At 38.7% G+C, this 144,179-nt stretch overlaps 2 protein-coding genes across 4 annotated transcripts; one reads left to right on the forward strand and one right to left on the reverse strand.

Annotated features, from left to right (window-relative positions):
* Positions 1-3,982: 3,982 nt before the first annotated feature.
* Positions 3,983-93,525, forward strand: LOC124407123 (kielin/chordin-like protein). Of its 3 annotated transcripts, none has more exons than XM_046882965.1 (7): positions 3,983-4,233; positions 15,276-15,668; positions 87,876-88,052; positions 89,066-89,412; positions 89,550-89,915; positions 91,265-91,465; positions 92,720-93,525. In XM_046882965.1, the coding sequence occupies exons 2-7, from the start codon at positions 15,614-15,616 to the stop codon at positions 92,954-92,956; spliced, it is 1,383 nt and encodes a 460-aa protein (XP_046738921.1). In that variant the 5' UTR covers positions 3,983-4,233; positions 15,276-15,613; the 3' UTR covers positions 92,957-93,525. The 3 variants fall into 3 exon arrangements, with proteins under 3 accessions (XP_046738921.1, XP_046738919.1, XP_046738920.1); XM_046882963.1 differs by having other exon boundaries at positions 3,984-4,233; positions 89,063-89,412; XM_046882964.1 differs by lacking the exon at positions 3,983-4,233 and adding an exon at positions 13,510-13,792 and having other exon boundaries at positions 89,063-89,412.
* A 29,954-nt stretch (positions 93,526-123,479) lies between these two features.
* Positions 123,480-133,493, reverse strand: LOC124406766 (homeobox protein six1-like). Its single transcript, XM_046882345.1, has 4 exons — positions 133,037-133,493; positions 131,633-132,094; positions 125,228-125,553; positions 123,480-124,244 (listed from the first exon to the last, which is right to left on the reverse strand). Exons 1-4 carry the CDS (start codon positions 133,459-133,461, stop codon positions 124,072-124,074), a joined length of 1,386 nt encoding a protein of 461 aa, XP_046738301.1. The 5' UTR covers positions 133,462-133,493; the 3' UTR covers positions 123,480-124,071.
* Between the last annotated feature and the right edge of the window lie 10,686 nt (positions 133,494-144,179).

Below are 144,179 nucleotides of genomic sequence, written 5' to 3' on the forward strand. Positions count from 1 at the left end.
ATGCGCAATACCAAAAAAACGCATCACTGATTTTGGGCAGAAAATTTTCCTTATCAAGACGACGATTCGGTAAATGGTTCTAAGCCAAAATTCAAATTTTTTGATGAACCACATACTTCAAGATAATTCATTAAACTTTGGAATTCAAACGTACGCCACTAAAATTCGTTTTTAGAATTTTTTTATATCCGCTTGATGGATCAACAGATCTCAGAAGCAACTAAAGATGGAGATTTTCAATTCACAAGCTCATAGCTTCTCGATTACCATCCACGATAAGATAAGAGTCCGTTTTTTTTTTCTTTCATATTTGCCGTCCTGCGATATTTTAGCAAAAAAAAATTCACTTCAGCAAGTTATTGGAGATTATCACAGAAAAATTAGGATAGCCAAAGAAAAAAAATAAGAAAAAAAATTCCACGCTCAGGAAGTAAGTTTTTTTTTTTTTTTTTTTTTTCTTCACTCTTACGAATGTAACCCATTTCTATGTATATCGTGGAGGAAATGGCGACCCACGGAGGGCGGACGACAACCAAAACTCTATTAAAGCTCGAAAAATCAAGTCACTCTAGGGCTGAACTTCCGACCGCCAACCACTTGGGACCCTGCATCGTGGAAGTAGCCATGAAATAGCTGCTCTTGGCTCGCACAGAGTCCAACGCTGTTGAAAACTTTATTCGATACACCGCACTATTAACTCGACTGCACCATGTGTACACAGCTATATTACTCTGTGCGGATAGTAAAATACCTACACATATGACACTGAACGACCCGAGAGACTTGTATCGAGTAAACGCCACGACGGGGATGAAAACCTCTGGGGTATTTTTTATTCTGTCTTTCTTTTTGTTTACAAGTATTTCCGATCATTCATGCAAAAGTCACAATATCGAATTTTCTAAACCACGAAGCATCGATTTTTGATTGAATAAATTAAAATAAAAAATCACCGTTGCAATGAAGTTATGAAAAATTTTTAACCTGTTAGCTATAATCTTGCATTTAAATTAAAGGTGAAATGGAGTCGATTAATTGATAAATTGAGGAATTATATATTATTACCTTCGAATTTTTTTTACAATGCTTGAATGACAAGGAGATAAATCGAAACGAGGAAGGTAACCTTTTGCGAATGTTGTATTTCTTTTTAGTATGAAATTGAGCTCAGGGAAAGAAAGAAAGAAGAAGAAAGAATAGTAAAAAGAACTCGACCTGGAGTCAGTCAGTCTTTCCATTTCTTTCCTTCTCAGTAATTCATTCAGGGCCGTGTGTCAGCCAAACCTCGGCAACACGAGCACGATTCTGACATGAGTGAGGTCACCGTTACCACGGAGAGAGAGAGAGAGAGAGAGAGATTCACTCTATTCACTGAGTTGTGGGTAAATATAAAAAGCAGAATAAAAAAAGCTGTAATTGGGCTTCTTTTAATGGTAATAATAAATGGAAAATCTTGCACTGCAAAGGCTTGAGAAAATTGACTTTGTACGATAACAGAAGGGAATAAATACTTTACATTTATATTATGGACATAAAAAGGTAACTGACCATAAATTGCTTTGCAATAACTTTGTTGTGTAGTGTATTGAAATGTTTAAATTCATGGGGTACCGTAAAACTGGATCAATAAACTAGACGGTCCAAGAGAATGGAGCGTTGAAAAATGAATGCAGAAATAAGTTATGTCTGATATAAAACTATGCATAAAAAACGTCCGAACAGCTGGTTGGAAAGAAAGAAAAAGAGAAAGGTTATCCGAAATCTGAATCGTTGTGTATTCACGCGTTTGATATTATCCTATGTGAATTGAGTATGCCGTTGGGAAAAAAAGGGGTTGAAAAATTGTAAAATTATTCACGAATAACTCTTGTATGGTGCAGAAGCAAATCTCAGCTTATACCGAAAATCAGTTTCACACAGGCTGTTTGTATAAACCGATAAATATAAATGATCTTTGCGTATGGAAATCCCGTTTTGCTGTTAAGTTTGTACGAAAATTGCAATCTAAGTACATATCGATGGTAAGATAATTGAACAGTAATTTTTGTTCCAGACATAAAGTAACTATATGTATGTACCCTAATTGTATGATAATTTTTCAAACTACGCAAAGAATAGATTCAGCTAATTTTATTCGTTCGTGTGAGAGACTGGAATTAGCTTTCGCAAACAATTCCTTACCGGCAAGGGAATAAAACAGTCTTGTGGTAAAGGAAAAATTATTAAATAAACGCGTAGCACGTGAGACTAAAGTTAATCGGTCCGAATTAGATAGAAAGAATATCATTTCCTGAGTAAATAAAAAAAATTCTAATTGCTAATTTACACTGACAAAACTCAATACGTATCAACAACTCAGAGAAATCACGATTATTTTAAGACAAAAATCTTATATTTTGCGGTTCTGATAAATGACGACTCACTAAATCAATTGAACAGATATTTCGGCTTGAAAACTTCATAGAAGAAAGCTGTGATATTTATGAAGATTGTTAATTCAATTTATTACTGCTACACTGATTTTGAGAGAGTATTTTTGACGAGCAGTCAAAATTTTCTATTGTTTAGAAATTGTTGTTTTCTGAATAGATTTTGACTTACACGTTACGTACTCAGTACATAAGTAAAAAAAAAAAAAAAAACTATGAGTAATAACATTGAAAACAATCTGTACAATCCCACTAGGATACTTTTTTCTCACGATTGATATCATTGAATATTCAATTTGAATGATTCGTAATTCTCGAATAAAAGAATCAGAAATTGAATAAATAGATTTTTCAGCATCTTGAAATGATTTGAAAGAAAAAAATGGACATTTAAGCTCTTACTCGTTACAATTTTAGGACATATAATCTTTATTTTTGCATAAAGAAAGCAAACCTATTCGACACAACAAAGTTTCAAACGGTTGCACAGTTCCGAAAAGTAAAATTCCGATAAAACAAAATTCGGCAAATTAAAATATACTTCCACAGCGTAGTTTACTAAACGAGTTAGTGCAAAAAAATCAGAAAAACCGAAAATCAGAATGACCAGTATTCCGACTATAAAAAAATCGAAACTCCAAAGCAAAGAAAGATCAAAGCGGTAAAATATCACCAAGCAAGAAATTCACGGAACCAAAAATCTTCGTAAATTCAGAATTTCCAATAATTCAGATTTTCAAATTTTCTCATCCTCGCACTTTCTCAACATTGAACGTCGTCGTTCGGACCATTCAAAAAAACTCTGACGTTTCGCCAAAGTTTGATCGTTTTTTTTTCAACTTCCGCCAGCAAAAAATTGGTAACTCGGCGCTTTCGGCACCTTTAAAATTCGGGATCTCTCATCTCAAGCCCGCCCAGCGTTCGCGGTTGACAGGCAGGTGCAGTGTACACTCGCAGACATCGATTCGAGCCGCGATCAGGGTCATCTGAATACGAGCAGCAGCCATGTGTGCCGTGAGCGTGCAGTGAGGCCGCCGAATAGCGTCACGCTTCGCATTCGTGTGAGTCTTTGGAGAGCGATAGAGTGATCAGTGGTATTAGTAACCGTGGCTGTAGCTGTGGCTGTGGCTGTGGCTGTAGCTGTGCCTCGCCGTTCACTGTTCAGTCACTCAGTTTAGTCAGTCAGTCAGTTATAAGCAACCGAACGGTCAGGATGCGAGGAGAAACTTTCGCTTGCCAAACGGTGCAAGAATGAAGTCGAGCCGCGCTGTACTTCGTCGGCGTTGCGGTCAGCGCGGAGGTTTGCAATATCGTTGCTGTTTCACCGTCGTCGGTGATAATAAGATCAGGGTTTGAACGGAAATTATTCTCGTTTCCCAAAAACCGACAAAAATTAACGAAGTAACGAATTCGTCTTTTTGCCCACCTCTGTCCCTCTCTCTCTTTCTCTCTCTCTCTCTCTCTCTTTCCCTCTCTCAGTTTCAATACTCCATTCACAAAATATAAGTGAATAAAATACCGCGAGTAATACAACCGCGTCACACGCAAATGAAATGAAAAAAGTAACGAGATAATCATCATATGTCAGCGAGTGAGTTTCAAGTTGAAAATAAATTTTTTTTAAATATCAATTCTTTGTGCAACGTGCGGAGTGCTTTATTGCCGTTTTGTATATAGGTGTCGTAATTGTGCAAGTGCATCGATTCAACGCAATTTTGTAAGGATTTTTTCGAAGAAGAAATTCTCGATCAACGTCGTCTTTAAATCAGCCCGCCGTTTTCCTCTTCCAAAACGAAAATCTCAGGTAAACCATCGATGAAATTAAACACCGTCTTCCTCCCATGAAACACGTCTTAAGTGATCCAAAAAACATTCAGCAGACAACTCAAAGGTTGTTTAGCGCTTTGCTTACGTCTGTATGAAGTGGTTTTTGGATCTAGTCTGTGTTGCTTGGGATGCGAATAAATTGATATATACTCTACAGCGGCGCAGTTTTTATTTTTTTTTTTCCTTTTTTATTTTTTTTTCCCTTAGGTTTAAATAATTTATCATAAGTTTTTTAGATTTAGAGATCCTTTTTCTTTCGATTCGCTTAATTTTCATCCTTGCGATCGTTACGTCACATCTGCTACTGTGTTTCTACTATTCACCCCGTTCGGCTATGAGATTTCTTTACCTTCGTTTGCGTTCGTTTTTTCTTTATTGCTGAATTATTTAACGCTATTTTTAAAAATCTTCTGGGACAAACTTGATGTGTTCTTCATCCGTAACCTTAGTTCGTGGATAATTTTTTCACGTCTGTGCCTGGATATAAATACCTACACCGGCACACACGTGGGTAAATTATGTGAAATAAATATCGGAAACGAAACTGCGTAGTTCGATTTGTACGACTGTAAAATTAACGCCTTCGCCTTGCATCTAGAATGTAATAACCATTTATCTATTCGTTCCTAATGGGAAAACACGTCTGTTCGGATAAATCTTGGAAAACAACAGCTGAGCATACAAGTGACCGCGAAAACACAATATTGCATTCGTTTAATTAGCTGAACGAAAAGTTTTCTTCTTCGGTTTTTTTTTTTTTTTGTTTGCTCGGAGGTAGTACGAATCATCACTTGATGGTATAACATTTAAATACATATTCTTTCGAGACTATATACGTATCTATAGTTATCGTTTATCTACCAGGTGATACATTTTTTCTCCGTGTGTAAATAAACTTCTTTAATGGAAATTCTTTTGCGGCGGAAAGATAATTCTGAACTGAAGAATTATCGTTGTAGCCAGATAAGACGGGCTTTTTTGGGAAATGGAATTTTTTATTATATTCCAAGAATCGTGCTCCAAATTTTATTTCAATGAAGTCAAAGTTCGTCACGTTATAGCAATGACGAATTTTCGAGAAAAATCATCATGTTTCGCAATTTCGTATATATCTGAAATTCGATAAACCGTGCAATACCAAAAAACATAATCATATTTTGCAAATCTAGCACTGAAAAAATAATTTTGAGGTTCGTCTATAGTTACAGTTTTTTTTATTTTTTTTTTCTGTTTCGCTACGTTATAGTTACTAACTTTCAGCCTCTTTAATATCACGCCTCGATCGACACGTTCTCTAAATGTTCTGTCATCTTCACTTTACACGACTGTTTCGGGGGCGAGGGGGGGGGGGGGGGGGGGGGGTGTGAAAGAATGCCAAGATCCGATTGGCGATTAGATTGAAGTCGAAAATTTATATTACATGATGAACGAATTTACTTGACAACGCTGCTAAAGGAAATATTATCGCTGATCCGAGTACCAATCCGTGTGATAACATTCGAGGGTTAACCGGTTTATAAACGTCTTAAGAGGACGCTACAGTCAGTCTTTTATACCGATTACCGACTAAGTAAAATGTCACTTATTTTTACTATTATCAAATTCTACACAGCACTGATGGGAAAACGCCGTAGTCAGCACAATCCTATACGTGCAATATCGAACAACGCTGTTCGAAAACTGTTTGTTTCCATGCGAAAATAACGCCAGGAAATGTGTTCTTTCAATAAATGTTAATCCCAATTATAGGAATACATTTCTTGACATTATTGTTGCGGTGAACAAAACTTGTCTTGTATATTTGTATTCAGGATTGCATGTAAGATTGCGCTATCGGCGGTATTTTGACATCAGTGACACGTATGCTGTGATAATAGTCAAAGCAAGTGACATTTAACGCGGTCGGTAAAAAAGAACAATACCATCCTCTTAAGAGACATCTTCGCAAGGTTTGATTTCGGTCGACGATGGATCTTACAAGCCTCCTAATCGCCAACTCGAAGCTAAATGCTGTACTCAAATACGTTTCCGATACGATCTTCAAATCACCGAGTATCGATCTCTCCGAGACGTGATGTATAAAAATTTGGTCACGTATCCATCGCGTGAATCGAGTCACCGTCGACCGTGCTGTTCTCGATCGGTCTTATCTCGGCTAATCGGAATAACGTGAATCGCCAAGAGCGATAAGGATCGATCGGATCAATCAGCGCAGCGCGCTGAAACCCGCATCCGCCGAACCCGTTTCCGGGCGATCGCGATATTATCATCGGCGCCAGAATCCGCAGAGCCGGTCGGCCGGCGCCACCGATTCGCAATTCAATATCACATTATATACGGCAGAGGTGATTGTACGAGGAGGAGAGGTAACGATAAACATTCTCTAAAAATGGAAGTATATCACAGGCGCACACACGTGTGGAGTTTTTGTAACGGCGGTTGCCTAAAATGGTTTCGATGGCGTCACTCCGGTGAGTGGCGGCCGCGCAGCACCGCAGCACCGCAGCACCGCAGCACCGCAGCAGCGCGATACTCGATTTTGTTGGTTTATTTTTCGCGGGTGGATATACGGCATGGATGTATGGACGTAGGTAGGTAGGTAGGTATAATCTTGGTAACGCTTCCTCGGAACATTAACCGCTCAACGTAACGTATAGAGTAACGCCACCGCGGAACAAGTGGAATTGGAATTCGCTTACTCGATTCCCTCGGCCATGCCGTATATGCGAATACCAACCTCGAGGCTCCGTCGGACTGTCCGTGAATCGAATTCTCATCCCGCCTTAAATTCTCCTTATACGGTATAGCAAAAGCACGCTTTTTAGTCGTTATGTGATTTAGTCGAATTGTGATATTCGTCAGCTGTGAAGATATACTTGAAATTATATTTGTATAAAATATGTTGATATAGTTTCAAATTGATGAGATTACTTGTTTTTGTCGGAAGAACATTTTCTACTAGAAATCTATCTGAGCAGATTTCAATGCTTTCATCATAATCAATATTAACCCGATATTGTAAAATCATGTATTTAACGATTTTGTCAACAAGATTTAGAAAGAAAAAAATGTTTCAGTGAATTTGTAGAAAATAGTCTCCCGACTGATATTTTCTTAAGCATTTCTGAAGCTGACGTTAGTAACGTTTAACGTAACAAAACGTCAAGTAGAAAAATCGTTATTCCGCAATTTTAGAACAACTTTCGAGGAGTCGGTTTTTCAAAGTAAGAGTATGTTTTGTTCATAATGGTTTACTAAATTTTGAGACATTCCTAAAGGTGCGAAGTAACGGTTTTTCCTAAACATGCATCATTATTACCGTAACGTTATAGGCTAACTTCGTACTCATAGCCATTTTGAAACTGTAAAACCAACTTTCTTACCTTACGACTAATGCATCTGCAAGATGACTCATCCGGTCTCTGTCTCCTTAAAAAGCAGCAACAAAAAAAATATATATATATATACATATATATACATCTCGTGACTCGTTACCACTTATAATTTCTGCATCGTATTCCTGAACGTGGCGTCATCGCGGGAATTTTTTTTTACAGTCGAGTAAAATTCACCAACAGGCCAAAAAAGGAAAGACGACAATTTGAGTATTTTAAATCGTTATCAGCTGGAATGCGCTCGAGTTCTGTTTTCGCAACGTTGACGAATCGAGGCGGGTACTTATACATTCTTATGTGTGAAATATCTCATGTCTGCACCAATTCGTGTAATGCACACACATCGCAATGTGAAGAACTTTATGAGCAAACACCTGATTCTATCTTGCCAAGGTTATTACGTCGTAGCATTTGAAGAATGTCGAGCAATAAATATACGCCTTGTGAAGACTGAAAAGAGACGGAATTTGTTTGTTTTTTGTGCCGCACAATAGCCGTCTGAAAACTTGCTGTCTGTATAAGTTCCCGCCTTTTATATCCCGCTCTGTAATATGGAACAATCTCGGCATTACTGCATACATTCGTTAATTCTTATTGTTACTTCAAACACGTCTCAAGGGTCAATTTCATGCGGAATGTGTTCAACGAAAAGACGAAACAAAAAAAATTACGTACATGGAATGAACTAAAACCGTAAAAAAAATGAATCTGAGAATAGAAGAGAAAACAGAAGAAATTCTATTTGGTTAGAAAAAAAAATGAAATAAAAAATGGCCGTGCTCGAGGAGACAAACATTCCTTGTCGCATTGAAGCACGTTATAAATATAATAACATTCACACACTAGTGTATGTATGTAATCTAATTTATGTGGGTATTACGTTTTAATTTTCTCGTCCTCTCTGTCGCTCTATTGCAACATTTAATACCGCGTCGTTAAAATTCCAACGCGATTTCTTATCGGCGCACATTTGCTTGCTTTCGGTTCTGTTTTTTCTCGGCAAAGAACGAACTAACCAACGAACCAATGAATTGAGCGGCACGCGTGTTGGTTGATATACTCGAGCTATGCCTTCCCACACACATATCAGCCCACGTGTGTCATCGTCAGACGGAGTCTAAGTTTCTCCTGTTATTATTAAATAAACAAATTTCAGGCGTCCGCGGGGTTAAAAAATCGAAACATCTTTGAAACGCGTCTGGCAGGAATTATTTTTAGACAATTACTTGACACCCGAACAAATTTGAATATTCGCTATCTATTTCAAAGAATTTTCAAACGTATATAGAAAGTTGGAATCCAGGATAGTTGAGCATGTGGAAACCCAAAGTATCGAATCTTTAATATTCTCAAAATTCTGTTTATTTCCCTGCGATACGTTAATCTTTCTACGTTTTGACTTTTCTCGGACTTCGACGTTGCACAGATTTTTCAATTCGATGAAATATATTTAGTGTTTATAAAAGTTCGATATCGTGAACCTTTCGACATTTTTTGAAAATTCGATGTTATATCGTTTCTGCTTTCTGATTATTACACATTTTAAAACCCTGTCAAATAGATTTTCTATTTTCTTTTCCCGTTTTGAAATTCTATAAAACAGATTTTTGCGTTATTTAATTCGTACATTAGAATTTCTCTAAATGAGATTTTCTTTTTTCTTTCAATTACATATATATATTACAACTCTTCCATTTTCTGATCATCCTACATCTCAACTTCGATTGAAATATATTTTCACGTTTATGTCTATATTCCAATCTTTCCGCATTCTAAAGCCCAACCTTCAAAAATATGAAGATTGAATTAAAACGTGATTCGATCATTAACTCTCGACTGATCCTCGTCGAGCTGCGGCATAGTGGGTTTGCAATTATAGATGATAAAACAGTATCGCGTGTGTGTGTGTATGTGTGTGTGTGGGGGGGGATAAAATACAGCGACTAGACGCCGTTGACATCGAGTGTTGGTGTACCTAGATATCGAATTCGCGAGGCTTGAACATCAGTTCGAGCGGTGACATCACCTCCAGCATTATGCTTCGACTGCGTAAACACTAGAGTCGTGCCGTTCAAACTTCAAGCCCCGTGCCGAAAACGGAGAAAAGACCACGCGGATTCGAAGAGAATGAATGGAAAAAATATGACGGTAAAAAGAAGTTGAGCAAACAGGATTAAAAATCGACGAAGCGATCAAGGAGCGTGAAGAACGGAGTATAGTATGTTATTAAAAATTCGCCAACACTTGTTGTACAACAATGATTTCGGAGTTTTGAAACCGCGAGAAGAGGGCAAATAAACGGATGAATTAATCACGATGTATGCTGTGTGTATTTGTGAGTAACATCATCACCGTCATCTGCGCGTCCTCTCGTTATCTAAAATGTATATACACTCCTACGTGTATAATAATTACACGTGTTATCGAACGTATTTGCTTAACAGGTATATGGTCACCAGTCCTCTTTGTCATTCAATTACTTCTACTCGCGGGGAATTTTTATTTTGAGGATACTCGGGGACAACAACTTTGCTGCTTTAGTGGTCCACGAATTTGACAAATCTCTAGTAAAAGGATTGAGTGGAACTCGAGGTACAGAAACGACGAATCTTTGAACGAGTTGGTCATTTTTGAATTAGACTAATGCTTCATTTTTCTAATCTTATTCAAAAATTTTCAGTCTCTTCTATCATTTCTTGTAGATTCTTGACTCAAACGTTGACTTCGTTACACGAGTTTCGAGATTTTCTACCAAACAAATCTGTAGTTATCGATATATTTCTAAATTCTGGTTTGCGTAAAACTCCAATTCGAAATTGGATCCTTGGAAACTTTTACACTGCTGTACTGGATCAACAAACTTGTTTGGTTCGCGATTGAGATAATTCTCGCAATGGCCCATCATTCGTAAAATTAGAATTTCTAATCAGTTTAACTGGCTGTCGCGTTATCATATTGAAACAGTTCTGCCTTCGGGAATGAGCTGTACCATCTCGGAAGTAGCAGACTGTTGCAATTAACTGATTACCGTTTGTTTGTTTATTTTTTTTCATTCCATCTTCTAAGCGATTGACTTCGAGCTCTCTTCCTCTCTTTCTCTCTCTCTCTCTCTCTCTCTCTCTCTCTCTCTCGATTAACAGTGAGTCGATAATATTTTATACATATATGAGATATTCCAGGCCAAGTCGACCCGTGGTCAACCCTCACCATCCTCCAAAGTATTTCGGGGGTCGAAAAAGTAACCGCAGAATTAGTCCAGATTCGGCTTCGCACGGGTAGACAAATCTAAGTTAAATGGACAAGCTCGCGCAAAAGATAACCTCATTAAAGTTATCTATCATGTCACACTAATGTTATATTTCACTTATATACAAACATTTGGTCAGCGCACGCCGATGAAGCAGTCAAGCAGTGTGCTTATGCTACTCGTGGACAAATTGGCTGTTTATTAGTGAAAGATTTTTTTAAATCGGTTTAGTTTCGGAACAATATTCAATAGTTTTGTTTCTTATCTAAGTCCAATATCGAACTTTGGAACCAATACGCAATATTCTATATCACTTTTATTTCTCTGTTTTTGATTTTGTCATTCGAGTTGACTGCAATCTCAACTATCGATCTGGATGGGTTATTCGAATTGAGCATCGTCACTCGTTTCGATTACTCCATAACTCGTTCTGATCATCTTATATGTACCAACGTTGACGTAACGATCAATATTTTATACACATTAACTTTCTTCAGTGTAGATCATTTTCAAGGCTCCTATAACTGACTATCCGAATACGTATACATCAGGATTTCATAAGATAAATAAATTAATAAATATGCGGATGGATAAATTATTTTAAGTGATATTACGCGATTGACACCCTGGACGCAAGTGATTCGAGTGCAAACAGTGATATCTGCGATCATGTCTCTGGTCAACCCTTGATTAGTTAAGATTTTAATGCATATATCCACAATCGCAACCGTAACTTTTATGTGTGGTTATAAGAACACATATCGCTTTTGGTAGAAGTTTAATTACCCAATTACCCCCGTCCGGCCGGACAAACGGTCAAGAAAAGAAAGCGATATGGTGTCGGTTAATTTGATAAGCAACGCTCGTTCCGGTCATATCTGTGAATTCGCCAAATTGTATCTAAATCGCGGAATTTGACGGACGGTGTCACGAGACTCGTTTCGTTAACTTTATCATTTAGACCTAGATCTAGATCTAGGAGAAGAGAGGGAAAATGTTATAACCAAAGTTGAATTATATTCACCATATGTCCATATTTTGAGATCAGGAAAATAATGTCCTTCAATTTTTTCAACCGATTGATCAATTCTTTATTCGAAAAATGATTTTTAAATAGTTACAGCTTTTTCTGAATTATTTGCTATAGTGACGATTTTCACTCAAATGAAATTTGGTCGTTTGATTTGTTTTCGTTTATTCCGGAACGATCGGATTTGGACAAAGTAAGCCGAGACATTTTAGCGTTTTACCAAAATGAAAACACTTTTATTAAACATTCTTATTTTCGCAAACGTAACTAGAAACGGCGGGATATTATAGGACTAGTCCATTTTAATCAGTCTGTCCATCGCCACTCGACGATAAATTGAAATAAAAATTTAAAAGATTTGATCTCGTATTCGATTAAATTTCACCACAGGTACGTGAATTCGTTGAACCACGAGCAGCTCACATATACCTCATTCAATCGGATGAAATATGTATATAAGTATAGTATATTCCTGCGCGAAGATATAGCTTTTTATCTTCGCCCCTCCGCGACCTGGGGAATCCTTATACAATTTTTATGACCGTCAGCTGGCGTCGCAAGATCCATCCAATCTAATCTCAAAGCTCAGAAAGCTCTGCGTCTCGCATACCGTCGAGGCAACTGTACTGATTTAACAGTGTATATGTTACGTATGTACTGTATGTTGGAGGGTTTACGTAATTCCACTAATCAAACCCATTGTTTACCATTTCCCGCGTATTTCTCGCTCCCTCGCATTCCTTTTCATATTTCTCTCTCTCGCCTATGCATTAAAGTAACCTAAATTGACGTCTTATGATTTGCTTAACACCGCGGTCTCTCTCGCAGTACAATGTAGAATGGACAATTGAACAGGTAAACGAGAGCAAGAAATAGTTAACAAAATCTTTGATGATATTCAACGACCTCTCTTTCTTTTCTTCCTTAATTTTTTCTCACCATTTCTTCAAAGCAGCACTTCTGCATTATTTTATCGAATTCTTAATAACACAGGATGGCAATAAGATAATTGAATATGAATATGTGTATGGATAGCTGCAGACATAAAACAGTTAGCGCAAATCTCTCGATGAGTAACAGACGTAGCATAAGATTCGTTATACTTAACAAACAGAATTCCTTCCTCGACATAACAATTTTATCGTTTCCATTTTGATTGATAAAAATGTGCTTTTTATACGTATAATATACCGCATATGAACAGCAATGAAATTTGTGAAGCTTGATAGATAATCCTCGTTCATGTCGTCGTAATAATAATAATAATAATAATAATTATTATTATTATTAATTTATATTCATAAATTTTGTAATAACGCAACTGCGAATTGGCCTCGAAAGATTAGTGGAATAATGCAGATATTTTTCGAGAATTTCCTTGCAACGCGTACGATCGATATGAGTGAATTATTTCTGGAAACTACGCCAGGCGTCGCATTTTTCTCGCAAGCATGTCGATGAATCTGAATAACGTAACCTTCGCTACGTTACGCTGACTTAAGAACGGTTTGCGTGAACGTGATGAGAAATATTGTGCATAATGGTGGGAAAAATTGACAAAAAGAAAGTGAAAGAAAATAAATAAATAATCGCAAGAAAAAAATAACCGAACTTTCGCATTTACTGCAACGGAGTGTAAAATATTCGAGTACGTGAAGCGAGTTTGAGGCTGGATTTATGTAGTTAAAAAGGGGGAAGAACGTACGAAGAAGATAAAAAGAAAAGAATAAAAATTCCTGTGAAACGTCTAAGAAGAAAAACTCTCGGCAATTCCGTATAGCGTTAAGAATTACGTTTCTCCACGCTCCAGCACTCGTCTTTTAGCGCCGGTAAAACTGTCTTTGACAGTTCCTAAGATAGAACGGTGAGTCAGAGACTTGTTTCGAAGACCTTGGCCTTAACTCACACCTTCGGTCTGCCCAGTGCTTTAAAGAGATTTAATTTTGTTCCGTCTCTCTCGTTCCTTCGCTTTTCCCTCCTCGTCTCGTTTTTGTACTATTTCTTTTCTTCTTCTTTATTTTTTCTTTTTTATTCTTCTTATTTATATTTTGTTTTCATTTTTTGGTCCACCTTCCTTTTTCGTCATCGCATTACACCATTCGCTCCTCTGTTTTTTCATGCTAACGACTATTGCTGTGATGTAAGTTTTTTGTAATGATTTTTTTTTATCATCTTTTTTTTTTCTTTCTCGCTCCCGTATAAATTTTCCTCCTCTTGTTTTCTTTGCTACCGGTCCAATGACGAGGGTCATTTTTTATATTTGTTTTGTGCTTTCTTTTTTCAAAAATAATGTTATTGACTCTGTTTCTCATTCTCTCTCTCTCTCTCTCACTCTCTCTCCATTCGAAGTTAAGTATTATATTTTCCCAAGATGCATGCGTATGTATTCTCGACGCTTGAGGAATTCGATTTATCTACATAGATATATGCACTGGCTACTAAGTATATAGTATTTATGTAATATAGAAATGCGCGTGGTATTTCAAGTCTGATAAATATTTACATCAATCCGTTCACCCTCCGCGGTTAAAAATAGATCATACATAAGGTTTCGCGCTTTGAATGTAAAATTATTATCTGTATACATATGTATCTAATCTATAAAACGCGCTGTACGATCTATGGGTTGTTGATCGATCGCGAGAAAGTGATACAGCTTTTAAGACAGGTTTAAATATCTTGCCCAATTTTTTTTTCCATTTCTTCTTTCCGATACAATTTTTTTATATAATCTGTATTGTGTTATTGTTCTTTCTCCCCTTTCCTCTTAACGGTATATATATATATATATATACAATGCATTTACTGCATAAACAATTATTAATTAGTATAACGTTATTTGTTTGTATAATATTGCTAATAATAATAGAACATATCGTCCAAATTGAATTTCTTTTATTGATATTTCTATTTCTCCAATTGTTATCATAAATAATTTTTAATCAATCAATCGTTGAATGTTGACAAGACACCATTAATGTTTTTCATTTTGTATTTGTTGGTTTCCCATTAATAGTTATATTATCTAAACTCCTCGTGGGATATAAAGTTTGAGATTTCCTCACTTTGCTGCTATGCAAACTAAGTGATACGATAAATAATGTATTAATCGAATTCGCCTCATTCGTTTCTCCCGGAATCCCGTGACGAAGCAACAGAGAAATGAGAAAATAAAACGGCGGAGGGAATCGATGACAATTAATTTAAGGGAAAAGATAGCCACTTCTTTTCTAGAAAAAAAAAAAAAAAAAAAAAAACTTGCGCCGCTTAGTTTATATCAGATATAATAATTCCGCATAAGTGAGAGGTTAAATCGTTTGTTAATTGATTTTTATTTTCATAATTAGCCACTTGGAGAAGCTGGTCAGTATCATACTACGTCAATAAGAAAGGGAGATGATTGTGCCTGGAGTTGATAAAGTCGATTCAACGTCTCCGTAGAATACCTACGCGTAAGGAGAACCAGGTGAAAAAAAACCAACAAAAAAAAAAACCAATAAAAACTATCCCACACAACAACTGGAACTATAACCAATATAGGGTGGTCGGAATGTTGAAAGTGCATACAGCGTCTCGGTGAATTATAATTATAAATCGGTCCCAATCAGAGGAAAGGAAACGTAAAAAAAGAAAGAAAGTGCAGATCCAACAGTACCGACAGAGACGATCAACGCAGTTTGTCAATATGAAAGTGTTACGGATGATCACTGCAGTTTTGCTGCTTCTACATGTCGCCGTTGGTAAGTTGACAATCTTTTTTTTTTTCTTCTCGCCTTTGTCCTTTATTATAATTAACACTTAGGTACACCGTATTGTGACTGAATTTTCTTACAAATACCGACCATTGTCTTATCTTAATCCAATATAACCTCGAAACGCTTGAAAGTTGGGGAGTTTGACGAGCAGAAGAAAAACTTGCTGTCCGAACTTTGATTTGTTTAGCCGATAAAATAAGAAATTGCTTGGTTCACCCACAACAACAACTTTTGTGTACAGTTTCCACCCGATTGTTGTTACATAGAAGTTGTTTTCCATCATTCTAAAACGGTTTTTCCTTTTTTGGGTCCTTTTTCATCTTGGCATTCTACTTGCATACTTCTTTAGTCTGTCCTCGTAGGACTCGAAGTCTCACACAGATATATATCTTCCAAAGGATTGTCTCACATTGTACGACATTCTGTAAACGCGTCTTTCAGACTTTCAGACGTATTTCCTTGAGCTCCAATACACGTTGATGCATTGTACCAGAATGAATCGCTGAACAATGTAAACACATCAATTGTCATGCGACTCAATAGTCCGTTTTTTTTTTTTTTATTTTCTTCTTTCAAGTTCTAGTATGCTTTGTATGACTTTTGCCAATTTTATTTTAAACTTGCCCTCCTCGATTTCGACGTTGACGTATATATCTCCGAATATCGAAAACGACGTATTTTAAACGTGAAAATAGGCTCAACAGCTTTATTCATCTGACGCATAAATAAAGAAATAGCTTGGATTCTACGAGATCGTAATAGTAAATTCGTAAAATTCATGCCACATGTTTATTTTTTAATGGAAATGCATCGGAGTGTTTTTGTTCAGAATTGCGGCTAGAATCGGATTGTTCGGCCCATTTTTGCGTCTGAGATACGGGGACTTCGATATTTGGAGATACACCATATACGACCAGGGCACCCCTTAAACCTGTTCGATCCGTTTACCTATCGCATCGCATTGCGCTGATAATCTTCGAGTATGATTCCACGGTTAACTGAACTTTCGTAGCGTGTTAGAGTGACGAATTCCTTGGAAAGTCACGTACGTGGAAGCACGCCGTGCTCCGGGTGAGATAACCAGACACGTAGATTGTTATAAGGTTAGGCGGGTAGGTAGGTAGGTAGATGGTTAGGTGGGTGGATGATGTGGTTGCACGAAAATTCAAACGAAGCAAACAGCGAAGAACGACACACACACACACACACACACTCGATCAGCGTCGCCACTCAGGCAGTTACTTAATACCAGGGCGGTGTCGAGTTTCACGAGGTCTGCAACAGCCAGGTCTTGTACCTCGGCGAGCCACACCGCATAAAGATAATAATTAGAAGATAAAAAAGCGAGTAAAAAAACGAAAGAAAGAAAGAAAGAAAGATAGAGGGTAAGAATATCTGACCGTGTATGTTTCATATTGTCAGCAGTGATGGTTTCAGAAACCTAAACACTCGAATGCGCATGTGTGAAATGCCGTCATGCAATTGGTAGATTCTCCGCGAATCGCGGAGAGTTTTTCGTCTGCTTGTCAGGCTGACCAATTGGGTCGCTGCCAGACGCAAACTATCGAAATTAGTAGACGTTTTGAGGTTACGATGCGGTGAGAGTCGACGTAACCTCGAAGTCTTTACGGGTGTTGGAAGTTATCGCCGCGGTTAAAACCGGCCAGAGTTGGTCAGCCTGTGAAACGGACGAAAAACTTGGCGCATGCGCAAGGTGGTGTTCACTTTCCTGAGACTGTCGTGGTAAGCGCGTCGTACGTATACTATTCAGGCATTGATAACAATTGTATACTAGATATAATACAACAGAAAGAGAGAGACAATATATTCCATTCTTTTGAATACAATGTTTAAAAAACTCGGCGGGTCGGGGTCTCGTAATCTTAGGCTTTGATATACTCGTATACGTTTTACGTACTCGATGCTTTATTTAACTATATACCTCGACGTAGGTACAGCGTGTATAGGTATAACGCTTTCAGTGTAGGTACCTACCTAGTCTGCTACGTGGCACTGCTGGAGCAATGTCGAAATTCCAAGTGTCAAGCGTTCTATGTATGTACAGAGGTATATACCGTATATTAAATTACTCAAGATAACAAATTATACGGATATCACATTCTAACGCTGCACGGATGAACCGCGCTGTATTAAATATATAGCATCATAGCCGCGTCTAATCGGTAAATTAGGCAAGGCGACGAACGGCTTGGTGTGACATTGAAGAACCTTGTTGTCGACAATTATTTTATTTGCTAAATAATACCAGATACAATTAGGACAGAATTTTTACACAGTCTACTGAAAATTTTTAACCTTACTGATTCTGGAAAAAGTTTGCATAAAATCCTATCCAAGAAACAAAACTTTGTACTTATCTGTCGTTTATAATTTGTCAACTTTAGGTGAAAATTAATCTGTATAAGATACAATTTTCCATATTTATCATACAAATTACAAACACGATGAAAACGTGTGTGTTGAGGAGAAACTATATTTGTAATTAAACGTGTGAAATTTTAGTTAAGAATTGTTGTTTTCTTTTCTTTTTTTGTTGGTTATTACTTGTCTTCCTACATCAGCAAGTTCACTTTATTTCAATCAAACTAAACACGATCGGCGTTGTACATACGTACAAGCTGCATCTATAATTCAGCTCGTCTTGTACAACGTATGTCTTTGATTAGACGTTATACAGTCAGCTGTTAGACTTGACCGCTGTAGTGCACGGTAGTTAAGCATCCTTAACGCAATTAAGTTTTTTTTTCGAACCGTCATACGACGAATGGGAAAAAAGATCGTTGCACGAGCACGTTTCGATACATAGAGAGAAAGAGAGAGAACGAAAAAACGTATTAAAGAGTAAAAAAAACAAAAAAAAAAAAACAACAACAACAGTAACAACAAGGACAGAACATGAATCGTCTAACAATTTGTCAAAGCCTTATGTTCAAAGCAATCATCATGAATTACAGTATATAAGATCGTCGAGACACGCAGTAAAAAAAAAAAAATTAACTCGAATCAGTAATTGAGACGATTCAGATCCAGCCATAACATACACATTCATGTCGAATATGCATACATACGCACGTTATGTGCGACGTCACGTATGTCTACACGACTTGGACATACATATATATATTATACCGGATCAAACAGCCGCTAGACCTGTTTCTATCGTTGCACGGAGCCAACTTGTCAGGCGTGCAACGCGTGCATCTACATTTTGCACGAATTAGTCCACACATATATTCGCAGAGCCCTCGCGTGCGTCTGTATCGGCGAATGCTGTTGGCATTGGGCTGAAACTATGCGTATCACATGTGTGTATGTATACTATATGTATACATCTATGTTATATATATAATTGCTGCCAAGGTCTGCTAGCTGGTATCGCTATTATACAAACAAAGCACCTGTATGTATGCGTATAATATAATGGGTATAGCCGCGGGTAAATTGCGGCAAAAATATTCTTCCCCGTCGCTCGTCATACGGATACCTACTAATTGCTTCCCAATCCTCTGTTGCACTTATTTTGTCCACGTTTTTTTTTTCTCGATTTCTTCTTTTTTTAGAATTCATTTCGTATACTTTCTCCTTTCATCATCGTTGCTTCTTTTTTTAGTCATCGCGACACGTTTCTCCATTGGAATTATCATTCCTTTCATGTTCCACGGGGTAAAAATCCTGAAAGGGAAGGAAAATTATTAATCTTATAATAATATATGTATATATATAAGAAAAAAAAGTTTTTCCCCTCATGTTATTTTTACAAAAAATGTCGATCACAAAGCGTACTATCTTAAAGTTGAGGTAAAAATGTGAAAAAATTATACAATTATGTTTGAATTATTCGAATTTGATTTGGGGGAAAAATTCGTTAACACCCTAAATGCACCCAGGACCACCCTTAATGTACATATAGACAATGGACTGCAGCTGACCGATATGTGTGAAAAAAAATAAAAATTCACGTAGGCACGCCTTTCGTGTCTGTACACGTGTGTATAAATGCATGAATGTTTTTCGTGATTTTTATTTTCCTGTTTTCACTTCCTTGGCTCGAGTATTTTCCACTCACGGAATAATATATAATAATATATATATATATATATATATATATATATTGTAGTATATTTATATTGTATAAAAGGAAAGCCAGCAACCCGAGTGAACTTTGACCTCCCTCGTTGATATTCCGCGTGCCGGTGATGGAGGATAAAATAATTCGATAAAAAAGATGAGGTAGGTAGCAGGGAAAAAAGAGCTACGAAAAAAAAAACAAAAAAAAAAAAAAAAAAAAAAACCACCCCACCGACGAGGCAAGAGAAGAAAAAAAGAGCTTGCCGAAGGAGTAAAAAAAAAAAAAAAAAAAAAGGAAAATTTTTTCACGCTCTGTGTTGCAAATATAGGTATAATATGTATATATAGGATAGAGGGGCAGGTCGTACGTACATCCGCGTGTATGTGGTGTATGTAGATGTGTACATGCATATATAATATGCAAGGGTGGATCCGGAAAAAGCAGTAAAAAACCTGGATGAAATATTGCAAAACGTGAGGAAGAAGAGAGAGGAGAGGGTAAAAACAGTGAGCTTGCACCACCCACGCGTGTATATACCGCTTTTCATTTCGATTCCAATCACAATTCCAATTTATTCAATAATCCAAAATCAAATCGCGGCCACCCGTTGAAGCCGCTCGAAACTCACGACGTGGCCGATGTTACGTGCGCGAATTTTTTATTTTTTTTTAACCTATCATTTTCTTTTTCCCCTTTATCATTTTTCCGTTTCCAATATAGTTTAGGCATGCATACAAGTTTAATCTGCAGCCAGATAGAATATGCAGGTTTTCACCTTTTGTGTACCCACGTATCGTATGTGATATACCTACTGTGCGGGCGTGAGATGAACGGAAGTCTGGACAATTCTAAATATCGGAAAATAAATATTTCGATTTTCAAAAAATCGAAGTGCGGAACGAACGATGAAAAAATAATTGTGATACATATACATGCACGTTGTACATATCAGGGTGTTTCGGAAGAAAATAATTTGCGACTTTCCGATCATGGAATTGCTTAAAAAGTTTGTTTAGATTAAAAGAAAGGATCTGTGAAAAGATGAGCGTTCTACGTTACGTGGAAAATCACGACGATCAGTTAATTTTTTACTTTTATACATTTTTTTAAATTTGTCAAGTATCGTGATTTATTATTTTTTTTTTCTTTATTGCTTACATCGATCATAATATTAATTTACGTCACAAAGAAAACTCAAACTTGTAACGTCAAGTATCCGCTTAACGTTTGAGGAGTTTAACTGACGATTTTTCATTATTAATTCGATTTTATAAAATGGATATAATTTAATATAAACTTTTAATTTAGGAGAATAAGATTCTCGAATAATATATTGTTGCGTTATGGATTGAATGTAAATGTCAGGAAAGAAATAACAATTTAAATGCTACAATGTGTTTCCTCACAAACTTAAAATAAATGTGAAAAGTAAGTCAAAAATTAAACAAGCTCGTCTTTTCACAGAATCTTTCTTTTAACCTAAACAAACTTTGGGGGATGGGGGGGGGGGGGGGGGTTAAAATCGTAAATTATTTTTTTATCAAACACCCTAATGTACACCTTAGGGTAGCCGTTATTTCAGCTCTGGAGAAATTTTTTCGTTTTCCCACTAAAAATATAATCAAAGTGTGCAAATAAAAATGTTTGTAAAGTGTGAAGGTCTCCGAATAATTTTGACCCCATGGCAACGAGTGATATAAATTTTAAGTGGAAAATACAATAATTCATTTGTCTTTTTAATGCCAATACTCTGATACATCCTGAACATACAGTATCGATGAAAAAAAAAATTGTAACTTGGTGTACGCTTTGGCCATATTATTAAGTATGAAATGCAATTTTTCCAGATTTTGTTGAGCTGTGATCAAAAAACTTGAAAAATTGAAAACACTTGTCTCTTCGGTACGTTTTTAATGTTTGTAGATAAAAAAAAACCCGTAGCTCGAAAAATCTGCAACAACTGTATTTCATACATCTTAATTAATATGCCAATAAAGTGTGTCAAGTTACAAATTTTTTTCAACAATATTAAATGTGTAAGAAATTTTTTAGTATTGGCATCGAGAAAATACATATATTTTCCATTCGAAATTTCAATCGCTGCGTGGGACGGGTCAAAATTATCGCCTTCGAGCCTTAGAGACGTTTTTTATTTATTTTTTTTTCTTGCATACATTGATTTTACTTTCACGGGAAGTACGGAAAATGTTACCAACGTCGAAATAACGCGCACTCAATACATTGTAACATGTACCACATTCCTTCTGGTAAAATAAACTCTGTTTTGAAATATACATCCCGTGGATCGTAGAAAGCAAATACGCGGAGTGCACGACGTATATAGCTAAATGAGGTAATGGTAGAGCAGCAAATTCAATTCTGACCGCCTGCGGCGTGACGCTTGGGAGCGATCCTTTTGTCTTTATTGACATTAGTTACTTTTTTTTTTGCATTTAACGATCCCAGAGTAATTATTGATCATAGGAAAAGCCAATCGTCGAGACTTTGTTATCGACGATTCATGGATGAGGATTTGTTAGCCTCAACGACTCGGCTGCAGATACCGATAACTCTTGCACCATTTCCTTTCAGTCTTTCACCTTCTATTTGTTTATAAAATATACAGTTGTAATTTGTGTTCTCTCATTTTTGATAAAAGAAATGATGAGTAGAGGTAGATGGCTAAAAAATTTCTCTAGATGTTTTCTTACTTCGCAGGATATCAAATTGGAATCAATGACACAGAAGAATCATATGTCGGTGTCCGATTTTCGCTGGCTCGCTAATCTTGAATTATCTAAAATGATAACCAATCAATTCTTTCCGCTAATTGATCACGAGAAGGCTTAACATTCCAAGCAAATCCTTATCAGATTGGAATTTTTCATCAAGACGCTGCTGCTTGATCAAATCAGTAAACACTGTTATCACACCTATCGAAACACTTTTTGTACAAGTAATTCCGCGTCAAACCGGACGGATTTTGAAGTACTATTTTTCACCTCGGTATTTTTCAAAACCAGTCGAAATTTTGCTTTACATAAACTATCCCGAAAGAGCGAAGTCGCGTATTTTTTCTATTGTCCCAACACTCGGTGCGGGAGAGTTTGACATTTTGTGCCCCATTTCGTGTAAGTTGGCTCCCCTGCTTTTCGGACGAAAATATTGCCGCGCTGTGATCTCGCCGACCAATAGAGTCCAAGGATTTAGCGCTTGTGCAACCGGCCGCTCAGCCTGTTAAGGGGGCACATCCGAGTAAAATATTCAAAAAATGGAATTTCTTTTTATTCGGGTTTCTGGAAGTTCGAAGTATGAAGAATATTTCGCCGCACTTTAAACTCGATTATTTCGAAACTACATTTTCAGAGTCCGTGTCTAGGATATCTCGAAAACGACACGACGAATTTTTACCAAAGTTAGACACAATATTTTTGTACACTTTGTCTCGTTCGCTACGTATGGATTTTTTTTTTTTTTTGATTCAATTATTTATTTTTTTATATTTAAAAAAAGGTGTTAAATTTAGGCCGGAAAACGTACTTTGAAGTCGAAACGTTCACCGTTTCGTTATTGAAAAAAAACCACATGCAGCAAATGGCTCGATATATTATATTTCAAGATCCCGTTGAAATTTTTTATTTTAGATCAACCGACTGTCCAAAATCCTAGGCACACCGTATACCGTGTCAGTACGTCACATATTTTACGCCAGCCATTGTAACAAGGCCTAGAGTGTATAAATTTTTACGAAAAAATGACTGAACATACCTTAACATATAAACCTTAAAATAAATAAAAAAAACAAAAACGGATCGACTCGAATAAATAGTTTCTCATATAAAAATTCTCGTAATTCTCCTACGTTTCTAGCGATCTACTCGCATATGCCCCCTTAAATTTCACGGTTTCGTTCTTGGTACAATTTGGAACCCTCCTCAAATTGCAGGTGTGATTTTTTATTTCATCCTCAAGCTTTCGAAACTATCAATCCTAACCTACAACGCCTAGAACCGCGAGACGCAAACTTCCCGCCAAAATTTCACTCTGACGGTAACAGCTTTCGGTCTGCTGCACCGACCGCAATTCATTACCCACGGGGGATCCCAGGGCGTCAAAAGAGCCCCCCCCCCCCCCCCCCCGCCCTCCCCCAACCACCATCCCTTTTCTTACTACAGCAAGCGCAACGCTATCGAGTGACGGTGTAGGCCGTGGCGTTCAAATTCTGCGGTGGCTACGGTCACGGCGGCGTTGCTCTTTGGGGCCCCGTACCATCCATGTGCCGGCTAGAGTACCGTGCATTCCCTCCTGCCTTTGCGCCGTTGCTTTGGCAGGATCAGCGCGTATTATACCTATATACATACACACATACATACATACGTAGGTATATAGGTATATATATATAGGTATGTAGGTATATCTTGGCTCGAGGATGCGCGGGAATGTGTTTCCACCGCCTCGAATCCCATTCCTCCAGCTCGTTTTCTTGTTGCTCACTTTTTGGTGCCAGTGTTACCTCTCGTTGATACTTCTCTGTATACCATCTGTCTAATCCCTGACATGATGACAGTGTCATCTGCAGCACTCGTTGCTCTGACGGCTTGAGTGATGTTCTGTAGTCTATGGAAAGTTGAGGAGAGAGTTCAGTGTAACTGGGGGGAAAGAGATTACTATGCATGTTTTTTTTTTTTTTTTTTTTTTTTTTCTAAGAAATTGATGGGTGATGGGATTTCATATTTTTTTATTTGGATGCGGGTATGAAAAGTCATCATTGAATTCATTGAATTTTTATTATGCGAGTTGATACGGTCATGCGAAAGCAGCAATCCGACTTATGTCGATTCTTTGAGAACTCTACTACTAGCTTGTGAATAAGAATACGAGATATTGCAGCAGTTAGAGAAAAATTGAGCGAAACGACACCACAAAAGGGGCCCTAAGTCCGTGAATTTTACATACTCGACAATACGAACTTTCAAGACATATATTTTTCAAGCTTCATTCTTCAGTCACTTGTTTTTAAACAAGTTAACATAAAGTAAGCAAATAAATAATCTCCTAGTTTTATTTCTAACGATCATAAGAATTTTGATTTAACCATGCCTTTGTCTTTTCAAAACCTGGAAAAAGATGAAAAACAGTCAAGAGAAGAAAATTGTCTCTAATTAACCCTACATCTTGACAAACATACTAACCTATCCCGTATCTAGCTGGGGGTTTCCTGTATAATACGTCTCGTATGTACCTATTCACAGAGTTGAAACTTTCTCAGGTTGTAAAGCGCACGTTACGTCGTCGAGCTTATCTTATGATAAAATATTTGTTCAGGTCTTTAGGCTCGGTTGAAGTATCTTAAATTAATAACACGTTCCGTGGGCACGTTACCAGCCCGCTAAACAGCCGAAATGGCGCAATAAATTTCACTCCTTATCTCACTGTCAGAACTTTGTAAGATGTGTTTTATGCCTCTGTATGTACGTGGGATGTACTTTTGCATAATTCTTTTTTGTCCTGATTCCTTTTAGGAAAAATGAATCAATGTTTTCTCTTTCTTTATATACACAGACTGCAGCGATTATATATTGTGCATATTTAATTACTAGCCAGCCAACTCTCGATCTAGATAATAACCATCCGTATCAAATTACCCTTGTAGAAACCATATCCACAGAATAATTTGTATATATACATCGATAGATTGATAGATAGCTAGATAGATTGAGTTTTTTTAGAATTTGGGATCAAAATCTCCTAAGAACAGCAAAAGAGTGCATCAATTATAGTTTGACATTTTTCTTTTCAAATTTCGATCCTGCATTAGTTTATTTTCAATATTTTTCGCGGTGTTTGCAGTCGGTGGAACTAAAAAACATTGTTCGAAATTAACAGTTTTGTCCAGAACCCAACATATCTCTAATAGGTAGGGACATTGGATAAAAATGATTTGGGCGACTTTGTCGAAAATCTAAGACTCGGTTATGAGATTCTTTGAAAGAAGACGAATTGCCTTTTTTTTCTACAAATTTCTTTTTTGTAGTTTTTTGTTTCCGCTTTAACTATAACGATAAGTGTAAACAAAGTGACACACAACTACACGCTATACTTTATTTCTGCTTCACACCCCAAACCAAACTGAGGGGGTTAAGCGACTCTTAATTACTGTACGCCGTTGGTATTTACAGTTGATTGTTTGCGCTCGAGTCCTTCCTAAATAAACTCTGCAGCCGAGGATACGCGTGACGCCAATAGAATGATCGAGAGCACCGATCCTGAGGGTAGCTTCTTCCCTCAAAGCTTCGACGAATTATTATCCTTGTGTCTCGCGGCGGTGAAACGTTCCCCGTTTACTTTCACCCCTCACGTTCCAGCTGCACTCGATTTAAGGGAACACAAGTATCAAAACGAGTCTTTCCTTCTACCAGCAACTTCTATTTCGCTCAGCTAATTGATGATCGAATTATTTGATTATCGGTTTATTGTTTGCTCGAGTTTTTTGGAAAATCCTACGTGATATGCAAATCTTAATAACCGAATCGTAAAACTAATTAAAAAACAAAATATATAGATTATCTAACTTATATTTGTTTAACATTATAATCAACAAGCATTCGACTACCCCTTGCTTGATTCTTCTTTCTCTTTGTTCACTCTCACGCTTTCCCGAGTCGAAGGAAAATTGAAGGATAGTATCCAGGACTTTTAAAGGACCACGAAAAATTATGAGCAGGTCTCAAAGTTTCGCGTAAAGGCAGCAGGCAGACAGGCAAGCAGGTAGAGCCACAGCCGTGTTGGTTGAAGATTCGACGAGGTCGCCTTAGCGGTTTTCAATTGCTGTATACCTGCGTGCATACATTGGTCCGTGGCTATGTGTGAACAAGGTGTATTATAGACGGTACCGGCAACCGGTTTCCCTCCCTCCTCCAGTCGTCTCTGACGTCATCATCATCTCTTGACCCGGCAACCGATTTCTAACGAACGTGAGATACGAACAGGGCAATTTTTTCTTTTCGATTTTTTTCCGTGTTTCTTATTCGTTGGGAGAAAAGTCAATTTTCTTTTAACAATCGTGCGTGTATTTTTTGACTCTGTATTGAGCTGTGCCATCTCGTAAAACGGAATCCTTCGAAAGCTTCGTCTCGAAGGTCTCGAAGTCTTTTTTAAAACGAGGCCTGCAGATCGTGATTTATGTAACTCGGCTGTAATTCGGAGTCCAATTAAAACTCGGTTATAAACTCCGGCACCCCCTTGTTATATACCTTATACCCTTTCTGAACTCCAGAGTCACTGGGAATCTACAGAATCGTTTCTCATTAATCTTTCTGACAAAATTATCGGAATTTCGAACTTTCCACTCCCAATCCTTTCGTTATTAGACCACCAATGTTCTTCCCCAAAAAATCCCTCCCCCCCAATCTAAAGTCGCCGGCATATCTCAGCAGATTTAATTGATCGTGTGAATACTCAGAAATCAGATATTACATAGGTCTAGAAAATAAATTGTTTTTCTAAGTTTTTATTCAGATAAATTTATTTCGATTCCATACATCAGGTTTTATACCAGAAATTCTATATTAGTATAGAAGAAGTACGAAAGGTATTCATTTTTAAACTTTGTTCATAATTCTTTTACATTTTTAGTTTATTATTAATTATTATTTTTTAATAAAAGTGATTTAATGCAAAACTGTGAAGTTTGTTTAATTGTTATTTACAATAAATGTTTGAGAAAATAGGTTATTTTTCTTAAAATCCAAAATATCGTTCTGGTCTCTACAAAATGAAACTTTTTTTAATAAAATTATTTTTTCACTTATTAGTTACGTAGAAGAAATGAAAATATGACATGTAGAACCCAGACTCAAAATTTTTTTAGATGTACGTATTGTCAATAAATTTTAGGTAATAATTAACAATATCAATTGCGTAACTATATTGTATCAAAAGTTCATCGTACATTTTCCACGTGAGAAAAGTTCTCAGATTCCATTCGAAATTTGAAATTCCCATCCCAGGCACGATCCTGAGAATCCTCTATTCTATTCATTGTAACTTATCTCGTTTGATGAATGGGAATGCATGAGAGTCGGGCCGAGTTGAGAGCTTTTAAAACTTGGCGACAAATCGATAAACAATCTCTTATCGTGTGCGTCAGCATGCGGTGTGTTTATAACGACGGTGGCGACGCCACGTTGCACGTATCACAAAGATCACGTGGCTTCGTTTCACGCTCCCGCTGATCAGAGGCTGCTTGTATATTAACTCTGTAGGATCGTGTGCGTGACGCGTAGCGAGAACTCTTATACTTCCATTTACATACGCAATGTCTCAACATGCGTTACGGATACAAGAAGCGGCACGAGTGCCCGAGTCACGATCAATTGCCACTGACCATCACTCGTGACAATTGTTATAATTGAAGATCGAAACTGCAGCGGCTACCGCCAAGTCGAATGTCATGTCAGTCAATTTTTATGGCTCAACTAGTGTTCACGAGGCTAATTCACACCGGAGAATATTCCTCGTTTAAAACTAAATCGATATTCTCTCAGCGAGTATTTCCTAGGTTGAACCGTTTTCGAATTAGATCGATTCCAAGTCTCCGCCAATTGCGACGCGCTAATGTGTAACGGCCACTTTCCTGCCGCGCGACGTGATTGGTTCAACTTCGAAGCGCTCTCATTCAAAAACTGTTAGACCCTCGATACTTTCGTCGCAACAATATCGTCTCGGTTTTTTACTGAGAATTCCGTGAGCGTAAAACGAACATCACGCGTGACGATCACGTTTTGATCACCTTTTTTTTTTTAATTGAATTGACCTTCCTTGCGTCGATATCAATCGACAACTCCATCTCAACGTTCAAAGCAACCTATCGTATGCATGCCTGTGTGTACATTGAGTTAACTGCTCGGTTAGCCGCTGATATACCTATAACTGCAGCTGGTCGTTATTCGTGGTTACGATAACTGCGGGCTAGACAGATCGTTAGTTAGATTAATACGCACATCACGCTCTTCCCATTGTACAGTTGCCAACAGATTTATTTATTCAATTACACATGTATTTATTCTCCTCTATTCGGTGCCGAAACGTTTTACATGTCGCCAGTGAAGGGATAAATGAATAGGAGAAAAAAAAAATTGAAAATAAGAGAAAGAAGAATACCAACCGTGATCGCAGGTCCATTGAAATCAATTGATGGTGCCAGATATTTATTTAGACTCAGACACATGCTCAAGTAATTTATCGTGACATTTAACCCACTTTAGAGCTACCTTTATTCATCCTAAGTTCACTGAAGACACGCAAATATCACGCGTACACACTATTCTGCAAAGGTGAAGAGAATAGTTCTTCCTTTTCATCAAGTGTATTTGTATAATGTGTAATGCCGATTCAATTAACTAATTGCATTATTGAAGACCTGTTAAAAGAAATCGTTGTCAGAACTGCTTGCTTTTAATTTCATCTTACCAGACGTAACCAGCTCTTGAGTAAATAAACTTGATTGAAACTTTGCAGAAGCGTGTACCGCGTCCTTGACTGAGACCGTACAATTGCGATCCCCAAAAAGCACCTCGGATACAAAAACCTTACGACAAGTACATTAAAGTAAAAACTATCAACTAAAATTTACTTTGCAACTGAGAAACCACCAAAATAACGATAAAAGTTTAAGTAAGTGTCAGCAACAATACGGCCATTTATACTTACAAATAATTTTGAAATGAAAATCCTGATTGCCAAGTTCGTAAGTTCTTCGCAAAAATAAGAAACCGACACAAAAAGTGAAGAATTAGCGACTAAATGAATGAATCTTTTTAGAAAAATACCTCGAGAAATTAATAATATTTTATAATTATTGTTTTCATCGGCCTGTTCAATGATTTGTTGTATACAAGCTATAAAAGAATATTATGCGATTAAATTTTGAGATTCTTCATTTTTAAGAAAACCATATTTGAAATAAGTAAAAGTTACTTAAATCATTGAAATTAACTTGAAGTGTGTCGATTCCTTGCGATTCCTAAAATTCCAGACTTAAATCTTGAAATCGGTTTTACACTCTGTGGTAAAAATTTTCAATCCCTCGTTCTGTTTCACCAGCACGCCAATTACACAGTTGGAAAACATGCCGCACAAAAAAAGCTTCCAATTAAACTTGGTCTGCACTGTCATCAAATGAGAAAAAACCGCTCCGTTTTGCTCAAAATCAGAGTATCAAAAGCGGGGCGAAAGGGGGGGGGGGGGAGGAGGGGGGGAACGACCCCTGTGAACTTTTGCACACCAATTGATCTTCACGCCTGGTTGATTAAACCGCGTTGATGGTGAGGCTCTGATGTGCGAAGGCGGATAATTTCAGTTACAGGATATCGCGTGACGCCTGTTAGAAACGTCGTATACATATTACATAGCTGTGCCGATTTTTGCGTGAAGCCGATCAGCACGCGTAGAGATTTTCTCGCTTCGTGACGTTCTCCTACTTTTGCCGCGCCTTTAAGCTCTGACGCCTGCAGGGTGTGTGGGGGTGGGGGTGGGGGTGAGGGTTGCTGGTGTAAGATAGCGGGCCTCCGGAAGGTCAGATACCGGAAATGGGTACGTCAGTGTAGGAAATTAAACAGAAGACGGATAAACACGCCGGTTTGAAAGATTAATGCTTCTCACGTGAGGAGAGAAACCCAGTTTATTCTCTCGCCACTCTATAATGTAATATATACCTAATGGGTGGGGGGAGGGGGGGGGGGATACCTACCCTAACTCGCGGAGTATTAGAGATATTATACTCACAGAGTCAACATCGTCCCGACGCCTCTTGCTCCCTCGTGACTACGCTGCTAAAAAATTGGACACGCGATCCGAGGTTTTTTCGTTTTTTTTTTTTTTTTCTTTTTCTTTTTGGTCCTTTTTCTTTATTTTCACTTGTTCCTCCACAAACTCTTCCTTCCACTAACGTGGCTGCGGAATATACTTTCGTTTTAATACGTGCAGTGGTAATTTCATGGGAATATTTGGGATGTTATTGTATTATTATTATTATTATCGGTATTATTGGATATTTTGGCGCTTTTAGCTAGGTATGGATTTCTCAAATTCCAGTTATTAGACGTGTTTTTTACCTTTCGAAACACCCTTGTCGAACTGAATTTACGACATTTTAGGGTGGAGTTGAAGATCCGGATTTGAAAGGTTCCGAAAGCGCCTGATTCCGAAGTTCTTGCTGGAGAAATTTGAAGTAAATAAATCAAGATCAAAGTAGTGAAATTTTACCAAGCCAGAAAATCACAGAACTAAAAATCTTTGATCACTCAGAATTTCGTTGTTTTCGAAACTTTGACTCGTTGGAGTTACGCCCTTTCGGCATTTCGTACTTTTGGAACTTTGCACCATTGGAACTTCTTCAAATTTGGAATTTCAACGTTGCTCTGACATTTTTAAATGTTTTTTATTATGAACGTACCAAAAAGTTGATCTCCTGTTCACAAATATTTACACGAATCAGTGAAGTTTCTCAATCTCACGAATTTATGTTTCGTTTCTAAAATAGTGGTTCGAATTTTTTTGAAACGAAAAGTTTCTTCGAATTCAATGACTGTCACTGTTATTTCTGATTTGGTTCATACGCAAATGAAAATTTTATTGCCTGCATCATTTGGCGTTTCAAGGTTCGCACAGTGGTAGAAATAATGTGAAATTTTTCAGGTGAATACACGCGGAGTAGCGAAAAAATTCCAATGTTAAAAATCGTTTTTTGCGGAATCTGTGTGAACGTTTTATCAATGTATAAAAGCAAAAAAACAACGATGGAAAAATGATGCTAGAAAATTGGACAACAAATTGTGTACACAGATATTATTTCTCGCATCTCTGCAGATACGTGATACTTTTTGTTTTTTTCCGAGAGTTCTACAGACACGCCTTCCTCCAGCATTAGATCATCCAGAGAATATAAAGCGCACACATTAAGCTTGCCGCACGTGTACTTTAAGTACAAACGCTGGTATATTTTCATTTCCAATCGCCCCCGCAAATCGCGTTACAGGATAATAATCTATAGTAAATATTTAACGTTGATCGCTTGCGCGTATAAATTATTTTTACAATGCTTTTCGAAAATCATACGAAAATTTTGAAATTGAAAAACGATAACAAGGGGTAAAAAAAAATACATCCTTGAAAATATGTACGAACGAAATCTGTGATCAATTTTCTTTACATTTTTCTTATTAATTTTCAACATCCCTTATAATCCCCCTCTTTCTTTTTCGTTTTCAACCCCGTTATTATACGATTATAATCTGCAAGGCCAGGGATCGCCATGAGGGGTGGTTAAGGAGTGGCGCCCGGTATAAACCAGACCATAAGTCATATTCAGCTGGGAATATAAGCCTTGGTTGAAGGGCGTGTGCTGAAGTGCGAAAACGTATCGTTTTAGGGCCAATACAATGTACACACACGTTAACCTACAGATATAACGCGATGCGTGTATCGGCTGATTTATAGCCGCCAGGATCGTCTATTTCATTATTATACGATCATATTCATGCAAAGCTCACGTCTCTGTTTTTTTTCCTGAAAAAGTTATTCCTCAACCGCTTTCCGATTGGAAATTTCTAGTCAGGGGAATACGCGTCACTGAATTTGTAAACAATTTTCGTAAAAATATTAAATATCGTTTTTAATCATACCAGTTGTGTGAAGTAATTTATTACTTGAGTATTGTAACATTCATTGAAATTTCATCTTTCTTCTAGAAGAAAAAAATAATGAATTTCATTAGGCGGAAAATTAATTCTTCGTTTATTCTTTCTCATCGTCAGACATATCAAAGCACGATATCATGCGATGAAAGTGATTCGTTTGGTTTGAGACTGAGAAAAAGTCTGCTTGAATATAAATAGCCCCGAGAATAAAATAAAATAAAATAAAAATCTGAGCGTCTGCTTCATCATCAAATTGTCGAGGATGAGATGGGGGATTTAGGTAACGCGAGATGAGATCCGGTAAACGAGCTCGAGGCTTTAAGTCGATGGAGATTAAGGACGTAAAGTGGTTTAACGGTATTTGGCTTCTTAGGTATACCCACCGCTCATCCCACGTCGATATTTCGCATTACTTTGAGCCGTAGCCTGTCCTCAGAAAAAGATTTCGAAACGCCTCCTTCTTTCTAAGTTTGGTTGTTCCTTCTTTCCGTGAATTAAAAGAAAAAAAAATAAATAAACAAGAAAGTAATACTCGTCAACGTCTGTCCTCGTTCCATTTTCCAACTTCTCAAATACTTTCGAAACACTTTTTTGCTTTCCATTTGCTCGATTGTTTACTCCGATGAATCAATCTTTAATATGCTTTGTCTTTTTCAATTTCTTGCATCGACTAAATTCCTCAAAAAGTTGCTATTTCCATACTAGAAAAAATCTAACGAAATTCTTTTTCAAATTGAAGACATATTCACTTCAGATTAACCAAATAAGATATAAAAAGAAAAATTTTGTCACGATGAATAATTTTTACCTCCGAATGCGACTGCGAGTCCTGCACATCCTTTAGAACTAAAAATTGATTCAAGCTATAGAAATAAGGATCCATCAGCTGAACGTTCGGGCCACGGGGTTTCTTGAAAAGGTAAAATAACATCCTATCACAGGACCTTCTACAAAGCGGAGATTACATTGAGAAGGGCCGTAATTTAAACAGTCGAAGGGATTGGTGAAAGGTTCCTTCTACACCAGTGGCTTATAATATGGCTCTATTGATAAAGTTCCCCATTATCAACGCCGAGTTTGTAATTAATTGTTACGGGACGTGCGGCGTACATCGAGAGTGGAAAAGCGACGAAGAAAAGGGCGGCGCGTATCTGCGATTCGGAAAAGTGGAGAAACATTTGCGTGTCCTCGGGAAATTTTTCCACTCGACGTCGATCTTTGACCCCGTTGAAGAAGGGAGGGAGTGGAAAGGGTGGAAAGGGTGGAAATCGAGGACGGTGTTTGCCCGGAACCAAACAGCCGATCTATCTCCATAGGAAAGAAATTTAAGCCCCTCGGCTGTCACGAGGGGGTGAAAGTTGGTCTTTCGATGGAAGAAAGGCGACGTCGCACCACGTCGGGCAAAAAAGAGCCGGAGACAAACGGGAAACAAAGGATCTTGCCGTTACCATTGGGCAATCCAAAACGCAATAGTCTCGTAATTGATTGATCGGAATCACACCTTTTTCTCATCCTCGGCCTCCGTCGAATCGCTTCAGTCTCTCTGCGCGACGTTTTTATGTCTGCCATTGCGCGAGGACGAAAGCAGGTTTCTGTTTGCGGAGTAAATTTCGAAATTAACGTTACTTCGTGAAACGGGTTTATGATGTATCGATAGATTTAATCAAATACCGTAAAGTTTACAAAGCTTTTGATGTAGCCTGTATTGATTCCATTCAAATCGCTAAATGCAGAATTGAATTCTCATTTCAATGTTGAATTTTGTTCGATTACATGGATACGAATCTGTATAATATGATCCGCTGAAGCGAATTTCAACCCATTTCAATTGTGATTAATATTGCAAACGAGCATTGTACTATATCCTCCTAGTTCTAAAATTGATTATTTTTTTACCTTTCATTCCTGCGATTTGAAGGATTAAAAATGCGTATACATTTGTTAAAAAATCAACGAGTAAGATGCAACTCGTGTTTATTTCGTGAGTCTTATACATGGAGGCGAAGGTACGTGAGTATAAGGTACACGCAATAAGATGTGGACGTATATATGTATTCGAGACCGCAGGATTATTGCGCTCTGGTGGATATGACAGGAATTCCGGAAATTCCTGCAGGACTCTGCAGCCTTTCACTACGACCACGCGGGTTGAAAATGAATTTTCTAATTAAGATTCAGCCCTATTATACCCAACTGTTCGCCTTTATACCCCTTATTTGCTGTACCCTCTATACCCAGAAAATATATGTAAGCCACGAAATGATCAAGATAAAATCTCAAGTATAAGTGAGATTCTGCGGTCAAGATTTATCTACGAGGCGACTATTCAGCGCGAAACCTGATTAATAAGAATTAAAAGTAACGGAATTTAAACTTTGAGAAATTATGTTGGAAAATGTTTAGGAACTATAATGCAATTATTCGAGTTAACGAAACATAGAGAGAGCAAAGAATCGGACCCGGAAACGAATTTCGAAAAATAAAACAGAACGATAAAAATATGCGTGACGAACAGCCGGATCGAAAATGTGTCGAAACAGAAACATGAGAATGCAATCATTTAAAGGGTGTGGATGGTAGGGTGTAGGACAACTGCAGCAGTCAATCAAGTTAAATCTGATTCAATAAGTCTCCGTGATTCCGGAAAAAACTTTTGAAAAAATATTGTAATAACCATGTTATTAACGATATCAGAGACATCGCATCACTCGGGTATTTATTTAAAAAAAAATCCGTATACTTGGTTGAATATCAATGTAAAGTAGCTAATTTTATCTGCAAAAGAATTCCCTCCAAATTGTCTATATAACAAGATATATTTTTTTCGTGTCTGCCAGTTGGTAATAAGCATCCAACATGTAGTTAAAAAAAGGTCTGATATCGATGTTTTGGTGAAAAAGTATCGTGATTTTTTCTGATGTAGTTGAAGAATACTTCGAGACAGAATATTTTCTCCCGCATGAGGTAAACTTTTTCAGTAAGATATTATAACATCGTGAGCTTCAAGTTTTTGTTTCGACATTTTTTCGATCCGACTGTACATAATCCCATACATCCTAAGGGGTAGAAAAAGGAAAAACTTGAGGAATGTAAAATCCGAGAAGCATGCGGCCGACGCGCGTGTAATAAACAACCGTCTACGTCTATAAGCTACGTATAGGAAAAACCAAAAACGAACGTGGAGAGCCAGCGGCAAACAGTTGTGTGATTAATGAGAATCTAAGAATAATACGTTTTGTGAAAAAGATTTATTTTTAATTTATTTTTTTATTTATTTTTGTTTTTGTTTAAATAAATAAGGAGGGATAAAAATAGATACCTTACACACTCGGAATATACGAGCGTTTTCTCTCCTTCCCAGATGCAAATCGAGACGCTCTGACCAGCGCAGCTAAAACGGCACGCGGAATTTTTTACGCGCGTGGGAATCGCCGGCTGCGGTGTTAAAATCCCATCCGCTTAGGCGCCCTAAGCACAACAACCCTCCGTGTCTGTATGGATACTCGGTTCAAGCCGTAACTGCAGGGTCGTCCCCTCTAACTATACATATACTCGAGGGTACAAATGGACGATTTGCACAGGTGTGTGTGAGTGCGTCTGTACGTCCGTCAATGCTCGTGAAACTTACGAGGAGGTGCGAAAATACAGTTGCTCCTTAACGAGGAACTAGTTAGTCGGGGGTGAGTTTTCCCGTCTTTTACCCCCTTTCTTTCTACAGGGGATGATATCCTCCTCGATCGAGAATCGGGCAAGAAGGTGAAGCGGCAGAGGAAGAGGCTCTTCTTCCTATCTCCTTTTTTGTAACTTCGCATTATCCACCCTAGGAAAATTACTTCGTTGATATACCTAGTTGAACACGAGCAGTCCGTTACGAATCCACCCCCGAATATTTTCGCATCCTTCTTGCGGCAAAACTATAATTGGACATAGCGATATGCTCTCGCGTACTTTTTTGCAGGCTCGTTGATACCTTGAAAACTTTTCGGCGTAACTTTTCTTTATCTGTATGGGTGTGGTTAGACGAGATTGAAGTTAGTAACGTTATCGTAACAAAACATTGAGGAAAAATCAGTATTTTTTTAATTCTACTATGATTTTTAAGGAACTAAGATTTCGAAATGTGAATTTGTTTTATTTTATTACTGTTTACTGAATTTCAAACAATTGCAAAATGGCGGAATGACTGCTTTTCCGCAGCATGAATCGTTAGGATAAAGTTACTAACTTCAATGTGATGTAATCAGCGTTCGAATTCAAGTGTGTAATCCCGTTCCGAATTGACTTGCAAATACCGTTATATATTAAAAACTATTGATCTGGTTGTAACTAATCATAGCCAAAGACTTGACCAGAGTTTTTATCCACAGAAAAAAAAGAATCAAAATCGATTCGTTACTTCCGGAGTTATAAATGAACATACGGACAGACGAAGAGGCGTTGAGTTTTCCACAGATTGACTTCTTAACGACTGCACGTTCCGTCGTCTGCTCTAATGTACTGCGCACGCGTTGCAATCTCGGAACGATTCTTTGCCAGGGTGACCAACTGTCATAAATTTAGACGACAGGCCGCCGCGATGTATATAACCTCAAAAATTTTGACTGCCATTGACAACTGTCAATGGAGAATTCCACGAAGTATCGATCAAGATCGGAAATTGACGTATTCGATTTGGTCCATTTTTTTTCTGCGCAAGTACTAGTCGAAAAACAATTTTTTTTTTCAGTCATTCGTCTCTGAGATATTACCATTTCGAGACCGCTCATTTTTTGAAATTTGAGAAAATTGAGATAATTCTGGGAAAATGTTACAAATTTTTTTAGCCATACTCAAAGATGGAGATTTCGTTGCACCAAAAGTTGGGTTTCAAACGTGACGAAAATTTGAAACGTTACTTCTGAAAGTAACGCATTGTTTATACGATAATGAACAAAAACGTTCCTTACAACAAGGATCGAAAAAAATAAATTCACAGAGTTCAACTCGAAAAAACAGTAACAACCGAAGTCTTCGCTACGAACGTCATTTCCAAAGTTTTTTCGAGTTGAAACCGTAATCCAAATTTTCTGTAATAAAATCTCCATCTTTGAAGAGGGCTCAAAATTTTTTTCAAATATTTTCCGAAAATTTTCTGAATTTTTTCATATACTAGAAAGGAATGATTGAAAAAATTTGAAAAAATTCGGAGAAAAAAGTTAGCAGAAATAAAATTGAATCAAATTGCAAGTATCACTTCCCCATCTTGACAGGTACTTTGTCAAATCCCCCTAATATTTTTGAGTTTACATTTGTGACGGAATGTAGAGAGAAGAGAAAAAGAGTTTTTGTAAACGCCTCGCAGCGTGCTGCTGGGTAAAAAAAACTTTAGCATTCATAAATGTTGTCTAAGAAAAATATGAAGCAGAGCGGATGCGAGATAACGAAATAAATTGTAAAACGAATTTTGCGGAAAATTTAATCTAGCATGCAAAAGTTACATCCTTACTTACGTTAAAACTCTTCTTCGCATTGGAATATCACAATATCTACTTGGATCGTGCCCTTCCTTCTTTCTTTCTTTACGACGCTTCCATTCCGCAGCATTTTAATTCATGACATTACGGAGTTTTTCACCCCCGGCTACAAAATCCGCAGTAAATTTTTAATATATGTGAAATAATATATATATATATATATATATATATATATATATATATTTTTTTATATGTTAAGGAGATTCTTACCCTGCGCATTATATATTATTGCAAGATGTAAATCACGTTTGCAAACGCTGCGAATAAAGAGCGCACGCAGTTGCTATCCAAAATTTTTTTTTATCTTCTTACATTTTACTTTTTCACGTATCAGTGAGAGAACATTTTCTCTCCATGGCTGCGCACGGCATTAGCGCTTTAAACTTTCACCCAAAAGTACCAAACCCGACCGCTGCTGTCTCCTCCTCCTGCCTATAATACCAGTTAGAGAAACTCCCGGTGAAAATGACGGAAAAGTTGTTTAATTAAGCAAACCCATTACCGTGAATGCCGCGGATCTTTATCGAACGACTGCTCCTCTCCTCTTCTTCCTTCTCTGACTTTTTCATGTTTTTCTTCCAGTTATATTCCTTAGCCGTTTACTTTCTTTTTCCTCGTCATCTCGCGTTTAATTAATTACACGTGGAGAGATTGAAAGGGGTCGTAATATTTAGACACAAACAACGAATCTTCAACCGTCGTGAATTATTTTCTCGTTTCAACTTACAAAAAGCTTTAACCTTTCCAACTAGGGGGAAGATAATTGAAAATAAAATTACCCCTTCCGCAATATCGTTCGGTCGAGATTCGACGAACGCGGGCACGTGGCCTTACTTGCCGACTAAGATTTCTCAGCCTAAACTCCAAACTCAACTCTACTCCAAATTCCAAATTCTAAACTCTGAACTCTGAGCTCTAAACTCTGAAGTAGAAAGTCTCCTTAGGCAGGGTAACACAGGCAGAGGGATGAGGATGCCGTCTTACGGGCCTTTGAAGATGCTTTCTAAGCCGAGTACACATGGATCGAACGATCTCGAACTACGGCAATACTTCCCAGAATTAAGCATCAAGTTTTTGGAATCGTAGAGGCGGCCGTTTCGTCACGTTTCACGCGTCACACCTACGCGCTTGCATTCAAGAGAAAATTCGCTCTTCGCCACACACGATCTGGCCATTAATCGTGGCACCGAGTCCGGAAGCACATCCTGTACGATGAGAGAAATATTTCCAAGACCGTGATTCATTTCTTATTGTAAAAATATAAATGCTTTCGTTCAATGATGCCAAAGAAATTGTTCAGACATTCAATTTCCGGAGGTTTTTCCAGGAATTTTTTTTATTCCAGTCCAATTTTTACACGACATTCCGTTACTTAAGATTACGGAGTGAATATAGTCGGTTAAAGTTTTAAAAAACGTTTAAAAAAAATCTTCGAAAAGTTGTTACGTTTCCGAAATCCGTTTACCGATTTGATAATAATTCATAAAATTTTAACAACAGATCAACCACAGTGGTTAAATATTTCAAAGAAACGCCAGTATCACCGCAGAACTTTCATCACCAAAAGTCTTTTGCTTTCCGAAATTCGTCTCAGACTCGAATATGAAAAAAAAAAAAAAAATCAAAATTGCGTATCAAAAACGAAAAATCGATCTTTGAAAAAAATGATTTTATCCTCACGGTGAAACTATGTTTCAGAAATTTTTCAGTGTTCCTATAAAATGTACCTAAATTAGATCTTGAGCTTTGAACTTTCCAAAAATTCAAACCCTAAATCCAAATATTAAATCCCATGTCGAAGGTGCGCGTCACTGATTTAATTTTCGTTGTTCTCAAATTATTGATTTCGTTTAGAGTTTTTCTTCTTCCTCTCTTCTATTAAAAATACTATGCAGCACCCGAGGTATTCGCACGAAGCTTCTAAGCACCTAGAGCAGAGAGGATGGCGCGCTGGTCTAGTTGCCGCCTTTCTTCGCCTACGTATTTCGACTGGGTTGATGGAATTCGGCCGAGGGGGCGCCGGCGGCCTTCTGGGATGTTAATCAAACCCAGTTACCGGGAATAAATAGCGATGCTCGTCAGCTGATCGGAGCCTCGCGGAACGCGACGAGGACGAATAAAACCGGTGGTTACGAAGCCGGCTGACGGAACCTCGCCGAAAATAGACTCGAAGGAAAACATCATGCAGCCCTCAAGTGCGTCAGACGAACGCGCCAATTGTTAGGAATGACCAAAAATAACCGATTTTCTAGATCGATTTTTCCTCCCCCCACCCTCATTAATCGAAAGACTCAATTATTTTTCCTCACAATCGGTTTTTGGTTTTTACTCCCATGAACGATGCAATACAGTATCAATTTGTGTGATTTAGGTATCAATTACTATTTGATATAATACTTAAGTGAAAATTGATGGAATATTTTCTCTCGAAATTGAAAAATATTTTCAATGAAATTATAAATTATCAAGAAACTTTTCCGGTATTGAGACTACGTACTGAAATTTGCGAAATTTTGGTTTCACATACAAAATTTATTTTCGATTAATCGATTCATTTTTAGCGATTCAATCGAATCGTGTTCGATTATTTTTTTTCTTTTGGACTCGATTAAGCGATGCATCGATTATTTTTAGCTCAGTGGCCATCGCCACCGATTGTTTCGAGCACAGGTCTGCAGGCTGTTAAGTGCGCTCGCGATTATACCACACTCTACGCTATTTTCTGCATGCACGGATAGATCTTGATTCGAAATCGGTTCGACTCGGCGGGAGAAATTAAAAGCGAGAAAGTCACAGAATTATCCAACTTCATAACGTCTAAGAAAATTGAAAATATAGAAAATCGAAATACGGAAAGACAAAGTTTAGAAATGTCAAAATATCATAGAACGGAAAAATCTAGAATTTTTATACGAATCTACGGTTTGCCATTCTATATTCTGACCTTTCCACATTTTCAAGTCCTATAAATGAAATTTTTGCTCGGTAAAATATTCGATTTCTGGCCTTTTTATTTTTCGATCTCTAAATTTTTTTATAACCACCCAAGGAAGTAACACGGATGTGTAATAAAGTGAATAAAAATTTCAGACCGGTTTATATTGCCGCGCTTACTTACACTGCGCACCGCGTGTCACGAACTTCATGGGGAATTTATTCCAAGCACGTTGGTCACGTTACTTTATTGTACTAACGTGTGTTCGCCGGTCTTTTCCCACTCTGTGCCTTTTGCTTGTAAGAAAGAGACCGCACTGGTTTATTTAGATGGATTCGTTGGTCTTCCACGTATTTTGACTTCGAGTATAGGCAACGTATTTTATTTATTTATTTCTTTTGTTTTTTCTTTTTCTTAAAATCTCATAAGTGATTGCTTTGCCTGAGTCTTTTTTTTCCATATTACAAATTACGACGATCTGTTTAGGAGTGCAAATATGGAAAATACTGAATTTACAAACAAAAGCTTGGATATCGATACTTCGTTTCAAATCACTCAAGCCATGGTTGACAATCTTGTGCAAGATTTTTTGATTTTACTCTAAAATAGCTCTTTTTATTCGGAAGACAATTCTCTACAAATTCAATGAAACATTCATTTTTATCGAATGCATATTTAACTTTACAATATTGCAGTGAATTGATTATAGAAAAAAATCTATTCCAGTTGAGCGAAATCGAACAAAAATATCACGTTTCTAACAATTTTGTAGCGATTTTAAATGATATTCTCTATTTCCGTTCGATTTTCGGAGAGAGCTTACCAATATAATAGTTTGAGAAATACTGGATTTAATAATATTTCGTAATAAAAATATTAAAAAGAGTCGATTTTAGACCACCTATCAACATCCTTAATTTATATCAAATTAGCTCAAAATATACGCCAGGCTTTTGAACGATCTGCAAACTAATTCATTCTACAATGTATTAATCCAATGCTTGTAGGCGAAAATTTATGTCGCAATTTAACGATGAGAAGAAAAAAATTCTGTACAATCCGTTTATAAATACCGCGTGAAAATGTCACAAAATCGAATTACGAAAATACAAAATCAGCAGCCTGGTAAAAATATTCACATGCTTAAAGTGCGCGCCGGATTTTTGCAAAATGGAGATTTCAATCGTATGGAATATTTATTAAGACACAGAATTATTAATACCTCATGGAACTAAGCATAATTGTGACGAAAATATACGGAATCGACGAATTTTTCAACACCGTGTAATCCCGTCTCCAGAGCGAGGTGGACGTAAATAAACGTGAGTACGGATAAATTAATCGGAGATTTTCTCTTGTTTTCATGCACAATTTAGTCACTCAATTTCGATTTTGACTGTTAGAGGGAGATGCAAGTGTCATTTTCTTCCTCTCCTTGTTGTTTGAATTCGAAAATGTTTTTCTCAAATTTTTTCAAACAAATTTTCGTAACCCCCATTTTCCAAATCTCAATATTCAAGATGGCACGCTTCGAAGGAACAAAAAATTCATCAGTAATGAAATAAAACAAAAAAACAATGAATTCTTTTCACCCATTCAAATTCTTTTATTAGATGCTACGAGTTAGAATCATTTTGAACAAACATGGGAGAGAAAAAAATAAGGTTGACTTTCCTTCGGTCACAGAATTTCTTCAAATTCTTTTTCGAATACAAAATCGACACATTGAACTTGAAGTTCTTAAATCAGAAAAAAAAATGCCGAATAATTTCATGTCTGGAACAATTATTACGTGAAGTAAACAACAGGAAATTAATCCGAGATGTCGAGGGCTTTAACGTCATTCGAACAAGCATGTAATGTGATGTCCTATATGTATATTTATACCTACACAGCCTGCTAACTAATTTAACGGAGAATTATTCCATCTCGCACCTGCCACGAGATATCAAAAGCTCAGCTGCACTCAGAGATTACCTAATTATTATACCGAATTTAAACCGTGTATTTTGCTCGGGTACCGAAGCGCATTGCTGTCAATAATCAACGAGTTTTAAGTATATACATATATACATATAGGTATGTGTGTATGCATAGATATATCCACCTGCCAATTTTAGATCCGTGTTTATTAAACGGATAAAGTAGTATTAAGGCAGATTATTTATGTCGTTCATTTTTTGGAATAATTACATTCGTTAGCTCGTGTAATTTAGTTGATGTTTTGAAACGAAACATTCAATCCAGTCATAGCTATTTAAGGTTTATAGAAAAAAAAAGCTTGTATTATAAGAAACATTTTACAGCTGCAGTTAATCTGATGTAATAATAATTTGCCAATTATTACAAGATGACGAGAATGATGATGAAGATAATGATGTAAAAATCAAATATTTCATCATATTGCCGGAAAAATCAAAATTTCATCTAACTTTTCTCCATGTTACTGATTTTCCACTTCGATTTCTTACATTCGATTACCGCGTGTAGGTATAATTTTTTTATTGTCATGTTTTTTTTTTTTTTTTTTTTTTTTGTTTTAAACCCCGCGAAATTCGTGTCTCTCATCCTTTACTGCCAGCTGTTTAAGATTTTCCTCCGCCATTTGCTTAATTCCTTGCAATATCGCCCATTCTCTCGTCTCGGCTCCGAATTTTCTCTCTCTCCCTCTCTCCTTCCCCTTCTGTCTCTCTATCTCTATCTCTATCTCTGCTTTTACTCTCCCTCTCAGTTTCTCGTGGATTAAAGGAAAACACGCACTTTCCTTGATTGTTGTTATCACAACGATTTACGCTGCCAACCAGCAGCAAGATACTAATTGTCGCGACGATAATCTGTTGGATTTCTTTTTCTCTATTTCCCAGCAGCTTTCTTTAGCTTCTTATTTGTTTTTCCTTTCTCTCTTTCTCTCTCTCTCTCTCTCTCTCTCTCTGTCTCTCTCTCTCCTCTATCTATTTGGCTAACGTCTCCTTTCATTTGCTTTACATTTATACTTAGCTTCTGTCTACGAGAATTCATGTTTTCTAATCCTGCGGACGGAATTATTTCTCGCAACAGTGTTCGTATTATAATTTATAAGGTTGCATATCTTTGATATGATTTGATCGGCTTGTATTCCAATTTCCTCTTTCTTTAATCATTCAATTGTGCAATCATTGAAAATTATTCTTATTTAAGATATTTCACGTAGTGATGGGAATAAATTTTTGTGCCCAAAAATCATTCGCATCAAGTGTTTTTCAGGCAAATCAAAATAACTGCCGGATAATTATCCTGGGATTGCTTTTTTTCTTCGATATTAATTAACCATACATTTGTCTGTGTAAATAAAAAGAAAAAAAAAAAAAAAAAAAAAAAAAAACACACACACACACACACACACTTGTTTAGCGATATTCGGTCTAAGCAAGCAAGTAAATATGCAGCCTAATCACGGCGACAATTTAGTGTTTTTTTTATGCTGATAAAGCAGTGTTGCGGTTTCCCTCGATTGAACCCTTGATATAAACACAGTACATAGTTTTCTGACTTCTTGCCGAAACTAGAATGAAATACAACTTGAAACGTATTTTTAATTTCATTGAAAAATATCAACTTCTTTTCGAGCATTCCTTAGAAGCAATTCTCATTTGTTGTTCAAAATACTCCCTTAAAGAATTAAAAATCTGATTATCTCGTAACGTGATCTTTCATAGCCACTTATCGAGGACACGAAATCGTCGAATTTTTGTCAGCTTTTTAACGGTGGAAAGAAAAATTAACATCCGTTGGGTGGGAAGGTCTGTCGGACGCGTTTAAATTTTTTAGACTAATTATACTCGACGATCAATAACATGTCTGACAAGGAGCATAATCTCTATCTTTACACGTATAATACTCATAATCTCTCTGACGTATGTTTGCTTATAACTCCAGAACTACTAAACCGATTTTGATTATTTTTTTTTCTATGTTTTCTATGTTTTTTATTTAAACTTTAATCGACATTAAACTATTACAGATAGAGGTTAGGTTAGCTTTTTTCCGGTTAACTTAGGTTAGGTTATGTCAGATATTATCAATCTTTATTGAAATATTCTCAACCGTGAACAAGATTTTTTTATCTGAATAGAACTTTCATCCGATTACATTAAATTTGGATGCGGACGGAGCCGCGAAGAGCTGCTATAGTGAATATGTAATACCTATAACAACAACAAACGACGTGAAGTATTTATTCCAATATAATACATGAATGTAATAAGGTGACTTGATCTAGTCGGTCTCACCGGATTCGATGTCCTAGAAACGAGACGGATAAAAATAGATTGATAGAAGATATGGAAGGGGTTAGTCGTCGCCATGATGAAGGCTATATCTCGCCTTCCTGGGCGCGAGCATCCTGAGAATGCGATGCAATATCGGGAGGAGACGATCTTTTGTCTCTTCCGGCGGAAGTCGAGGGTCTCCAGGGTCGAGGATTGAGGATCGAAGACCGAAGGTCGAGGGTCGGAAGTTGAGACGACGAAGGACGAAGTCGAACCTGACCTTCGAGGCGAGCAACGAGATGCTGCGCAATCCCGCAACTCTGGTTCAATACGTCTACCTACCTTAACCTACCTACCTACCTACCTTACCAGTTTAGGAACAGCAGCAGAAATTTTCCCACCAAGCTTCCGCCGTTCCGGTCTGGTTAATGGATTTATAACAGACCTCTTCTTCTTTTTATTCTTCTTCTTCTTCTTCTTCTTCTTCTTCAGATACTTCAGATACTTCTACTTCTGTATAACACTTCGACGAGAAAGAAGAGCTGAGGAGAAAAATAAGAAGACAAAAGCTGGGTAATCCACTGATAGTTCGCCAGTACTTCGTGTCTGCACTTTGCTCTGTAATTGTAAAATCTCGTTACGTAAGTGCAAGCTGAATATATTCATCATCCGGAATATTCACCTCGGTCGCATAGGTTCGTCAAAATTGGTTGGAGATTTTTGTTTCTTCTTCTTCATACTTTTTCGCTTGAATGTTTTACGATTACGTTCGTTCGTTTTAGTCGGTTTTCAATAAATAATCACTTCAAATACAAGCTACGTGTTCTTTAAAGCTGTGAGCATAGTTAAAGATGAGATTCTTTCATCTGGCACGTAATTATTAATTAAATTTAAAGACCTTCAAACTCCGATGAGAATTTTTTCTTTTTTTTTTTTCATACTTAAGTATTCTCTGAAGATGCTCGTTAAAAATATCGTCGAAGACAAATCGTTAACGTCAACGATTAATTATTATCAAATCTCCGTGGCAGTAAAGTATTCATTTTTCTTTAAGTTTTTGTTAGTCTTCTTGTGCCACTTTTTAAGGTAAAAAAAAACAAGTTTTATTTCTCCTAATTTTATTCACTCACTTTGAATTGGATGAACAAAAAAGTTAAGTGGTACAAAAGAATTTTACTGAATGATTCATTGATACGAGTCTCGGAATTGTTCAGTTTTTTTGCCGTTTATACCTCGATTTATACCCTAAACTATATTATTTTCATTCACGATGAAAAATGAAAATAGTGGCGAACCGACAACGAACGTGAATCAGTGACAGGTGAAAACCTCTGTAACACATTTCGGTTTTGTTATATCGACGAGCAATGTAAAACTGACAAGGTACAGGAAGTGAGGAGGGGTGGTTAACAGCCCTGTAAAACGGCGGTACGCCGTTGCAGCGGCAACAGCAGCAACGTGAATAATTGCTCGTATATAAAATTTGAAATTCTCTGTACCGACCGAGCGGCTAACCAACCCAAACCCACTAAGGGATATGCGAATGGAACACGTGGAGGAGCCGAGAGGGTCGTAGGAGAGGGTGAGTGAGGGTTGTGCTGCATTCGTATAGTTGGTGCGCAAACGAAGCGGAAGTTGAAGTACGAAACTTCCCCCTTCTCTCTCCTTCTCGCTGCCCTCCAGTGTAGGAACTGAAATATTTGTGAAAACGTTTCGGGCGTATCCGTTGCACGGATTCCGGTGCCGACGTCCCGGAAAAACTCGTATATTATTTATAAACTGAAAGCGAAATTCTCGGATAATGTAATTATGTGTACACCTGTGTACGTACTAAAGGCAGAAATACCTACAAGCAGACGACCGAGAGTCCTAATGCTAAATTCTCTGAAGTATTAATCGCTCACTGTTAATACTTGCAAATTCATAAAATGTAATTAGTCTGAACTGTTTGAAATTAATTTTGCACGGTTATAATCGTCCAGACAATTAGATTATCTTCAAAATCATAAGTTATTGTTTATATTGCATTTAAGCCAATCCAAAAGTCAAATTCTACTATGCTATTATTTCGAAAAAATTTCACGAAGAAACTGCGATACTATGAGTATAATTTTTTACACGATACTTAGAAAGGAGGTGTGTTTACTTCGGCAAAGAGTAACGTTCAGATCATTTTCCAGGAAACAAAAAATAATCCACCAATTTGAAGCAGTCTAATATTCTAGCCACGTGGGGTTCGACGCTTATTTTACATTCCGACACGCGCTCTTTGCTGCCATCCGGCATGCACAACTCGTTTCATTCGCTTCAATCTTTTCAATTGCATAAATAAATTTCAAAAATTTTCAAACGAAATTGGAGTGAAAAAAAAAAAAACCTGTGAAAGCTGGAATCGTCAAGTTGCAAAATATACAAAAATTGTCAATTTCGATTCCTTGGATTTATGTTTATTCTTAGCTTGAAATAAAAAATCATTTCACATCATCAGTAGCATGCATATCTGCTAAGGACTTTTGAGGTGAATATTTTCTTGGGTTTGCTATTTCTAAATAATTTTATTCCGTTACTCGGAATTGGTGGGAAGTTTTTGTCAAATAATTTTCGTCGAACTTGAAACTCAAACAACACACGTGAAAAGACTCCGAGCCTTTTTAACGGTGTATTGATTTCATGTGACCAACAAATCCATAAAATGGGATCCGCACGTGGATTGAAAGGAAATTGGCGTGGAAACTCGATTTACCCTGTTCTTCTTTCTCCTCTGTTTTTCCAATTCTCGTTATTTCGATATCCTGACACAGTCGCGTATATAAACTGGTATCAGACCGAATCCTGCGACAAGATGTAGGAAAAACGAAAAACGAAAAACACCTAAATTATAATGTTCTTGAAATTTTCACCTGTTTATAAACACCAGGGATATCGAATACGCAGATCGCATTTCAAATTGCCACCGTCTAAATTCTAACTGTATTTTTATTATCACCGGCACACCAGTTACTTAAAATTAAATGAAGTCAGGATTAATCACACGTGCATCTGATACAAATAATTTGCCTCTTACCGCACAAAGAGAAAGGATTTGTGTGGTTATTGATATTTCATATTTTACCGCAGTCAGTGTCTGAAAAGATTAAGAAACTATAACGAGTACGACTGAAAAATATGTAATAACAATGCTTCATCCGTTTAACAAATACTTCGTTGTGATATATCTTATGCTGTTCAAATTCGATACCTAACCTAATTTGCTGTTTCGACTTTTGCAATGCATATAATATAACTTTCATATTGGCGCCAAAATGTAAAGCGTATTATTAGAAATGAACGAAAGCCAAGAGAAAAAAATAGAATTCAATACTCGAAATTCTTCGTTGAAATAATATTACTAGTGTAAATAACATCAAATAATTTTCGAACTGTGTACGAATTATATAAAAAATATCCAAAATTTGAAATTTATTATTACAAATTTTCTGCGTCACTTTTCAAATTGTCAATCGATACCTATTATACATGTATACACATGTACCTATAAGTTTATTGTTCTTATCTTATTGGTCTCATGAGCGCAGGTTGTAATTACACTCTTCGAAGTATAGGATATCCATTCCTTGTGTACAAAAAGACGCATACAAGCCGCTGTATTGCGTAATTTAAGTAGATGCATACGTACATAAGTGAAAGGAATTCAATAAAATTGAAGTGAAAAACTAGAGAGTTTGAAACAAAGAAGAAAAAATGCGATCATCCCCGATTAATGAATTTCGAATTTTTTCAGACTGCCTAAATTCTTCCCGATTACTCAAAAGCCTTTCAATGTTACCCAGAGATCTGAAAACTGTCCGCATCAAAATTTTTCTCAAAAGTTCAAAATATTACCTTCGAGTATGCTTTTTTCTCTCTCTCTCTTTCTCTCTCTTCCAAATGAATTTAGTAGTAATAAAAAAGGGTTCAAGCAGTCGCCTTAATTTTTTATGTTAAATGAGAAGCGAGAATCTTAGTTATGCTGGAAATGAGATTTTTTGCATTATTTTGCAAATATACTCTGGCTCGGATTACGTGCGCGATTTATGTACTTTATGCATACCTCAGCCCACCGACACACACCGTTGTACGAAGGTATGCTCGTCAAACGTCTTTCCGCAAATATCAGCAAGCAATTCCTCGGTGATTCATTACCGAGGAACGCGGAGCAGGATGATGTCAATCTTTGCACAGCTGAAATTTCTCTGCGCTCGCGATATACTTTCAATGGACAGCTTGGTATGGTGATCCAAATACGACTCGAATTGTATTTGTTCATTGTCAAATCGAATAGCAATTTTATGATATTTGGAAATAAAGCTCTTTATCCCCTGGAAAATTTGATTTTTAAACGTCATAAAATCATTATTACACTTATAATTTGGATCCATGTATTATCATCAATGAAACGTGCAGAGTGAATTCGCATGCGCCTGCAGGAATCGAGCACGCAGGGAATCGTTTAATTACTCACGTAGTTACAATTACGTGTACGAGGTGTATTGTGTTATAACCGTTTATCGGATAAGGGAGTCCATAAATCAGGGCAGACATATCGTGAGTCGATCCTCTGCACGCGTACAACGCTTCGCACCGTATACAAACGGTCTTATTGCTGTAACTCGTGCATACAAGTTTGAATACATAAAACAAAGTGGACTCCACGATCTTTGATCTCCGTCATTATACGCGTTCCATATATTATTTGTATTATATGAACGTTCGAACTTGAATTCAATTATCGTCTTGTATAATAATTAGAGACAGATATCAATACGCACCCAATGATTATGACTACATGCAGCCTGACTGCACAGTGTTTAAGATGATTTATGAATTATTTCTCAATATTTATTACAACGAGGGAATAATTCTATCTTCTTCAAGATACGTACTAGAGCAAATTATTAATGAGAATTGTAACGGTTATTGATTACGATCAGTTTCAATCATCTTAAACAATTATTACTCAAATCGATTATCTTAGTAATAATTAATCTCTTTTTCCTTACAATATATAAGTATCACTTTATAACGTAGAGACAAATTTTTGATCAAATTATTAAATCATGTATTTATATTCGACATGAAAATAAACGTGAAATGCATTTCAGTATTATAATCGAATCGTATTTAATTTTCTTTATTTATAGACAATTTATAGAAAATACATATTATTAAATATCATTACGGAATGCGGTGCGACTCGTGTTTTATCGAAGGACCAGTGTAAATGCCAGAGTCACTGTCAATTCATCATGTCCGAAATTTTTCAAACTTAAAGCCGTAGACGTCGATACCGCCTGTCTTAAATTTATAACCACCTGTCAACGCAAGTGCGATAAATCGACGTTTTTTTCTTCCGGTTAATTTTGCCATTTAGATTATTATACATGTAATAAATTCTGATTTTATTCCCTGGCTTTATTTTATTTACTATTATTTGTTTCATTTTTTTTTTCTCTTTTTTTTCGCTACATCTCACAATATGATTAGGAAACAATTGTGATTAATTAATACACTTAATTATTTTATATTATGCTTATTACATTACATTAAATATCAATAAACGTAGACGGATGAAAAATATTTTCACTCCTTTTTCTCCTCATTCCTTTATTTGCCAAGAGAAACGAGTCCGTCTCTCTGTATCGACGTATTTTATTCAGGACTTTTGACTTTACGGTTATTTTCGCAGAACAAGCTCTGCAAATAAATATGCTGTACCATATATATTTATGTGTGTAACAATATACATATGCCTTCTGCTTTATGTTCAGATCCTATATGCCGAGTTTGTCTGGCAAACGAAATAGAAAGAGAACAGCAAGCTAGAGAGCGTGAAAGAGTTTTCGAAATAAAAACGAAAAAAATGAAATCAAGAAGGAAACTGAAAAAACGAACGAGTATAAGAGGACGATACTCGGGACGATATCTTGCCCAGTTTTTTTTTTTTTTTTTGTGTATACATATGAATCGTGTAAAACACCACCTAAATCTCTGGGCAAATATTTCATCGGCTATAAACTTGAAAATGATTCCATCTCGTCGATCTTTTTCACATCTATATATCTCCAAATTCCCCGGACTTATTTTTTCAATCCTTTTTTGCAAATTCACCCGACGTGCGTATCTCTTCTATTTCTTACTGCTTTTTTTATCTATTTGCGCGCAATTAATATTTGTTTTCTATCAATCAATTGGTGATTCTATAAATTCCGTTAAATTACTTTATTCAATTGATCGTAGACTTGAAAAATTTTCAACGAAATCAAAAACGGCGTGGGTTGAAATGTTCTCATTCTGCATACGTAACTCATCACACTCACAGTGCAAAACGGTCTCGGGAATGCGCTAATGATGATGAACTCCTATTAATAGTCCATCCGGCACCCGGTTGGGAAATGAGTCAAGAATTCATTGATAACAAGTTATAAGCTAAGTATAGCACTCGGCTTAACTCAAAGGAATCCGTGGCGTACGGCACTCAATGAAATGGTCACCAAGTCTGAAAAGTGAATTAGTTCCCATAATGGATCCAATGATTTTTACTGCTCTAATGATGGCCTGCGTATCGTAAAAGTTACATTCGTCCCATGATTATAAACTGCGGTTTGCGGTTGCGCACTTTGAACCGTAGCGCTAAGACAAGTCCATCATCACTACTCCGACCCGGAGGGGAAAAAACGGCACATTTTTATACAGTGACGTTTTATTGCAGCGAGATAGAGAGATAGAGAGAGAGAGAGAGAGAAAGAGAAAGAGAAAGAAACGAATATCCACACTGACAGGGTTTCTATTCAATTAGCTGGTCGACTAGTATTATATAATTAAAGAAGTGCCTCGCAGCAAACGCACGGTAGAACGTATTACGTATGATAAATGATGCTTGGGACGTGGTCATCATCGCGTACATTTTTCGTCACGTGTCATCGTTGCTTATCACCAACTTCGTATATTATTTATCTACTTATTTATTATTTGTTCGTTTTTTTTTTTTTTTTTGTAGTTCTTTTTTGTTGCTTTCTTTTTCTCTTTTTTCTATTTGTTTGTTCTCAAGGATGAAGGGATGAGTTATTATTATGTTTTACAATGTAATGAGGCGTTGAGTGAAAAGCTGTATACAAAATAATATTACCTCGAAAATGAATATTTGAAGACTACAGTGAAATTATGATAATATCGAGTTTTTGATTCTTGAAACGGCTAAAAAAGATGTGATGAAAAATTCCTTCCAACCAAATCTATATTATCGTAGTATGTGTCCTGAAAAAAAATTTTAATCTCGTGTGATGAAAATGTATGCGCAAGGAACTTTTGGTAGTGGTACGCTGCAATGGAAATTTTCTGCTAAAAGTTCCTTTCATTGCAGAAGATTGAAATTTTTTTTCAGGACACATACTACCATAATCTAAATTTTGTTGCAAGGGATTTTTGATCACATCTTTTTTAATCATTTGAATAACAAGAAACTCGATATCACCGAAATTTGACCGAAGTCCCCCCCTTAAGACCTGTCGGTTTTCCACACTTGTTACTTTCCATCATCTTTAGGGTGGATTTCTAACGACTTAATGATTCGTCGGCTGTTAAGATATGATCCGCATGCGCTACAATTCGAAAGCAGCTGTTTGCCAGGGCGATCAATCGGCATGAAAATTTGGAGCACAGTTCTTCTAAATTTTTCTAATTTCAATAAATATAAACATTTTCTGGTCCGTAGTATCCAAAAAACATGTTTTTGAAAGAATGCCAACTCGTCTGTCTTTCTCAACAAATTTTCACGATGATTTGGAAAATGGTTTGAAAAAAAAAACCATTCGATGAAAAAAGAAAGTAAAAACGACAAAATTTTTCCCGCTTGTTTCCTCTGTTTTCACTACGTTTTTTCTCCCGTTTTTCTTCTCCTCGGTACAAACGGAGGGCGAGAAATACGACGCTCAAAACCGTTACGACTGTCTGTTCAACGATTCAGCGTCACCTCCGTTTCTGAATAATTAACAAACCAATTAATTATGGATTGCGCGAGACAGCCGAGCGGTAATTTAGCGATTCGAAATACCATCGCCTCTTTTCATTCTGACGTTAATTGATATGGGCTGAACGTTTTATTGAGGTTTCATTTTGTAATTATCGACGCTTACATAAGAGACTGTAGCTAAATAAATGACCGAGCAAAAAAGGCTACCTTCAAATAGCGAAAAGGAATGGCTTAATAATTAAGAAATCTGTTGACATTTCGTTTGATTCGAAGAAGCATTAGTTAGAAATATACGCGTCAGCTTCAACTCTGACGTTAATTATTTCCGGCAGACGCAGAATGTCTGAGTGTTTTTTTTTCTCTTCATTTTGATCTTTTTTTTTACTTCAGCTTTTAACTTTTACGGTTTCTGTTAAAAATAATTCTTTCAGTGAAACACGTCAATCGGTTTTCTGTCGCAACAGATCTGTGAAAAACAGTCAACGGATCGATTGATAATTAATTCGGAAAGATAAATAATATAATATGTCATATATGTATCACGTTTATACGAAACTATGAAAAATGCAGTATTCTTCGTAATTCTGACAGCTTTATTCGTGTGCAGCCAATCGGCTTTTTATTCCTTTATCGAATTTTCGTCCAATCAAAAAATACAATTGATCAATTAAAATGTACCGTGCGTCGATATTGCTTTGAAAATACAGTGACTAACCAGTAACTAACTCATTGTTCGGTTGAAAAATGACTGCAATAATGAACGTGAGCCCGACCAGTTGGATATCGCTGATTGCAAAAAGCAAACAATTCTTTTTAAAACGTCATATCAACGTTATGTTAAATGGAACGCGGTTTTTTTAATAATCGTAATAATAATAACGGTAATCAATTATTTATAATAATAATCTGACAAAGTTTATGCCGTATGAATAATTTTGCTTAAAAATTTCAACTGCTATTTTTTTAAACTTAATTGAGGAGGTTGATTGGCCAAGTTTCGCTGTCGTTACTTCATTTATAATCGCTTAAAAATTATTAAAAATCTAACAGATTCGTTCGATCTCACTCGACAATGGCTTCGTACATCTATTTACTAGAAATACGCTGAAACCCTTTTTTATAACCTGTTGGTGTCGTTAAATATTCAATTTCACAACGTAGCACCGTTATTAATGGTCATCAAACAATAAATGACGATATCGAGTTGCACATGAAAAATGCAATCTCTTCCAGTGAGTTTATCGTGAATAATTTTTAGAATAAAATGAGTCATAATAGAGCGAAGTGAAATAAATTCATTGGATTTTTAACAATTTTCAATCGATTTGAAATGCCGAATCCACGATATACAAAGTTTCGTCTATAACTTCGGCACTTTCGATGACATCTAATAATTCGTCGAGTCTTGGGTATCCAGTCTCCTTAACAATTGGTACAAATTGATTAGGTATATCCTAAAACTCGTGGGTCAGACTGAAACTGACTGAAAGGTCGACTGCGAATCTGCTGAGGTCAGCGAGCTTCTCTGGGACACTTCATACCGTTTAGGCATCGCAAAATTGCAGCGAGCACCCTAACTGAGAAATATTAGATTTTCGCCTTTATAGCGCGGCAACAGCAGTCGTGAAACTTTGCCCCCAGCTTCCGCAGGTACCTGCTGCGTAGATTTCCTCATGCATCCGCTGGCCATTTCAACAAAGTGACTCGTGGCTTTCTCGAAATTGTTACTAATGCTTTCTCGAAGAATAAATCCTCCTGCTCCACACTCTGGACTCTACTCGGCTTATTCTTCTTCTCTTTTTCTTTCTCCCTCTACGTTTTATTATTGTTATTATTATTCTCTTCCTCTCCGTTCTTACTTTCTTCGAGTCTTCTGACGTGTTTCTCTCTCTCTCTCTCTCTCTCTTAAGACAGCGGCATGTATGTACGTACAGACCGGGTGTACTGAATGCAGTGAGGAATGTTTTTGTTTTTTGTACATCTATCAAATTCTCGCCTGATTGCAAACGCAGGGAAAATGAACTCCTGCACGGCAAAGAATTGAGCAGTGCAGGCGGTAGCCAGGTCCCTTGGGATCTGCGGGATGATCAGTGCACTCTGCACCATTTCGTTACACTCCATCAAATTAATTAAATCCAATACGTTCCGCATGCTTTCTGCATCGGTCATTCCTACCTCGGTCACGATCCTGCTTTTTTGCATCGTGTATGTAATGCCTTATTTTTCACCGAAATTTTTTAAGATTAATAGATTCAGGGGCAGATTTACGGTCGCTGGTATGAAATGGACGATGCTGAAAACCCATCATGTACCCTTCGGTTTCTGATGATAAAAAAAGATTTATCGTTCATGGTAACTAATCGACTAACGTTCTTCAATCACGTTGGAAATAAAAATCATATGCAGTTAGTTATACTTGGGAATAGGTGGGAAAGGGATGAAAAAATTAGTGAACTTTGGCAATTCAAGAGTCGAAAACGAGTTGTTCGATTCGATTGGGGCTTCGTGTTATTCGAAAGTATGCAGATCAAACTTTGTTCGCATATTCTTCTTATTAAAATCAAACAATACCAAGCATTGTCATTCACAATGTATAACGTAAAAAATTTCACTCCGTGATATGTCTTACGGTGTCCATTATATTACAAAATCAAATTGTCCGATTTACTTCAGACTTGAAGACAGTATTCTTGAGTCCTCTTAACCATGATCCGCCTTTTTTTTAATTGTTATATCTTTTTTTATTAATAAAATAAAACACCGCAAGGTTTTTAACAGGAAACCGAATCTTATCGTCGAGCAATTGCCATTTTTTTTTTTTCTAGTAAAAAAAAATGTAAATTCTGTCATAGATGATAATTGATCATTGACAACTTTCGACAAACTTAAAATAAATCGTTTGAACCGTTTCTACGATATCCTTGGTACGAAACATGTCACCCGTCTCAACAATCGAATAGAATGATTGGCTGTCGAGATATAAGTTTGCGAAATTCACCCACTTTTTCAGCCGTCTACTCGTACACAATCCCTTAAGGAGTTATATCAATCATAGTTGTACAGTACAGTGATAGATGGATATTCCTTTCCAGTACGACGATCATAACCCTTCTCCACGAATATTTCGGCGGTACATATTACTACAGCAAATTCGATAGCCAACAAACAGGACGATTTCTCCCCGCGTAAAAGACACCTCGCACTTTTTTGCCGAGCAGTGTACTCGTAAGTCACATTGCACTGTTGATTCGTTTGCATGGAAGTGTGCATGCAGTAAGCTGAGCGCAGAGTCGGGGGCTTGAATTTGCGGGATCCCTTAGCCTCCAGAGATTGGCGATATGCCAGCATCCCGCAGAGGGGGTGCAGGGGTGGAACGGGACGGACGTATGGACGGATGAACGCCGACTACTGACTCTGCTAAAACTAGTCCCTCCCCGCATATCTGTGCCAGCAGCCACTATCTCGCGTGGTAAACCGCGTCAGAATGACCGTCAGCAATTTCAACGCGTAGCTGGCCACCTGCGGTGCTGCACGCACACCTTCCTTCCCCGAGGATGCTTCTGTATGACGATAGTGTTCCGCGATCCGTGCAGGCATCGCTGACCAACGTTGATGTTGGACACACACTGTGCTGCAAATTTGACTTTTCAATACTCTTGATGACGGTTATAATGCTGCGTTAGAGGCGGTGAGATAAACCTCTGATGAACTAGTCGACGGAGGTTTTTCATATCTGGAACCTGACAGTTGACACATCGTCGGAACATGTGTCAGTCGTCGGTGTTTTGAAAGCAAACGTGGATCAGGTGGATCCTGTTTCCTCCTCGAGAGATGTACGCCAACTGCTAAGTGACATGCACATCTGGTGATGCTTGAATTCCTTGATTTTTTTTCCGATTTTGTTTCACAGAATTGAATTGATACAACAGATTTCTTGGCAAGTGTTAATCTCACGATAGGTATTTTACGCAACTTTTTGTTGTTGGGCTCGTAATGAAGTGCCGATTTTCACGTTTTTCTTATTCTTGCTGTAGTGAAAATCCATTTGCCAGTATTTTTTATTAGTAAATTGAGTTATAAGTAACCTGCTTCCACTAGGGACGCGTGGATATTAAAAATCAAATCTATTTTTCCAACTACATCGTAATTAATGTCAGAGTGATAACAATCATAGTAAAAATAATAACATCGATAATTAATGATTTAACATTGAGTAAACAGTTTGAAACCTGTTACCTACATCGCTGGTAAAATTTTTATTCCTGTAAAGCCGTAGTTCTTTTCTGTGATTTTCTTCGTCATTCCCTTTAAGACCGTAGAGCTTCAGGCCGAAGCATCAGAGCTCTGGAGTATCTGACGAAGTTAAACCCTTGTTAGGGTGAGATTAACGAAGGTGCCCTGGAACCGCCTAGCTCGCGGCAACACTTGCGACTCCGGTGTACAAGGGCTAGTTGGCTTCCAGACGCCATAATTAAGATGCTTGGCTCGGCTCGAGTAAGTAACGAGAAACGCGTTCCATCTCACCCAAGCCTTGTCAGACATGATTCTCTCATAACCCCGGTCCCTGGCTGCTGCACCAATTTTTACTCCAATCCATCATTCCAAGCTTCGGATTACGAGTGGAAAAAAATAACATCCTAAATGACATTTTCATATCTACATATGTCTTGGCACTGGTCGAATATGTGTATTCAAACTTTGCAGCATGAAAAATACTGGCCATATTTAAGAATTCATCGAATACAACCAGGATTCTTCTTTCTTTTTTCTTTTTCTTTGGTTGATTAGAAAATTATCACAAATATTCTAAAGTAAAAACAGTCAATTTGAAGGACGTGGATTGAACTTTTGAGCCTTGTCCCGCAAGGTTAAAGATAATTTACCTTTGATAAGTCTGGCACGATAACGCAATGTACCAGCAGGCCATGCCGCGTTATAGTTATTACAGATATAATTGCTCGCGGGCTTATTGGAGTAGGTTTTGCGAAAGCATTGGGGGTGTGCAGTGCTACCCAACCCAGCATCGAGCATACAGCGCAAATCCCCAGAGAAGTCGATTTGAAACAACATTGTAAGGTAATCCTTTACGAAGTCGTATAGGTATGAGGTACAGTGTAAGTGGTTTAGGTTATGTTAGGTCGGGCACCTACAGCGCTGTTTAATCTGTGACCTGCGGGCATCAAGTAATCACCAGCGTGGAAAATCCACTGACCTTGTCTTGTACAGGCGACCATTTTCCCGAAGATATTTTTCTCTGCTACTTACTAATTCGTTTCGATCAAATGAATTTTCCTTCTCAGCCCAAATCGTTTCCAATATTCTGAGAGTGGAACGGAGAAATTTTCTCATCTTTACTAAACATGTATAAAATTCTTTGTATATACATTTGTTCGGATTTAACTCAAAATCTACTTGACAGATTTTGATAAAACATTCTTTTTAATGTTCCTTAATAATTTCAGAAGTGCTATAGGCTATGTTGTATTCAACTTTTTACACAAAATTTAGATTAAGTAACTAATTAAAGTGTCACGCGTTCTCGACGACTTGAGCTTTCGTTGTTTCACCACTCCGATGCGGATCTCTGCGAGCGTCCATAAATTACGTCATCGGTTTTAGGGGGGTTGTCGTCAGATTACGACGAAAAATGACTGGCTGGGAAGGTATAGAAATTATGACATTATAAGTAAAATGCGAAGTTCACAAATACAAATTTTCGGTCGGTAGGAATGTATACTGCGCCTGATTATTTCTTCCTGATAACAAAAGACAGTCTAAGTTTATGCGCGGGGTGGTGGGGGTTGGGGGGAGGCGACAATTTTTCTTATGTCATTTAGGGGGGGGGGGGGGGGTCTTTAAATCTGATAGAAGATGACAAAAGTGGGAGAAGGGGGTCAAAAACCCTCGAAATTCGATGAAGTAATTTATGGACGCCCCCGTCTTCTGTGAATGCGATATTTTTTTCTTTATGAGAATCTTCCAAGTAATTCAATTTAATAATTAAAGAAAAAATTATAACCCGAGCAATGTCGGGTATTTTTGCTATCCTTTGTTTATTTAAAGATCGAAAAATTCGGTTGTTTCTTGTTCTAATCTCAATGTTATAGGTTCTACTTATTTGATAATGATGTAATCCAGAAAATGGCCGCCATGTTGCCACTCCACCTCGCAATTTTAGCTGAAGAGTATTTGAAAACATTTCTTAGATTTATGAAAATTCATGCGCAAGCTACATACATTCGTGATGCTTACATGTCAGTAAAAAGCACCCGCCAATTATAAGGCGCCTGTTATTTGCGTGTATAATAAAATTACTTCATCTCAGCGCCATATTTATTAACAAGCTAAAACCAGCCTTGCTATCTTTTTCTTTACGTCTTTCTGACTCGACTATGAACGGATCACACCCTGACTATACTTGATAGTTCAAATTCCAATCATCCTTCTCCACCTCGCGAACGGGTTAAACTGTTGCGGGTGGTTGGTACACCCCCTGCAGTAATAAATTGCAATTAATAATAACTAGGTCGCACAGTGTTACCTAATCCTACGCTGTACATATACATATATTCATGCCCTGTCCGCAAGGATTATCATGCGCTTCCCTCCTATCCGCAGTGGCGATCCCGGATTGGCTGACGCCGGCTTAAGTAGGCTTATCGTTTCACTCCTCTTAAAATTGACCACCTATACCAGCCGATATCCGCAGATCGATGAACATATACGACGTATGAAACTTAGCGAAACCATTGTTGTCTCACTGTGTCCACAAAATTTGACAAGGGTTGTACTCCTCGCTCCGTTCGTGTTCCATCCTCTTGTTGGAACTTGATAGTGTCCTCGACTTAGCTATTCAAATTACGTTCCCAACTCCCACGAAGTTGACGTTGATTTTCAAATTTGTACGGCTCGTGGATAAGCCAGTACCTACCAAGGTGTATCTAGGTTGTAAAAAGAAAGCGGAAACGATAGACTGCAGTCTGTCGAACGGCTGGCAGAATGCCAAAAGGTTTGTTACCTGATTCGACTCGAAGCGAGCGGTGTCAAGCGTGCGCGCATCGCCAACCTCTTTACCCTCCGCAGAATCGAAAGTACGAAATCCAGAGAAACTGTACAGGAAATAAGATTGTAAAGTAGAAAACAGCTTCGCTAGGTATAATGTTAAGGGGACGCGGTAATTGGATGTATAATACGAACTAATACTGATTTTACTCTGGAAAAATTTTTAGGTATAAACTCGAAAGGTGGGCATTTCCTATTTTTCGGGTACCTCCGGGAGTTTGCTCCGGTTTATATAGACGAATCCATCTTCGTTCGAATAAAATCCCGGATGCAAAAGAAAAAGAAAGGTAGGTAGAGAACGATCCCCGAAACGACTACGATAATTGAAAATAAGGGTTTAAACTTTATTGGACTAGCTTTGCATGTACAGGGAAACAAATGCCGTATATATATATACGTATAAACGGATTCAATCCGTTTTAGAAAAAGGCTACAGAGGGTGATCCGTCGCCTATTCATCCGAGGTGAAGTTCCCGAGGGGGAGGAAAAAGGGGAAGCTTGATATAAAGCTGAAATGAGGATTGGTGACCGGCGGGTAGTTTCTTTCTTTTCGAAGGGTGGTGGCGGCCATGCGAATCGTTCTTTCGCATATAAACAGGGGTAATTTTTCACCAAGTCAAGGGATAAATTCTCTGCGCCAGAAAAGGAAAGAAAAGTAAGAAAAAAAAAAAAAGAAAATGTATAAAAACTACACACACGAGAAAAAATGGGGACGAGAAAACAGGGGGAAAAGCGAGGAGCGCGGCAGAGTGAGTGGAGGCTGCTGAATCTATTTCGAAGATTGACTGACGCTGGTCTCGTCGATATGGGCACGTCTACATATAGGTGTATTCCCTATCTCTCCACCCCAACCCCATGGAGGAAAAATATTGCGCCGAATTGGCAGTTCTAGAGATTTGTGAACAACACTGTATAACGTAGCCTCGTCGTATTCAAGCCTCGCTTTCAGTATGTGTACACATATTATACCTTAGCGTGAGCCAGGAAAAATTTTTTTTTTCACAAATGCGCATGAAAATTTTGGTAGAGCATTTCAAATAGAATTTCTCAGTCATTAATATTGATATTTAGAGGTGCTTGTTTTTTTTCCATTTTCTATTGACATTGCATTTTTATAGAGCGTGAATTTTCATATAATCTGTATTTAAATAATTTATAAGTTAAGCCATTTTTTGAGACAAAAAATCCAAAATTTTTCCTTTTCTTACGTGTTATTTAATTCATTTATTAATTTAATTATTCTACTAGAGATAATCTACAGAAATTTTGATGCGCATTTGAAAAAACAAATTTTTTTGACACACCCTAGTATCCCTGAGATATAGAATACCGTAAATTAATGTTAAATATACATTTACGTAAAAGAATGATCGAACGATACTTGACGGGCATGTAAGTGAATAAGAGATTGGCTCGATTTCGAGGTATTGTATATACGCCTCGTTAGATAAATCCGTAATTGCGATAGCCGTAATTCGACGATTTATGTTTAGTGATTTCCAACGCTTGGGTAGGACTTTAAATCAGGTTTTCGAATTCCTAAATAACGCCATTCTTTGGGCTATAACCTGCGATGTATTTTTTTCAATTGTTTTTTACGTTTATACAGCATACGAAGTCATTTGTATATTTAGAAAAATTATTACTGATAAAAAATGAGTCGATTTAACAATTTTTAAATTTCCGAAAATATGAACTCGAAAATTAAACCTCAATTCAACCATTACGTGCCTAATTTTGAGCACTATGCATAATCTCTTAAAATATTTACCTAACGGTTTAGAATCTCTGAAGCGAATGAACAGTTAACAAAAAACTGAATAGGACCCGCGCGTCTATATAACATTATACGGCTATGCGGAGGTCCGCAATAGAACAGCTGTTCAATGGAGCGGCGGCCATCTTTCTTAAAAATATACGCGCACCCGAGCCAAGATCCTCGGCGTTGCCTGGGCGTCTCTATTCAAGCTCGGCGTTTGAACCCCGAGGAGAAAAGCTCGCTACCGATCGCCCGCCAACGTTGCATGATGGTCCGCGTGAAAACCTCATTGACATCGCAGTTGAATGGTAGATGAACTACCATGCAGTGAAACCGAGCAAATAATAAAACCACCCTCGGTTAGAATCTGCTGCACGTGCCGTTAATAACCGGGGGTTAAAACCACAGGCGCTAAAACCAAAAACGGTGTCGACTCTCTTCCCTCCCTCTCTCTCCCTCCCGTACTCTCTTCGCTGATCGTGAACCACGTGGTTGTGCACAGATATCTATATACACATATATACCATAGATACCAAACGAATTTACATACTGGCAGGGACCATTGAGTATATTGCCGTTTTAACTGCCCGGATTTGGCCAAACATGCGGATACGTATAGGTATATACATATAACATTCGCGATTTCATTCGTATAACAGTTCCCCGCTTAACTGCACCCTCTGCCGTTTCTACCACCCCGCATCTATTCACCCTCAGCTCACCCGCCCCTCGCCTCATTCTGGGTGTGAGTTTTTTTTTCTACTTTTTCGTGTGCTCTTTTTTCCATTTTTTTCAACCACTTTTTCTTTTGCTTCTTCTCGACGCTATACCTACATTTTATATACCTCGGTATGACAGGGTAATTATGCTGAACAACTTGGGGTTGAGTTTAGTTAGTGTTATCATTATTATTGTTGTTGAGATTATTACTTGAAGGATAAACTCTCGCACACATTTATGAGGATATTCATGTTATGATTTCAAAATTATATAATGACGATTAATTACGGAATTTATACTGGGCTTCGATGATTGAAGGAATTTGAAAAAAAATGTTCGCAGTTTAAAAAAAAATCTCATTTTCTTCTCAATGTCACGTTTGAATTTGTAGTATGTAAAGATAAATAATGAAGATGGGAAGTTGAAGGTGAAATGGAGAAAAATGTGTATCAGGAGAATTTCATGGAAACTATGTTATTAAAGAAAAATATATACAAATACATGGGTATATATAATATATAATATACATACATATATATATATATATATATATATACACCTATGTGTTGACATATTTTACGTGTGTCCTGCACAATTTTCATCTAGCTTCGACGTTCCCTTCCAATATCCGATACGAAATGTACCGTCAAGATTTTCTATGTCGAGGAAGAATTGAGGCTTTGCGTCCTCGACCTTCTGGCCTGAAGCCTCTCATCCGTGGTTAGATTATGTTTGTTGAGACAAACGTAGATCGTAGCCAGCAGGTACCGCCATACGTGCCATGTAGCTAGTTGAATTCTTCAGGTGGATTTCTCTCCTGCTCGATTCCGATATCCCGCGGTCTTCCGTTTGTCTTTTTCCTTTATTACCCTCCTCTCTTTTCTTCTCTCCCCCATGTACGGTTTGTTGCGCAAGCGAATCTACGACGTGGAGACCGCCATCCATCGAGAGCGCCTGGCCATAATATATAAAGGCATTTTCAAAGCGGCGGGGGCGAAAGCTGCACCAGCAGACTATAACGGAATAGAAGAGACTTGGAATGGGACCGGGAATGGATATGGGATGGAGAGAGGAGAGACACCCACCCGCCCCACCGCGGTCGGCTGATTTCCCAAGTGGCACTTATCCGCGGGACAATCTCCGTGATGTACTCCGAAAGGTGATTACGACGGTGATGGTGTATCATATCTGCACTAGTAGCCGTGTACGATTTCGACGACTGATATCACCCCGGGCCATTCTGACCTGCATCGGCTATCCCAAACCGGATATCGGATAGCCTGCACTTGCTTGCTCGACAGCTGATTTCATCGCTCGATTAGCTCTCGAACCGTTCATCCACGATGCGGAATCGATGGACCAATTGTAGAAGAATCAAGAGGGGAAATGAGAGACAGATAAGTCTACGGATATTGTAAAAGTCTCACGTGTCTACCGTAAGTTATCGATACTTAGGAAAACTCGCGGTTGATGTTTGCTGGATAAACATCAAAAACCAAATTATACGTAATTCAGTTATAGGCAGTACATAGGTCAGTCCATGTGTTTATTTTGAAATTAAAACATTCTGCTGACCAATGTATCTACTGATTGTAAAATTAATTGCGGAAAAGTTGCCTTCTGACGTTCAGACAGTGAATGTCAGCTATGATTTTTTCAAAACATCCAAAATTGATCCTTGTATCATCGAGTAATCACGTTTCTCAATGTAATGGTCCTCTTAACGATTTATCGTGGAAAGGTAAGGAAATAAAAATAATTATCGAAACAAAATCAAAATTCACTGAAATACTGTTTATTTGATATGATACTGTTTACATGACATTGACATTTATTTGAAATCGATTATCAATTATTACAGGACAATTATACATTATTCAAGTATTTTTTTTCTTTTTTATAACTCAAGACGTGTAGCATTCATCCAGTTTCCACAAATAATTGTACGAAATTGCCTGAGATGAATGTGCTTAACCTCTTGGTTAAGCTCGACAATGTTGTATGCAACCGCGTTATGGATTGTGATTAACAAAACTTTATTATATCAAAAGTATGTTCTACTGCGTTAATGAAAATTCACTCCACCTTGTCATATTATCACTTTCTTTTTTCCAATTTCTTTACAGGACTATGAACCTGATACATAAATTATTGACCTATAACACGTCGTCGATTGTTTTTCTCTCAGAGTAAGATTTTTCTAGCATTTGTCCACCGTCGACGTATGTACATACATACCTGTTGGACGTTTTAAAGAACTTCTTAAAGTGGCGAGAATAAAATCGGGTCAAGATCTTGAAAAATTGATATCACTGAGCTGTTCAAATAATCGGCGTCAACTTTTTATGCCGCTGTCAAATTATCCATTTACCCTGGATTGCGATTCCTCCATAAATAGCTTCAGTATCAGCATCTGTGAAGTCTGGAGTCTTAACTTAACCTCGGAACCACGGGATTCCTATTTTTTTCACCCGTCATTCCAATCTCGACGTATTTTTATAATCTTTATACATCTGGATTACCAATCGCACTTTTCTTTTCCTCTACATGTTCCTCTTAATGATTCAATGAATCCGTTCCAACCGAATGACGACATTATGACTCGTCTTATTTTTTGCGAAAGTTGAACAACCGTCATTGACAGTCAACCTATACCTCTTTCCATATTTCGAAATTTGTTCATACCGTACCAACCCTTACCTTTCCCATGTCCGCGCGTACTTTCTACCCCATCCGATACCCGAAATCTCTACCGCTCGTACCGCTACCAACAAGCCGCGGTAAGTTTAGGCGCGATTGGGTGGATCGTCGTTAACCGCAAGATGGCGCTGATCGATGGAAAAATAAATAACTGACCGGGAATCGACGCTCGGTTAGTCAGTCTGATTCGAGTCTCCGGCCATTCCAGTCGCGCTCGGAATTCTCTTGTTCTCTTCCTCTCCTCTCCAATTTAAACAGTAGCTTCCCGCCAGCCGATCGAATCTCCGTAGATTCACGCCTTCGGCCTCCGAATCTCACGGCAGCTCTGCACTTGCGAGATACAACCATTGATCGTACACTAACACCTCATACCCTCTTGATACAACTTTACTGCTGTAATAATAAGAGGTTTTTAAGCCTCAGCGGCTTTTTCCTTGTGAGCCAATAAATTGCAATAATTTCTCTTGGCGTAATTGAGTATTTAGACAAATACCTATATTTCGTTGCATATTTCATCTTCCAATTCTTATTTCTTTTCATATAGAATTACGGAAGCCTTCCATGTTGGAAAGTTTTCCGACGATACAAAATTATTAGCCTTTTCTCTTCTGGATATGAAAATATGATGCCTGGACCCTTCTCTGCATAATCGCCGACTGAGAGTGGACAGTCTTGTCACCTATAAAAGGTGCGTGGACATTGTCGAATCCTTCGCGGTAAAGATCGATCCAGAATGTATTTTGCCTTACCTAAAGGATGATTTTCCTGTGAGAATACGATTCGTCGGTGTCCGGAGAGCTTGGGAGGACAGGGGTGGACAAGGGCTGTCACAATTCACCAAATTTCCAGGATCCAATTTCGCGTGATGTCCCCGCTGTCTTTCTTCGCTCGAGGAATTAGCCATCGCTCGTCGTCTTGCGGCCGGATATTAACGCGCGAGAAGAAAGAGAAAGAAAAAGGAAAGATAAAAGGGGTAGAGAAACAGATAGGAGGGTGAAAAAAAATACCCCTGGCCGAATAATTGCGCCGCAGTCCTTTCTGCCTGGCGGAACCGCCCGGCAAGATTCTTCCTTCTTAAACCAACACGCAGACAATTATCGCAGAACGAAATGGGCAAAAGGATTCCTGTCTCCGTGGAATTAACTCTTCTTCTTACATTCTCCTTTTTCGTGCGTTTAACGAAGAGCAACGATTTGCCGTAGAATTCTTTCAGGAAAAAATAAGAAAACAGTCGAGTTACGCGGCTGAATAGAAATCAATTCGCCGAGTTGATGAGTTTTGACTCTGAATTTGTAACATCAAGAGAACGAGTATGTCGCGGAAACTAATTATTACAAGATTAAAATATCAATTTTTTCTTCTAACACTCCAAATTCTAGATGTTTTGAAAAATTCATAGTCGATGTCTACTGCTTGAACATAAAAAACCACGTTCTCCAATAAATCCAATAGGTGTTTGTCAGCTTGAACGTGCAGCCATTTTTTAATACATGCAAATCCAAATGACACTAACGTTATACCCTGAAAGAAATTGATGTTTGCTGAAAAACGACCTTCTCTCGAGTCCGTGCAAAGCGGGTTCGCTATTAACTGAATACCGTGCGGGTACAAGGAAGGCCAGTGATTAGCAGTTTCGAGGCAATTGCCCGTGTTTCCTGAACCTTTACAGCGGAGATAACACGACGGTGTTATCGTCCTGCGACGGTGCCACTTTACCCGACTATATAATGCACTCCGTTAATTATTTCCATCTTACATACCCATTCAGCGAGGGGGGGGGGGGGGGGGGGGGGGAGAGGCGGGGAATAAAGAGAAGCGAGAGATGGGATCGTTGGACTAAGTTTGATAAGTCCTTTTCCTCGGCAGCCACTTTCACGTCAGACGATTGTGGTTGTCGTTAGAGAAGTAGGAAACGTCTGCCGAGGATCGTTGATAACTTTCCTGATTAAATTTCTTAATTACACAAGTCATTTTGTCCCACGCTTCGAGACCAACGGCTACATGCCGTATATTTATAAGGATGATTAGAATCTCTGGATATATTTGACGGTATTTGCTCAGATTTAAGAAAACAATCCTCGAAGTGTTTTCGTTGCCTCTACGGTCGCTCAATGCTTCACTCATGCATGTTCTTCCACTTTTATCTTGTATGTATGTATGTGCGTTCTATTGGTTCTGGACACTTTCAATTTTCCGGTACACTGCTGTGCAGACGGTGAAGAAAGACTCTCAACTTTCACACCGTTGGGTATAGCTCGGATCACCGTACATTCGGTTTTTACGCTTCTCAAAGTATTTTCAAACAATTCAACAAACTTGAAAGTTTTCGAGTAAAGTACCAACACATTTCTCCTAAAACCGTCTCGATACGTGATTCCATCCTAAATCATAGCTATTACTGCCTGATATCTATTCAATGGATTGAAAAATTGTACAAATTCTTGAAAGTCTGAAAAAACTTCTCATTTATTCGGACCAATGTTTAATTGTATTATTTGATTGTATTCTAGAATTTCGAACAGAGATAATTTTGATACACAATCTTTGTATGTGGAGTATCAATTATATTCAAAACATTCATTCAATTTTATGATAAAAAATCGTGACTCATTATTCAGACATAAATTTATATCTATCACTATTTATAAACTGTGACCATTTTCAACTCATCGCGTTAAAATAGTGAACGACGTGCACGCAAAAATCTGCATGACCTTAAGATGACTCTGGGGATGAAATATCCCCGGCTGTTTACCTGACGAGATCCCGTTCAAACAGATTGAATCTCGAGACAACTGAATTTCGTTCGTTTATAACCACCCCGCGTCTCGCGTGATAATATACAGTAAAGGCGTGGGCGAAACCTGGAGAAACGTATAAGGAGCTTATGTTTCTCCCCTGGCAGAGTGCGAGCTGCTATACTGACTCAGTTTATCCATAAATTTCAGTTATTACCTTCCCGAACGTGTTATATGGTCCTCTTTGATACTAGCGTACGGGGTTTGGCTGGATCGGGAACACCCATGGTTACAAGGGATGCTCGCTGAGCCATGGATGATTTTTGTCCGTTATCAGTTGCGAAGTGAAGTTAGCCAGCACGTAGTAGACGGCTGAAAACAGGCTTGAAAACAAGTGATCAATCGATTAGATAAGGATTTGTATTATTCAAAAATGTATACAGAGTAAGTATCTAACGGTCGAATGATCGAACGCGCATGCGCTAAAATTCTAGAGCAAAAGCAGTTGTTTTGTCAGGTCGACCAACCGTCATAAGTTCAGATGACAGATTCGCCGTGAAAACTTTGACAGCTATCTGTGAGGACAGTCGTGCTTAATTACGGCAAATTCTCGATGAATACTTTTTACTTTTTACTGGAATAAAGATATTTGCAATCTGCCCATTTCATCTTCAAAAACAGTTTCAACGGTCAAATCTTTTATCTATTACAGATGCCGCCAATATTTTGCAGGGATTGAATAACATTGACAACTGCCGCTGACAACTGTCAAAATTTTTGAGGTTACATACATCGCGGCGATCTGTCATCTCAACTTATGACGGTTGGTCAACCTGACGAAACAACTGCTTTTGCTCTCGAATTTTCGCGCATGCGCATTCGACCATTCGACCGTTAACTACTCACTTTGTAGATCGACATTCGCTTGCATATTTATCCTTATTGAAAACAATTAATAGCAAGCATTTTGAAGCTATTTGAAACGAAGCGTCGATGTCTAAGCTTTTCTTTACAATTCCACTGATCTGTATTTTTCATTCCTAAAAAAATCATTGTAACCTACGAACATAATAAGGTGATAAATGCTCAACGTACGTCTTATCTCACAAAAAAAATTCATAAACGGCTATCGATTTCTGGCGAACCAGCCTCCGTCGTACCGTGTAATGCAGGAGGCGGGGCCTGTCTCTCTCTCTCTCTCTTTTTCTTTATCTCTCTGCGAAATGTAGGATAGATAAGACCCGGCAATGGAGTCAGTAATGCTCATCTGCCCCCCCCCCCTCACCCCTCAATCGCTGCATGCTAGATACTGCAGGAACTCGTCGGTCTCGACCATAGCCAACAGCTAGACTCGCATCGCCGTCGTGACGAAGCTAATTGCCAGGAGAACTTGAATCTCTGGTATCTCCCTGATGATACTCGAATTAAAACACCCAAGCATTTCAACGCGACACGACAAGACATTGAAGTTTTATACCTATTTTGCGACACACGGTGCTCTTAATTTTTCTAAGTGCAGCTGTCAATCGTTTCAGAGTTCGTGAATTTTTATTTTCATTTTTTTAAACTTCAATTCAAACAAAGCCACTAAGACGTGGACGTGGGGTAATTGAAAAACTAAATGCAGACTATAGAAGTTCAGTTATTAATAACTGCAATCGTGGTATTTTTTTTTCATTATTTAAAAATTTCAAAGTAGTATTCTTCATCTGATTTTAATCGATAAGATCTGATCATTTCGTTGATTAATGTATTCTCTGAAAATAGCGTACGATAATTTTCTTTCTACCACGTCGATAGTATACGTTGTAATAAAACGCTGCATAACTTTATTAATGGAATAAAGTTTTTTGCACTATAATTTTGGAAGTTTTTCTAGCCAACCTGATTTGTAATGAGAATCATTTGCGAACAGAATCAACTAAAGTAATTTAAAATCGATTTCTGAAAACAATGATATAATGTAATTTTTTTCTAAAATTATAAGCAATCGATTTTTTTTTTTTTTTTTTGGTCAAATTCATGAATGTTAAATTTATTCCCATTAAAATCGAATTACCTGACTTGATACTTTTGATACTTTTAAACCTTACTTAATCAATTTTCTGTTTTCCTGTTTTCTCTCCTCTTCTTTCAATCCTTTTTTGCTCAGGTTCAAGTCTCCGTAAATTGTGAAACCCCGCCGACGAATGAATTAATTCCGTCTTCCGCGCCAACGGAACTTCAAGTGTTGGAGCTCTCGGTTCGTCGAAATGGTCGTTGATATTTTTACCTAAGAGTACTCGATTTTATGGGGTACTAATTCGGCTAATTTCGGTAATTGCCTGAAGGCGCGAATCGGGCCTCGATTCTTTTGAAAATAACTCGACAGTTGCGGAACGTTTCGGATAAACAAGAAGAAACAGGAGTTAATGACAAACCAGAAGAAAAAAAAAACCAAAAAGAAAAAAGGAAATAGAAAGACGTAAGAAAAAAAAATCGAACTGCCCAGTCAGGGTCCATTTCGCAGAAGGACCTCGGCCTAAGATTCCTCCTCCCCTCCCCCCCTTCCATCTTTGTAATTCAGGCGTATAGTCCATAGAATACAGAATACAATGATATCGTACCCATGGGAAACCGGAAGAGAAGGAGGAGGGGGTCTCTCTCCTTTCCCCTTCCACTTTTCTGTTTTATTAGGTCGTTCCCTTTAAGCTCCTACGGAGTTGATGCCCGTCCCGCGCAACTATCCCGTATATATGTATATACCTACGCACGTGCCTATCCCTCTTTAAATTACTCTCCCTCGCCTAATTTTTATTAATCACCCTGTCCCTTGTCATAAAGGAATTAATTAATACCTCGCTGATGGCCGCTCCCACAATCGCTATTTAAACTTTATCTACACGAAAATTCTATTTCGCATGATTTTTATAACATTACGTCGCGTTACGTTGATGCTGGATTATGAAATTGCTGATGGATTATGGAAATATTTACACTGACGAGTGAGTAAAACTCGGAGCGTTCATAAGTGCAGGAAATATTGCGAAATTATTATCATTGTTTTTTTATTTCCTTTCTACTTTTCTCATGTACCCGGAACGCATGATAATAAAAAACGAGAGATGGAAGAATAATACAAAAAATTCCCATTGAATCCAAGTTTTTAATTAATTAAATTTATTCCAATTAGACAGAAAGCAGCTTTACCTTTTTTTTATTTTTGTTCTCCTGTTTCTTTACCGCTTTTTATTTTGTTATAGGTGCATAAGGAAATTTAAAAACATTGTAATAATTTTTTTTCAGCATCCGCTTGGAAAGTTAAATTTTTGAAGCCTGTGGAACGTGCGTAAGGTTCCCCATTTCCGTACGTTTGAGTAAAACGACGTTGGCGCATGCGTACAACTGTGTGTTTGATTTGATACATCGGGGCCTTCTTTGGCGCATGCGCATTTACGAATTACATAATTTTACGCATTGTGACATGGAGCGTACGTGACCTAACCTAATTTTAATCTTGTTCTCTTCGTATATAGTTGGAAATTGATCTCTCAGGGCAGAACTGAACGGCAGGAACAATTAGATCTCGTGTTCGTTGCTCTTGAGTGATAATTTGAATTCTCTTTCACTCACAGCGTGACGGCACGACTCTCGACTCGCGAAAACGTTCCAAATCCAAGTCACGAAGAAGCTCCACTCCACTCCACCCCTACCCAGTTGCCAACGAAACCGAGGCAGATCCGTAATTCACTGTAAGTCACCCCCCACCCCTCAAAGCAAACGTATTATTAATGTAAGATATGTCCCGACTTAGTCGTTGTATACACGCCGAGCTCGAGCTGAGAGGAAATCGATGTTGAATCTACAACAGGCTACCTCGTCGCTCATCGGGATCGTATTATTATTTATTACTTGCGAGGATTTTGCTTGACATGAAACTGCTCTTTGATTTCACTTTTCATAAGTTTTATCCTTGCATATTAAATTCGCGGATGAAATCGCGATGGGGGGGAAGAATGTAGGAAGATTAAAATCGAATTCTGTGAAAAAGATTCTCACTGCTTTGAAATTCGATAAGTGCAACTCTTCTACCTCCTGACCTCCCTCCATTTTTATCCCTTAGAATCAATTTCATGATTATTTGTTTTTTCCAACTTGTCTCCTTTTTCAAAATCACCTAAAATGTGCTGTACTTCTTTTACAGCCAAAAGAACTTCATGGAATTTTTACTCTCATTCTCTCTCGTTCTTTTCCTTTTTTTTCTACCTCTCAAAGCATTGAGTTGACTCCGTCAATTAGGTATAAAAATCCCGGAGAGTAAAAAAGTTTCTGAAAAAACCTGATATAAAGGTATATTTGAAAACGAAACCTCGTCCTTTCCTCATAACCGCCCTCGGCAAGTCTTCGAATGTCGCTGAACATCGCTGAGAAAAAGTGCGGCGGGAGAAAGAGAGAGGGAGAGAGAGAAAGTAAGAAGAATTGGGAGAAACAGAGAAAAGAATCATTCAACAACGACACACACGTTTAAATTCACAAAACGACCCCGTGGATATACGTATACATACAGGCGTTGCGAATCTGCCTCTCCAATTAGTATTCAAAGACGCTTCTCTGCTCCCTCGGACCGCAAAACCTCGGAGTCGCTTCACCGACGCGACGGAAAAAACCACCTCGCATCAGCGATCTCCTCCTCTCCTCTTTTCTCCTTTGCTCTCCCTCCTCGGGGTTTTCTTTTTTCATTTTTTTTCCATCTTCTTCTTATTCCCCTTGAATTTTTTTTTTTTTTTTTCTTTTTCCTTTTTCTTTCTACGCTTAAAACTTTTTTCCCCTCGCTTTTACCCTCTCTACTTGATTTCGCATCGGTCTCAAGGGTTGCTTTTCCGCCTTCCTTCTCCTCCTCTTCGGCGTTTCATTCTTTTTTTCTTTTTCGTGCTATTGAACGCTCACAGAGCAGGAGATCAATCAGTGGTCGGTACTTAGGGCGTGATTATCGATCGTCAATTTTGAACTGCGTGCCGCAGATTGCTGTTAGAAGCAATCGAAACGGGACGCCGGGGATTCAGGGTAAGGAAGGGGAAAATCGAGGTTGAGCTTTTAAGAGGGAACCAATAAAGAAGAAAAGAAAAGGGGCCTCTCCTGATAGGGGGAATCAATCCATAGGAAACTCTTTGGAAACTCACGTCTTTCACTATGAGATGAGGCACCCAACTGAACAGTGAGCCGATGAAAACGAGGCCGGCGACCATCTCGTCGACTCGACGCGTCGCTGTTCGATCCCTCGATTTTATAGATGAGAGAAAATTGGACTGGATTGAATCCAGAATCCTTATCCCGCGGGATAATCGTCGCATAATCTTCACGCTAGCAAATCCCCCGTCTTCTAATATACTCACGTTCCACTCACGCTAAACTACATATACGTCGGTAGAGATATCTAATTCATCTTGTCGTGGTGAAAACTTTAGGGCGCAATCGATCTGAGCCCAAAGTTATATTGGAGCACATAAAACACGTTTCAAAAAATTTGCACCGATGAGAGAATACAAACATGATTTACTAACGCTTGCGTTCCAAATTGAAAACAATTTTTGAATCTTGAATTAAGAACTTCAAACAATCGACTTCATCGTTCTTTCTTTTTCTATCTTTGCGCCGAGTGATTAAGGCAACCGTGTTACGTAGGCGAAATTACCAAAATCCATCACATAAAAAAACTTGCAGGTCACGTCCTCACCGAGTAATTTCTCATTTTTAACATCGACTTACTGGCTGGTCCGGTTACTCTCTCCTACGCTAATTACATCCGTGCGTTTCGGGTTCAAAATCCAAAATAGAAACGTTCTTCATCCCACCACTGACACCAAATTTATACGACGACGCAGTTTTTAACGCAAGCTTTTTGTTATCGTTTCCATCTAATGCAAATTTAAACTTTACAGGAAGGGTGTACAGTGTGATCGTTTACTTTGCGCAATGATCGTAATCTATTTCACGCTAGTTCTAGGAGTGCATTATTTGATATTCGAAAATGCTGCTCTAATGTCTGGCTACGTTTCAATCCTGCGAAATCTGAACCTGGGCGAAAACATTCTGCATCCCACGAGTGTCAGCATATTTACATGACGATGCAGTTCTTACACATCCGCTATAACCACTTGAAACTTTACTTATCCGATCATCATTCCAATCTAATCCAAATTTCCACCTTGAACCCGGTAGAGTTTTTCTTTCCATTCCATATCATATAATTATCGTATTGCACTTCACTCAACCAATAATCACGTGGTGTCATTCTGACAATTTTATCTCTAATCTTTACTTCAGCCTATATTTTTATTCACGAAAACCGTGTATCGCCGAAATCACAATATGACAGACATTTTTGCACCGGATTTCATAAGATCCCTGGGGTTGTGTGGCTCGACGTTTTATAAAACAGTTTTGGGAAATTTAAATAAATTTACCAAAAAATTCTATTACACAAATTCGAGATAGAATACGTCAGCAGATCGTGGGGGGGGGGGGGGGGGGTGCTGAATAAAGTGAGGAACGTCGGCAGTACAATTAGCAAACTGATTGGTCTGATCGGCAAAAACGGTTGCTCCTTCAGGCCTTGAAAAAGGAACCGCAATAGACGAAGTTTGCTTCTGTTTAAAAATCCGTTATTTCATCTCCCTCTGCTTTCCAAAGTTCAAAGTTGTTACCGGATGACAAGTTCAGAAGCAACGCCGCCAGGCTGTAATTAGTTAACCAGTTGCCTCACAATTCCTCTGCGTCTCGCTGTGTTCCTCGGGCTAAATACCTTAGTCACGTCCAGATAATGCGGAGTAACGCAAACTGAAAGACTAGATGCACGTGGATCAAATTTTATGCAAGTATAATTTGCAATTCAAATTTTTCAGAGGAAATCAAATAAGTTACAGCTAGGAAAAGTGCGCTGCAAGACGTCTCTTTCAGCCTAGCTCGTAGCATTCGCGAAGAATTATACCTGCCACGTTTTAGACTGCACCTGCAAGTAAGAAGATAAAAGCGAATGAAGTCTAGGAAAGTGGATTGGACCGAGATTTTTTCTTCATACTAGACGGTTCCGAGAAGCTTTATTTCTTTTTATTTTTATTCTTTTTATCTGAGTGCTGAACTTGCCGATTGGATGTTGACTCTTCGCTTATAGAATCCTTGCACTATGTATAAAACTTGATTTTTTTTAAATCGATTTCTGAAATATGATTGGCCTGTAAAGTTTATATAATCACATTCGATGACTGGGCATCAGGAAATTTCGTTTCCATTATCAAATTCTATGCGCGGGATGGAATAAATTGAATTTCTTTCCCCCATTCGAAGTACGCGTATATACCTATATATTGCAGCGCGCTTCTTTAAACCGTGAATCCCATAAAATCTATGTTTTACCGCAGAGAGAATCCTGGGATCTGTGGATTTAATTTCATTTTCTATGTCTCGTTATATATTATACAAAAACTGATTATAAAACAACAATTTGTAAATAAAATCGAGACTCTACGTGCTTTAGTGAAGCAATTTGACTTGACTGATTAATATTCATTCATAAAATCACTGGAAGCCATTATGAATCTCTTGCGATAACATGACAGTGCTAAAGAAATCGTACGGCGAGCGTTGAATATCGTTGAAATCGTTGTAAGTCTATAGAAAAAACGTGAAATGGTTTTAACTCCCTAACATACTCATCTGATTTCTCTCTTGTCGTTTCCTTTCGTTAATTTCCAGTTTATATAATGATTTCCTATATCTTCATCCAATCCTCAAATGACTAAAAAATCGCCTCGAACACTGAAAAATAATTCCATATCGGAGGAAGGATTAGAAATCATTAGAAATCACTTAGTAAATTAGAAATAAAACGAAAATTCGAAGTAAAACCAAATGTAAAATCACTCGAAACGAATGTTAACGGCTTGAAACATCTCATTTGATTACCAAGTAAATCACCCCTGGTGTGAAAATCGGATGAAATCGGGAGGATTTTCGATCGTTCTTTCCACAACACGATCCTGATTTTTCCATCGACTACGGTAATTGTCATCGATAATTTCCTCTTCAACCAACCGTGTATTAATGACGAGAGCAAGTCTTCATCGACCATTCCCCAGTTTATGAAGGTAAAGTCAAACGGGGAACGCAACAGAGCTGGATGAGGAAGGAGAGAGAGGGGAATAAATTTGACGACTCGGTAGAAACCCGGGAACCCGGGATAGGAAATATATCGAGAGTTCTAGGAGCGTACACCGGAATTTAGTGGTTGTCTTGCCGCGTCAGCTTGCCGAGTTTAGCCCGCAACTGTTGCGATTTCGTAGACATTGCTCGCTAACCAAACGCGTCAGGTTGCCTTTACGACAGCTCTCGACACACCCGCCCGATCTCTCTTATAGCCGACCACGTCTCTCTGCTTTTCTCCTCTCCATACTAGAGCAATCCCACCGTGCCCCGAATTTGAATATGCATATTACTCGCTCCAAGTTTTCCCGTTTTTCGATGCAGCTGCGCGTCGAACCTGTTAATAAAACCGAATCACTTTAGCTCTTAACTTTTTAGTTTTAAACTTATAACTCACCCCTGTTTTTGCAGTATGTAAAAAATAACGAGGGAAGTTTGTCTGATCAATCCAAAAAATCAAATGCTAACTTGTCACCGGGTCTCCGTGCTTTGAGGGCTGGAAAATCATTTGCGATCATTTTTGGACATCTAGACTTCTACTATCTTTTTTCATCAGACGATATCTGAAGAATGATTGAATGGATTTTGATGATCTTGATCTCGATTAGCGCGGTTTTTTTGAACTTACAATTAGAATTGATCTGTAGATTTTCTTTAAGGTTGTTAAGGATATTGTCTTTTTTTTAATTTTTTTTCTTTATTCTATAAACCGGTCATCGCTGCAGATACTCTTGTTGTGCCTAACTCTTGACGTTCTCGAATTTCCATAAGCCTCTTTTTCATACTCCTCAAGGATTCAGAGAGATATAACGAGGTTTGAACGATAGACTCTTGTTATGAAAGGTGTGCAGGTATGAGAAGCGGTAAAGAAAGCCCCGCAGATCCTGCAGGGACGAAACTAGTAAGGTAGTCTCTGTGTTTAAGCCACAATCAGAGCTAATCCGTGTGGCTAAGCGAGCGTTTAGAGTTCGGCCATATCCCTGGGAGAGTCAGCTCGTTGTTTGAACGAGACAGAGAGAGAGAGAGAGAGTGAGGGAGCGGTGAGGAGGTGCTGGAAATAAAGATCGAGAGCATCGTTTGCGGGGAAGATCGGGGAGCGGCGGTTCAAAGTTAGATTGAGTTTTATCAAAGCTACGCGAAATAAGAGCTACGCCCTCACTCGCTCTCTCCCTTTTCCTCTCTCTCTCTCTTCCTCTCTCGCTCTCTCTCTCTCTACCCAGCCTTTGAATCTTCGTGTTATCCCGCGCAGAGCGCTGGTCGGCGCAACTTAACTCGGTGACATAAATGCGAGGACTACAAAAGATCAAAGCCTTCCTTTCAGCCGCGCTACTTGCATTATTCATACCTAATGAACGTTATTCGACTTCATAGTAGGGTATCTACATAGGTCATCCGTACCCATATACCTACCGGCTATCCGCTTCTATACTACGCGACGTTGAATTCGCGGTTATCCTCAACTGCGGAATAGACGCTTAGAGGAACGGCTACCGGGTCGACTTTGGCTAATGAAGGAAATGCGGACTCGGTAAGGTTCTACAAATTTCATTTTACATTCGACCTTCGAGGCTGAGAAATATGACAAAAAACCAAACGCTTTAATTCGTCGTCACCAATTGTGATAAAAGTTTTTCATGCCTCGTTAGGTAGAGATTTGTGAATGAATCTTCTTGAAGTGGTAATTAATTTTATTCTAAATGAGAATACGTTTCTTTTCGTAAATCTTGGGAGTTCGGTTTCGGTTTGCCATTTCGAAAAATACGTACAAAAAGTCCTGATTTTACTGATAAATGGTTTCTGATCGCTCCAGCATAATGAAGAAGCTATCATCGTTTTTCAAGACGATTCAATTGTCCACACTACTTTATCCATGTAAGTCAGAAAAATCTGCAAACGAACCCGAATAAAAAAATACATATATATATTTTTTTAAGTTACGCGAAAGAGAAGGTATAATATTCAACTGCGACACATCTCTTAGCCTTGAACTAGGTGCCCCGAATAACTTGTTGAGAATGTCGTCGAAATACGTTTTGGAATATTTTATTTTTCCAATTGTTACTTGACGCTAGGTATTAAATTACCACGAGGTGGAATATTTTGAATCCTAATTTGAGAATTTCAGTTTCTACATAATAGAGAAAAATGCAGGTCGAGAAAAGGAAGAGAGAGAGAGAGAGAGTGCAGGCAGTGGGAATGTGGGCGACATACACACTACGTGGAATGGGAAAATATACGCGAGAAGTGGGAGTTGAGTTCTTTTGGCTTCTGGTTTTATTTACACTCCTTCTGGATGAGACGTACGTCGGGAAGAAGAAGGGCGGGAATAAGGTACAAAGTATCTTCCTGACTTTGCCACTAGGGATATCCGCTCCTCGTTTCGTCCCGTCTCGACGTCCTCTCAACTTCCGGCTGATCCTTTTTCTCCCGATGGTGCAGGCGACGCCGCCGCCGCCGCCGCCGCCGTACCGCCTCCTCATCTTTGCACCGTCGTTCTCACCCCCTCCGTTTCCTCCCTCTGAAAACTCGAGCGAAAAGAAGTTTATTTTATCCGTCCAGCTACACGATGAAAACTTTTCCCGATGCTTTCAACTCTCGTTCAGTCTGCAGACCCTGAAGTCTAGCAGCTCGTGCCGCAGGTAGGTGGCACCCACTGCATCTGATGCACTTTCCTACGTCGGTCTATGTCTATAAAGTCTCGAGCTTCTTGGATCGCTCAGGGTTATCGCACCATCAGAATATTCTCACGCTGTATCGTCGAGCTGAAGTCTTTCAACGATCAGACTCAATTTATTACTCTTCGCTATCCGCAGCTTCGTCTTGATTTCCCTCCCACGTCCACTCGGAAAAAAATATGCTAGGATATTTTACCGTTATCCCAGAGGATAAGAAGACTCTTTAGTCTCATTCCACGCTTCGTTTGTACCACCATTTGTTTGGTAGCCCTTGATCCTCAACCGGTACGCAAACGCGAATTAGAATTATACATTTTTTAACCTATAGTGAACCTGGTTTTGCTTTCTTCTCTTGAAAACGATTGATTGTTGATAGTGTACGAAATTAGCTATTGGCGGTGTTGATTCAAGACCGATAACTGAATCGCTTGAAGTTATCGGAATCTTTAACTGTTTGACATCACTTAAAAAATCGTCGACAGTTTGCAATTACTCGGAATGAAAAAAAAAACTCATTCGACTCTACAAAATTATTCCAATTCCTCGTAAAATTACCGGCTAAATGATCCTTTGGCTATAAGTATAATGGACCTTTGCAATCTGTATGAAATATAGGCGGCTCTAAGTCTTACAAACGTATTTGGTGCTGCCATACGAGCGGCGAATATGTCGCATATTTGTGGAAGGAAAACTCGCATTCCTATATACGTAAAAAGTTTATGAAAAATTCTTTACCGCTAGATTGCAGGTACCTGAAAGTACTGCACGTCAGATATTATTATATATCCCCTACATGTATACGTAAAGATAATACATATACATGTATTTATATACATATATGTGTTTACCATGGAATACATGCCTATGTATTGTATAACCTCGAGTGCATTTCGTCTCCACAACGGCGCGTTTAAACTTTCGATTACGTTCAAATTTTCTACACAAATACTGTAAAACGATTTCATCGGTATTTTTTTTCCAAGGATAAAATCAAACGTTCGGAAATTACATTTTGAATATTCATCAAATCACATCTTTATCGTTTAATTTCTTAATTTGTGGATAACACCATGCAATATCTGAAAGGTGGCAATAAATCGACGTCGCGGAGTAACGATAATAGACATTATCCAGCATAATATCCATGAATATGCAGGTTTTACCATCTGGTAGTAGCCTTGATCAAAAATGTGCATAATTTGTGTCCCCTGTGGCGGTTCCCAGTTGAAATCAAATAATTCGAATTTGTCTTTTGCATTCCGTCGCTTGCCCTATCGCTCTCTCACTCTCATCTTCTACCAATCTGTACGTACAGAGATGAAACTGTGAAACTTGGCAGGTTAATCGTCACACTGCGCATGCGTGAAGCTCTTCTCGTCTGTTGTCACGCAAGCTTGCCACTTCAAACTTCAGCTGTCAATTATCACGGCTTATGCAGGTTATCTAAGCGAAGTGAATTTATTTAGATTAAACAAATCTCAAGTAGTCGATATGAGGTTTCGGAAAGGCTTGGCAGACTTTTATCCTCAAATAACTGTTGACCGATAGCTTTTACGCGTCATCGTAACAAGATCATTTTAATTCGGTACTTGACGCCGGAAAGTTTGACATCTCATGCCCCGTTTTTAGTAAGTTGGCTCCCCTGTCTTGCGGACGAAAACATCGCCGCGGTGCGGTCTCGCCGGCCAATAGAGTTCGATTATTTTGCGCATGCGCAGTCGATAGCTCAGCTAAGCTAATTGTAAGTTTTGCCGTTTTCTCTCAACGTAAGAACACGAATAATAGCATTATTAACGAGAATGGTCTCATATTTACATAAGGTACAATCGAAGGAAGTCTGAAAACGAACCCAAGTAGGTACTGGAGTGTAAGGGCGCGTTAGAAACTCTATTATACACCAGAACATTTTCTCCGAATCTGTATTCTCAATTCTTTCCTTCCTCGTCGCTCGTCTCTCGCATTTCGTGTTTCGCGTTTCGTGTTTTAGGTGGCCTTAATTGCATTTAGAAAAGCTCTTTATTCTCCTTGCCTCCAAAGACGGACGGACTAACCTATATTTGCAATGTATATGTCTGATAATATATATGTGCGTTTACATAGAAACGAGGCAGGGTACGTCTCGCCCTATTTACACACGCACACCTTATATATGTATATACCCACCCCTTTACTGAAATTACTCGAAAAACGTCCGCCGGGGGCGGAGAGTCTTAGGATTAAGGAGTAATCTAATCCCGATGCGTCATGTGGACATCATCCCCCCTCCTTCTGTTTTTTCTTCTTTCCTATTTTTTTTCTCGCTCGTTCGTAAGTGAAACCCAATTTCCAAACAGTTCTAGGTAGTAAATAATTAATCCTGGAAGGCTGGGTTGAAAAATCCTATCCATCTTGAAATCGTATTAAGAAAACGGGTGAAATAAAATGTGGAAAATACAAACGCCAGTATGTGGGAAGATGCCAAATATGTAGAACACCTTACACCCGAATAAAGAACGTTCGAGTTTCACGGCGTGGCAAAAATGAAGGACGATGTACGCAGACACCTGTACTTTGTACGTCACTGACGATTCACCTTCTTCTTTTGCTTCCGTCTCCTCTTTTCGGAGTATATGGGTCGTATTCTCTATGAACATGTCATTCAAATTTATACACACGTGTCTGGATTTCAAAAAGACGGACGTACCGAGTGAAACAAGCCAAAAGTAAATAAGACAGAAAGACGTGTAGAAACGTTAACTCAAAAAATTGAAGAAGGCAAATATTGTGAAGCATTGAGAGAAGAAATACTTTTGCCGCAGGTATATTACATTTCTAAAAAGTTTACGATGTCTTAGCGAAATTTCACCGTGAAGATAATATTGATAAAATATGAAGGGGCGAAGGTTTCCATGCATCAAAGTTTCCCAATTCGTTTGAAAATTCTAATTCGTCAATTAGTACTAAAATTAAACGACCCGTTAATTAGCGTTCTTATGATTACGCGATTACTCGGCCGTTAATCTTGGGCTTAAGGGCGGAGGGCGGGACAGGGTAAAATTTCGTGTTCATGTAATAAAAAACAATGTAAGGGAAACTTACATAGCATTATGGCGAGGAATTCTCGAAAGCTCAAGCTTCAGGGTACATATACACGTGTACTATATATATATATGTAGTCGTATATACCATATAACGAGAGCGCCCTTCGTCTCTCATGTTTTACCAGACCACTTATATCTCGCTCGTGCATGGAAATGGTCCGGGAAGGCGGAAAATTTCTTTTTAGCGGTTTTTGATACTCACGAGCTAGGATTTCACGCTTGAGTCCCTTAACCGCGTTCTGCGGATATCTGGATTATACCACTGCCGTTTAGGTATTCGTGTGGTTATATGTAAATAAGATCACTACACGAACAGTTTTTTGCTTTACGTAGACATCTGCATCTCAAGTAATCTTTGCAGATAAACTCACCTCATCTTTTAGCTTATATAACAGACATCTTATCTTCATCTATAGATAGTACGGTGGTTCTTGAAAAATTTATTTTTTAATTTCGATAGGCTCACCCCCCAAATCGGCTCCAAATAAGTCCCTTATTTTTTTTAAATTTTTATCTCAACTGTAACCCGTGCCCGCAAGAGGGTGGAGTTCCCCAATTAACCCCTTCAGAAGCACATTGAATCTGATCAACGGATTTCGATATAATTTAATATGCGGGGTTTCTTGGGCTGCTGACTACTCATCTGCATTCAAAATTTGAAAATTCGGAATAGCGAATCCAATATGGTGCACCGTAATCCAAAAAGTCAATCAATTTTGGTGAAATTTTATACTCAAGGACTTTTAAAGTCGCTGACGTCGAATGTGAACTCGAAATTACAAAATTCAATATGGCAGGTCCAATATGGTGAACCGAAATCCGAAAAGTCACTTGATGTCGCCACATTGGATCTACCATTTTGAATTTTGCAATTTCAAGTTCAGATTCGTAATCAGCAACCTTAAGCAACCCCCTTTCACCTAGTTTCAGCTGAATCGAATAACTTTTTGGATTTTCGTCCGGAATATTGGATCCGCCAGTATGAACTTTCAAATTTTGAGTTCAGATTCGTAATCAACGACCCGAGAACCATCCCCATTCACCAAATTTGATCAGCATCCGTTCAGTGGATTTAATGTGCTTCTTAAAGGGTTAAATGAGGAAATCCACCCGCTCACAGAGACGGATTAGATTTGCGATAAAAATCTGAAAAAATTAGAGAATTGTTTTTGAATTGTTCGGAACTGATTCATCATATACCGAAAACGCGTCTTAGAAGCCCAAACTTTCGATCGTATGTACATCTCGCTGGCCTCATTCGTTAGTTTGAGAAGCCAACGTCGCTTCGGAATATAATTACAGTATCTTATTCCTTAAAGTTTCTACAGATCCCTTTAAATCTTGAATAATTTAAGATATAGACGTGATTGTGTATCCTAAGACCTGGCGAGGGGTTCTTCAGAGTTTGCGAGCAACGTGGCGTTAAAAAGAAAGAAAAAAAGATTGTTTCAAAATCGCTGCAGATGGATCACAGAAGTTGCTAGCTGGCCTGAATGGAAAAAAAATTAGCAAAATTGTGCCCGTGGCTTGTACCGGATTTCGAGCAACGGTGAGGCACTTAGACTCCTGCTGGGGGAGCGGAAAGAAGTGAGAAAAAAATGAAAATAAAGTATAAAGCAAGCCTGCTTATGCTAACGAAAGCAGCAAAACGAATTCAGTGCTGCTGCACAAGCGTGCGATATAGGTATGTACACCGTTATACATAGGTGTAGTAAATACTTTTATTCATCGACCAGCTGTGTTGAATATTCTTACCCTTTTTTTTTTTTTTTACTTCTCATCGTTTTTTCAAGCGGAAAGTACTAAAGTGTTCAAAACCATAAAAGAAAAATACTGAGTCGAGGTATAATAAGTCAATAAATTACTTTAAGCCGTGAGTAGCCGCATTAAAACTTTCAGTTTTGTAAATTTTTGCATCATCTTACGCTGGGTTTGCGTTAAGCCTCGTAGTTTTCTTTTTTTTTTCTTTCCAATGGTCAACGAATGACTTAATCTGAACTGAAATATAATTAATCAATATAATAAAATGAACTTTTGGAATTAAACGAGACCGAAATTGAACCGATTGGCACGACGCGAGGTTAACTCCTCGCAGATTTGAGATTTATTACAGGGTAAAGCTAGAGTCGTCAGCCACCCGCGTATCTTTACCCTTGATAATTACGAGCTCCAGCGCTCGAAGAGCGGTGGAGATCAGCGAAGAGAAACGAGAGGAGGGAGGATCAGCCGGTATCTTCAACCCTTGATAGAAAACGCCCTGTTACTCGAAGGGACGGAATGCACACGTCAACTTCCGGCCGCCGTTTATATCCTTCGCCTTCATACTAGCCCCGAATTTCGCCCCGGGCCCTTGACTTCGAAAGCACAGACACAACCCCTTGAAGGATATCACAACCGCCCTTCGCTTCGCTGCTATTATACCTACACATACATCCATCCCTCGCTCCTTGCGAGGACACGATTTTCCCTCCGATCTCTCCGTTGTGACCATGAGTTCTAACTCGATATCGACTCGCTGCCTCCCTTAAACTCGGGATATCCACCACTCAAATTGGGGTTTCTATTGATAAAATACCGAGCTTTGATTTACCCCCCTTCCGAAGGTCCGTCTTCGCTAATTCGTGATTATCGTAATCGGGAATATTGAAATTCTTGAGAGGAATTACGGTGAGTTTTTAGGTCAACATGAATTGATCGTCGCACTTAGAGGACCGTTGTTTAGCCAGAGAAAAAAACACTTTGAACTGTCAAAAAATTTTGCCATCAATGATGTTAAGAGCATTTGTATTGACAATTTTTACTCGGAGATCAATGTTTTGAATATATTTTTTTAGATGATTAAAATAAGACTGAAAATATTTCAATCAAAACACATTCTGGATGTTCTAATTATAAATAACTTTTCTCAATTCGTTAATACCTTAACTTGTGTTATTCTAATTCGCTTAGGTTCATTTATATCACACGCTCACCACGATCGGCGCAAGTAACATTGCTGTAAATTATTTAAGACTGTTGTTTCCACTTTTTTTAACTTTTGAATTCATCCTCAAAAACCAGTTCTGCTTAATTTAAATTATCCTTACGAAATAAATTCTGTCCTACCACAAGATAAATTCTTTAGACAAAATTGAAAATTCAATCGTTCAACTTCGAATCACATTTTATCACCGTTACATTGTTATCGACGATTCTGGTGTAAATCCGTAATTTTAATATCCGGAGAAAGATGCAAACAGTTTTTAAGTAATGCCCGCCGGCTAGATGTACGAAAAAATTAGAGAATGGGTAGCTATACGATGTAAAATTTCATCGCATTGTTAAAAAAAAAAGTGACGGATAGAAAGCTAGTCGAGCAGGTGAGTGGCTAACTCGTCAAAAGTGAATCAAGTCAATTACCGCAGGAAAAGAGGGCAGGCAGGTACTTGTTACTTTTAATTGGTTACCTCCGAGCTCAACCTCGTTATTTTTATTCTTTTGTGGAACCTATCTTAGCGCTCTGCACATACCTAGGTACATACATACCAACCGCGTTTGTAATAAGTCGAGCTTTGCGGTCGTAAATTGAAAGACAAACGAGCGTTGGCCTCTGGACCGCACTGTTCCGGGTTAGTTCAGTTAATCGGAATAACTCAAATCCACGGTGAATAAAGTTCCCAGAACGAATAAAATTCCTACGGCCATTTAATTTCGCTCCACCCCAAGTCCGGGCCACCGTTTAGGATTATGGACTCTCCTTTCCTCGAGCAAATACATTACACGAGACTTTGAATATCAGCGGAAGTAATTGTGTCTCGCTCGTTTACTGCTCTGTTTCGGGATTCAAATTTTGCCAAAATCACTCGCCACTTTTCCAATCGATCAAGAATGGCTAATGTTAAGTTCTGAGAAACCGCCGCGGCTGATCACAGCGCGAGTTTTACTACTGCAGTTTGGATATTTGTCTGATCCCAGATTTTAAGGAAAATGGTTAATCAGAAATCGATATTTTTTTATCACTATATTCTGAGACAGTCGTATATTGAATATTCACTAAATCGTTATGTGCAGAAGCAGCGAAAATCTCTTCAAAAATACAAAAATATAAAATGTAGGAATTGTAATAAAAAGCTCGGATGTCGATACTCAAATTTCGAATCTTTTTAAAGCTGTCAAATATCTGATAGTTCTGATTCGACGATCGGCAGGGAATAATTTTATTCCAAAGACAGAAATTTTTTCACACACTGATCAATTCAGTTTTGCCATTTCTTGAACGTACTTAACATCGGTGTAATTTCGTAGAATCAAATATTAAACGATGTCAACATGATAAAAAAAAAAGTGTTTCACTAACTATTCTGATGAATGGGAGCCATCGTACAGTGAAATCGAACGAATCTACCAGGTTTTCAAGGGTTGACCCTTTCGCTAGTGAATTCACAAGTAAGCATATAGCATAACATTGGCTCTCACCGAACAATAATAAATAAAGAACAAGTATAAACCATAAAAATACGTACCTTGGTACATTGGTTCGATGTTCCTCATAATTCCCAAGCCGTATACCAGGCAGAACAAATATCGTACAGTGGAAACCTTGACAATTGAAATTTTGAGCGTGGGAGTTCAAGATAGTGGAAAAAATACTTCCTCGTTCATCACGCTGGTGTTTCTTTAGAAGCAAAACGGAGTAATGAAAAAACGATAAATAAATAAAATAAAAGAGGAAGAAGAAAAGGCAAAAACCACTCCGTTTTTCAATTGTTATCTCTCGCGTAGCTCGGGAACGAATAACGTGGGTTCGTTTTGCATCCCCCTTTTCATCAACAACACGTCTCTAATTCGTGACTGGCAGTGGCCGGTTGACCGGAAAGGCACGCGGAGAGCAGATTTACGTCGGATACGTGAATGTTTACGTGTATTATGCAGCACCTATGTTTATACATGTATACAGTACGTGCGGGAAGTAAAATCGTTTCGCAAAGTTGGAAAAGCCAATCGGGTCGTGGAGAAAAGGTTTCCCCGGATTAGACTTTTACGAGGAAGTTACTTTCCCACTGGTGGCTGGTAAACGGATGAACGAACGAATTACCCTTGCGGGAAACCGCGTGTTTTTAATCCACCGCAACAGTGTTATCCTAATCCCTCCAACCAATCGGCAAACCTGTTATTGCTACTGCACATTTACTCGTGCCTGCTTTCCAGAATTTCTGCGCCCCGTTGCAGTCCGCAACACTTCATATATCCAAGTTTCAATATTAAACTCAACTTTTGCACAGTGTAAGCTGCGGCATTCAAGACGTCATCCAAGAACTTTGACGCTCCTTCAACTGCTCCGCTTGCACCATGTGGTTAATTTAATTCAGGCCAACTAATTACTTTGCAATGCAGTTTTCACTTCACAAATTCTTCTGATACAGCGTTATTCTTAACCGAGAAGATTCGTTGCTCGTATTATTAAAAAAAAGAATGCTAAATCAAGAACTTTGAATTTCTTCAAATTCTTTGAAAATCTTATAGATTCGTTCGATTTTGTGTTGCGATGATGATTGTATCTTATTCAAAAGACTGTTTTCAGTGAAAATGGAACGAATCTACTGGATTGCAAGCAATTTATGCGCAATTTTAAACAAAGCATTGATACTGAAGCTCTTGCTTGCACCCAATTCCAGGATTTTATATTTTTGCATTGCAAAAGATATTGTCGTCATGCCTGAATCATTAATGATAACCTTGCCCTACTTTTTGCTTCATCGTCGAACGGAGGATTTCCCATTCATGTGAGTTCTTTTATTTGGATGTTTCAGCTAGCAACGTCGAACCCTGTCCCGACGACAGCATCCTTTCCGAAGATGGTGTGTGTAAGTGCGTATCGCCATGTCCTCCTGGAGTGTGTGACACCGGACTTCATCCTGTCCAGGTTCTCCCTGGCGAACCTGACAATCCCGGCAACTGCTGTCCTCTCTACAACTGCTTACCTCTAGGTGAGAATCGTTAATCATATGCTCAATCTGTTTAGTGTTTTAAATGTCACCGAACATTACCACTCATATGTTTAACTGCTAGAGTTACGGTTTTTTGTTAATTTTCAAAACTGTCAGTATAATATTTCGATTAAATTTTCGAATCTTTCACCAATCATCCCGACTTTAACCAGCACCACGCGGTATTTTTGGGTACAACTTTTAGCTACAATCGTTAAAAAAATTTCCTTCAAAACTTTCTGAAAGCTGTTTTGAGATACTCTTATTTATCTAAGTTTATTGGAAATCGGTAAAACGACACTTTAGAAAAAATCTGAACTCATGGGACATGATCGATATGTTGAACACTTTTCTAGCTGGTTTTAACCTTGTTAGTATTCTCAAACGTAATTCTGAAAAGAAATTATTTGCAGTGTTTGACAACACAATTTGCAGGACACTTATAATTTTATTTTGACGCGAAAAAACTCAATTCTGTACGCGCAAATTGATTTTTATTTTGACTACCGTACACCGCATAAATCTTAAGAAAATTCTTATTGCTCTAATCGAAACATGATAGTTTTCATAAAAAGTAGAAACGTGATAGTGTTCGTAAAAAATCTAGAACATGCTAGGTTTCGTAAGAGACATCCATTTATACTTTTGAACTTCACTATCACATTCTAAGACAGTGAAAGTATCAACCCCAAATTCTTTCAGCTCGATCGAACGTACATATTTGAAATGGTAAATCATCAAAAATAAGATAAGGTCATTTTGACGCAGAATATACACATATGGTCACGGATTTTGAGATGGTCAATTTTTTGAACAGTCGGTCCCGTCGGTAATGCAGATTCAGCCCGTGGTGGCCAAAAACTGCATTGCCGACTGAACCTACTTCCTTAAAAAATGATCCGTGAATCCATGAGCCACAGCCGAAGTTCTCGAAACTCTGGAAGAGTTAAGCATCCCTACTTGAGAAAATACGAAGTGTAGACAAGAAGCTAAGACAGTTTAAATTCCAGAAGGCGTTTCATGGGATGAGCCGGAAGAGCCGGAAGAACCTAATCAGGGAGGATGCATGGACAACTCGGGGGTTCCTCGCCTGGCGGGGGAACGTTGGCAGGAAGGACCGTGCACAAACTGCGAGTGTGACGAGGGTCTCGTCGCCTGCCAGGCGGCGATGTGCAAAAATTGCGAAAACGCGACGCCCCCCCAGGCAGGTGAATGTTGTCCACGATGTCCGGCGCAGGGTAACGCGACCGGTACCGAACCGGTCAAATGTGTGCCTTTGACCAACTGTGAACTCGACTGCAAAGTTGCATTTGCCGTTGATTCGTCCGGCTGTCCGACCTGCGAATGCGTCCTCGAAGGGGTGAGTTACACATTTTCAGAAAATACGCGATAAAACGGTCCGAGAAAATTTTGAACACTCGATAATTTTGAAAAATTTGAAATCATCCGAGATCTTTGAAAAATCGTTACACGTTCTTTTTTCTCCGATATTTTCAGTTCCCACACGAGAACGAGAAAATCTGTCCTCATCTTTCGGAATGCACGTTATCTTGCGACCTAGCAAACGACGACGGAGGCTGCCCAGTCTGCGCGTGCCAAAGCGGAGGCGAGACTTTGGCGAACACGGTGACTCCCCTGGAGATCGAGACCACCGCGGGCAACGAAAACAACGAGAAAAACGATGAAACTTCACCCAAGAAGATCTGCCCCGCTCTTAGCTGCGACCTGCACTGCGAGAGGGGTCTGGCGATCGACGAAGACGGCTGCACTATTTGCGCCTGCAACCCGAAACCAGGGTGTCCCATGATCACGTGCAAGAAGGACTGCCCGACGGGCTACAAAACCAATAAACGAGGTTGTCAGGTGAGTGGAGATACGATCGATGAAATTGAATAAGAAATTTGGTACTAGGACCATCGTCAAACAAAATTAACCTACACAATAATTAATCCACACAAAAATGAACCCGCACGTTGAATGTTTTGGCTATTTTTTATCATGGGTTATTTTTTCCCGGATTATTATGGCCAATCACCGTGACTTTGTATAAGAAGTTTTTCGACATCCCAAATTTGGAATGTTACTGGGAAACCATTAATTCACGAATTCTTGAATGCATTCTCCGGGTACTCTGTAGCTTCGACGGATGTATGGGACGTAAAGTCTGTTCAAAAATGTGTTGAAACAAAAGCACGATACAAGTCAAATTTATAATGTAAGCCTTTAGCTGATTAAGTTGAATATAATTAAAAAAAATCTCTGTGGTCCAGAAAACAAAATTTTAACACTGAAATTCAAATGCAAGAATCGCATTATTAACAACTTGAGAGAAGTCACGTTATTGAACTAGTTTTATCACATTTTTTATTTGAAGCCCTTTTCCTACTGAATTAAAAATTGTGAAAGAATAGAAAATGGTTAGGAACTATTTTACACACGGGAACTTGGGCATTTTGAAAGTTTCACCCATAAAATTTTCTCTCAAACTGTTAATATACTAGATTTTGTTATTCCAATTCATTCACGATCATTTGTATTACACAGTACGAATATTGTTTCATTCGCATCGACTATCGTGGGCATACATGACGCCGCTGGAGATTTTTCCAACGATTCCTTCTCCTTTCCAAATATTGGCTCTTGCTTGCGGTATTTCACTTTTCTAAGAATCTCTTATCATGATTCCGATATCTATTTGGCTTCTATTGGCAATATTTTTACCTCTCGTAATTTTCTCTCGATTTTCGCAAGAACTTTCACTCTGGTATCAATAGCTTTTTCTTTGATATTAAACTCGTACAGTCTGATTGAACTGAAATTGCTTTTCCTTCACACTTATTACTTGTAATATACTGGGAAAACGAACGACCAAGACCAAATTATCCCCTTCGTTTGATTCAGCTACAGCTTGCTTGATTAGAGCAAGAATTTCCAATAGATTCAATCAACTACCTATTTTTTTTATTAACAAAAAAAACTAACCAACAACCATCGCGTTCCGTAGTAATTGTTATTTTTCAAATAACAGAATAATATCGGAAAATGTATAAAAATAGCAAAGTGACTTGGCAAAATGAAAATCGAAGCTAATGGGAAAAAAAACACACAAAATTTCTCTAAACGTCTATGAGATCTATTTTCCCATACTTTCAGAAACATACCATGCAGAATTGTAAAAAGTAATTATTTAAATTCGTACGTGTTTTCGACAGATTTGCCGTTGCCGGTTATCATGCGTGGATTCCCAGAACGAGACGCACGTTGAAAATTCAAAATGGAGCCCAGATTCTTGCACAACATGCGCCTGCGATCAAGGCGGAAGATTAAGTTGTAACAAAACCATTTGTTCCGTACCTTGCAAGGATTCATTACCACCGCCACCAGGAGAATGCTGTCGAGTTTGTCCAATAAAGGTAAGAAGACTGACTTTTCCATCATCCCTTGGTACTTTTCTATCTCGTTACGAAAGCGGGGAGGAAAGCTAAAAGAGCTTCATAAATTTCGCCGACAAATCCCGGGCATCTCCGAGCTTAATTTAGCTTCCGGCGCCTTTTCCGTATTCTTGTTCAGCGCCTTCGATTAATTTGTATCAATATCCTCAGCCCAGGCTCGGAAATAATTATATCCAATATCAGTTAGAACTGTTTTATTATAGCGACAATCGTCGAGTATACTTGTCGCAAAACGCCGTCGAATTTCTACATTGCGATCCGTTGTAAGCCCCTCCGGTTTCCTTTCATCCTAGATCAGCTCAAGCAAACCCAGGACTAGGTAATGAGAAACGAGGATATTGATGGGAAAGGGGCGAAGTGGTGAACTTTCATATCACGACGTATAAACTATAGCATTAAAAACTCGTTTGAACTATACCGATTTATACCCGCGACTACCGCCTTTCTCCGCCGTGCTGAGTGACGTTGCCCAACTTTTCTTATAACCCCGACTCCTGCATTAAAAAAGCTATAAATCAAATCCCATCAATATGCGGTAATACGAAATAATATGAGCATCGATTTATCACAATACACGGATTCGATATTATACAATCTACAGCGGGGGTTACTTATTAATCTTTCATGTAATGACAGAATTTTTTTCTCCGCCACGAAAATTTCACCAACGATTTACTCAAACAGCCCATTTTCTACTAATTCTCAGTTCCTTTCTACTTATTTTGTACCGACTTTTATTAACGAGTACATCTCGTGCGGGGACCATTTTTTGGGTTTCTCTTCTGAAGGATCATTTTTATCAATATATAATTCCAAAAATTGTTAGAAGAACATTTTTCCAGTATATATGGAATATACTAACTTTCATCCTAGGTTGATAAAAATATAGCCATTTGATGAGAAAAAAAATTTTCAATACAACTTTCAGGCATGGTTCATGAACAAAGTCCTGATTTCTTAATAAGTTTACGTGCTTGCAAATTTTTACAAATTCGCCTCACAATGAGCCGTGCAAATTAGTCAAGTATATAGAATATTTTTCTTCGTATGACTATTGCATTTTCCATTTATTGTGTAGATGAAAACAAACTGAATAAATAATGATTCTTGCCTTGAAAACCTGGAATTCTCAGGGAATTACGTTTTCACAAAAAAAAAACAAAGCGGCCAGTTTCTAAACGTTCCAAAATTATAATAATTTTCCGATGTTTTCAGGAACATCGTGACGGAGAATCAGCTCCGACAGGAATGAAGGGTTGGGCCCACGTGACGGTGACGGTTGTATTGGCAGCACTTTGTATCGGCCTGACGATTCACGTTGTTCGTGGACGTTTCCGCGGCCGATTGTCACCCTCAAAAGAATCCTACCCGGCATATTCGAATCAGTACTACAAGTGCATACCCGTATACGACACTCCGGTGCACCAGACCGAAAAAGTTGTACCGCTGTAGGCAAATCGATTGCAGAATTATTAAACTGTACAAATTGGTGGCTATTTTTGAGCGAAAAACTTTCATGTGTACGTTGCGATTATACCGACACACAGGAAGATTGCAAAAGCGCGTGAAATTTCAAGAACGTTTCTTTTTTCTATTTCATTTATTTTTTTATTTTTTTTTTTTATTTTTTTTTCGATTTTCTGTTGAACAATCGCAAGGTTTTCTATTTACACTTTTTACTACTATTTATTCGATGATTTTAGTATTTCAAACAAATTTTTTTCACAAATTATTACAACCACTTTGAAAACTTTGACAATTATACGAAACCAGGCTATGTACTATAGTTGTTGGCTTTATTAACTGACTTGGTGATATTGAAGAAGAAATAAAAAATTCTATAGTATTAATCAGCGTGACGGAGGTACACATGAAATAGTGACAGCGGCGGGATGACCGATTAAATCAACATGGAATTGAAGCGACGTCTAATAATAAAATTTCGACATACTGTGGCGCCTAGATATATATATATATATATATTATAATATCATTGTATAAAATTCCCTTGAAAAAAAGAATAACAAAACAGGGAAGAAGACTAGCAAAACGTTTTCATGATGGTGATTTATTCGAGATAAAAATTAATCAGTATAGTTTTCGAGCTGCTGCAACGTATTCGAAACATAAACGAAATTAATTATAAATTTCGACAAACAAAAAAATGTAGGAACTTGAATACTATACATACATAATATATATATATATATATATATATATATATATATATATATATATATATATATATATATATATATATATATATATATGTATAATATGTACACGTACATACATATAATACTGAATTTTTACAACAAGCTACTGATTACAGTATATGGTATGTATATCGATCGATGTAGTTGTACTACACACTTTACACAATACATAGAAGAAAAACAAAAAAAAAAAATATGTAAGGAAAATAATAATGAATTACTACCCTAAAGTAATATAATGTAAAAGAAATATATTTGTAAATAATGTGAATGAAAAGAAGGAGGTAAGAGTAAAAAAAAAAAAAAAAAAAAAAATTAAAACTGAAGAAAGAAGAACGTAAAAAAGAGAAAATTCTTTAAGTTATATTTACAATTATAAATATGATGTTTTTCCCCTGCAAGTAATTCTAAATACATAATATAATAATATAATAATGAATAATTAATGTCACTATTATGATTATCGTTATTATTCTTACTTTTGGTGATCCTTTGAGTATTAATTGATAATCACTTACACGCGAAGTACGATGTTTTATTTTCACTTTATCTAAAGCAACGAAAAATTCTGGTGCAGTACCTTATTTTCAAAGTAAAAAAACCGCAAACTCAAATAAAATATAATCTAAGTCGAAAAAGGATTTTTTTATTTCATCACTGATACGCGTTTATAGAATTGGTTTTTGATATTAACTTTTGAGATCAGGATTAGTTTTACTTCGGCACTTAGTTTCGGCAAGATCTCGGCAATGCAGTGTATCACATATCGTCCGTGAAATTCTTCGCGACAAGCTCTGAACTCAAACTGTGAAGCTGATAGAAGACAATAAATTTTTGATTCATTGTCCTCACAGTTTTTCAAATATCAAACAAACGATTGCACGAGAAGAAAATAAAAAGCACGAAGAAACTGCGCACGTGACTGTAATAATAATTAAAGAAGACTCCTGTTCCTTTTCAATTGAATCACTGTATCAGTTAATTTTATACATCGTAAAAGTATATATAATTATTTTATTATTGAATAGCTAGCTGTGTTATTATTTTACTAGACTGTTCCTACATGTTTTGCCTTATCGTTTTTATTGTAATAATCACACACACACACACACACACACATGCATATATATTTAAATATATATATATATACATATAGTGAGTCCAGATTAGTCTATCCTAGACTAATTTTATTATTAAATATCGTATGTATAATTATATATGTATAATATATATATATATATAATGTAATATTTATATTTTGAACATTCGGACAGCCTAAAAGGAAATAAAAAGAAGGATACGATTATTAATACAAAAATAAAAACACATTAATAATGATAACAACAAATATATACACACGCATGATCATGACGCGTGTTGCTGTACAATAAAATATTCTCAAACACACAGAATTGCGTACGCGCGCGCAATTCAGTACAGATTTTGACGTGCTAGAAAGCAAGTAGGATAATAACGTTTTGTACATTACTTTTTTTTCTTACATTTTCCTTTGAACATTTTCGTATCGGTTTTTTTCACACGATAAATTAATAAAACTATAAATTAAACGATGTTACTATTAATTATAACACAGGGGAACTGCTTGGCATTTGTTTATATGTATAATTCACGTCACGAGGTTTGCGGTATACAAATTAATTGTAAATTATAAATTACACACACAAAAGAGACACACTAATGTAGCTTATGTAAACACATATTATACTGATACACACGCGTCTTCCTAGCACAAGCTACGTTAAATATACTTACCCTGTACTTTTATTGCTTTGTTCTACGTTCAATGTGTTACGTAAATAATATATTGTATATTTAAATACGAAAAAAAAGAAAAGATAAACACTGAAAATGATTTTACTTTGCGATGAAATTTGAACAATTTTTTCTACCAAAATAAAAACCACAAGACGAAACAAAATCAAATGCACATTGCGCAGTAATTCAACACTGAATAACAGCCAAACTCCTTGCTTTGATTTTAACAAATTCATTGAAATGTATCGTAATTATTAAGTCTACACTTTTAACGTATAATAACATTTTCATATACACATACACGTATTATATATACATATTTCTGTATCAATCCTACGATTATGCAGGAATTAAACGTCATTATCCATATATCATGTATGAATAATGCCGATATACGTGCGTTATATACCTATATGTCGTCGTGACGTCAAACTTAATTCGACAAATTCGGCTGTATCGTGTTTCAAATTTGAATCTTTCTTTATTTTTCATTGCCTTTTCCAATATTCTTCCCCCTAATTTATTATTTTCATTTGAGTTAAACCGAACTCTAAGGCTACAAGACGTTCGCTTTTTGGCAGGTATGTCGTACATACAGTGTCTTCCGCAAAATTGTCCGTGTTCGAATGTGGCAGGTGCACTTTTTTCAGCGAAAAAGTTTACTAGGTTTTTTCAACAAAAATTTCAAAAATCCTAAATTGTCTCAACGTCTTGTTGCAGATTTTTAATGCACTACTTCCGAGGGAGAAATATATTGTTTAACTGAATGAATTATTTGAAATTTTCCCGTAATACCATTGTAGTTCGTGCGATACGTATTATGAGATTAAAAAAATTAAGTTACCGCGAGTGACATTGAAACAAAATTAATTATGAAAAAAAGGATTCAAATCGCATTTGAAAGCTAAAGGACTGTGCTAGCTCGCAGATATTCACGTTAATAAATCGTGTCAATTTCCTTAGAGAAATTTGCAAAGATTTTATACCCTTCGACTCATTGTCAGTAAAAATATGGCCTCAGTGATTTATGATGCACGTATAATAGATACGAGTATATTTTGCATATAGTGAAGGAATATGCAAAGCATAGAATCGACGTGTCGACAACTAGACTAACGTACAGAAAAAATAACGTATATCATACAAATATATATGTACGGTACATATAAAATTGCACGCGCGACTCGAGACAATATTTAAGAAGATTGAAGATATGTATAGATATATGTAAACACACACACATGCATATTTAAATATAGTTGTATGTAAGACAAACCCAAATTTTTATTTTTATTTTCTGTGATCTGGACTTCAACATTTCATTTATTTTTCAACACTTTCATCCGTACAATCTCTGTTCACACAGATAAACGAAGGGTTAATATTGAAATACAAGCGTATATATACATATATTACAATACGTACAGTGAATCTGCAAGGTGAATGAGTATAAATAGGTATATATTATCATACTAGCTGTACCAGAACGGTAGCTGAAAACTGGTACATAGAATACTGTTATACCGATTTTTCACTTATTATCATCACCGTTGTTGTTGTTATTATTATTATTATTGTTATTATTATTATTATTATTATTATTATTATTATTATTATTATTATTATCATCGTTATTATTAATATATAATAAGACTGTCCTCCATGTATGATAGTACCAATGCTTTCATATACCTATTATATGTATATATTATATTGTATACCGATAATACACATATTACAATATTCATTATTCACGCATTGTCGTGACGAAAGAAAGGAAGGATAGATCAAATATTATCGAAATCATTTCAAGGGAGGTTTATAATTATTATCATTGTCATCATCGTATTATTACTTTATTCGTGTTTATTTCGCTTGATTTTCATACATTATATGACGTTTGCCGCTCTTTCCACTCTTCCGAGTTTTCTTTGAACATGGATTTTCCACGGTATTGTCGGTAGTGTTTTAATATTTATTTTCTCGTTTATTTAATTTATTTTTGTTTTCTGCCGTTTCTTTTCACGAACCCCTGTACGAACGTGCAGCGATGATATGTAATACGTAATATTGTGTATAGACGCAGCTAAGAGAGGGAAAAAATTTTTGCAAAACAGTTGATAGAAAAATAAAAATGATCAGCCGTTTCGAAAACCATATCAATGTGACCTAGACATATTCAGAATATCAATGAGGAAACGTTAATACATATATATACATATATACATAGCTCTTGTATGTTCAATAAAATAAGAAATTAAATAAAATTGTTAATTATATGTAAAATGTATATGTATAAGCATAAGGTAAAATCCGTAGTGCGTTATACGTTATAGGTATAGCGGTGTTTAGAAGTGTGTGCGAAAATCGTCAACACCATTGATTATTCGGTTGTTGAAATCATTAATTTATCGTAACGTAGAATTCATTACAATAGGGTAATTTATTTTTGAATACTCAAGAACACGTGTATGGAACTGGGGACTAGCTTCGCCCTTAGAACGCGTGAGTATACGGAATAAAACGAATTTTCATGGAAATTTTAGTCATTTAAAAAGGGTACCACTCCCTGCGGTTAAACTCATTGCAGCGAGCTTGCCGACCGGTGGTAATTGAAAATTTCTTTTACCAAACTTCTTACTAGCCATAGGTGCGTGACATTGGTGATGCTCGGTCGGTAAAACACTACTGTCTCTCACATAGTTCGGCCGGATAAATAATTCACGGTTAGCTATGGACATCAAGGGAACTTGGCCGTTGGCTGAAGATATATTTGAGACTTACAGCTTTAGGTTATTTTTTGTAACAGTTCGGCGGGTCTGGGCGGATTTGGGGGTATTAGCAGTTTCGGATATTATCAACCAAGGAACTGACCACACCGGTAAGACGAGTTCTTCATGACCAACAACCATCGTCATTGTGAAATTGAAAAATTTAGAAAATCTCGCACAAGAAATATGTTCACCGAAATTATACGACGGGACACTAAATGTCAATCAAGCGTGTATCGTATGTATTTACCTGAATATATCAAATCTTTTATAATTGACAGTAGCATCTCTAAAATGGTTAATTTATTTTTGCATAGATTTTTACAGTCAACTTTCAGTTGCAAATATTTTGGAAAATTTTTTAACCACTTCATTTCTAGTTCAACCAATCTAATATTTATCACAAGTGCGTGTGATTGATTTTTATTATTGTTGAGTGAAAAGCGTGTCAACCCAAAAAGTACAGACACGTGGCTTTGGAATTTGGTAAACCTAGATGTCACAAACGCTTGAATGATTGATTGCAAAATCTTCCAAAAGCTTGGAGTCTTCCGTGTCGAATGATTCATTGCTCATCGATGAGAAAAATTATCAACGCTAGTTATTATCAACGATATTGCGAAAACATGAATTTGTTTGCAAAACTATGCGAAAAATCTGTGTAACATCAGGAACCTACACTCTAAATGTTGCTCAATCCTCGACTCAAGGAATGAAATTTGAAAATTTTTAAAAATGTTGAAACACTCAGCTTCCAGGAGTTTAGATGTGCAAATACGTGATTTTGGAAACGGGTGAAACAGGACAATATACTGAAGCCCAAAATTTGCAAAGACATCGAACCTATTTCATCACGCTGTCGTAAGATGCAATATCGCTTCATAACCTGACATCAATCGCTGACTGAAGATAATATTTTTATCAACGTTCTCTACAGGTACGTGGATTTATTTCACCTCTCACGAACATAATTTTATGCCATATTCCAACAAGGAAATTTTTAACTCATTATTCATCAATATAAACTTCGTTATTTATTCTCCAAGTTACGATTCTCCAGAAGTATTGATTTCAATATTCAGCAAACCTCAAGATCGACTTTCTAAGAATATCAATTTCATATTCAAGAGTAATTTCTTTAACGTTAAAAAGAATTATTTTTATCAATTTGAACTATTTCTTCCCTTTGATACTAATTCTTTTTCTCACATTCCATTCCCTGCGTAGAGAATTGGAGTCTACAAAATTTTGCGCAAAACAACTAAAAAGAACCCCGTTAGATTTTTGGTGAAAATTCAACGATTTTGGATGATGCTACAGTCGATTCTTTGATGCCTATATGGACGTAATTATGCGATAGGCATCGATTGCGCAGACTCGACTCGCTGAAAACTACAGATTAAAAGGAACGGCTGAAATATATGAATTTTGCACCACGTTCTTAGAGAAATTCGGAAAAAAATATCAAGTTTAGAGATAGGAAGTTTCGTTTAGATTCGGTTTTAGTATATTTCTTACGGCTTAATCCTAGTACAAGTGTTCGGGTGTCAGTGTATAATACGTAGATCATTTGCTAATTACAAGTGAAGTGAATAAAAAAGTACAGAAAATGATCAAATATCACATAGCCAGGCTGACTATTATCTTGAGATGGGGAAGTACGATACACAACATCCAAAGCAGCATATGAAATGTAGTATAGGTATGAAATCGTGATAATTACAGCTTGTTAGTGTATGATAGGTATCGCCCTGCGCACAGATGCAATGCACCTCCGCAGGTTACGCGTATATGTATAAATAAGATTGTACTGTTACACGTAACTCGAAATACTATAAATACATGAAAAACTTTCTGTGTTTTATTCGCAACTGGTCCATCCAATTCCCAAATAATGAGGTTACTAGAATATATTCTGAAATAAGGAATTTTTGACTCAGAACGGAAAAAAAATTTGGTAGACACCTTTGGACTTTTAAAGGCAATCGATTCGGCACAGTCCCAATACGCTGCAAGCGGAGGATAAAGAGTGACAACCAAAGAACGAAACACTTCCTTCTGTCATTTCTCAGCTGCTGGTCTTTCCTCCGTAATTTCTCTGCTGTTAGAGCTACGCTGCTTATGATGTGTTTTCTGAGTTCCTTGAGGGCCAATTGGTCCATACTGCGTCATACCACACGATTCCGAAGTGAAAGGTTTAACAGCCAAGTAGAAGTGAGGCTAACCCCTTTGGATTTTTGCGAAAAATTTCGACGATTCCGGAAAAGGCTGCAATTAATTTCTTAGGGCACTATTCCAACGTAATTTTGCGAGAGAAATCGATTAAGCGCAGTCCCAATACGCTGCGAGCAGCCCCTGAAAAGTTACAGCCGAAAAACTGCAGATTTTCATCGTCATTTCTGTGCTGTTGATCCTACGCTCTTTTTTATGTGTTTACCGAGTTCCTGGTGGTCAAATTACTCTAGAAAGGGTCGTACTAATCGATTCGGAAACGCAAAATTTTCGGCTCCGAAAATCGAGAAAAAACTAAGGCTAACCCGTTTGGATTTTTGTCGAAAATTTCGACGATTCCGTAAGAGGCTGCAATTGATTTCTTAGGGCACTATTCCGAAGTAATTTTGCGAGAGAAATCGATTGAGCGCAGTCCCAATACGCTGCGAGCAGCCCCTGAAAAGTTACAGCCGAAAAACTGCAGATTTTCATCGTCGTTTCTCTGCTGTTGGTCCTACGCTCTTTTTTATGTGTTTTCTGAGTTCCTGGAGGTCGAATTACTCTAGAAAGGGTCATACTAATCGATTCGGAGACGCAAAATTTTCGGCTCCGACGATCGAGAAAAAACTAAGGCTAACCCCTTTGGATTTTTGTCGAAAATTTCTACGATTCCGGAAAAGGCTGCAATTAATTTCTTAGGGCACTATTCCGACGTAATTTTGCGAGAGAAATCGATTAAGCGCAGTCCCGATACGCTGCGAGCAGCCCCGGAAAAGTTACAGCCGAAAAACTGCAGATTTTCATCGTCATTTCTCTGCTGTTGGTCCTACGCTCTTTTTTATGTGTTTTCTGAGTTCCTGGTAGTCCAATTACCCTAGAAAGGGTCATACTAATCGATTCGGAGACGCAAGATTTTCGGCTCCGAAAATCGAGAAAAAACTAAGGCTAACCCCTTTGGATTTTTGTCGAAAATTTCGACGATTCCGGAAAAGGCTACAATTAATTTCTTAGGGCACTATTCCGACGTAATTTTGCGAGAGAAATCGATTGAGCGCAGTCCCAATACGCTGCGAGCAGCCCCTGAAAAGTTACAGCCGAAAAACTGCAGATTTTCATCGTCATTTCTCTGCTGTTGGTCCTACGCTCTTTTTTATGTGTTTTCTGAGTTCCTGGTAGTCCAATTACTCTCGCAAGGGTCATACTAATCGATTCGGAGACGCAAACCTTTCGGCTCCAAAAATCGAGAAAAAACTAAGGCTAACCCCTTTGGATTTTTGTCGAAAATTTCGACGATTCCGAAAAAGGCTACAATTAATTTCTTGAGGCACTATTCCGACGTAATTTTGCGAGAGAAATCGATTAAGCGCAGTCCCAATACGCTGCGAGCAGCCCCGGAAAAGTTACAGCCGAAAAACTGCAGATTTTCATCGTCATTTCTCTGCTGTTGGTCCTACGCTCTATTTTATGTGTTTTCTGAGTTCCTGGTAGTCCAATCACCCTAGAAAGGGTCATACTAATCGATTCGGAGACGCAAAATTTTCGGCTCCGAAAATCGAGAAAAAACTAAGGCTAACCCCTTTGGATTTTTGTCGAAAATTTCGACGATTCCGGAAAAAGCTGCGATTAATTGCTTAGGGCACTATTCCGACGTAATTTTGCGAGAGAAATCGATTGAGCGCAGTCCCAATACGCTGCGAGCAGCCCCTGGAAAGTTACAGCCGAAAAACTGCAGATTTTCATCGTCATTTCTCTGCTGTTGGTCCTACGCTCTTTTTTATGTGTTTTCTGAGTTCCTGGTAGTACAATCACCTTAGAAAGGGTCATACTAATCGATTCGGAGACGCAAAATTTTCGGCTCCGAAAATCGAGAAAAAACTAAGGCTAACCCCTTTGGATTTTTGTCGAAAATTTCGACGATTCCGGAAGAGGCTGCAATTAATTTCTTAGGGCCCTATTCCGACGTAATTTTGCGAGAGAAATCGATTGAGCGCAGTCCCAATACGCTGCGAGCAGCCCCTGAAAAGTTACAGCCGAAAAACTGCAGATTTTCATCGTCATTTCTCTGCTGTTGGTCTGACGCTCTTTTTTATGTGTTTTCTAAGTTCCCGGTGGTCCAATTACCCTAGAAAGGGTCATACTAATCGATTCGGAGACGCAAAATTTTCGGCTCCGAAAATCGAGAAAAAACTAAGGCTAACCCCTTTGGATTTTTGTCGATAATTTCGACAATTCCGGAAAAAGCTGCAATTAATTTCTTAGGGCACTATTCCGACGTAATTTTGCGAGAGAAATCGATTGAGCGCAGTCCCAATACGCTGCGAGCAGCCCCTGGGAAGTTACAGCCGAAAAACTGCAGATTTTCATCGTCATTTCTCTGCTGTTGGTCCTACGCTCTTTTTTATGTGTTTTCTGAGTTCCTGGTGGTCCAATTACCCTAGAAAGGGTCATACTAATCGATTCGGAGACGCAAAATTTTCGGCTCCGAAAATCGAGAAAAAACTAAGGCTAACCCCTTTGGATTTTTGTCGAAAATTTCGACGATTCCGGAAAAGGCTACAATTAATTTCTTAGGGCACTATTCCGACGTAATTTTGCGAGAGAAATCGATTGAGCGCAGTCCCAATACGCTGCGAGCAGCTCCTGAAAAGTTACAGCCGAAAAACTGCAGATTTTCATCGTCATTTCTCTGCTGTTGGTCCTACGCTCTTTCTTATGTGTTTTCTGAGTTCCTGGTAGTCCAATTACCCTAGAAAGGGTCATACTAATCGATTCGGAGACGCAAAATTTTCGGCTCCGAAAATCGAGAAAAAACTAAGGCTAACCCCTTTGGATTTTTGTCGAAAATTTCGACGATTCCGGAAAAGGCTACAATTAATTTCTTGAGGCACTATTCCGACGTAATTTTGCGAGAGAAATCGATTAAGCGCAGTCCCGATACGCTGCGAGCAGCCCCGGAAAAGTTACAGCCGAAAAACTGCAGATTTTCATCGTCATTTCTCTGCTGTTGGTCCTACGCTCTTTTTTATGTGTTTTCTGAGTTCCTGGTAGTCCAATTACCCTAGAAAGGGTCATACTAATCGATTCGGAGACGCAAAATTTTCGGCTCCGAAAATCGAGAAAAAACTAAGGCTAACCCCTTTGGATTTTTGTCGAAAATTTCGACGATTCCGGAAAAGGCTACAATTAATTTCTTAGGGCACTATTACGACGTAATTTTGCGAGAGAAATCGATTGAGCGCAGTCCCAATACGCTGCGAGCAGCTCCTGAAAAGTTACAGCCGAAAAACTGCAGATTTTCATCGTCATTTCTCTGCTGTTGGTCCTACGCTCTTTTTTATGTGTTTTCTGAGTTCCTGGTAGTCCAATTACCCTAGAAAGGGTCATACTAATCGATTCGGAGACGCAAAATTTTCGGCTCCGAAAATCGAGAAAAAACTAAGGCTAACCCCTTTGGATTTTTGTCGAAAATTTCGACGATTCCGGAAAAGGCTACAATTAATTTCTTAGGGCACTATTCCGACGTAATTTTGCGAGAGAAATCGATTGAGCGCAGTCCCAATACGCTGCGAGCAGCCCCTGAAAAGTTACAGCCAAAAAACTGCAGATTTTCATCGTCATTTCTCTGCTGTTGGTCCTACGCTCTTTTTTATGTGTTTTCTGAGTTCCTAGTGGTCCAATTACCCTAGAAAGGGTCATACAAATCGATTCGGAGACGCAAAATTTTCGGCTCGGAAAATCGAGAAAAAACTGAGGCTAACCCCTTCGGATTTTTGTCGAAAATTTCGACGATTCCGGAAAAGGCTGCAATTAATTTCTTAGGGCCCTATTCCGACGTAATTTTGCGAGAGAAATCGATTGAGCGCAGTCCCGATACGCTGCGAGCAGCCCCGGAAAAGTTACAGCCGAAAAACTGCAGATTTTCATCGTCATTTCTCTGCTGTTGGTCCTACGCTCTTTTTTATGTGTTTTCTGAGTTCCTGGTAGTCCAATTACCCTAGAAAGGGTCATACTAATCGATTCGGAGACGCAAAATTTTCGGCTCCGAAAATCGAGAAAAAACTAAGGCTAACCCCTTTGGATTTTTGTCGAAAATTTCGACGATTCCGGAAAAGGCTACAATTAATTTCTTAGGGCACTATTCCGACGTAATTTTGCGAGAGAAATCGATTGAGCGCAGTCCCAATACGCTGCGAGCAGCTCCTGAAAAGTTACAGCCGAAAAACTGCAGATTTTCATCGTCATTTCTCTGCTGTTGGTCCTACGCTCTTTTTTATGTGTTTTCTGAGTTCCTGGTAGTCCAATTACCCTAGAAAGGGTCATACTAATCGATTCGGAGACGCAAAATTTTCGGCTCCGAAAATCGAGAAAAAACTAAGGCTAACCCCTTTGGATTTTTGTCGAAAATTTCGACGATTCCGGAAAAGGCTACAATTAATTTCTTAGGGCGCTATTCCGACGTAATTTTGCAAGAGAAATCGATTGAGCGCAGTCCCAATACGCTGCGAGCAGCCCCTGAAAAGTTACAGCCGAAAAACTGCAGATTTTTATCGTCATTTCTCTGCTGTTGGTCCTACGCTCTTTTTTATGTGTTTTCTGAGTTCCTGGTGGTCCAATTACCCTAGAAAGGGTCATACTAATCGATTCGGAGACGCAAAATTTTCGGCTCCGAAAATCGAGAAAAAACTAAGGCTAACCCCTTTGGATTTTTGTCGAAAATTTCGACGATTCCGAAAAAGAGTGCAATTCGTTTCTTAGGGCACTGTTCCGACGTAATTTTGCGAGAGAAATCGATTGAGCGCAGTCCCAATACGCTGCGAGCAGCCCCTGAAAAGTTACAGCCGAAAAACTGCAGATTTTCATCGTCATTTCTCTGCTGTTGGTCCTACGCTCTTTCTGATGTGTTTTCTGAATTCCTGGTGGTCGAATTACTCTCGCAAGGGTCATACTAATCGATTCGGAGACGCAAACCTTTCGGCTCCAAAAATCGAGAAAAAACTAAGGCTAACCCCTTTGGATTTTTGTCGAAAATTTCGACGATTCCGAAAAAGGCTACAATTAATTTCTTGAGGCACTATTCCGACGTAATTTTGCGAGAGAAATCGATTGAGCGCAGTCCCAATACGCTGCGAGCAGCCCCGGAAAAGTTACAGCCGAAAAACTGCAGATTTTCATCGTCATTTCTCTGCTGTTGGTCCTACGCTCTTTTTTATGTGTTTTCTGAGTTCCTGGTGGTCCAATTACCCTAGAAAGGGTCATACTAATCGATTCGGAGACGCAAAATTTTCGGCTCCGAAAATCGAGAAAAAACTAAGGCTAACCCCTTTGGATTTTTGTCGAAAATTTCGACGATTCCGGAAAAAGCTGCAATTAATTTCTTAGGGCACTATGCCGACGTAATTTTGCGAGAGAAATCGATTGAGCGCAGTCCCAATACGGTGCGAGCAGCCCCTGGAAAGTTACAGCCGAAAAACTGCAGATTTTCATCGTCATTTCTCTGCTGTTCGTCCTACGCTCTTTTTTATGTGTTTTCTGAGTTCCTGGTAGTCCAATTACCCTAGAAAGGGTCATACTAATCGATTCGGAGACGCAAAATTTTCGGCTCCGAAAATCGAGAAAAAACTAAGGCTAACCCCTTTGGATTTTTGTCGAAAATTTCGACGATTCCGGAAAAGGCTACAATTAATTTCTTAGAGCGCTATTCCGACGTAATTTTGCGAGAGAAATCGATTGAGCGCAGTCCCAATACGCTGCAAGCAGCCCCTGAAAAGTTACAGCCGAAAAACTGCAGATTTTCATCGTCATTTCTCTGCTGTTGGTCCTACGCTCTTTTTTATGTGTTTTCTGAGTTCCTGGTGGTCCAATTACTCTAGAAAGGGTCATACAAATCGATTCGGAGACGCAAAATTTTCGGCTCGGAAAATCGAGAAAAAACTGAGGCTAACCCCTTCGGATTTTTGTCGAAAATTTCGACGATTCCGGAAAAGGCTACAATTAATTTCTTAGGGCCCTATTCCGACGTAATTTTGCGAGAGAAATCGATTAAGCGCAGTCCCGATACGCTGCGAGCAGCCCCGGAAAAGTTACAGCCGAAAAACTGCAGATTTTCATCGTCATTTCTCTGCTGTTGGTCCTACGCTCTTTTTTATGTGTTTTCTGAGTTCCTGGTAGTCCAATTACCCTAGAAAGGGTCATACAAATCGATTCGGAGACGCAAAATTTTCGGCTCGGAAAATCGAGAAAAAACTGAGGCTAACCCCTTCGGATTTTTGTCGAAAATTTCGACGATTCCGGAAAAGGCTGCAATTAATTTCTTAGGGCCCTATTCCGACGTAATTTTGCGAGAGAAATCGATTAAGCGCAGTCCCGATACGCTGCGAGCAGCCCCGGAAAAGTTACAGCCGAAAAACTGCAGATTCTCATCGTCATTTCTCTGCTGTTGGTTCTACGCTCTTTTTTATGTGTTTTCTGAGTTCCTAGTAGTCCAATTACCCTAGAAAGGGTCATACTAATCGATTTGGAGACGCAAAATTTTCGGCTCCGAAAATCGAGAAAAAACTAAGGCTAACCCCTTTGGATTTTTGTCGAAAATTTCGACGATTCCGGAAAAGGCTACAATTAATTTCTTAGGGCACTATTCTGACGTAATTTTGCGAGAGAAATCGATTGAGCGCAGTCCCAATACGCTGCGAGCAGCCCCTGAAAAGTTACAGCCAAAAAACTGCAGATTTTCATCGTCATTTCTCTGCTGTTGGTCCTACGCTCTTTTTTATGTGTTTTCTGAGTTCCTGGTAGTCCAATTACCCTAGAAAGGGTCATACTAATCGATTCGGAGACGCAAAATTTTCGGCTCCGAAAATCGAGAAAAAACTAAGGCTAACCCCTTTGGATTTTTGTCGAAAATTTCGACGATTCCGGAAAAGGCTACAATTAATTTCTTAGAGCGCTATTCCGACGTAATTTTGCGAGAGAAATCGATTGAGCGCAGTCCCAATACGCTGCCAGCAGCCCCTGAAAAGTTACAGCCGAAAAACTGCAGATTTTCATCGTCATTTCTCTGCTGTTGGTCCTACGCTCTTTTTTATGTGTTTTCTGAGTTCCTGGTGGTCCAATTACCCTAGAAAGGGTCATACAAATCGATTCGGAGACGCAAAATTTTCGGCTCGGAAAATCGAGAAAAAACTGAGGCTAACCCCTTCGGATTTTTGTCGAAAATTTCGACGATTCCGGAAAAGGCTGCAATTAATTTCTTAGGGCCCTATTCCGACGTAATTTTGCGAGAGAAATCGATTAAGCGCAGTCCCGATACGCTGCGAGCAGCCCCGGAAAAGTTACAGCCGAAAAACTGCAGATTTTCATCGTCATTTCTCTGCTGTTGGTCCTACGCTCTTTTTTATGTGAATTCTGAGTTCCTGGTAGTCCAATTACCCTAGAAAGGGTCATACTAATCGATTCGGAGACGCAAAATTTTCGGCTCCGAAAATCGAGAAAAACCTAAGGCTAACCCCTTTGGATTTTTGTCGAAAATTTCGACGATTCCGGAAAAGGCTACAATTAATTTCTTAGGGCACTATTCCGACGTAATTTTGCGAGAGAAATCGATTGAGCGCAGTCTCAATACGCTGCGAGCAGCTCCTGAAAAGTTACAGCCGAAAAACTGCAGATTTTCATCGTCATTTCTCTGCTGTAGGTCCTACGCTCTTTTTTATGTGTTTTCTGAGTTCCTGGTAGTCCAATTACCCTAGAAAGGGTCATACTAATCGATTCGGAGACGCAAAATTTTCGGCTCCGAAAATCGAGAAAAAACTAAGGCTAACCCCTTTGGATTTTTGTCGAAAATTTCGACGATTCCGGAAAAGGCTACAATTAATTTCTTAGGGCGCTATTCCGACGTAATTTTGCAAGAGAAATCGATTGAGCGCAGTCCCAATACGCTGCGAGCAGCCCCTGAAAAGTTACAGCCGAAAAACTGCAGATTTTTATCGTCATTTCTCTGCTGTTGGTCCTACGCTCTTTTTTATGTGTTTTCTGAGTTCCTGGTGGTCCAATTACTCTCGCAAGGGTCATACTAATCGATTCGGAGACGCAAACCTTTCGGCTCCAAAAATCGAGAAAAAACTAAGGCTAACCCCTTTGGATTTTTGTCGAAAATTTCGACGATTCCGAAAAAGGCTACAATTAATTTCTTGAGGCACTATTCCGACGTAATTTTGCGAGAGAAATCGATTGAGCGCAGTCCCAATACGCTGCGAGCAGCCCCGGAAAAGTTACAGCCGAAAAACTGCAGATTTTCATCGTCATTTCTCTGCTGTTGGTCCTACGCTCTTTTTTATGTGTTTTCTGAGTTCCTGGTGGTCCACTTACCCTAGAAAGGGTCATACTAATCGATTCGGAGACGCAAAATTTTCGGCTCCGAAAATCGAGAAAAAACTAAGGCTAACCCCTTTGGATTTTTGTCGAAAATTTCGACGATTCCGGAAAAAGCTGCAATTAATTTCTTAGGGCACTATTCCGACGTAATTTTGCGAGAGAAATCGATTGAGCGCAGTCCCAATACGCTGCGAGCAGCCCCTGGAAAGTTACAGCCGAAAAACTGCAGATTTTCATCGTCATTTCTCTGCTGTTGGTCCTACGCTCTTTTTTATGTGTTTTCTTAGTTCCTGGTGGTCCAATTACCCTAGAAAGGGTCATACTAATCGATTCGGAGACGCAAAATTTTCGGCTCCGAAAATCGAGAAAAAACTAAGGCTAACCCCTTTGGATTTTTGTCGAAAATTTCGACGATTCCGAAAAAGACTGCAATTCATTTCTTAGGGCACTATTCCGACGTAATTTTGCGAGAGAAATCGATTGAGCGCAGTCCCAATACGCTGCGAGCAGCCCCTGAGAAGTTACAGCCAAAAAACTGCAGATTTTCATCGTCATTTCTCTGCTGTTGGTCCTACGCTCTTTTTTATGTGTTTTCTGAGTTCCTGGTAGTCCAATTACCCTAAAAAGGGTCATACTAATCGATTCGGAGACGCAAAATTTTCGGCTCCGAAAATCGAGAAAAAACTAAGGCTAACCCCTTTGGATTTTTGTCGAAAATTTCGACGATTCCGGAAAAGGCTACAATTAATTTCTTAGAGCGCTATTCCGACGTAGTTTTGCGAGAGAAATCGATTGAGCGCAGTCCCAATACGCTGCGAGCAGCCCCTGAAAAGTTACAGCCGAAAAACTGCAGATTTTCATCGTCATTTCTCTGCTGTTGGTCCTACGCTCTTTTTTATGTGTTTTCTGAGTTCCTGGTGGTCCAATTACCCTAGAAAGGGTCATACAAATCGATTCGGAGACGCAAAATTTTCGGCTCCGAAAATCGAGAAAAAACTGAGGCTAACCCCTTCGGATTTTTGTCGAAAATTTCGACGATTCCGGAAAAGGCTGCAATTAATTTCTTAGGGCCCTATTCCGACGTAATTTTGCGAGAGAAATCGATTGAGCGCAGTCCCAATACGCTGCGAGCAGCCCCTGGAAAGTTACAGCCGAAAAACTGCAGATTTTCATCGTCATTTCTCTGCTGTTGGTCCTACGCTCTTTTTTATGTGTTTTCTGAGTTCCTGGTAGTCCAATCACCCTAGAAAGGGTCATACTAATCGATTCGGAGACGCAAAATTTTCGGCTCCGAAAATCGAGAAAAAACTGAGGCTAACCCCTTTGGATTTTTGTCGAAAATTTCGACGATTCCGGAAAAGGCTGCAATTAATTTCTTAGGGCCCTATTCCGACGTAATTTTGCGAGAGAAATCGATTGAGCGCAGTCCCAATACGCTGCGAGCAGCCCCTGAAAAGTTACAGCCGAAAAACTGCAGATTTTTATCGTCATTTCTCTGCTGTTGGTCCTACGCTCTTTTTTATGTGTTTTCTGAGTTCCTGGTGGTCCAATTACCCTAGAAAGGGTCATACTAATCGATTCGGAGACGCAAAATTTTCGGCTCCGAAAATCGAGAAAAAACTAAGGCTAACCCCTTTGGATTTTTGTCGAAAATTTCGACGATTCCGAAAAAGAGTGCAATTCATTTCTTAGGGCACTGTTCCGACGTAATTTTGCGAGAGAAATCGATTGAGCGCAGTCCCAATACGCTGCGAGCAGCCCCTGAAAAGTTACAGCCGAAAAACTGCAGATTTTCATCGTCATTTCTCTGCTGTTGGTCCTACGCTCTTTCTGATGTGTTTTCTGAATTCCTGGTGGTCGAATTACTCTCGCAAGGGTCATACTAATCAATTCGGAGACGCAAACCTTTCGACTCCAAAAATCGAGAAAAAACTAAGGCTAACCCCTTTGGATTTTTGTCGAAAATTTCGACGATTCCGAAAAAGGCTACAATTAATTTCTTGAGGCACTATTCCGACGTAATTTTGCGAGAGAAATCGATTGAGCGCAGTCCCAATACGCTGCGAGCAGCCCCGGAAAAGTTACAGCCGAAAAACTGCAGATTTTCATCGTCATTTCTCTGCTGTTGGTCCTACGCTCTTTTTTATGTGTTTTCTGAGTTCCTGGTGGTCCAATTACCCTAGAAAGGGTCATACTAATCGATTCGGAGACGCAAAATTTTCGGCTCCGAAGATCGAGAAAAAACTAAGGCTAACCCCTTTGGATTTTTGTCGAAAATTTCGACGATTCCGGAAAAAGCTGCAATTAATTTCTTAGGGCACTATTCCGACGTAATTTTGCGAGAGAAATCGATTGAGCGCAGTCCCAATACGGTGCGAGCAGCCCCTGGAAAGTTACAGCCGAAAAACTGCAGATTTTCATCGTCATTTCTCTGCTGTTGGTCCTACGCTCTTTTTTATGTGTTTTCTGAGTTCCTGGTAGTCCAATCACCCTAGAAAGGGTCATACTAATCGATTCGGAGACGCAAAATTTTCGGCTCCGAAAATCGAGAAAAAACTAAGGCTAACCCCTTTGGATTTTTGTCGAAAATTTCGACGATTCCGGAAAAAGCTGCAATTAATTGCTTGGGGCACTATTCCGACGTAATTTTGCGAGAGAAATCGATTGAGCGCAGTCCCAATACGCTGCGAGCAGCCCCTGGAAAGTAACAGCCGAAAAACTGCAGATTTTCATCGTCATTTCTCTGCTGTTGGTCCTACGCTCTTTTTCATGTGTTTTCCGAGTTCCTGGTAGTCCAATCACCCTAGAAAGAGTCATACTAATCGATTTGGAGACGCAAAATTTTCGGCTCCGAAAATCGAGAAAAAACTAAGGCTAACCCCTTTGGATTTTTGTCAAAAATTTCGACGATTCCAGAAAAGGCTACAATTAATTTCTTAGGGCACTATTCCGACGTAATTTTGCGAGAGAAATCGATTGAGCGCAGTCCCAATACGCTGCGAGCAGCCCCTGGAAAGTTACAGCCGAAAAACTGCAGATTTTCATCCTCATGTCTCTGCTGTTGGTCCTACGCTCTTTTTTATGTGTTTTCTGAGTTCCTGGTAGTCCAATTACCCTAGAAAGGGTCATACTAATCGATTCGGAGACGCAAAATTTTCGGCTCCGAAAATCGAGAAAAAACTAAGGCTAACCCCTTTGGATTTTTGTCGAAAATTTCGACGATTCCGGAAGAGGCTGCAATTAATTTCTGAGGGCCCTATTCCGACGTAATTTTGCGAGAGAAATCGATTGAGCGCAGTCCCAATACGCTGCGAGCAGCCCCTGGAAAGTTACAGCCGAAAAACTGCAGATTTTCATCGTCATTTCTCTGCTGTTGGTCCTACGCTCTTTTTTATGTGTTTTCTGAGTTCCTGGTGGTCCAATTACCCTAGAAAGGGTCATACTAATTGATTCGGAGACGCAAAATTTTCGGCTCCGAAAATCGAGAAAAAACTAAGGCTAACCCCTTTGGATTTTTGTCGAAAATTTCGACGATTCCGAAAAAGACTGCAATTCATTTCTTAGGGCACTATTCCGACGTAATTTTGCGAGAGAAATCGATTGAGCGCAGTCCCAATACGCTGCGAGCAGCCCCTGAAAAGTTACAGCCAAAAAACTGCAGATTTTCATCGTCATTTCTCTGCTGTTGGTCCTACGCTCTTTTTTATGTGTTTTCTGAGTTCCTGGTAGTCCAATTACCCTAAAAAGGGTCATACTAATCGATTCGGAGACGCAAAATTTTCGGCTCCGAAAATCGAGAAAAAACTAAGGCTAACCCCTTTGGATTTTTGTCGAAAATTTCGACGATTCCGGAAAAGGCTACAATTAATTTCTTAGAGCGCTATTCCGACGTAATTTTGCGAGAGAAATCGATTGAGCGCAGTCCCAATACGCTGCGAGCAGCACCTGAAAAGTTACAGCCGAAAAACTGCAGATTTTCATCGTCATTTCTCTGCTGTTGGTCCTACGCTATTTTTGATGTTTTTTCTGAGTTCCTGGTGGTCGAATTACTCTAGAAATGGTCATAATAATCGATTCGGAGACGCAAAATTTTCGGCTACGAAAATCGAGAAAAAACTAAGGCTAACCCCTTTGGATTTTTGTCAAAAATTTCGACGATTCCGGAAAAGGCTGCAATGAATTTCTTAGGGCACTATTCCGACGTAATTTTGCGAGAGAAATCGATTGAGCGCAGTCCCAATACGCTGCGAGCAGCCCCTGAAAAGTTACAGCCGAAAAACTGCAGATTTTCATCGTCATTTCTGTGCTGTTGGTCCTACGCTCTTTTTTATGTTTTTTCTGAGTTCCTGGTGGTCGAATTACTCTAGATATGGTCATACTAATCGATTTGGAGACGCAAAATTTTCGGCTACGAAAATCGAGAAAAAACTAAGGCTAACCGCTTTGGATTTTTGTCAAAAATTTCGACGATTCCGGAAAAGGCTGCAATGAATTTCTTAGGGCACTATTCCGACGTAATTTCGCGAGAGAAATCGATTGAGCGCAGTCCCAATACGCTGCGAGCAGCCCCTGAAAAGTTACAGCCGAAAAACTGCAGATTTTCATGGTCATTTCTCTGCTGTTGGTCCTACGCTCTTTTTCATGTTTTTTCTGAGTTCCTGGTGGTCGAATTACTCTAGAAAGGGTCATACTAATCGATTCGGAGACGCAAAATTTTCGGCTCCGAAAATCGAGAAAAAACTAAGGCTAACCCCTTTGGATTTTTGTCGAAAATTTCGACGATTCCGAAAAAAGCTGCAATTAATTTCTTAGGGCACTATTCCGACGTAATTTTGCGAGAGAAATCGATTGAGCGCCGTCCCAATACGCTGCGAGCAGCCCCTGAAAAGTTACAGCCGAAAAACTGCAGATTTTCATCGTCATTTCTCTGCTGTTGGTCCTACGCTCTTTTTTATGTGTTTTCTGAGTTCCTGGTGGTCCAATTACCCTAGAAAGGGTCATACTAATCGATTCGGAGACGCAAAATTTTCGGCTCCGAAAATCGAGAAAAAACTAAGGCTAACCCCTTTGGATATTTGTCGAAAATTTCGAAGATTCCGGAAAAAGCTGCAATTAATTTCTTAGGGCACTATTCCGACGTAATTTTGCGAGAGAAATCGATTTAGCGCAGTCCCAATACGCTGCGAGCAGCCCCTGGAAAGTTACAGCCGAAAAACTGCAGATTTTTATCCTTATTTCTCTGCTGTTGGTCCTACGCTCTTTTTCATGTGTTTTCTGAGTTCCTGGTAGTCCAATTACCCTGGAAAGGGTCATACTAATCGATTCGGAGACGCAAAATTTTCGGCTCCGAAAATCGAGAAAAAACTAAGGCTAACCCCTTTGGATTTTTGTCGAAAATTTCGACGATTCCGGAAAAGGCTGCAATTAATTTCTTAGGGCCCTATTCCGACGTAATTTTGCGAGAGAAATCGATTGAGCGCAGTCCCAATACGCTGCGAGCAGCCCCTGAAAAGTTACAGCCGAAAAACTGCAGATTTTCATCGTCATTTCTCTGCTGTTGGTCCTACGCTCTTTTTTATGTGTTTTCTGAGTTCCTGGTGGTCCAATTACCCTAGAAAGGGTCATACTAATCGATTCGGAGACGCAAAATTTTCGGCTCCGAAAATCGAGAAAAAACTAAGGCTAACCCCTTTGGATATTTGTCGAAAATTTCGAAGATTCCGGAAAAAGCTGCAATTAATTTCTTAGGGCACTATTCCGACGTAATTTTGCGAGAGAAATCGATTTAGCGCAGTCCCAATACGCTGCGAGCAGCCCCTGGAAAGTTACAGCCGAAAAACTGCAGATTTTTATCCTTATTTCTCTGCTGTTGGTCCTACGCTCTTTTTCATGTGTTTTCTGAGTTCCTGGTAGTCCAATTACCCTGGAAAGGGTCATACTAATCGATTCGGAGACGCAAAATTTTCGGCTCCGAAAATCGAGAAAAAACTAAGGCTAACCCCTTTGGATTTTTGTCGAAAATTGCGACGATTCCGGAAAAGGCTGCAATTAATTTCTTAGGGCCCTATTCCGACGTAATTTCGCGAGAGAAATCGATTGAGCGCAGTCCCAATACGCTGCGAGCAGCCCCTGAAAAGTTACAGCCGAAAAACTGCAGATTTTCATGGTCATTTCTCTGCTGTTGGTCCTACGCTCTTTTTCATGTTTTTTCTGAGTTCCTGGTGGTCGAATTACTCTAGAAAGGGTCATACTAATCGATTCGGAGACGCAAAATTTTCGGCTCCGAAAATCGAGAAAAAACTAAGGCTAACCCCTTTGGATTTTTGTCGAAAATTTCGACGATTCCGAAAAAAGCTGCAATTAATTTCTTAGGGCACTATTCCGACGTAATTTTGCGAGAGAAATCGATTGAGCGCCGTCCCAATACGCTGCGAGCAGCCCCTGAAAAGTTACAGCCGAAAAACTGCAGATTTTCATCGTCATTTCTCTGCTGTTGGTCCTACGCTCTTTTTTATGTGTTTTCTGAGTTCCTGGTGGTCCAATTACCCTAGAAAGGGTCATACTAATCGATTCGGAGACGCAAAATTTTCGGCTCCGAAAATCGAGAAAAAACTAAGGCTAACCCCTTTGGATATTTGTCGAAAATTTCGAAGATTCCGGAAAAAGCTGCAATTAATTTCTTAGGGCACTATTCCGACGTAATTTTGCGAGAGAAATCGATTTAGCGCAGTCCCAATACGCTGCGAGCAGCCCCTGGAAAGTTACAGCCGAAAAACTGCAGATTTTTATCCTTATTTCTCTGCTGTTGGTCCTACGCTCTTTTTCATGTGTTTTCTGAGTTCCTGGTAGTCCAATTACCCTGGAAAGGGTCATACTAATCGATTCGGAGACGCAAAATTTTCGGCTCCGAAAATCGAGAAAAAACTAAGGCTAACCCCTTTGGATTTTTGTCGAAAATTTCGACGATTCCGGAAAAGGCTGCAATTAATTTCTTAGGGCCCTATTCCGACGTAATTTTGCGAGAGAAATCGATTGAGCGCAGTCCCAATACGCTGCGAGCAGCCCCTGAAAAGTTACAGCCGAAAAACTGCAGATTTTCATCGTCATTTCTCTGCTGTTGGTCCTACGCTCTTTTTTATGTGTTTTCTGAGTTCCTGGTGGTCCAATTACCCTAGAAAGGGTCATACTAATCGATTCGGAGACGCAAAATTTTCGGCTCCGAAAATCGAGAAAAAACTAAGGCTAACCCCTTTGGATATTTGTCGAAAATTTCGAAGATTCCGGAAAAAGCTGCAATTAATTTCTTAGGGCACTATTCCGACGTAATTTTGCGAGAGAAATCGATTTAGCGCAGTCCCAATACGCTGCGAGCAGCCCCTGGAAAGTTACAGCCGAAAAACTGCAGATTTTTATCCTTATTTCTCTGCTGTTGGTCCTACGCTCTTTTTCATGTGTTTTCTGAGTTCCTGGTAGTCCAATTACCCTGGAAAGGGTCATACTAATCGATTCGGAGACGCAAAATTTTCGGCTCCGAAAATCGAGAAAAAACTAAGGCTAACCCCTTTGGATTTTTGTCGAAAATTGCGACGATTCCGGAAAAGGCTGCAATTAATTTCTTAGGGCCCTATTCCGACGTAATTTTGCGAGAGAAATCGATTGAGCGCAGTCCCAATACGCTGCGAGCAGCCCCTGAAAAGTTACAGCCGAAAAACTGCAGATTTTCATCGTCATTTCTCTGCTGTTGGTCCTACGCTCTTTTTTATGTGTTTTCTGAGTTCCTGGTGGTCCAATTACCCTAGAAAGGGTCATCCTAATCGATTCGGAGACGCAAAATTTTCGGCTCCGAAAATCGAGAAAAAACTAAGGCTAACCCCTTTGGATTTTTGTCGAAAATTTCGACGATTCCGGAAAAAGCTGCAATTAATTTTTCAGGGCACTATTCCGACGTAATTTTGCGAGAGAAATCGATAGAGCGCAGTCCCAATACGCTGCGAGCAGCCCCTGGAAAGTTACAGCCGAAAAACTGCAGATTTTCATCGTCATTTCTCTGCTGTTGGTCCTACGCTCTTTTTTATGTGTTTTCTGAGTTCCTGGTAGTCCAATTACCCTAGAAAGGGTCATCCTAATCGATTCGGAGACGCAAAATTTTCGGCTCCAAAAATCGAGAAAAAACTAAGGCTAACCCCTTTGGATTTTTGTCGAAAATTTCGACGATTCCGGAAAAGGCTACAATTAATTTCTTAGGGCACTATTCCGAAGTAATTTTGCGAGAGAAATCGATTGAGCGCAGTCCCAATACGCTGCGAGCAGCCCCTGAAAAGTTACAGCCGAAAAACTGCAGATTTTCATCGTCATTTCTCTGCTGTTGGTCCTACGCTCTTTTTTATGTGTTTTCTGAGTTCCTGGTAGTCCAATTACCCTAGAAAGGGTCATACCAATCGATTCGGAGACGCAAAATTTTCGGCTCCGAAAATCGAGAAAAAACTAAGGCTAACCCCTTTGGATTTTTGTCGAAAATTTCGACGATTCCGAAAAAGACTGCAATTCATTTCTTAGGGCACTGTTCCGACGTAATTTTGCCAGAGAAATCGATTGAGCGCAGTCCCAATACGCTGCGAGCAGCCCCTGAAAAGTTACAGCCGAAAAACTGCAGATTTTCATCGTCATTTCTCTGCCGTTGGTCTGACGCTCTTTTTTATGTGTTTTCTAAGTTCCCGGTGGTCCAATTACCCTAGAAAGGGTCATACTAATCGATTCGGAGACGCAAAATTTTCGGCTCCGAAAATCGAGAAAAAACTAAGGCTAACCCCTTTGGATTTTTGTCGAAAATTTCGACGATTCCGGAAAAAGCTGCAATTAATTTCTTAGGGCACTATTCCGACGTAATTTTGCGAGAGAAATCGATTGAGCGCCGTCCCAATACGCTGCGAGCAGCCCCTGAAAAGTTACAGCCGAAAAACTGCAGATTTTCATCGTCATTTCTCTGCTGTTGGTCCTACGCTCTTTTTTATGTGTTTTCTGAGTTCCTGGTGGTCCAATTACCCTAGAAAGGGTCATACTAATCGATTCGGAGACGCAAAATTTTCGGCTCCGAAAATCGAGAAAAAACTAAGGCTAACCCCTTTGGATTTTTGTCGAAAATTTCGACGATTCCGGAAAAAGCTGCAATTAATTTCTTAGGGCACTATTCCGACGTAATTTTGCGAGAGAAATCGATTGAGCGCAGTCCCAATACGCTGCGAGCAGCCCCTGGAAAGTTACAGCCGAAAAACTGCAGATTTTCATCGTCATTTCTCTGCTGTTGGTCCTACGCTCTTTTTTATGTGTTTTCTGAGTTCCTGGTGGTCCAATTACCCTAGAAAGGGTCATACTAATCGATTCGGAGACGCAAAATTTTCGGCTCCGAAAATCGAGAAAAAACTAAGGCTAACCCCTTTGGATTTTTGTCGAAAATTTCGACGATTCCGGAAAAAGCTGCAATTAATTTCTTAGGGCACTATTCCGACGTAATTTTGCGAGAGAAATCGATTGAGCGCAGTCCCAATACGCTGCGAGCAGCCCCTGGAAAGTTACAGCCGAAAAACTGCAGATTTTCATCCTTATTTCTCTGCTGTTGGTCCTACGCTCTTTTTTATGTGTTTTCTGAGTTCCTGGTAGTCCAATTACCCTGGAAAGGGTCATACTAATCGATTCGGAGACGCAAAATTTTCGGCTCCGAAAATCGAGAAAAAACTAAGGCTAACCCCTTTGGATTTTTGTCGAAAATTTCGACGATTCCGGAAAAGGCTGCAATTAATTTCTTAGGGCCCTATTCCGACGTAATTTTGCGAGAGAAATCGATTGAGCGCAGTCCCAATACGCTGCGAGCAGCCCCTGAAAAGTTACAGCCGAAAAACTGCAGATTTTCATCGTCATTTCTCTGCTGTTGGTCCTACGCTCTTTTTTATGTGTTTTCTGAGTTCCTGGTGGTCCAATTACCCTAGAAAGGGTCATACTAATCGATTCGGAGACGCAAAATTTTCGGCTCCGAAAATCGAGAAAAAACTAAGGCTAACCCCTTTGGATTTTTGTCGAAAATTTCGACGATTCCGAAAAAGACTGCAATTCATTTCTTAGGGCACTGTTCCGACGTAATTTTGCGAGAGAAATCGATTGAGCGCAGTCCCAATTCGCTGCGAGCAGCCCCTGAAAAGTTACAGCCGAAAAACTGCAGATTTTCATCGTCATTTCTCTGCTGTTGGTCTGACGCTCTTTTTTATGTGTTTGCTAAGTTCCCGGTGGTCCAATTACCCTAGAAAGGGTCATACTAATCGATTCGGAGACGCAAAATTTTCGGCTCCGAAAATCGAGAAAAAACTAAGGCTAACCCCTTTGGATTTTTGTCGAAAATTTCGACGATTCCGGAAAAGGCTACAATTAATTTCTTAGGGCGCTATTGCGACGTAATTTTGCCAGAGAAATCGATTGAGCGCAGTCCCAATACGCTGCGAGCAGCCCCTGAAAAGTTACAGCCGAAAAACTGCAGATTTTCATCGTCATTTCTCTGCTGTTGGTCCTACGCTCTTTTTTATGTGTTTTCTGAGTTCCTGGTGGTCCAATTATCCTAGAAAGGGTCATACAAATCGATTCGGAGACACAAAATTTTCGGCTCCGAAAATCGAGAAAAAACTAAGGCTAACCCCTTTGGATTTTTGTCGAAAATTTTGACGATTCCGGAAAAGGCTGCAAATAATTTCTCAGGGCACTATTCCGACGTAATTTCGCGAGAGAAATCGATTGAGCGCAGTCCCAATACGCTGCGAGCAGCCCCTGAAAAGTTACAGCCGAAAAACTGCAGATTTTCATCGTCATTCCTCTGCTGTTGGTCCTACGCTTTTTTTTATGTGTTTTTTGAGTTCCTGGTGGTCCAATTACCCTAGAAAGGGTCATACTAATCGATTCGGAGACGCAAAATTTTCGGCTCCGAAAATCGAGAAAAAACTAAGGCTAACCCCTTCGGATTTTTGTCGAAAATTTCGACGATTCCGGAAAAGGCTGCAATTAATTTCTTAGGGCCCTATTCCGACGTAATTTTGCGAGAGAAATCGATTGAGCGCAGTCTCAATACGCTGCGAGCAGCCCCTGAAAAGTTACAGCCGAAAAACTGCAGATTTTCATCGTCATTTCTCTGCTGCTGGTCCTACGCTCTTTTTTATGTGTTTTCTGAGTTCCTGGTGGTCGAATTACTCTAGAAAGGGTCATACTGATCGATTCGGAGACGCAAAATTTTCGGCTCTGAAAATTGAGAAAAAACTAAGGCTAACCCCCTTGAATTTGTGTCGAAAATTTCGACGATTCCGGAAAAGGCTGCAATTAATTTCTTAGGGCACTATATCGACGTAATTTTGCGAGAGAAATCGATTGAGCGCAGTCCCATTACGCTGCGAGCAGCCCCTGAAAAGTTACAGCCGAAAAACTGCAGATTTTCATCGTCATTTCTCTGCTGTTGGTCCTACGCTCTTTTTTATGTGTTTTCTGAGTTTCTGGTGGTTTAATTACCCTAGAAAGGGTCATACTAATCGATTCGGAGACGCAAAATTTTCGGCTCCGAAAATCGAGAAAAAACTAAGGCTAACCCCTTCGGATTTTTATCGAAAATTTGGACGAATTCGAAAATCGCCGCGATTGATGTGTTGAGGCACTCTTTCGACGTAATTTTGCGAGACAAATCGACTCATCGCAGGCCCAATACGCTGCGAGCAACGGATCAAAAGTTCCAGCCAAAATTCGAAAAACGCATTCCCTTCATTATTCTGCCGCTGGTATTTCCGTCGCAGTTCTTGTGCTGTTCATCCTACGCTGCCACTGCTATGTTTTTTGCGTTCCTGGGCGTCAAATTAGTCTGGAAAGGGTCATACGAATCGATTCGGAGACGAAAAACTTCCGGCTTCGGAAATCTCTAAAACAGTGAGGCTAAAAAATCCCTTTGGTTTTATAACGAATATTTTGACGAATTTGAAAAGTGCCGCTATTCATTTTTCTAGACACTACCCTGACGGAATTCACGAGCGAAACGGAATGGGCGCCATCCCTATGCGCTGCGAGCAACGGATGAAGCGTCACAGCCAAGACACATAAAATTTTCACGTGGTTTTTAAGAATGTGAGAAAGAAGAACCACAAATTCATAGCTTCTTTTTCTGAGCTGTTTATTTCATAATACCTACATTAAGTACAATTGTTCAAGTGTTTTTTTAGTAATCGAACATGTTGACAAATAGAAATGAGGCAAAAGACAGAGAAAAATAGGAAAACGTACTTCGAAATTTTTGTGTAAGAAGTCCAGTTCTGAATGACGAAATTAGCTTGAAATAGACATCGTCGACATAAAATTTTAAAACGACTACATCAGACTATATTATCATAGTTTCAACATACAGCTCAAGTCTTAGTCTAGACGATGTGCAACGCACCTCTGCAGGATACGATGTATGACGTACGATATGGTATTGTCATTATTCCATGTAACACCTATTCAAACGAATAAAACATGAGTTCCGATTATCCGTCCTTTGTCTTTCCGTAACCTATCCGATTGCTGCTGTCCGATTAGTCAAGATGGGGTCACACAAATCGATTCTGGAACAAAAAATCGTTTGCTACCCCTATGTATTTTCACTGAAAATTTCAACGATTCTGAAAAATGCTGCTAACGATTCTTTCATGCACTATTCCGACGTAGTTTTGCGAGAGAAACCGATTGCATGCAGTCTGAATACCCAGCGAGCAATGGGTCACGAGTTACAGGCAAAAAACGAAACGACCTTTCCGTAATATCTCTGCTGCTGGTATTTCTTTCGTCATTTCTGTGCTTTTGCATTGTCCTAATCTCCTTTTGCTGCACCTTCTGACTTCTAGGGGGTTCAATTAGTTAAGAAATGGTCAAACAAATCAGTTTCGATTTTCCTACATATTTTTCCAGCAAAATTTTCCAAACTTTCTGACTTCACAATTGTGACGATAGGTCACCAATGTTTTATACAGGATAGTTTTTTGTTATACAAATCTCCTCTTACCGGCGTGGTGACTAACTCGGTTGACATCACGTGAATCTGCTAATGCGCCCAAACCCGCACAGACCCAACGAACTGTCAGGAAAAGTAACCAGGCCTGTGAGTTTGATAACAGAAAAAACCTTTTTTACCATCAGACGGTCAGTGAGTTGGTTGTTACAAACGTGGTAGACCTCGCTTAAGTACAATATTAAGGCATGATGGTTCGTGTGGTTCAACTGTTTTATCATTCTTACTACTCTTTCGAGTGGAATAAAGAACTACGGTCTAGAGAATCTTCTTAAATTCAGCTGCAGATCAATTTTTCCGATAATTTTTGTCATTGTATATTACATACGGATATCCCGACAGTTCGATTGTAGATCCTGAATTTTGACAGACAATCTCTGAAATTCTGGGATTACAACACATGACATATAATTTCAACATCAATTTCTTTAAAGTACTTTCCGTTCTGTTTCTGAACGTGTGAACAGAGTTGTCTACATCAAGTGTTGATTGGTCTCCGTGACCACGAACTGAATATATTTATGATGGTTAAGGGATTATTTGAAGAATGGGTTACTGAACCATGACTGACCCTGGGTAGTAAAAACCATGAGAAAGAATTAGGGGTAGAGTGGCATCAGGATTTGATACACTTATAAATTAAGGCAACTAACATGAACAGGCATGTAGAAACGATGGCGATGGATTCCAGTGATTGCTGCTTAGAAAATAATAATTGCTCGAAAAAAGTCAGAGAATCATCTCAGGAAATGAAACGTTTTACTGCTACTATCACTCTGGAAATTTTGTAGGTATCAACATGCAAAACGCGCTAATTGATACGTTTTTTTAAATTATAGTTTCTGTAATCCGTTGAAGAAATAAAATCATTACGATTTATGCTTCTCCGTTTATGCAGCTGAAATTTGAGGGGAAAAAAACCTTGAAGAATAACTAGTGCAAGTAGTTGATATTTATTAACTAAAACCATTTCTGTTTTTATTTGTTTTTTCATGTTTTTTTCTTTTTCCTTATTTCTGTTACATGCTTGTTTTCATATATTATATACAATACATACACAACCGTAAGATCATAATATTTTCTTCTTATGTACACTTACAGTGAAATCGTTAAAAAAAAAAAAAATTAACAGAGAAAAAATCCGTAGAGGTTCCCTTTCCTTTTACCTGCACTGAACGCGATCGTTACATGCCGATAATTAAGTACTCGTTAAAAACACTATATCAATTATCACTTAGAGTAGACTTTTTAATTCATCGTCCCCGTTTCCCCTTTATTTCAACACCTAGCTAATCTTCTTCTGAAGTAAATTAAACCAGAAAAAAAGGCTTACGCTGAATTTTTGTTTCACACTGGGATATACACGTATAAATATATGTGTAGTTTTTTTCCTAATACTTTGTTTATTAACTTTTTATATATGTGTATATATATATATATATATATATATGTATACTACTGTAGTACTCATCGCTATAAAACTTAATGTCCCATTTCTTTGCCATATTGTATCATAGTCTCCTTACCTATAAGAAGATTTTCAAGTAATCCTTTCATTTTTTTCTAGACCCCTGCACACGGTAACCAAAAATGGTACATACATTATTCCGCCCACGTTTTTCCCTCATTTCCCGTTCTTGATTCATACTTTTATTTCCCTTGCACCATTTGCAAAAGGTGCGCAACACGACACACTGGAAGGAAAGGCAGCTGCCATTCGCAGACGCTGGCTCAAGAGGAGCTCCAACACGAACGGATATAATGGATTCTTGAAACCTGTTTCCTGAGGCCCTCCCATTCTCTCCAGTTGGGCAACGCGAGTTCTATGGTCCTCATTGGTCCTTCGGACTCCTTTCTTTACATGATCAGGTAACACGCATCGCGTCACCTCCAAAGAACCGAATGCAGGAAATGTACGCGTGTGTGTATTTATAAGAGCAGCGGCCATGCTTGTCACTCGCGCGAAAACCAAACGTGCGGGGTTTTTCCTCTGTTCTCTTCTCTGACGCGCAATGACAATTTTCACACCCCAAATTAGTCTTTGGATTCCCTGGTAAACACAACACCCGCGATTCAAGCGAAGGCTTGGATTCTTGCGAGAACGTCGTCGTCCGTTGTTTGATCCTCTTCCCCGTTTTCCTGATCGTGATCGTGCTCCTCCATGGGTCACATAGAGTGCTGGGGCGGTGGTAACATGATCTCGTAACCGGTCGGCATCGACTGCTGATGGTGATGGGGTCCGGCCATCATCTGATGGTGGTGGGACGGCTGATGGTAGTACTGATGATGCATGCTGGAGTGGCTCGAGTAGTACACCGAGCTTTGCTCCAAATCCTTGCCTGAAACCAGAAAAGTCACACTAACAATCAGAGAAAATTCATTTTGCTTCGGTCACTGGCAAAAAAGTTCTAAAATCTTCGGCAATGTCATTTAACAGCGTCCCAACTACGGATAACTGAAGCAACTTGTGCAAAAATAGGTTCGTATACCTAGGTCGACAGGTGTTCCTTGACAAACTGAGAAGAGCTTCATTTGTTAAAGTTAGGTATGAAAGAATTCTAGCGAAATTATTGTCATTACAATAATGGTTTAAATATTATTCGAGTTGCTAGAAAACGCTGTACTAGTAACTATTCAGTGTGACTCGGTTATAAATACTCCATTTTATGATTAATGCAAAATTGAATCTGTTTGTTTACTTTAATAGATTTTTTTAACTGAACAAGCCCTTAACGTCAATTTATTGATGCGGTAATATTAAATTAATCAGACTCATTACAAAACTTATTTTCATTTTCTCCTATATTTTTCAGTTATAATAAAACACGGAAATAGTTCAAGACTACATAGTAACTACACCAAGAATTTTCTCTCGCTGCAGTTACACTTGTGCATTGCATAACTATACTATAATACAATATGAATATCTTGAATGTGCTCAATCTATTTTCGGGTATCTGGTAAGCGAGCAGAATGAATCCAAAAAACGGCTAAAAAACAATCAGAGTTCAATCATTTCGAATGCACTTATAATAAAAACTTTCCCATAGAGTTGTTGATATCTCGGCTCATTTCTATTTCATAGTTGAGTTGGAACTTCTTTCATTTGTGTTCAATATTATTGGCGAAAAAAACGTTGCTATAAATTTTTTAAACAATATTTTCTCCTTCGATATCTTTTTATCTATGCAGACTGGTCCGTTAATTCTTGGCACAAAAATTAAAATACCCGCCGTTTTACTATAGAAAATATTGATATTACTAAATTCTTGCTAACAAACAATCTACACTCGTTGCCAGAGAATCAACAAATCCAACTCACCCGTATCGTAGAGACTCCGGCCGTAGCAAAGAGACTTGACGTCATTTATGGGACTCAGGCCACCGTTGTGGACCGAGGAAGGCGTGACTGGGGCCGCGTACCCGTGATGATGAGGCCCCATGGGACTCATGCCCATAGGACTACACGGGTTCAGGGCCGCCGGTGACATGCCCATTGTAGAGAGCGGCGACATCGCAAGACTCGGACTGCCCGAGTCCAGGGGCTGGAGTGCCTGGTGATTCCCTCCGCCATTCGAAGACACTGACCCGTTCACCGATTGAACTCCGTTTGGCGGGGCACTCTGGCAGTTCAGCGGCAACATGTCTCTGTAATTAGAGGTCCTGTGTAAATTCCTTACAAATGGAATAGTCATGATATATTTTAACGAGAATTTGTTGGTCCTGTGAAAAAAGGGGTTCGCACATTCCCAAAATGTATCCATTAATTTCGAAAAGTGTGATTTCGATATTGCTCGAAACATGAATCCTCATCAAACCTCATGCAAACTCATCATTATTTTGCCATAATTTGATAAAAAAAAAAAAAATTCGGGGCATGACGAACCACCTCCAAAACTTTTACATTTTTTTTTCTAAATAACTGCATCTTTTAATTTTACCTGTACTGAATAAATCATTGATTACCTATCAATATGCAAGACAAAAAAAATTACATTTCAGTGCAAATGACCTTTATCTAAAATATTATTGTTAAGAAATTTGAAAAAAAAATTTTACCCCCTAAAAGAGTGTTGCATACTTTAATTCAACACATGTTTAATAAAACCTCTAATAATATCTCAATATTGAAAAAAAAAATTCTAATTTATTCGAGGGGTCCGTGTGCCCCGGGGGGTCAGTCATGCCCAGGTTACCCTACAACGACGTAATTTCAGGGCCTGCTGAAATCATTGCACCCTAATTCCACTGTCTTAATTTTCTATCTGTATCAAAGTTCACAGATATCCGAGAGGCATGCAATGACAGGGTTCAGTGAAGGTGCGTGCAACCCACGTGTCCGAGTAGCAGGTGTCCCGCTGTGTCCCAGTTTGGTTTTCGTTTAAAAGTCTAATAATCAACCATGAGCGAGTACAGAGGGGTGGTTGACTGGCACAGAGTGTGAGTATTTCCTCTCCTCTCCTCTCCTCTCCTCGCCGCTCTTTTCGCTTCGCCGCCCAGCATGCAACGGAGAGCCGGAGAGCCGTTGAACATTAGGTCCGTAGTTTTAGTATTTGTCCCACATGTTGAAGTCACGTCCAAGAAGCCTTCTCGGAATCTGCGATCGTATGAAGTTGGTCCCGTCGACCGTCGACCGTAGACCGTTGGTCATTTCTGGCATTGTTCTTAGCACCTAACTTCAGGAGCTCCATTCGCCCTCCCAAGTTCCTGTCTTTCTCTGGTGTTTAAAATGGGATTGCGAGCGAGCGCGTGAATAATGCGTGACATGAGGTGGGTCCAGTGCCCATTTCAAAATCTTCATCTCTCTCTTCCTCTCTCTCTCTCTCTCTCTCTCTCTCTCTTTCACCCCCACACGCTGCAAACTTTCCTGTAGCAGAAATCGCGTTTGATTTTGTCCGAAAACCTCCGGAAAGAGAGAAAAAAAACGCCAAGAAAAATAGGCCAAAAGACGACGTAGGTACAAAAACCACGCCTTTTTTGCCTATGGCTTGTATTTGTGCAGAGGTTTGTACGAGAAAATCCTCTTCCATAGACATCCGAAATCGTTATTATATCCAACCGAACACGTCATGTTAGTATTTCAATTATTTCAGGGACCACTTGTCTGTTGCAGACTTTGGCAGAATACCTCTTTCAAAGACTTTTTAGGCTCAAGAATTTTTTTGAGAAACTTTCGAAAGTGGGGAAAAGTAAAATTGTTTCTCATAGTGTTGTATACGGAATGTTTTCAGTATGTTTACACTATTTAGAAAACAAAATATTATCGAGCATTTCTCCGCCGCTTTTCTTTCTTTAAGAGATAGTGAATAAAATGAAGCGAAAATGAACGTAGAAATTCATACTTTCTAACCAGTTCTTCGCAAATATTAAATTAGTGACGTTACAGATCCTCAAACTGGTGAACAACAATACGGTAATAATTAAAATTCGAAAACGTCTTGGTTCCATTGACTACTCGTTAAAATTTTTTTAGGATGCCAAGGGAAGATGATTTCGTCGAGAGAGCGATAGCTCGAAATACAATTAGTGAAATTTGCAGACATAGGTATAGCGGTGAAAGAGAAGCCATGGTAGACGAATGGCGCGAAACTAGAGCCGACGTAACTGAATCCACACCGTACCATAAAACGGTAATGGGGCGTAACGCTGCGGCCACTGAAGATTCTCATGTGTACGTAGGTATAATCACTGTGTTACCCAAGTCCGTTAAGTATACATAAACATAGATGTATGTATGATATATACATATATACCTCCCAAGCTCTGCGTGTAGTGAAAAAAATTTCTCGTGAGGCTGGATTCGACGTGGGATTAATTTCGGACAGGTGAGATGAGAGTGAGAATTTCATTCGCTCAAGAAAGTCATTAATTTAAGGGTAGTAAATCAAATTTTAAATCAAAGAAACTTGAATGCCTGAAATATTCACCGAAGTAACGAGAAACCAATCATTGAAAAACACTTGGAATCACATGCTATAAGAGTTGAAAAAATCACGCGGCACATGTTGGAAATCATGAAAATCGTAAGTACTGCAAATGCCGAATAGGTTCAATTTCATAACATCCTAATGACTTTCATTTGTACGGGTACTTTTGTTCATATTATGCCTTCCCAGCGTTCTCAACAATTTTCAATAATTTGGTGTGATTTAGTATGATTCCTTCCATCTAATCCGAAGATCACTGAAGATCGTTTGGAGCGCTCAGAAATAAACGGAATTCAATTCAAACCACTTGGTATACTGGAAATCAATGACAATCATTTGTAAGGTTGTAATCAATAGAAATCATCGTAATAAATGTTAATGAATTTGAACAATAAATTTTATTTCCGCGTGAATAGTCCCTCGGAAAATTTACAATTTCAACATTCTTACTGACCGCTCAACCGAGAGCCAATACTTTCGTGGCTCGGAATCTCTGGCTAGGCTCGCAGGTCGTTGCGGGGATTTCGAATCATTCCTTGCTGCTCCCCGTGTAGCCATGACCGCGGACTTTCGTAGCCATAACAACGCCAGGCAACGGTGCCGTAGACGTCGTGTACGCAGATACATAGCGAGAGAGAGAGAGAGAGAGAGAGAGAGATGTGATGTGCATGTAGCTCGAACTCGGCCCTGAATGACGCGTTTGATGATGTTTGTAGCCACGATGCAGGTTGAATGTGAGCACTCTGTTTGTACGCGCCGAAATCCGGTGTGGGTGAATAATAATTAACAGAGAGGAGCGACGGGGGAGGGAGCGGATATATGCAGATTACGATTAGTCTGATTAACCAGAAGTATTTCTGAGAGGGGAAGGTGTTGGGCATTTCTTAGCCGTGCCCCTGCAGCACACACCCGAAACGTGATGTCGAATTCCTGATCGGCAACCATAATGGAATTTGATTGCGTGATTTTTTTCTTTTTTTCTCTCAACCATAGCTAATTTTTCTAATACTTGAATACTTTTTTGTATTTGCGTCGCGAATATATACTATTGCCGTTGTAGCAATACGTTAACTACTCGTTATGTACCTTTTCTAATCGATTAATTTGATGACTAACATCAGTAGAGGAAGATCGAAATACATCACGAGTTTTTAGGTATTATCGAAGGAGGATTAACCGCGGAACGAGTCATGCCGTGATTTTTATTGACGCAAAATAACTCTGGGTAATTTATAATGAGGGTGGAGAACAGCGGCGATTTTGATTTTTTGAACGCGTTTCAATTTGTGTGTCAAGTATTTTGTAAACATTTTTTTCAGTGTAACCTCACTGTAACTTAGTTATTTGAATGCCATTCATGCGATCCCCAGGAATCTATTGTGCACCATGAATTCACTCGAGATACGAATCCATCCTAATCACGAATACGTCATTCTTATATCAAATCCACCGGAAGTAAAAACTCTTTTTGAGACAAGCTAAAGCATGTAAATATTATAGTTTGTTTGTTTAAAAATCTGTTCTTGAAACTTTAAATGCGTTTTTCTCGAAACAACGTTTTTTCGGTCAGCCCGGGTGAAAAAAAAATTTCCATCTGACCGATTGGTCTGAAATTTTCACACGTTATTCTACACATCAGTAGCTGGCGTTCGGACTAGAGTTTTTTTCCATCCCTAACTTTCCATTTTACAGCCCGATGTGGGCCTGAAAAAAATACTTCTATTTTTTGAAGGCCACCCTTTTTTTATTTTCTGATAAAATTTAATAACCCTAGTTCCAACGAGAACAACAATTCTATAGATTAATAATCAATTTGATTTTTTTATTTCAGATGTCCTCAAGAGCCGATATCACCGGGGCCAGCTACGTACCTTTTTTTTTTTTAAGCGTCTACTTTGACCAATAATAATAAAACGCTGTATAATTAAGTCGAAACAAAAATTTTTTTATTTGTATTCTTTGGATGTCAATAATAACATACTAAAAAAAAAAAAACCATTGAATTTTATTTTACCATAAAAAAAAATCCTAATAAAAACGTAAAAAACATACAAGTTACCAGACTACTAATTTAAGTATTTTTTACGGAAACCTAAAATTTGCAAAATGTGACGAAAATCAGTGTATCAGCTTGGACCACATCTCGAAGACGCGCGAAAGAAGCAACTCTGCACGTGCGTCCGAGGATAAGTTCGAAACGGTCTCAAAGTCCGGCGGACACATCGAATACAGAGACACAAATACACCGAAAGGGAGTCAGTCTCGTAGAAAATGATTTAGTAGGGTGTCCGTCGAGGTCCTGAAAAGGTCCTGCGAGGGATATCCCGTAGTCGTGACACATGTAGAAACACTTGTTGCACGCGCTGAAAAGTCGGACCCCCCGTGGATACACGTGTCCCGCACGCACGCTTTACGTACCCAATTTATACCCAGAGCAGTGCAATAACTACCGACTAGAAAGGAAAATAAGAAGAAGAGAAGAGCCTCAGAGTTTGAGAAAAACAGGGATTGTCGTTCCCAGATAACAAAACTACTCGTAATATCGATTATTATTCATTGTGTACTGGTTAAAAGCTGCCATCGCTAATATTTGTAAAACGTTGGCAAACCAAGTACGAAGGTCTGGCAAAAACTTGACCAAAATTAACGTTCAAGAATAAGGATCAAGTTTACAAGTTACAATGTATTACATGCTTTTTGTCACCGATTGTCCTTTAGAATGGCAAATTAAAGACAGAATTACCCCAATCCTAAACTGATTCACAGTTGGTTCCTGTTAATACCGTAACGTTTCAAGGGACGTTTACAGTTAGCGTGTGAGGTAAATGCACCATTTTTGATGCCCAATACACTTTGTTAGTTAAAAAATGGTGTTTGTGCAGATCAAAACACCTTCTCTACCATTTGCGACCTTAACTTACAATTGTACGCAACGAATCAGGCCACAACTGGATCCAACGATAGTCGAAAGGTGAAACTATAAATCGAAATTTATATTTTCGATCGTCTGATATCAGCTGGTTTGATTTTCTACGGACAATAAGTTTGCATGGGATGGGTCTGAGGATGAATGGGCTCTACGCTGGCCTGAATCAAAAGTTAGAAATAGAGAAAACACCGTTTAAAAATCCCTAGCAATGTTACTTGCGCTAGTGAACATGAATGAAACAATAATATCTCCACTGTGCAACAGCTAAATCGAATCAGAGTAAATTCGAATAACACAAGCTAAGATATCATCAATTTGAAGGATGCTATGATTATAATGTTCCAATTGTTTAAATTCGAGTGCTTTGGTACACTTATAGGATATTTGGACTTGTTTTGTCACCATAATGATCTGCACAAATAAACAGACAAAATTTTCCAAATAGTTATCTCCAGAGTGGATGAGAATAGATTAGTGTAAATATGGTTCAACAGATGTACATGATATTCTAATTGCAGAACTATCGTATATTTAATAAGACTTCTTGAATGTTTTTCGGCAACTTGCGGGGATTCGATTAACGAGCAAAATCAGCTCAAAAGTATTAAAATCGGATCAGAAACAGCCGAGTTCAATTATTTTGAAGGTTATTATTATACGCTTGTATTACTCGAATTTCCTTTAAACCAATTCTATCACACAGAAAGAATATGTCGTTTCAATCGTGTTTACCGTCATTGGCGCCAATAACAGTACCGAAAAATTTTTAAAACCAGTTTTTCCTCTTTTCGTAACTCTTTCAATTCAGACGGTACGGATGATCCGGCAGTCAAAAGCGTTACTTGTAATTGCCATAATTTGTGAAACTTACGTTCTGGCCTGCGGCGTGCGATCCCTCTGTCGACGATTTTTGAACCAATTGGAGACCTGGGTGAGAGTGAGTCCGGTTTTTTTCGCGAGGTTCTTCTTCTCGTCGGGCGTCGGATAGCGGTTTCTGAGGTAGCAGGCTTTCAGGGCGTTCCTCGAGCGCTCCTTGAAGCAATAGACGGTCTCCTCACCGTCCCAAATCGTCTTTGGCAAAGGATACTTTTTCCTGAGACGATACTTGTCGACTGCGCCGAGAGAGCGTCCCCGAATCTTCTCGGCCTCGTGGTAATGGGCCTTGAACCACATCTGCTGGAGCTCAGGATGCCGTCGTGGCGAGAAGGGATGTCCTTCCAGGATCGAGTAGAGCTCGTGGTAGGCGCCTCTGTGAAACGCAACCGCTGCTCGAGCCATCAGCACACTTTCACCACCTCGGAGAAGCTCACCAGGTGGTAGAGACCACAGAAACCTTTTGGAGAAGAGGAATTCTTTTAGCTGGAAGACGTCTGGCTTTACCCAACGCGATAAATTATGATAAAAGAAAACACAAGCTAGATACACTGCGTGAAACGTGAGATACTTCTTCAAGGATCGGCTCCAGTATTCAGGATGAAAATTTTGAAACTCCGCCCAATGCAATTGGACTACGAAATATCTAAATTTAAATTATTTCTTAACTGAAACATTCACCAGTTTGGAAAGTTTTTTTGAACAATCTAAACGTCGTTTGATTCCTTGCAAGATCTTGGCACAGCCAAGTTATTGTTCAATGAATACTCTTTCCATGAATCATAGTGTTTTCATAGTTTCAGTTGATAAAATAGAACATTACATCATTCATGGCGTGGGAAATTCGTACCGGCGAATTTCGTTTCTGAAATGAAGCCAAAGAATCTTGAACAAATCTCAAAAAACTCTTCAAGAAAAATAGTTTGTTTACACAACCGTGCTATTTCCTATAATGCTTGCCTACGTATAATGATTAATATGACGCGTATAGAAAATAAAGAAAGAATCTGCGAACTTGTTCAAACTGACTTTTAGACTGATGTGATGAATTTTGAAAGACCATAATTAGTTACATATGTATAGAGTATAGACTGCACAAAAAAGAATCATCGAAAGACTCTGAACAACTGTTTTCAAAAACAGCGCCTACGTGTTCCATGCGAATATGAGTATTGAAAACGTATTTTGACATGAAACACTGAATGACCAAGCAAACTCACGAAGGTACAAATTTTCAAGCGACGGATCGCGCTCGTGACAAAGCGAAGCTACTGTTTAAAACGTCAGTAATCCAAGCCGATCACCCAAATTCTGAAGCAAAAGGGACGGCGAAGTGACCTTAACCATTTCATGGTGCGTTTTAAAATCGGAACCGCCGTTTTAATAATGGTTAGATACGAACCTTGTCAGGCTATCGATGTCGTGGCTCTGCGAGAGGGCTTCGCACATACAAGATATCTGTTCGGGACTGAAATTGTTCGCGTTACTAGGAACGGCGAGTCCAGTAGCGGATCCGTTTACGTTACTGGAAGCACCGCAAGACAATAATTCCTGGGGATACTGAGGACTGCCATTCGTCGGCGTCATGGTCTGCGGATGAGGATGGGGATGGTGATGAAGGGGCAATCCGGTCATCGCTGATGACCCGTTGTAGGAAGAACTCCCAACCGAGGATCCGACGATACCACGGTGCACAGAGCCCATCTGGTTGTTGCATTCGCTGCTGGGCGAGGACAAGTGATCCGAGCTATCAGACATCCTGGCTACACGCTCCTGGAACTTCGTTCCCTTTTTCACTGAGCACCACTCACCCAGCCCAGCAACCATTCGCTGGGTTTCACGGAACTCCCTTCACCCTGACATCGCGTTTTTTCACGTGCAAATTCAAATTTCGTGAATCTTTGTCTCTTCCTGTATTTTCTGAAGAGGAAAGAGCCCAACTTCTTCGTTAGTCAACTGCTATTTTTTATTGGAATCCAACGACCAAAATTGGTTTTACCAAATACACTGACACGCACACTCGATGACTTGTTTATTGATTCGTCACATAGTTTTCGTAGTAATCGACGCTTTATTTTTTCCTGTCTTTATCACCGTGCCGCAATGCACTTATGTTTAAGTTTGAGGAGAAGTAGGGGAATTCTGCGGAAAACTGTGATTATAGTTTGATAATCGGTGCATTGGTGATCGACCCTTGTTCAATGTACACAACGACGCAACTGATTCATTCTATACATGAAAAATTACTATTCTGAGAAAACGCATTTGCCGCACAACCAACAAAAGCACAGTTTATTTTTTCGCTAACAAGTCTTGATTCGATCGTGATCTTCTCCTGCGCTAAGTTCGCCATCATTTTCTTGAATCTATCGCACGTTCTTTACATTCATCTGTCCACTTATCTATTAACAGAAATAAAAATCCGAATCATTTTCGCACGTTTTTGTCAATTCTTTTCTTCGGACACTGTAACGAACACAAGGCTATTACAGAACTGCAGAATTCTCTCCCAAACTCGCGATCCGCACTCGACTCGACTCTGATCTGTTCGAACGAAAATTTACGCGCATTAAAAAAATTGCAACGCCACAACACGGTATTGCATATTTGGTTTTCAGTTACACCGCGGGTGATGTACTGTCGTAAGCACAAAGCGCACACACTATTGGCTCCCATCCACCCGTCAACGGTTAGTTAGTAGTCGTTTTATCGTCGTTGAGAGCGAATTATCCTTCTTGCCACAAGAGTTGTCGATAAAACCGGCAAAGTTTCAATCCCCGATTTATCGCCAATGCATGCCAAAAGTGCATTATGCTCGAGAGGTATTTGTGCGGAGATTTGCGGAGGGCTTATAGGGCATCGAAGCGCACTGAGCCGAGTGACCCGAGTCACCAAGTTGGTAACTGAACACTACGAACCCAACGAAACGCCGCCGTCGCGTCGTAATGCAATGTAGGTATTAGAGAGAAGCGCGTAGGCACCAGTTTCTCTCTCCCTCTTCTCTAGTTCTCCCTCTTTCTTTTTCTCACCGGTCTCCGTCTCTCTTCTCTCATTTTTTTCTACCTCTCTTGTTCCCTCTCCTCCGCCGCCGCGCTGTTGCCTCTCTCGCTCTTTTTCTCACCTTTTTTCTCTCACCGTTTATTTGGCTCACCCGGCAGACTCCTGTTCCCATTGGTCGCGAGGCGGGATTTCCACTTTTCTCATTGGCTACCGAACGGGGCGGCCAACCCCTTGTCCAAACCACCCTCCACGCTCCGGAGGACTAGCAGCGTTGATACCTCCACTCCGACGAGGAATATCCGTCTATGCCCACCGACGCCTGATTCTCACCTGTCCGCCTTTCTCGATTTCCTTACAATTATACAATTTCGTTGCGTTTTCTTCTTTCTTTCTCTTTTCATTTTACCTTTTCACATTCTTATTTGGTTGTAATTTAATTCGAACTTTTACCGATAACTCGTCGCGTCCTCTGTTATCTGTAATAAATATGTAATAAATCTTGTTAATGGGAAAGAAATATTTCTTTCCAAGCTTGACTAACGATTTGTAAAAGCTTTAATGGGCACATTTTTGGGTACGTTAGTGAACAAGGCGACCACGTCCAATGAAATCAAAATGTAACTGTCCGAAAGACAAAACCCTGTAATAACCTCTGCAAGAGTGAAACTGTCCTTGCAAAATCAAAGCAATGTCGAGCAAATCGATAAAATCTACAGAATCGTAAATGAAACAAAATTAATTCAATCACTATTCAATTAACGAACAATTAGACTTTGGTATCATCAACGAATCGAAGATCTAATATACATATATTGCATGTTTTACGGTTAAATAACAATCCTATAACCAGGACCTGATTTTTCTGCTCAAGATAATAGTGATTACAATTATTTTTTATACTTTATTGCTATTACTGTAGATCCTGAAACGCATCTGTAACAATTGGGAAGCGCCTTGGCGGCAAAATTTTACGAAGGTGGTAAAAACATCTGCGGCAAGCACTGCAGGTTCTTGAACAATGCTATTGCCGAAATGTTGTAGCTCTCGCTTTATACCTGGCGGACAAGCTGCCGTTTAGCAGGTAAAAAATGTTGCTGCAGTAGTTTGTGACTCCATGTAACTGCAACATTTATATCTACAGATACTCAGATCATCGGAATGAAAATTTGAATTAACAATTTGCTAGTGACATAATCAATACCCAAATTTAGTATTTGCAATTACTTCATCACTGATACATTTTGTTTTTCAATCCTAATTTCATTATGCTTATGATTAACACTATAAATCTTCAATTCGTATAACCTGCATGCACTCTGTTGGAAAAATTTAACTAAACATAATGTCTCAGCAAGCCCACTTTGTGTTTGTGTTATTAGTTACAATTCTTGTTAGTAGATATGACGCACATTTTTGTGATTTTACCAATCAAATTGTCATATCAACATTTATTTTGTAATTTGCAGTTTCTTTTTCACTTAGTAATACATTAAAAAATGGTTAAATCAACCCAAAAGTTTTAGTAGACCTGCTGGGACATTTTTTTTCTAATCGTGCAGATTAAGATTTGCACAATAATTTTAACAGTTAATACGTATAAAATATCTAACTTTGAAATTTAAAGAGAATACGGATCTCGATGATTTAAATATATCACGTAAATGATGGTGAAAAAAAACCTAAGAAAAAAGCAAACGAACAGTAAGAGCTTTACTCTACTAAAGTTCGTGTGTCAAGATACACACAACTGCTGTGGCATTCAGAAGAACCGCTGCACATCGTAAAAAATGAGCGTCCTACCCTGTAGAGTAAGAAACTTGACACTGAAATTCCAATCTCAGAATTTATGGTACAACCCCGTGATTTTTGCGTCGAATAGTAGATTCTTACGAACTCGTTTTCAATGTGTTTGTCCGCTTACTTGTGTTATGATATTTTTACCCGCGTAGTTTAAGTTTTTAATTTTAATGGAGGCAAATCATAATACTTGGCCTTTCACATTACTCATGTAACATAAATTAATTAAGCATAATCAATAATATACCTGTTCCACTTGGTTGCATTAGTTTTATTCTTTTCCACCAGATCAGTGATTGCAAGTGACAATCCCAATGATATTGATAGATTTTCAATTATTACAAAATATCAAGTTTCTATTATTTTCGGATAAAACTTGTAAAATTCCAATTCATAAATCAGCCACAAATGCGAATATCAAAGGCACCGTTCACATACTATAGATGAAAATAAAATAATGGCGTCATCGTGGATATTATAACGCAGATATTTTCATACAAGCTTCTATAATACGACTGCAGGTATCTAGAATCCGGTTGAAATTGACGAAAAATATACAAACGAGCTCGAGTGCATTTACGCACATGCATAAGCATGCTGCGTCTGTGTACGCGTGCGTGTAACAACAAACACCGGAAACTGGCTACATATAGTGTCAACTGCAAAGCTATCGGTCAGCCAACACCATGTTTTCATCTAATTGCGATAACATGTGTGCAGCGGGTACCAAAGCGATATCCAACCCGCCCCTTTCCCCAACCTTTTCCGCACTTCCACACACGTAGGTGCTGCATGCTAATACTCGAATCGGCCACCATGAATGATACAACATACCTGGGCAAGTATGTCCATTTGCCTCCGGGATGAACACGATCCTTTGCATATTGTTACGCCTCGATGTCTGCATTCGTGAACCCCGATGTGCCATTTAGGTACAGCTTGAATTTTTTAAATCACTTTAGGTAAATAGTTCCGGTGCAATTTTTGAAATTTTTTTAATCATAGTCAAAAAGTGGAATGGCTAGACAATAATAGGCAATACATGTCCGAAGTTCGAAAGCTTGAGAATATAGTATTCGCAGAATTTGAAAATGTAGAAAATGAACACGTAAGAAGGTAGGAATATACAAATTCGAAATATTAAATCGTCGGAATTATTAACGTAAAATTGTAGAGTAAAAATTGGTATCTTCATAGTTCAATAGTTCGGTAAAAGGGTAAATATAGAAAGCCAAAATATTACAGAAATGTGTAAATGACTTTACCAATTTCTATATTTCGATTTTTATCCGTCTTGTGATTCTAAGTGAATTTCACAACTTCTGAGTGACAGAGTGACTGAATGAAATTAAAAAATCTTTCAAGTTCAATTAATGAATTCAGAATATAATTTATGCAGTAATTCACTTGTTTTTAATCCCGTTATTTCCTAGTACTATAATTATTCATCGATACCCAAGTATTTATTTATACACCGCCGCATGAATAATCACATATGTGTACCTGTCGTATATACCTATAATTATAGCGTGAAAACACGCACGTAATTATTAAAATATGATCCAAAACAATACCAGAGGTCCAAGTGACCGTAAGCTGAACTGCTGTATATATACCTACATATATACATATAGTGTGACCGTATATTCTGATCGGTATATATACCTGTGTTACAACTTTACGGTGCCTTAATCATACAGCACGCGCTAAACTTACACATGAAGAGATCACTTTCTTTCATTCAATTTTTTATTCATTCATTCATTCATCGGACTCAGAAGCGTAAATTGAATGTAACAAGTTAGCTACAAATTTCTAATTTTACACACCTCGTATAATTCTGATAAAAGATATAGATTATTTTTACCAAACGAAATCGAAACCTATTTAGAGTTTTCTCATTTAATTTTGTATAAACATAGTTTCTAATTCATTCAGAAATTCTTAGGCAATTTGATTTCCAAATATCAATTTCCGAATTTGTTATAAATATCTTTTACAGCGAAATTTCTTTAAACTTATATTTGTCATAAGACGTATGATGACTAAACTATTTTTAGCTACGGATGAATCAATAAATGCGCGTTTTGTTCGGCAAAGCAAGTTTAAAATTGGCACTCCGTCGCATATTACATGAACGTGTCATATCTCTCGAGAGCCCCTCTTATATTTCTAATTGTTTCTTTTTAAATTTATTTTAGGTTTTAGAACGGCAGATTTTCATGTTCGCATACTGCACAACGGGTCAGGAATAGAAATCCGAGTGTTGCGTAGATCAATGAAGACTAAGAGTGAAGTTCTCACTCGTCACTGGCACCGGTAGCCGCCCCAAAAAACCGGCTTCGTCACAGTCATCGTCCCTCCTCCTTTGCCCACTCTTCACATTCTATCATTTTCTATAATTATACCCATATACCAATTATTTTCATCACATCTCGAGCAGAGACACTTACGCTCTTGTACCAAACGTCAGCTTGACGGTGAATTTCTTTTCTAACTCTTAACTTTTCATAGCTTTACATGTACTTGTTTGGTTCGCGCAAAATGAGGGAATCATAAGAATTCTTTTTATAAATAGGCGCTAATTAAAATAAATTTAGATATTCCAACAGATGAAAAGAAAAATTCTCAAAATATGGTCTCGAATTTGACGGTATACGTAAATTTCAGTAAGTATAAAAAAAAGGATTTTGAATAAAACATTGATTGTAAAGTTCGGATAGTGGTTCCAAAGTTATTCTTCGCAAAATTTGACTCTCTCAAAATCCAATTAGTTGCAGAATTATAAACATTATGTATATAATACATATATGTTAGGGAGATGATAACATTTGAACATTTAAATTTTTTTAAACTTTTTATCCGTGTACCTTCGACTCTGAAACAATAAAATATACTGAATTTTTCACCCATAAGTTCTGAGTATTAACTGTATAACAATAACGTATGCATAATCAGTTCTTATAGAACTCATATAACAATTTAGACAAAAATCTATCCCACTTGAAATTTAATTGACAAAGTTTTTCATCTTTCTTCTAAGCTTAAAGCATAATTAACAATAAATTGGATAACTCGAGCTTCATGGGCTTTTCATTTTTCATCTAATTTCGTGGAAAATAAATGTGTAATGGGTAAGTATTCAAAGACCAAATTAAAAAAATCTCCTCGACACGTGTATATAGGTATGGATGTGGATCGACGCCGCGACTGGGACAGAAACCAAGTGCTGCCTGCTGCAGAGTGTAGCAGCGGGGCGGCGCCGGGCGTCGGTGGAGAGCGTCGCGATGGCGTCTCCTTCGATTTGGTGTCGGATGTCCGCCAAGCCGCCATTTTACTGATCCTCTTCCTCCGCGGAGGGAGACTTGGAAAGGGAGGTAAGCCTCTTTATTAAACCCTTAAGGTCCTCGGCATTACGTTTGACCTCCTTTTCATCCCCTTACAATTATTTCCCACCAGCTCTCAACACCGAGTAATGTTTTTTCTCGGAGATTTTCTTCGCACCATCTTCCTCTATTCTTCTTTTTCTCTTTTTTTTTCTTCTTCAATTACTTCGTTTACGCCATCTTCAAATTCTGAGTGTAACTGACGTTTAAAAATTGAAGGAAAAAGAGGTTTAATCAGCTGATGTTTTGTCCGTCTTCAGAGTGGACTGGAAAATTTTCTTTTCGTTGAGTACAAACTGAATCTAGAGTACGAAGAAATCCTTTTCTCAGCTTGAAGATCGGTTAAAATATTGCTAAAACCCAGCCCTTATTCCATACCAACATTAGTACACTGCATAATAAAAATATCGGTATCAAATTATAGAGTCTATAATTTTCCGTATGTAAATGTAACACTATCGAATGTCGAATTCCCGAATTGACTATACAAAGACTGTTCTATCGCAATCCACATCGGTCAGTTTTTGACAGTTTTACGCCCACCATTTTTTATATCAGTTGATAGATTCATATCCGACTGAATTTGTTTTAAATGAAAACGTGAACAAAAGGAGTCTCAATGACTGATTCCGTCGAATCTGAGTCAAATTTTAACGCTCCCATTCAGTCTCTCAAGCCGGGCATGCATGCACTCAACCCCTGACAACAATACATCTGAAAGTAACCTGCCGGATTGATTTGAATTTCAGAGGATCACTTGAGGGCAAATTACACGGTGAAACAAACGCCGCGGTGTCGAATGGACAGGTCGAGATGGTCGGCACTACAACTGCAGGACTCTCAATCGAGTCCATACTGTAAGTGTTGAAGTGATCGAGAACGGCAGAGGCTCATCGAGTCGCATGCGTGTTCACCTGTGGGTCGTGCAGTTCGTGTAATACCAATCGACGTACATGTTTGCTGAAGCGTAAAGACCAGTGGCTGTAATAATATGTGGGTGGTGAAAACGCAGGCGTCAAACACCGACAAGCCCAACACGAAGAGCACACATAGCAGTGACACACAGAGAAGTGCCAAAAGCTTCGTATTTCACTTCGTACCTAGGCAGGTACTCGCTCTACACGGCACGGCTGCCACCCGTAATTGCATTCCAAAATGGCTGTTTATTCTCCAGCACCCTCACCCCCGCAATGGGGGAATAGCAATGGCGATCCAGAGCTCGAAATTGCACCACGTACCGTTACACGTAGACGCCCGATCAGCTTACCCGTCTACCTGCACTATATCCACTCTGCTTTATCAGTGAGAACCTTATTGCGAATCACTTCGCCCTTACGGGGCTCACTTGGTGCCTGACGACACCCTTTCTTAACCCTCGTTTTTATTATATCGGGTGATGTTTTTGTTTTCCTTTCAATTTTCTTTTCGTTTCACCATTGGATCTTATCAGCTCCTGCAATTGCTCTCTGGATTTTATCTGCATATGGAGAAAGGATTCGTTGAATTTACCAAATACTACGATCAAATGTAGCGAAAGAAATGTTACCGTCCTGCAGCCAGACGGATAGATTGACAGACAGACAAGTCTGCTACCTGTAGGTGGGCGACATCCGAGAACTCGTCGAACAGATAACGGTAGCGTAGCTATCTCACCGTGTGCATTACAAAAGGAAGAAGAGCAGGTATTGTGACTGACCCTGCGGCGGACGGTATATTAATAGAATGGAACTCTCATGCACAACTGCACAATTCTTATCGGAGAACACAATTCGTCAGGAACTAGCAGACACAGGTGCGATTAAGTATATGGCTTACACTTGTATTCGCAGATAGGTGCTACTTGCCTTTCACGAAGGTGATGGAAAACGACGAAGTGAAGGAAAGGTGACGGAAATCAAATTCGCATCGTTTGAGGGATAGAGTTGAGAAGGAATAGTGATCTCACCATCGAAGCAATTTCACTGGATGCTTTTCATCGTAACGTTCAAGTTACAGGCAGTACTTAGAATATTCTCGGAAAGATCAAGTGTAAAATTTTCAGTTGTGTTCGTTTTCCAAATATCGAGATTCACTCGTCTAACAATGCAGCTTCTGACTTGTAGGCATGAACTAAATTTATTTACGTGTAAGTATGTTACTACTTTCACTATTATAAGGAATTGGAATAATTTTGGTCAATGTGTCCAACAACCATTGATTTCCGGTTTTTTGTCGATTCAACAATGGGCCAAAGTTCGTTTCAATTCGAGGTTGAAATCAGATATAACGTAACACATGTCGAGTTGATGCCGTCTTTCACCACTGATGCTCATCGATGGTAGATAAATCACATTCCTATGGTCATGCACTATGTACATGGGCAGTGAGAAGAGAATCTTAAAATCCATGTTCTTGCCAATCCGGTTCATCAAACAATTTACTGTGTTTCCAGAAACTGCAAATCTTCTCATGATCGGCAGATTGTCAAGATAAAGAGATCATTGCTGTTGTTTTACCATCGATACAGACCCAGGTAGAAGACCAAAATTTCAGACATGCGTTTCTAATTTTTCCCAGTTTGTGTTAAATCCGTGAAAACCCACTCAAAATATAATTCTGAAGCAGCAGTATCGCTCCGCCATTGTTTACGATCGAGTACCTTGCAGTCCTGCGGACGGTCCTATCCTGGAAAAAACAGGGTGCACAGATACCACCGGTTTTGGACGGATCATCAGTTCCGTAAGGCGACGTAATCCCGTAGTTATTCTCCCATTAGCGCAGTGGCTCGCCACGTGATCTCCTGCCGTTTTAGCTCCCGCAGAGATCGGTGCCACAGATTTTTCCCAATGGACGTCAAACGGGCGTGATGAACACAGGTAGCGAAGGCTGCGACGAGCAACGAACCGGCCTAAAATAGCGCTCTCTAGCTCCCAGCTCCCGCAGGATCAGACCGACAAAATCTCGGGCTTACTAATGCCTCAAAATATGCTCTTTATGTGTCACTAGCCATTTCTCGACCCCGGACCATTCTGTGTCATTGGACAACCATTCAACTCACACCGATTACCAAATGATTACCGTAGTAGCCACTAAAGCGCTTTAGAACTTTTTCCTTCTTTATTATCGGTCAATTCTTTATTTTGAAAAAAAAAATTCCTGTCAATTTTATGTACAATTATTTGTTTAGAGACAGGGAAAATTGTTTCGTGAAAATTATTTATTCAGTTTTGTTCAAGCTTCAAGTCGGTTTTTCTGATATTTTATGAAGGTAAAAAGCTGATAATTATTCTCAAAATCGAAGTCTTGACAATTCTTTTGACACACTTTTTTAGTGTAGTCCTAATGGTAACTTGTAATTCGAGTTTTAACCAAAATTTAATTACATTAACTGCATGCGCATTTTTTCATACTGTTGCGTGCAAAAATTAGTGGCATAAACATAGCATATATCATACTATAATTTTTCAATTTAATAAATACAAATGAATCAGGTATTCAGTGTTCCTCGAAATAATGCAGAGAAGAAGTGAAACATGCACGATGAAATGTTAACTATTTTTCAATCGATGATCTTCACAGGGTAAGAATATCCCTGTAAAAGGTGTTTTTAAAATTTAATAGACGAAATTGGCGCCCGCTAGGATATCGACATGATCCCATCTCCCCACAGAGCATTAGTTCGACAAACTAGTCGCGATGATACCAACTACGAAGACAAGGGAGGCAACTGGCCTCGTAATTGGATATAATTACGCTCATCGTACAGGACCGATCAAATTGTTAGTCTCGAGTCTCGAGGGTTTAGGGCTACTGCCAGGAATCGACGTCATTGATTAGGGTTGGCTAGAAAAGCAGCGCAGCCCAGCGGGGGAAATTATCTCTAGCTGCGCGTACCGACAAGGGGAGACCTGAAAACTCAAAGGGTCTTTCAAACACCTAAACAATTACCCCTTCACGCGCCCAAATCTGCACGCTGCTCCAGATATATTACAATTTATTCCTGCACTGTATACTTATAAGGTATTACGTGCATGTGTAGCTTCCATGTCGGAGCGGTTCTAATTGTAATTGTCAATGCCCCCCTCGGAAATCTGAGAGCGTAACTAACTAACCGTGTAATGGTCAATTTGGTGTTATTATAATATACTCTTGAGAAAGCACGCCAGGAGAAAGAGCGAGAGAGAGAAAATAAAACCGGTCAATCCCATAACGGTGGGTAGTAATCACTTCACCTACCTAAAATTCTGTTCCTCTTTTCTTGCTTCTTTTCACTGCACTGCTCTGATTCCGACAATTATTATCAATTGTGCGTGAGCAGACGAATTTTAAATCCAAGTTGGCGCTGAATCATCAGAAGTTTGTACCGAATTAAGCTCACTTCTC

This window comes from Diprion similis, chromosome 6 (genome assembly GCF_021155765.1).
Source record: "Diprion similis isolate iyDipSimi1 chromosome 6, iyDipSimi1.1, whole genome shotgun sequence".
NCBI lineage: Eukaryota > Metazoa > Arthropoda > Insecta > Hymenoptera > Diprionidae > Diprion > Diprion similis.

Coding starts and splice junctions, on each gene's coding strand:
- LOC124406766 (XM_046882345.1), bottom strand. CDS start 133,461: ATGGTTGCTGGGCTGGGTGAGTGGTGCTCAGTGAAAAAGGGAACGAAG. Junction 132,095..133,036: donor GACATCGATAGCCTGACAAG/GTTCGTATCTAA, acceptor CTTCTCCAAAAG/GTTTCTGTGGTCTCTACCAC. Junction 124,245..125,227: donor CCGGAGTCTCTACGATACGG/GTGAGTTGGATT, acceptor TTCTGGTTTCAG/GCAAGGATTTGGAGCAAAGC.
- LOC124407123 (XM_046882963.1), top strand. CDS start 15,614: ATGAAAGTGTTACGGATGATCACTGCAGTTTTGCTGCTTCTACATGTC. Junction 89,916..91,264: donor CCAATAAACGAGGTTGTCAG/GTGAGTGGAGAT, acceptor TGTTTTCGACAG/ATTTGCCGTTGCCGGTTATC. Junction 91,466..92,719: donor GTCGAGTTTGTCCAATAAAG/GTAAGAAGACTG, acceptor CGATGTTTTCAG/GAACATCGTGACGGAGAATC.